The 124,072-nt window shown below is 41.0% G+C and overlaps 1 protein-coding gene across 1 annotated transcript; it reads right to left on the minus strand.

The window, feature by feature from the left end:
- Positions 1–60,231: 60,231 nt before the first annotated feature.
- USP12 (ubiquitin specific peptidase 12) lies at positions 60,232–106,414 on the minus strand. Its single transcript, XM_075198926.1, has 9 exons — positions 106,294–106,414; positions 79,587–79,667; positions 78,448–78,661; positions 75,205–75,434; positions 71,835–71,911; positions 69,907–69,990; positions 67,933–68,130; positions 65,262–65,340; positions 60,232–60,452 (listed from the first exon to the last, which is right to left on the minus strand). The coding sequence occupies exons 1-9, from the start codon at positions 106,339–106,341 to the stop codon at positions 60,351–60,353; spliced, it is 1,113 nt and encodes a 370-aa protein (XP_075055027.1). The 5' UTR covers positions 106,342–106,414; the 3' UTR covers positions 60,232–60,350.
- Between the last annotated feature and the right edge of the window lie 17,658 nt (positions 106,415–124,072).

Raw genomic sequence — 124,072 nt, forward strand, 5'->3', positions numbered from 1 at the left:
ATGGTAACCTAAAAAAACAAAAATGTTTTCTTTGACATCGTTTTTTACAACAGGAGTGAGCATCACGTTTATAAGGAATATAGTGAGGGATCTTAGATTTGAAAAAGTGTCCATGTAATTGATAACACTTAACAAAATCTGTTTGATGTACTAAAATCTATGAATTTAGAATTCTAGCGGTGCACATGGACTCTACACATAAGAGTCCATGGGGTATATTTACTAAACTGCTGGTTTGAAAAAGTTGAGATGTTGCCTATAGCAACCAATCAGATTCTAGCTGTCATTTTGTAGAATGTACTAAATAAATGACAGCTAGAATCTGATTGGTTGCTATAGGCAACATCTCCACTTTTCAAACCCGCAGTTTAGCAAATATACCCACATGCCTGTAATTTAATAAATACATGACTGACTGCAGGTTACAATGGTTATGAATTTGGATAGGGTGCACATGGACTTTAACACCCAGGCCCACCACTTTAACCATTTGTACAAGCAACCATAAACATTTGTGTTAATGTTACTGTGCCCTATAAAACCCAAATAGGGAGCATTGTATAAAATACAATATTGTAAAAATAGGGCTAAAATTGTGGTTGGCGTTGCTGTGCCTTTTGTGATTTATTCTATATTGAAAATACAATACTTTTAATGACATTAAAAAAATATTGGGGTAAATGTATCAAGCTGAGAGTTTTCCGGCGGGTTTGAAAAGTGGAGGTGTTGCCTATAGCAACCAATCAGATTCTAGCTGTCATTTTGTAGAATGTACTCAATAAACAATAGCTAGAATCTGATTGGTTTTTCAAACCTGCCGGAAAACTCCCAGCTTGATACATTTACCCCATTATGTTCATTAGAAAATAGTGAGTACGGTTTTAGAAACATCATAAAATTCAACACTTTTTAATATTATGAGTAGTATATTTGTTGGCTTGGTCTGTATATTTTGGGCTCACTCCCCATTTCATGTCTAGTTTAAATGTTTTTTAGCACTATTATATTTCGTAATTTTTTTTATGTATATAACCTTTTATGGACAGTTTACTATATAAGAACTATATCATCATTTCATTTAATTAATCACCACTGTCTTCATGATTAACTTACGTTCAATATGTCACCAGTATCTTTATTTAATTTCATTCATTAGTATTTTCATCATTTAATGTAACAATCTTACGTACATTGACTATTATCATTCAGTTTACACGGGTTCAGAAATATAATTACTTTATTAATTACCATTGTGTAATTTCATTCAGCCCACATCATAATCTCCATAATTTAAATCGCTCCAACCTATCATCATAACATTTATCTATCTACCAGTATCATGACAATTATATACACATCATTGGGTTTCATTGTTATATTACAGCCTTTACATCATCATTCTAGTTCATTAATTGTGTACTGTGCTCATTATTTGCGTGGTTCATTTATGTAGCACCTGAAAATAATAACCAAAAGAAAGAGGAACAGTGTACAGTACAGTGTTAGACTGGCCCACTATGTGCCCCCCTCACCACTGGTGTGTGCATCATACTCGGGTATAATGAAGGGAAGAAAGGTGGCTGGAGGGCAGGTTGGTTAAATACTAGTTACAGCCTCCGCTGGTTGGCTGTCATGGGCAGGGCCAGCATTGGGAGCTCCGATGGCCCCCTGCCAGGAGTTGGCGCATGTGCTATGAAGTCCGTTTGGCACTCTACGGTGCATACATGGAAGTGACTTTACTGCGGATGTACTACTCCCCCGTACCACCACGCTTGTTCCATTATCATCATCATCACCATTTATTTATATAGCGCCACTAATTCCGCAGTGCTGTACAGAGAACTCATTCACATCAGTCCCTGTCCCATTGGAGCTTACAGTCTAAATTCCCTGACACACACACGCACACAGACAGACAGAGACTAAGGTCAATTTAATAGCAGCCAATTAACCTACTAGCATGTTTGTGGAGTGTGGGAGGAAACCGGAGCACCCGGAGGAAACCCATGCAAACACGGGGAGAACATACAAACTCCACACAGATAAGGCCATGGTCTGGAATTGAACTCATGACCCAAGCGCTGTGAGGCAGAAGTGCTAACCACTAAGCCACCGTGCTGCCCATTATAATATCATGTTATCCACAGAACAGGAATTTGGAAGTTAGGATGGCACAACCCTAATGTGGCAGGCTGGTGGGGCGCCCTGGCAAGCGCAGTGCCCTCCTGCTGCATGTCCTGTGCTTACCATGTTCCGCCAGCCCTGTACCTGGTGCAAGAAGCATAGAACATGTATGACCAAGAACAAGATGTTGTGATATAAGGCAAGAACAGTGTCAGTGACTTAAAAGCTTTCGGGAGATAAAGTAGAAAACAAGACGTTTTATTAGAGAATAACAGTCAAATGTTTAATTATATGGTATAATTCATTTTAATCAAATGTAACTTTATATATTCTGCCACTTACCATATTTACATAGTACCATTGCCTTCACCATCAGCTTTTTAACATTTTAATAGGTGAATAGTTCTGAAAACTGTTCTAGCCCCAATATATGGGCAACACCGTGGCTAAGTGGTTAGCATTTCTGCCTTACAGCACTGGGGTCATAAGTTCAATTCCCGACCATGGCCTTATCTGTGTGGAGTTTGTATGTTCTCCCCGTGTTTTAGTGGGTTTCCTCCGGGTGCTCCGGTTTGCTCCCACACTCCAAAACATACTGGTAGGTTAATTGGCTGCTATCAAAAATTGACCCTAGTCTCTCTCTCTGTCTGTGTGTGTGTGTGTGTGTATGTTAGGGAATTTAGACTGTAAGCTCCAATGGGACAGGGACTGATGTGAATGAGTTCTCTGTACAGCACTGCGGAATTAGTGGCGCTACATAAATAAATGGTAATAATAATAATATATTGCTAGGGAGCCGGGGAGTTTCATTCTAGTCACTCAGACCCCTTACTCTGCTCTCAAAAAACAGAGTGGAGGACTCTTCTGAGCTGGTGTGCACACCGTGGCTGCGTGGTGCCTAGAAGAGACCCCCCCCCCCCATTCACCCCCATCCCCATGGCCAAAGTTAGCTTTGCAAAAAAGGTATTGTAACCCATAGGAAGCACACAATCTGTTATTTGCCTAGTACAGTAGTTTAGAAAATAAAAACAAATATTTGCCGGAGGTTACAGCACCTATTTGCATCTGTACGCCAGTTTTCCGAAATGTTCCCCCACTTATTTATTTATTCCTGATCTTGGTTCTGTGAATTATACAATTCCTGCTCTTCTTAGTTTACTAGGTAGGTGCGCTCATTTTCTGTTTTCACATTCTAAACTGTTTCCACATATTTTAGTCGTATCATTTGCAACTAGTCCTTTCTGTTTTCACTAGTGTCATCACCACCCTTTATCTGCTGGAGTGTGCACACCTGCATAAGTGTCCACCTGTCTGTAGGATATCACAAAGATAAACTAGTCAGCTTAGTGACCTGTGATATTCTAGTGTCACGTGATGATAAAGACTATAAAACAAACAGTACATGTGTGTGGTATATGCTTGCAGTGTACACATGGTTCTATTGTCCATTTTGTTTTCAATACAACATAAAACGGAACACCCAACACTAAATATTTATGTCAGACGTTTTTTAAATTTTAGTAGTACGAGAGATAGATTTTATTACCAACATACAGTTCACCAGTGGTCGAAGTGAAAATTTAGAAGTGTCAGTATGGAAAATGTCAGCGAATGGAATGTGATGGTTTACAATGAAAGCAGTAGGAGAAGTGGCGGTATGGCATACCACTGTATACATTTCTGGCAGGTTAAAAAAAAAAAATTGAAATGCAATATGATTGGCGCTATATAAATAATAATAGAAATAATAATAAACATGTGTGAGGATGCAGAAGGTCTGAAGTAGACAGCCCTCTTGTGTCCTAGCTGTGGTGGCATAGTCTTTAAGACCCACCAAATACTGTATGGGGACATTGAGGGGATGATAACAGGATAGAGCCCCAACAACGGACCATTGGAAGCTTCAAGGGTTACTGAAGGATGACAATCAAATGCAAAGTAGAATGGGTTAGGTTAGGAATATGAGGGAGGGGTAGTAATAAAATACAGAAACCCCTCTCAATAACTCCATTTTAAAAATGAGGGTGGCATTGTAAAGAGGGTTAGTTACAGAATTAACATTTTAACACAAGGCCGCAGACCAAATACTTTCATACAGGTGCTTTTATTGTCCTTGCGTTTTACAGTACGGGTTGTTTAGCTTCATATAATACATAGCTGTATGACGAAAGGCCTTATTTACTAACAGTGCAGTCTGTCAGACATTTGCTGTCATTGTTTACCTTGCACTAGACAGATTCAAGCTGAATGCTCAATGTTTGCTTATTTTGCACTTAAATGCAAGCAAGAAAAGTTAGAAGGTGAGTCCTAAAAAGAGAGTAACACTATTATTTTTATTTCCATTTTATTAAAACATATTTTGGTGTACATACTTTCTCATTTAATTATGTGTTTTCTTTTTTTTTTACAAAAAAACCCAAAAGTTATGGCTGACTGATTAAGCAGAGAAGCTGTAAGTATTGCTCAAAGACACTGGAGTTCATTTTCAAAATGCAGCGGATGAGAATTACAACAATACCCTGGTTTTGCATCAATGCACCTGACACTTCAGAATACACGTCTGCTCTTGCTCTCGGGATATGACTCTGTAACCTTGAACTGTGCTTCAAACTTTTTAACAATTTACTACCATCCCGTTCAATAATAAACTTTTTGTATTTGTTTTCCTAAAATACCGTTTGTTATTGGCTTTAAAAAAAATCCTGGAAATCTAAATCCAATAGCAAATTGTATCCAAAACAAAGAAAATAAAACACAACAGCTGATGACTTTTGTAACAGTAGTTCGCTCTGTCTGCAGAAAAGTACCTGAAGCAAAAAAATCAACACACTCGTCTTTATAACAAAATGGGATATTTGTTGCATAAAATTGTTATTTTATTAAACAACCAAATTTTGTAATTTTTTAGAATAAGATTACTTAAAATAAAGGATTCTAACTAACAAAAGGCAGAGAGCTTATTTTCATTTCACCCTATACATCATAGTGGTGTTATTGCCGGTAATTACGCCTTGGTTGTAAGTTTCGGGAATGCAGTAGAATGTTTAACATTTAACACCAGCTATACATACTAGGTGCTGGTCTAGGGTATTCCACATTACACATAAATTTCTATAGGTTTCTTAAAAAAACTTTTTTATTAAATTTAAAGGAGAAGGGTTACAAAAGAAAAAGAGGGAGAAGCTGATGGAAGATATACAATTGTTCATCTTATTTGATAACTTTAAATCAATATATCAAGGGGTATAATTACTAAACTGCGGGTTTGAAAAAGTGGAGATGTTGCCAATAGCAACCAATCAGATTCTAGCTATAATTTTGTAGAATGTACTAAATGAATGATAGTTAGAATCTGATTGGTTGCCATAGGCAACATCTCCACTTTTTTAAACCTGCAGTTTAGTAGATATAACCCCAAAGGGTAAATGTATTAACCTCCGGTTTCTTCAACTCCCGCGAGTTCGGCGTCTTCAGCGCTTAAATTTAAAGCGGCGCTGCCTTGTAAAGGGAAGTTTTCCTTTACAAGGCAGCGCCGCTTTAAATTTAAGCGCCGAAGACGCCGAACTCGCGGGAGTTGAAGAAACCGGAGGTTAATACATTTACCCCCAAGTTTTAGTTGTACTTTGTTATACATATAGACCAGTGGTTCCCAAACTTTTGCAGTTCGCGTAACCCCTTAGAGTCTCCAAGTTTTTTCAAGGCACCCCTCCAAAATAATTTTTGAGCAGTCCTGTTTTAGAAGTAGTTGGGTCAAAAAATTGTAATAAGTATTTAGGTCAGGACAGAAATACTTATTTAGTTGTATGCAAAAATGCCCCTCTGCATCCAGACACTCAGCCCTCAGGCACTCTGCCCCCTCTGCATCCAGACACACTGCCCCCTCTGCATCCAGACACACTGCCCTCTCTCACACTGCCCCTTCCTCTGCCCTCTCTCACGCTGCCCCCCCTCCTCTGCCCTCTCTCACACTGTCCCCTGCTCTGCCCTCTGTCACGCTGTGTCCCCCTCCACTGCCCCTCTCACGCTGTGTCCCCCTCCACTGCCCCTCTCACGCTGTGTCCCCCTCCACTGCCCCTCTCACGCTGTGCCCCTCCTCTGCCCTCTGTCACGCTGTCCCCTCCTCTGCCCCTCTCACGCTGTCCCCTCCTCTGCCCTCTGTCACGCTGTCCCCCTCCTCTGCTCCGCTGTCCAAATCCTCTGCTCTCTGTCCCCTTCCTCTGCTCTCTGTCCCCCCTTCTCTGCCTGCTGTCACCATACTCTGCTCTCTGTCCCCCTTCTCTGCCCGCTGTCATCAACCTCTGCTCTCAGTCCCCCCTTCTCTGCCTCGCTGTCCCCATCCTCTGCTCTCTGTCCCCCCTTCTCTGCCCCGCTGTCCCCATCCTCTGCTCTCTGTCCCCCCTTCTCTGCCCCGCTGTCCCCATCCTCTGCTCTCAGTCCCCCTTCTCTGCCTCGCTGTCCCCATCCTCTGCTCTCTGTCCCCCCTTCTCTGCCCCGCTGTCCCCATCCTCTGCTCTCTGTCCCCCCTTCTCTGCCCCACGCCAGCCATAAAAAACAGAAAGAACACAGAAACTTACCAATCCGTCGGGCGCCGGGACCCAGCAGCCTCCTCTCTCTGCTGGGTCCCGGCGCCCGACGGATTGGTAAGTTTGTGTTCTTTCTTTTTTTATAGCTGGCCCGCCGCACCCCAGTGACAGCGCCGCTGCATCCCTGGGAGTCGCAGCGCACAGTTTGGGAACCGCCAATATAGGCAAACATGTTATTACATTAATTGTATCACAGGTCTCCTGAAAATAAAAAAGGGGGTGATGGAATCCAATATAGGCTTTCCAAATTCAAAGTATGTTGGGGGGAGGGGGGGTTAGACATGGTCCTTGTAGGTCACTAACATGGCAAGATTATTATTATTTAACATTTGGATTGGTGGATCATTGGGAAGTGGTCTGGTATAATACCTGCCTGTGTAATGGAGACTTGTTTTGATGTATTTCTTCTGTGAATTTAGCCTCAGTCCGAAAGACTTTAGCCATGGCAATCCCAGAGACAATGATATTATGAAGCAACAGGGGGTGGAGCACTTAGAGGTAGATATTAATCCAAATAAATGGCATTAAGAATAAGATAATTGATCTCTACTGTATATCATCTCTGTGTGCATACTGTCTATTAAACACAAAGTAGTATTATTTATTTATATAGCGCCAATCATATTAAGAGAGAAATTATAATATGAATAATTGTTGATCTTTGGAGGTCCAAAATTGTTTCTGCCAATAATTCCTCTACAGTGAGCAGTGCGAATAATTCTATGAAAGAGGAAATGATCTTATACACACCTCTTGTACCCACACTACTACTTTGGTGGGATTCCTGACCTTTGTTCAATCCACCAGTGTCCCAGAACTTTCATCCACCCTGCACCCCTGCTGGCAGGTGCTGAAATCATCTCTGAGCAGAGGAGGAGGGAGCCATCCAACTTCAAACTACAGCCAGCTCCTGATTGGAGCATGCAGCCGATCAATCAGCAGTGGACTATCATTTCTAACCATGCGTCAAATCCAGCAGAGGAGATGATTATAGAAGTCGGACAGTGGTGGTCTCCAATCAATGGTGCCCTGCTGGGTTATGTTGAGCATTCGTGATCTCTACCAAGTAGCAGTATGAAGAAAACAGAATTGTAAGCTGGAAAGTGTGTCTAACTATATAATATTATGATAATTATTGGTTTTAGACTTTAATATTAACTACTATTGTATTATTAACTATTATTTTCCCCATATTCTTGAAAAAAAATACATGTTTTATTTTAATAGATTGCTACATCATTTAAAAGACATGATTATGATCATACATGTTTATTACATGTGCCCAATTTTTCTCTCATTCAAAATGCATTTTCTCACTCAATAAAGCACAGTGTAGTACTACTTGTAGTAGTGTCTTACAATAACACACAATCTACACAACGGCCAAGGCTCTGCTGTGCTCTGTATAACACACTGAGCAGGAAGTTGCAGGGACATTAATAATTAACAGAACTATCACAGATACCTCACTGTCATATTTACAATCTACTAATACTATGTGAGGCACCCTGGGCGATGGCAGAATTCTCAGGATAAGTTCAGGTCAAAGTTTTACTGATGTTACGACTGTAGTATTGGAGAAATACACACCCTGTTTTATATGTTTTCCCATTTGGCTCTTCTTTATCAAACACATTTTAAATAATCTGTCAGTGAGTTTACTTTGTTAAACTAAATCTTGGTGTGGACGTGTGTGTATTTTAACTTTCTTTTTAGGTATGATGGGTAAATGATTTTTGTAACCCTCGATTAAACAAGGGCCATAGAGGTGACAAAGTGGAAAGACCCCTGTGCTGAACGGCTGTAGTTACAGGATTTGCAGTGTTGGTTCTGTCGCCCGTTGTTCTTTATTATAATTTTTTTTATTGACAATGCTGGTCACATCTCATTAGGAAACCAGTGGAACTTCAGTATGAGGTTCTCCACCTTTGTAATGGTAACAGCTCCTAGCCTGTTCAACAGTTAGTTATCTGTGGCTCCCTGTGGCACTATATGCCCCAGCATGCTGGCACTTGTAGTTCTACAACGGCGCCGGAGAACATGTGTTGTACACACCACTTTTCGGGCAAGTTGTGGCTTTCCAGCTGTTATCGGAAGTTGATATTTCCATAGATACTAATGTCTTTATAAAATCATGCAGCATAATTGTGTCAGCTAAGCTGTAAATACAAATATAGTGTTATAAGATGCTTCTAGAGTCTATGTTAATAACCCCAAAGGATCATGAAGATACATAACACAACTTTATCTATGTAAGAGTAGCAGGACTTATTTTTAAAATTGATTTATTTATTTATTTATTTATTTATTTAGAGAGAGAGAGGGAGAGAGAGAGAAATAGAAGACAGAAGGACAACGGTGCCAAATAGTGTCGTAGTTTTAGGAATGGAGGGCCTGATTCATTAAGGATCTTAACTTGACAAAGTTCTTATTTCAGTCTCCTGGACAGAACCATGTTACAATGCAAGGGGTGCAAATTAGTATTCTGTTTTGCACATAAGTTAATACTGATTGTTTTTTCATGTAGCACACAAATACTTGATAGCTTATTTGTACACTGAAATTTAAAGTTGATAATTATACGAGAGCCGGATGTAGGTCTGTAATCAGCGCATGAATCCCGGATATCTCAGGAACGACCCAGCATATATTTTTCAAACACGCGTACTCATAAAAACAAAAGAACAAGGATAGTGTAGTATTTCCAGATCAATATTTACAACCTGTCACACCAAACTATATGTAAATGTGCGAACTAGCAACAATGATATCAACTGCTTATCTATATTTGGTTCCTGTGCCCACGGTCTTGTGTCCAGTGGCCTTCAAAACAGTAGATAACAGAGAACAAAGATACCAATAATAGTGCAGTATTTAAAGACCAATACGTGCAATCTATTCACAATAAACTATTGGTAATGTGCGTACCAGAAATAGTAAAAATAATCGCTAATCTGTGTTTGATTTCTTGAAACCTCTGTATTAGGTAGCGATGCCACCAATTACACCAGATAAGTCCAATATTCTCCAAACACCGGAAAGATGGAAATACCATATATAGTGCGATATATTTAATAAACAGATTTATTGCACAAAATCATAAAAATTACACACACATAAAGTCTACAAGTTCGTGGCTTATCTGTAGGGTTTATTAAAGTGGGAAAGTTGGTCCTCATGCACATCCATCAGTGAAGAGGTATTAAGGACTCCTACTGACACCCTACCCGGAATACAGATAAGTATGGTATTTAGCTTCCCTTGTTATTGACAGTTTTCTATTTCCACCTGAGATGCCTTTCCGTTTATGAATTCTACGACATTTCACATAACAATTTTATGTATTTGCTTTAGTGATTGTAGGCCGTCTTTATTGCTCCCCGTTCAGTGGAACTAACTTGCAATATCTGATCATTCCTGTGCCAGACTGAACATGTCAGACACTCAGGCGTTTAACAATCTGATGCCATTGATCAGTAACTAAATGCATTAAATATTTTGTAAACCAGACAGAAAGAAATGTGTTGTGAAAAAGTTATGATCATTCACAAAAAGATTTCACTACAGTATTAATTTAAATGGGCATTTCATGAATAATAAAAATAATAATAATTATAATAAAAATAATAAATATATATATATATATATATATATATATATATATATATATATGTGTGTGTGTTTATTATATATTATCATGTACTATTATATATTATATAGCATTATATATTATTATTATTAAATTATATATCATTATTTACATATATATATATATATATATATATATATATATATATATATTAGCTTTGGTATTCTGTTCCCTAATTGCCTGCTTTCCTGTTCACCTATATGATGTCAGCATAAGTCAGTGTGCCTTTTATTTTGCAAAGGTACATCGGTCTGTGTGTGGCCATAGTAACGTTATTGTCCTAACCTACTTTTCTTACCTGCTTTTATCTCCTTTATTTATCGTTACCTGGTAAGTCTGAAACAGTTACAATTGTAAATGTAGACGTGAGCGCAGCAAATTTATAGTTTGCACTGATTTCGGGAAGAAAATCCAGTTACAACTTTTTACAAATGACCATTAATAAATTGGAACAGCGTTAGGGAAAAACAGGCTTTGAGTGTTGGGGGAAATGTACAATATATAGTACAATGAGACTATTATTTGGCCTTTTCATCATTTTCATGGGAGCCTTTCCACCTTTACATTTTGCCAAATGCCACAAAACATTTTAATATGTAGATGAATCAGAAATTGTTCTTATAAATGACTTTGATGTAACAACTATATAATTGTACACCATAGTTTATGAAAATGTCTTTGTACAGGATGCAAAATGTTGTATTTGTCTTATTTTTAATAAAGATGAGCGGGCTCGGATTTCGCTAATCCGAGCCCACCCGAACAGTGCGGATCCGACGGGATCCGAGCACTGTTCGGGTACTTCCGGCCACCCAAGGAATTCAAAACGAGGCTATGACATCCAAGTCTCGCGTGACTCGGATGTCATAAATGCCCCGCTCGCGGCCGCCATCTTTAGTCTCCCTGTGGGTAGTGTAGAGGGAGGTTGTTGAGAGATAGTGATACTGTGCTCTGTCCTGCTGATTATTTTAGTAAAGTGGTGCTTTGTCCTGCTGAGTCCAGTAGTACTTTGGCCAGTGCTCTGTCCTGCTGATTCCAGTGGTGCTTTGGCCAGTGTCTGTCCTGCTGATTCCAGTGGTGCTTTGGCCAGTGTCTGTCCTGCTGAGTCCAGTGGTGCTTTTGTCCTGTATTTTTTTCTGCTAAGTCCATAGTAATTTGATAATTATCCCAAAATCATAAAAAAAAAAAAAATATATATAAAAGAATAATTTAAAAATTATAAAAAATATTATAGAGCAATATATTATTGCAGTCCCAAAAAATAGGGACTGTAATCTAGATTACTACGTTCACTGTTTCTGCAGTCCCAAAAAATAGGAACTGCAATCTATATTACTATGTTCACTGTTTCTGCAGTCCCAAAGTGTGTGTGGTTTAGGGGTACGCTCTCTTGTGCTGCATATAATGGAGTACAAAAATTTGGAGGATAAAGTAGAGAAAGATCAAGACCCACTTCCTCCTAATGCTGAAGCTGCTGCCACTAGTCATGACATAGACGATGAAATGCCATCAACGTCGTCTGCCAAGGCCGATGCCCAATCTTCAACACCTGTGGCTGCGAGGAAAAAGATCAGTTTACCTAAAAGAGCCGCTGGCGGGGATGCTGAGAACATCTGGTCCAGACTGAAGGACCTGCCAACCATTGCAGACATGTCTAATGTCGCTGCATTGGATGCTGTCACAATTGAAAAAATGCTTGGTTTGTTAAAGTGTGCATGTCCTATTTCAACAACATAAGGGTGGGTGGGAGGGTCCAAGGACAATTCCATCTTGCAACTCTATTTTTGGCATTATGTGACCGTCCCACAGTCGTTTGTCATGAGCACAAAGTACGACAGTAGTCATCCTATGGCAAAGCGGATAACTGCGGCCTTAACAGCTATGTTGGTGTTAGACGTGCATCCGGTGTCCGCCATCTGTGCAGTGGAATTCAGACAATTTGAAGGAGGTATTGTGCCACTCCACTACGCAGTCCAGAAAGCTTCGTATCAGATAATAAAATACGTTCACTGTTCCTGCCAAATAAAAAAAAAAATGAAAATGCCCTGTCATCAACGAAAACAAGAGGTAGTGACGCGCTAGAACTCCACCCTCTATATGCTGCAGAGGATGTAGGAGCAGCCATCTGTGCAGTGGAATTCAGGCAAGTTGGAGGAGGTATTGTGGCCCCGGTACCAAATTGGGTACCGGGGCCACTCCACTACGCAGTCCAGAAATCTTTGTATCAGATATTAAAGTACGTTCACATACTTTTGTATGCTGAAAAAGGGCACTCGGCTTATACACGGGTGAACTTACCTGGTGTCCGGTCCCTCGGCTTCAACTTCTGCATATGCGTTCCAACACAGGAAGTTCGGCATTTGGAACGCAAACCTGCGTTCCAAATGCCGAACTTCCTGTTGTTGGAACGCATATCCGTTCCACTGCCGGGTAAGTGAAAAATCACTCTCTCTCTCTCTCTCTCTCTCTCTCTCTCTCTTTCCTTTTTTTTAATTTACAGTGCAATTACATAATGAACAAACAATACAGCCACCATGTTCATACATTTATATCCCTACCCCTTATATACCCCTTTATTTAGGTTAGGTTGTACCCAATGCCAATGATTTTATAATCATTTATGAATGTTCCTTGTCATCTACTGTTATTTATGGTTTAGCTAAAAGTGATTTCATAGATTGAACCTATCATTTTTATTTAGGTTTTTAAATTAGCGCTCTTTTCCACCCTAGGCTTATACTCGAGTCAATAAGTTTTCCCAGTTTTATGTAGTAAAATTAGGTGCCTCGGCTTATATTCGGGTCGACTTATACTCGAGTATATACGGTACGTTCACTGTTCCTGCAGTGCATAAATATTAGTATCAGATATTAAAGTACGTTCACTGTTCCTGCAGTGCAGAAATATTAGTATCAGATATTAAATTACGTTCACTGTTCCTGCTACATCAAAAAAGCATGAAACTGCCCTGCCATCAACAAAAACAAGAGGTAGTGACGCGCTTGAACTCCACCCTCTATATGCTGCAGAGAATGGAGGAGCAGAAAAAGGCCATTCAAGCCTACACAGCCACCTACGATGGGCCACGTGTTTGTGCCGACTTGTGTCGCTTTGCTTAGACATTCAGCTACCTCAGTGCAACCTTTTGGACTAAAAACAATATTGAGGTGTGAGGTGTTCAGAATAGACTGGAAATTAGTGGAAATTAATGTTATTGAGGTTAATAATAGTGTAGGAGTGAAAAAATAAAATAAAATATGGATTTTAGCACTTTTTATGCTTTTTTTTAAAAAAAATCAGAACCAAAACCTTTCGTGGGGTGTTTTGGCAAAACAAATCAGAACCCAAAACCTCAAGCTAATCAGAACCCAAAACACCAAAAGTGCCCGGTCCACACCCTTAATTTTTAAGCATTAAAAAAGTATTTTTTATTTTTTTTTTGCAGTGCAGTGAAATTCACAGGAAAAATATGCACAAAAACGACATACGTTGCCTTCATAGCAAAATAACATGGGGGCTTCCATGTACCTCCCAATGGAACAGTGAGAAAAGTCCACACTCAAATGGGGGTCTGACAGGGGCGGAGTAACAGTTATACTATGCTCTATAATGTTATCACTGCACTTAGTAAATTGACACACAATTATAACAGATTGCTTTAAATAAACTGTAGATTCTGTGTCACATAATATGAAACATGTTATATTTATTTAATTTTAATGATGAGCAGGAATTCACTGTTTTGTTTTACTGCATATTTCTCACATGGGGAACTGAATAGAACTAGCGCCTTTTACACATGTAGACATACGTTTAATGAGTCACAAGGTTGTATAGGTCAACCAATACAATCTTCTCTATTAATGTCAGAGGCGCCTGGCAGTCTGAAACCTGTTACAAATTTATCTTTTTCCCTTTAACTAGCAGCTAGAAAATGTTCCCGTCATCTGATAAAGAGAAGTGATCACTGCAGCAGTTTAAATAGTCACCTCTCAGCTGTAATAAAAGACTGTCATTGTGAAAGCAGAGGAATTCTGGCTGTACATGTTGATGAAGGAATGATTGCACTTGTAAACACCATTGTCGCACGTACGACAAGCGTTCAATAAATATTATCCTACCCGGAGGCTGGCTGTTTTCACTTTATTCACTTTATTAGTAGTTATTCATTCTCTTTAACAATTTGTAGTTTCACTTGTGAGATACATCAATCAGCAGCATGATCATGCTGATCCCTGTTGATTTGAGTTGCGGAACTGCAAGTACCAGCAAACCCTGACAGACAGAGGCAACCTGTAACTCTCCAACACATAACATGCTCTGCCAGCAGTGGTGACCTGTGGCATTCCAGGAGCTCTGGAACTACAGACCTATGGCATACTCGCTTACCCTTTACACCTCCCCTCCAGGAGATCCAAGGGGCAAGTTCAGGGGCGTGACAATGAGATTCACATTATCTCAGCCCCACCACCTGCTGCAGAATCCTGCAATTTGAGGGAGAGTAGGCAAGGATGGCCTATGGGAAGCATTTTATTGACAGAGAATGCTGCGGTAGTTCACCAGCAGTTGGAGAGACACAGGTTACCAATCTCTGTTGTAGACATCTGCATTGGCTGTACAGTTTATTTCACTTAGTACAGAGCTAAAGCCGCCTAGCGGTTGAACCAAAGTTTGCATTATGCACTCTGACATCTGTTCACTTCACTAAATTGTCAGGCGCCGTCCTACAATCACCATCGGTGCCAGGGATGGACGCCTTCCTCTGCCGGTAGCTCGTCTTGTTGCTAGTGCTAGGCAACGGGACGCCTTCTCCTTCCTCCGGGCCCCGCAGTGCTGTGCGCATGCGCAATTCGCTCGCTTCTCCTTTGCTAGGCAATGGGACACTTCTCTGCACTTCCTGTCGATGGTCAGTTGTTCTGACCGCCGGTCCCACTGCCACCAATCATGAGTTGGCTCCTCTATTTAAACCTGTCTCTAACACTAGGTAGGCGCCAGAGTATCTTGGTCTTCCTATGCTCCAGCGTTCCTGCTTATTTCCATGCTTTCTGACTGACCTCCTGTGTACTGACCCGGCTTCCGCTGGTTCTGCTTCTGGATTGCGCTTTGGCCTTACTGCTCCCACTGTATCTGACCTTTGGCTTGCTTGCTCAATTTGCCTTCACCTTTGATATCACGTTTGCCCGAACGGATTGATCTATGCCTGCACGACCACGTCTGTTCACCACCCACTCCGCTGATAGCTAACTTGAAGGGACGCGATCTGCACGTCCCTTGCAGCAAACTCCAAACTCCCTTGTGGGGGTCCCTGGCGTAGACCGGAGACGTGTTTAGACTCCGCGACTGCTAGCTTAGAAGCACAAATATCAGCAAGCGGCCTTCAGTCCCTGTATCTTGTGACAGAAATAATGGCACAGGAGGCTTGCTTGGCTGAGAAAGGCCACAAATGTATTGATTTAAATCTATTTCATTGGTGGCGAATAAAGCATACACCAAAATCGTGCGGCTGAAAGCTCCAGGCGCTTCTAAGCCATGAAGACCCATACTCCTTTGGCTCAGTAGCTGGGGCCCATCCACACAGACAGTGCCCCATAACCACCACCAGAGGGGAAGTGTTACTAACATGAGCCACCCTTTTTAAGGTAGTGCTTCATTCATCATCATCAGCTATTTATATAGCGCCACTAATTCCGCAGCGCTGTACAGAGAACTCACTCACATCAGTTCCTGCCCCATTGGAGTTTACAGACTATATTCGCTAACATACATACACATACAGACCAAGAGAGAGAGTAAGGGCAATTTAATAGCAGCCAATTAACCTATTAGTATGTGAACAGAAACATAGAGGGTGATTCATAAACATTCGATGTGCCTTACTGCAAGTATTCCAATACATTTTTAGTGTTACTACCACTCAAAAATTGCACATAAATTCACTAAACTCATTTTGCAAAATATCAAATAATAACGAAAACATGTGATGTTATAGTCACAGTAGTTAGAAGTTAAGGCCCACAATAGGAACCAGACAACAAAAAAGTAAAATAAAATTCAATAAAGAAAATCACCTAAACGGCTAGAAAATAATGCAAGAAAATGCCAATCCCATTTGGCTTTAGGGAAAACCCCTACAAAAGAAACAGTATTTGGACCAATTATCGTTTGCGATATCATTTTTTCCCTCAAAACATTTTGAAACAATTTATAGAAATGGCCAACGTGATTTGATGTCATCAGCTTTTGGTTAGACAAAGAAGCAGGTCACATTTTAAGAAACCCTTGTTTTTTAAATTTTTCTGAATTTTTAGCTTGTCCTTTTGTATAGACCAAACATTTAAATCAACTGTAACAACTTTATATTGTATCCCACTGGAATTAATAGAATATAGAGCAGACTTAAAGAGATTAGACCTAGGATGTTTAGAGGGGGGATCCTATTATACACATATTATAACAAATCCATAGTGAATCGTTATCACATCAGCAGGGAATCGTTTCCCTTTATGAGTAAATAAGGCCTTATCTTGACTCTGTAACATCCAGGAAACCAGCTGTTTCTGGGCTGGTCATATTGTTATGTGCGACGCATTTTTTTGCAAAAGCTTTTTCAAGAAACGTGTTGGCAGAGATTTACAGCATACATTTTAAACCCATTTACGGAATACAGAGTTTCACCTGTGTTTAGTGAGCTTTTAGAAGGAATGTTGGGCACCATATTTGGCTACCATGAAGCAGATCAGTCTTGCAGCAGCATTTAGGATGGATTGAAGTGTGGATATATGGGTGTCAGGAATGCCAGATAGCAGGAGGTTGCAATAATCAAGACGGGAGATGATGAGAGAATGGATAAGATTTTGGTAGCATGTTGAGTAGGAAAAGGGCGTATTCTGGCAATGGTTTTAAGGTGAAATTGACAGGACAGGGAGAGAGTCTGAATGTGAGGAATAAAGCAGAGGACAGAGACAAATGAGACACCTGTTATGGCTGACAGGGAACACTATAAACTTGTAGGAGAGGCTGAAGAGGTCTTCATCTATAGCAGTCGCCTTTCCCGTAGAGCTGGACGCGCTCACAGGTACTCAGATGCCCCCAGGACTTAAACTCAGAGTAGTACAAGTTTATGATGTCACCGCAGCACTGACGAGGGCCAGATAGGAGGTAGAAACGGAGTCCAGTAGTCAGGCCGAGGTCAGAGGGTAACAACAGACAGCAGGGTGAAGTCCAGGCAAGGGTCGGGGGCCGGCAGCAGGCAAACGAATCCAGAGAACAAGCTAAGGTCAAGGTCACAGGCAATCCAAGGAGGTCCAGAAGCAAGCCAGGGGTCATACACGAGAAATCAGAACCAGAAACTCAGCACAGGAGCAGGAGCAGAGAACAGGAAGCCTAGCTACACAGGAAGCTATCACTGCCTTAAATCGTGAGGGGAACCAATAGGAGCAGAGTGCCAGCGAGCCCCCTCCCTAATTCAGGTGTAGCCTAAAACCCCTATGCGCGCATGGGCCCGGTTATTAGACAGCTGGCCGGGCGCTGCGGCAAGGGAGACAGAGCATCCCGGTTGTTGCTTAGGCAACCGGGACGTAGAGGGCGGAAGTGACGTCCTGGTCTTCATGGTGAGGGCCGGGACGCCAGAAGCACCAGCAACACCAAGGCAGAGGACTTGGGAGACTAAGGAAATTGTGGTGTTATTAACAGTGAGGGAAATTTGAGGGCAGGTGGTGATTCTGGCCGGAGAGAAGATAATAAGCCAATCTCAACACTGATTGGCTGAGATGTCTCACAACACATAATGCAAATGAGATGCCCACTAACTGCTGTTTCCATATCTGCTGCTACTAAAATGGCTGCTGCTTCTAAGACACGAAAATGTAAAAAAAAAAAAAGGCAACACTATAAGTATGTTAATATTTATTATCCACGTCCGGGTAAAAGTGCCACATAGATTGAAAGGGAACTTGTTAAAAATGAAAAACCACAAATTGTGAAAAAGTTACAAATCGGCCTTAATGTGACACCATCTGCTTAAAAATTGCGACAAGGAAACAATTGAGTGTAAACACCCCCAACGTTTAGCCACGGTATTACAAAACCTACCGAACTTGCCATGCTCCTTGTGTATTTCTTGCCGTACAAAAACACTAGGAAAGGCATCTATCAGGCTCCGTCAAATACGTTGGTTTCTTTGAGAGCGCTAAGACATACCAAAATGGAAAGAGAAAATCACTCGGGACACTCAGGGAAACATGAAACTCCTTCTACCAGCCAACAGGGGGCATCACAGGCAAAAATCCCAGCCAACCAGGCCCTTCTAGACACATTGGGCCCGATTCAGCAAGGCACGTATCTGTCGATTTTGAGCATACAGTATGCAAATCACAGCACTGGGAGATATGGCGTTTTGCCATAGTGAATATACAGCATGGGCCTACAAACACAAGCACACGCAGATATGTCTGAACATGGCCGAACCCAGCTTTGTTCGTCTGTGGTTTTCTAATTAAGATTTTATCATTTAGCCATCAGGAAGGAATGACACGCGCCCTTAGTTGCCTCTGTTATCAGTTTTTTCTCTCCTATGTGCTATGCTCTGTTTGAAGAGTGTCAGTTTGGTTTTTATGTTGTTTAAACTTTAGAAAGACAAATATATTGAAGCTTTTTCTAACGCGCATAAATATTACTATGTAGTAAATGTAACAGCAGTAAAAGTAAAAGTACATTGTTGGAAGTTTCGTTGATTGTCTCACTTCCATAGATGTTAAGGATGGGGAAGCAGAGTTACCACCATCACCAAGCTGGAGCCTCCAAGCCCTTCACCACCACCACTGCTAGAATCACCGTCATCTGCTGACAGCTCTCTAGATGCCTCCTTACAGCTGAGGTTTGTAGAGCAGCTCTGATCCCAGAAGACTGCAGCAGAGGAATTGTGTGAGCTGCTCATGTCCGTTCAGAACCAACAGGTGGCCTTCAGGAGAGACACGGAGCAGCTCTAGAACGCAAACATGACTTACAGTTTTGTTTATTTGATTGGACTTCAAGTTACGTGGTATAGATTGATTTTCCTTCTGCCTCAGTCTTCCTCGTACTTTATCTCTAATGGCTGCTGCACAGAAGAGGTAAGATTTTATCCTGGAAAGTGAGCTCTATGTATTGCTATCATTTACTAGACAAAAGAATGGCCACACGTGCCACCATTCAGGCAGCATCATAGGAGCCAACTGTTCCTTTCCCACCTGCTCCGTTACAACCTGCAGCTAGGTGCACCCCTAAATGCCTACTCCAATGTTAGAGGGCAAATGCTCCAAGAGGAAAATAATTGGGCTAGCAATAAAAATAGTTAAATCAAATATGTGTGTGTTCACCTTCTTTACAGATCAATGCATAATGCACTTTATAAATAATAGAGGTTTACTCCACAATCATTCTAAAATATTACTCCTCCGTATATAAGTGATCAGTCACTCAACCCACCTTCTTACTTGGGTAGCAAACTGGATATACAAAACATCCATGTTTCATCTGCTTGTGGGATAGTGGATTGAAGCAAGATCATTGGAAAAAAAGTGAAATGACTTTCAAGAGAAAACATGACTGTAGGTGCAGTGAACATCATTAACAAGCCATTGGCTGACAGGGCAAAAAATCATTCTCCCACCACTCTATATCACGCTGGGACTAATGAAACAATTTGTTAGGACCTTGGACAAAGATGGCGATTGCTTCTTCAAATACATTTGTAAATCGTTCCCTGGATTTAGTATGGAAAACTGAAAGCTGGAGTTTTTGATGGGCCTCAAGTTCGTGAATTTATCAAGATTCTAATTTCACAAAATTTATGAAAGGTGTTGAAGCTTCTGCCTGGTGCAGTTATATCTCGGTTGTCAAAAACTTCTTGGGTAACCACAAACCAAACACTTATGAAGAACTGGTGTAAGACACGGTCACAAACTATAAAAATGTGGCTACTAATATGAGCATAAAGGTCCACTTTCTCCAAAGCCAAAGTTTCTTTTAACACAGCATATTTGAAAGGTGCAGTTAAGCCCACTGCTCACTAGGTGGCAGTAGTACATTGTAATGTACACACATTATAAAGTGAAACTAGCTTGATGTATAAAATTGGCGTAGTGCATTTTCTTTTGGTATAAAACATTAATAATTTAGGAATCTTTTTTCTTAAACAAACTGAAGAATATGTCTGTCACAGTACAAAATGGGAAAAAAATGCAAAAGATGAAATTATGTATTTAACTACAACAGTAGTGGAAAGCAGTATACCTTCTGGGTAAACTAACATTGCATATATGAAAAGATATAGTACTAGTTAATATCCACAGATTGGGGACCATGTAACTGATTCCATGAGGTGACTTAATGTGATGCAGGTGTGCGAGGGAGAGTAGGGTCAGACTTTGAATGAGCATTATGTTGTGTAGGCAATATCTGCATCATCAGAAACCACGCAGTTATGAGGAGGCATCTCCTGAGCTCTGTGGGCTTTACTAGATCAAAACAATCTGATTTAACAAATAGAATACAGCAAATTGTACATTTCCATGTCGATTCTGAACGTATTGATCCAACACTTTCTTTTTGACTTGCACAACTGAGCTCATTATTTTCCCTCCTCCCATTGTCCCTATACCCCCTCTATTCTCCCTCACCTTGCCCCAGAAGAAGGGTCTATGAGAGGGATGTAAACGTATCGCTTTTACCCCCACACAGTTTTGTTAAGGGGCCCAGCAATTGCATGTTGTTCCCCTGAATGAGGCCTTTATTTGTTATAATGTAGTGCTTAATTTAAATTCTCCTTTATGCACTTTTGCTCTGTCTCTCCAAAGAACACATAATATCCTTATGGGTCATCTAGATCGTTTTTCAATCAAATGTAATTTTCGGATATCAGTAGATTCCTCTTTTGTAACCCCCCCCATGCACACCACTGTTGTTTTACTCAAGGTGGACTCATGAACACTGATATTACACAGTGCATAATATCCTATTTGATAGTCCAGGAGTGTCCTCCCGGACTACTGGAAGAGCAGAGATTTCTCTTTTGAGGTGGATGGGGGCATACCTACCAACATGTCAGTCCCTGGCAGCGCGGCAGGGGGCGTGGGTGCATGAACACAGCCCAAGATGACTGCCCAGCGCTGTAAAGCACTAGGCTGCCGATTAGAAATCTCCCTTCCTCCACAATGCCCTGCCGTGGGACAGAGCCCTAAAATCAGACTGACCCTCTAAAATGGGGACAGTTGGGAGGTATGTGGGGGGCGTGCTGTGATGATTACATCATGTAGCCATGCCCAGCTCATTAAACACTCTTTGGGCAGAGACATCATGACACAACTAACATCATACACATCGTACTGCCTACTTCATAACGCCAATGGCATTACCCTCCAAAGCTGGTTTCTGGGAACAACAAACAGTACCTTACAACATTTTATTATATTTATAAATTGACATCAGTGGTGCAAGTTTCCCAAAAGAAATTAATTACTTGGTCAGAATTCTACGATTTTTCTGTTTTCTAAAGGGCCAATTCATTTCCTTGTAAGCGCTTTAATGTTTAGCTTCAAATCATTAAATTGTTCACCTTATATTATTGTATGATAAGTAACAAGAAAACTTTATCAATCCAATGTTATTATTAGAAAGATATATATATTTGCGCAAAGAGCTTTGCAAGGGCGAATTGCAATTAATTTCAAAGTCCCTCTTTGCCACGACAATGAACTTTATCCCAAAAACAACATTACCACTGTATTTCAGCCGTGCTACAAAAGGACCAGCTGACATCAGGTCAGCGATGCTCTTGTTAACACAGGTGAGAGCGTTGGCGAGGACAAGGCTGGAGATCACTCTGTCATGCTGATTGAGTTATAATAACAGACTAAGCTTTAAAAGGAGGGTGGTGCTTGAAATCATTGTTCCATGGTTACCTGCAAGGAAACATGGACAGTCATCAATGCTATGTAAAGAAAAGAAAATGGCTTCACAGACAAGGATATTTCTGCGAGTAAGTTTGCACCTAATTCAACCATTTATCGGATCATCAAGATCTTCAAGGTAAGAGGTTTAATAGTTGTGAAGAAGGCTTCAGGACGCCCAAGAACGTCCAGCAAGCGTCAGGACCGTCTCCTAAAGTTGATTCAGTTGTGGGATCGGGGCACCACCAGTGCAGAGCTTGCTCAGGAATGGCAGTAGGCAGGTGTGAGTGCATCTGCACACACAGTGAGGCAAAGACTTTTGGAGGATGGCCTGGTGTCAAAAAGGTTAGCAAAGAAGCCAGTTCTCTCCAGGTAAAACATCAAGGACAGATAGATATTCTGCAAAAGGTACAGGGATTGGACTGCTGAGGACTGGGGTAAAGTCATTTTCTCTGATGAATCCCCTTTCAGATTGGGGCATCTGGAAAAACGCTTGTCCGGAAAAGGAAAGGTGAGCGCTACCATCAGTCCTGTGCCATCCAACAATAAAGCATCTTGAGACCATTCATGTGTGGGGTTGCTTCTCCGCCAAGGGAGTGGGCTCACTCACAATTTTGATTAAAAACATAGCTATGAATAAAGAATGGTACCAAAACATCCTCCAAGAGCAACTTCTCCCAACCATCCAAGAACAGTTTGGTGATGAACAATGCCTTTTCCAGCATGATGGAGCACCTTGCCATAAGGCAAAAGTGATAACTAAATGGCTCGGGGATCAAAACATCAACATTTTGGGTCCATGGCCACGAAATTCCCCAGACCTTAATTCCCATTGAGAACTTGTGGTCAATCCTCAAGAGGTGGATGGACAAACAAAAACTCACAAATTCTGACAAACTCCAAGCATTGATTAGGTAAGAATGGGCGGCCATCAGTCAGTAAGTGGCCCAGATGTTGATTGACAGCATGCCAAGGCGAATTGCAGGTCTTCAAAAACAAAAGGGTCAACATTGCAAATATTGACTCTTTGCATAAACTTAATGTAATTGTCAATAAAAGCCTTTGACACTTCTGAAATGCTTGTAATTTTACTTCAGTATAACATAGCAATATCTGACAAAAACATCTAAAAACACTGAAGCAGCAAACTTTGTGAAAACCAATACTTGTGTCATTCTCAAAACTTTTGGCCATGACTGTACAAAAGGGGCTGATTTATGAAAGGGCAAAAAACCTTATTGCTAGAGGAAACATGCATTATTGGTGGCAATAGGGTTCCTTTGCTTTGCCCTATATACAAGGGGTGCTACTCTGGCGGAGGTAAGCTATTGTATGGGGGAGCCTATTTATTAAGTGCTGCTGCCCCAATGGATAGTGCATTAATCTTATAATCATTGTAAGTTTGTTAAAACATGGCCTCTGTACCCAGACATGTCTAAGTGGAGCTCTTGTTCCAGCAACGCAAGACCTTGCCGGGTGGATCACCCCATGAACAGCACTGCTTTTCTCCCCCCCCACCACAAGGGATTTGTCCAAAAATGTTTGGCGGTACCAGATTGGTCCTCTGCTTGCCCATATGTGTGTGTCCACCCTGCACGGGCCTCTGCCTGTGAGGAGCCCACCTCTACACTTGTATGATTTTGCGAGAAGGAGGATAAAATATGAGACGTGTAAACTGATGTATAGGTCAGAGATGGCAAAAAAGATTTTAGTCCTAAGTGGCAGCACTCCTGACCTGGTTAATTATTAAAGTTAAATATGGCTCCTCAATGAAGTGAAGGCCACCTTGGCCTAGACACCACCTGGGCCTCTGCACCACCTCGACCCCTGCACCTTCTAGGTCCCTGCCCATCATGGCTCCATCGTGGCCCCAGCATTTTGCACATCTTGGCACGGGATTGGGTCCCACTATGCCTATTGTCCCATTTCATTAAGCCTCACCCCCGCATCAACCACCAACAGGAAATAGCTGCGGGGGGACAAGTAATTATAATTATAACTTCTTTAAACCCCCTATGTGCTCAGGTGGAGTCCCACTGAAGACTGTAAGTTCAGCTGTGTGTTGATGTTCTGACTACATAATGAAGTATGCCTGTGAAGACTGACAGTATCTAACACTTCTTCCTCCTAAGGAACGGCACTGACATTTCAGAGATTTTCCAGCTCTACAAAATAGTCTACGCTGATGAAGTGTTGGTGATTTCTAAGTCTTCTCTACATATACAGTTACATTCAGGGATTATGTGCCCCAGCTCAGGTGGTTTTGTGTCTGCACTGTGTCTTGATCTCTCTGAAGTTAGTCAGACATTCTATTATTTGGCTGACGTAAAGCTCTTTACAGTAAGAGTTCATTACCGGAGAGATGCTGAAAACATGCCAGAGAAATATTTACAGATGGAGTCTACACATCTCTGCCACTGTGCAGACAGACATTAATACAAGTGCACAACTTTTGTGTTGTATCAACGTCATGGCAGTCCCTAACGCTCATTTATTTTATTAGATTACATCCTTCCGCTAGGCCTGCTAAGAATGTATGGCATCTGCTGGAGCTGTTATGGGTTTGCAATAAAACTGTATAGAAACAGGAAGAACATTCCATGTTTTGGATCAACAAAACCTCATGCCCTCCTATGATTGACTATAACAACACACCATGAACAAAGAGAGGATTGCATCTTAAAAATTCCCTTTCAAGGAAAATGTAACTATCCCTCCCGGAGGCGTGGGTCCTATTAATAATAACTTTCAGTGTATTTACCATACCGGCATAGGGAGGCACATGTAGGAAAATAATTATTTTTGTACTATTCAAGGTGAAGCTTTAAAGAATCTGCCATGACTTCAGCAAGAGAAACGTGAAGCCATTAAATTGAAAATGAGAGAGTGTAAAAGTGAAAAATAAAGCAAAAAAGGTAAATTAGTAAATCCTATAATTAAATCACAGAATGAACATTTACTTCATATGGACATAGGTAAAATGAAATTAAGAATCTATATAAATAAATATATATAAATATATATATATATATATATATATATATATATATATATATATATATATATATATATGACTTACGCTGCTCCACACCTTTATAAATACACACAAAACACACAAACAAATTTGGTAAAATATTTGCAAAGGACTCTTGTGTACTTGACTATTCCTACTGACTAGATTTTCGTCATTTCTTGGGCTTATTTTGTTTGGTTTATTTAGGTTTTTTGAGTGCCAGTTACCATTTATAACGACCTTTGCTATTCCAAATTGACTGGATTTTCTATCCATTCATCTTATTTGCACTTAGGACTAGATTTACTAAACGGTAGGTTTGAAAAAATTGAGATTCTAGCTGTCATTTTGAAGAATGCACTAAACAAATGACAGAGATAATCTGATTGGTTGCTATAGGTAACATCTCCCCTTTTTCAAACCCACCGTTTGGTAAATCTAGCCCTTAGTTATAAATTAATAGGAATATACTAATTAATTTAAGTGTAACTGCGGAGCCACCGAGAAGGCAAATGTCTGTTGTGGGAGTAACTGCACAGTAAGAAGCAGCAAAAAGATGAACGTCGGAGCGGGATAAAGCCTGGTGACAAACTATGACTGATGACCAATGAGAACACGAAGTTGATCGTCATTCCCATGCAAACCTGACTCCTCAGTAAATTGTCTGTCACAGAGAAAACAATCGAAGATCAGACAGGACAGAGGTAATATCACATGAACACCTACAGAGCCATGAACAAGATGCCACGCCATTCTTGATGTTGGTAACTTTGATGAAACAAATATTAATGCTCATAACTGTGGTCCCATGAACAGTATTTGTGATCTTTGCCATGCTAAGTATTTTGAGGGTGAGCAGTCATCTGACAAACTATTCAAGGGTATATCAGTGCTGCCACAAGGGTAAAGTCAAATTGGGTGCAATAAGTTCTGCCCCTGTTATTGACCACTTAATGAAAGGACAGCATGAACATTCAAATCATTTCTTTGACAACATAAGATCGATTAATAGAGCTTTAGCATTTGCATCTATGGGTGCTAATATTGCCCCGCCACCTGGCTACGTTCCCTATTTCTTCCAAATTAATGGTCAAATTTACCATTTAACCGTTACCAAAAAAAGGGTCCAATATTATCTTACGCTTATTTTTTTTCCGTCATTTTGATAGGCTGTTGACTAGTAGTAAAAATAAAAAAGCAAAATAAAAATGCAGTTCTAAAAAAATGCAATAGTATAAATACAATAAAATCATAGAAACACAATTGGAGTAAGTAGTTATTTAACCTTATTGGGCTGAATATAAGACCAAAAGTGCTTCGCCACATGTGGCTTGCTCAATGAGCTCTGTTAGTACAGAGCCCACTAAGGAAACCACAAGTGGCAAAACGCGTTTGGCCTTAACCAAATTGCCAATTTTATTGTATTTATAATTTTACATTTTTTAATGAAGACTGGCAACAGTGAAATAAGAACTACATGGATCACACCCAGTAACCATGTTAATCTACATTTCGCAATCACTCCATCAAGCACTCCACGGCAACAACACTCTAATTATATAGTAGGTGGAAGAGACCATGGTATTGGTAGTGCATTTGTAGTGCACACCACAGTACTCAAAAGCTAAGTGCAAAGGTGAATCCCGCAACAATAAATTTGCTCAGCCCCAAAGGGGTGATAAACCCTCCATAGATTAAAAACATGGTTTAGTTCCAGAAAGGATGCTAGCAAATTTGAAAAAAAAAACATTCTTGTTAAGGTGGGTACATCTATCCAACTGTGGATGTAAATATTAATTTAGGTCAAATAATCCCCAAGTAAATCTTGCCGATAGACTTTAAAAAAACAAGATATGCTTGTCATTTAGAACATACACATCACAGATATTATAAATTTGGCTATGTAATAAAAACAAACTTGACTCCAATGATTCTCCCTTTTGAATGACTGTTTGAGTTAGGTATTTATATAGTAAGTGTCTTGTTTAAGACAGCAATTCTCCCTTTTTATTGTCCGTTTGTTAGAAGCAGCAGTGTCCCATCCAGAACCTCAATAGTTTCACACTCTCAGGGCCTGAGTCATTAAGGAGAGCAAGGCAAAAAAAGGAGCACATTTAATCCTGGAATAAACCATGTAACAACGCAAGGGGTGCAAATTAGTTTATTATTTTGCACATAAAGAAGATACTGGCTTTCTTTGTAATGTATTACACACATACTTCAGAACTTTATTTTTCGACTAAAATTTAAAGTTGATCTAGGACGTGCCCTACCCCACCTATAATTTTAAATATGTCCCCACGTTTTAAATTTACCTCCCCTCCAATGCAACATGGTTTTGCCCAAGTGGAAATTTACTCCTTTTTTTGTTTTACTTACTTTAATGACTCAGGCCCTCAGCCTATATCACTTGTATTTCTTAAAAGCCAAATAAGCTCCTAGATGGGCCACAATTCTCTATCTTTTGATTGGGTGTTTAATCCAATTCACATTCCGTGATATTACTAGGAATACGCCCTTGGTCCAGGTAGGCACATTGCCCCATACTCCCAATACCACACACTCCAAACATAGCACAAAACACTACAATAACAGTATTAGCATAAAATACAAAGAACCATCAACACTGTAAAAGACCTCACAGGTACCACATAGTCAGCATGGGTCAATTAACAAATTAATACTTTCTCTTGTGGTTTATGAAATATTGTAAGTTTTTCATGGTTGTTTTTACTGTGCTTAAACACCTAAAACTGCTCTGCTTCATTCCTCACTCCTCCATCTTACTTACTGCAACCAAAGAAGTGAACAGTCCCTGCCTGCTACCACACGGGCGCACACACTAGGGTTAATTTTGTCAGAAGCCTTTTAAGTAGAGATTGGCGGGTCCGGTTCCCCGAGAACCGAACCCACCCGAACTTTCGGTATCCGAGTACCGAGCTGAGTAGCTCGGTACTCTCCCGCCCGCTCCGAATCCAAATCGAGGCCGAACATCATCGTGACGTCGTCGGATCTCGTGGCTCGGTCCTCGCGATACTTCAACTTTATAAATACACGCCTCCACAGCAATCCATCGCCATTTGACAGAGGGAGAGAGCAGGGTGTAGTCACAGGCTGATTAGAGCAGGGACAGAGAATACAATATTCTTATTCCAATTGCTGTAACAAAAATCGCTAGAGAAGAGAGGAGGATAGAGGTTTATTTAATTTTTTTAATACTTGGCACTCCCCAGTGCTTTTGGGGTGTCCCCCATAATTGTGCATAAATATTTCTGGCTGTCAAAAGTCATATCTGTCAGCAGTACCTTACCAAATAATTTTTACCACTACAAGTGCTTTGCGCTCAGAATGGATTCAAAGCAATCCACATATGATCAGAATGAGCAACCAGGTTCTGTCACCAGTCCTGATGATAGTGTTCCCAGTACGTCATCTGGGCAAGGCGATGTCAAACTACAGAGTGTTTCGAAATCAGTCCAAAAAACAAAATAAAAATATTTTTTTTACTGTGTTGAAGCGAAAAAGAAGTGTTACTGAGCAAAAGTTAAGTGCCGATAAAAAAAAATTTCTAACATGCCATTCTACACACGCAGTAGCAGAGAATGAGGCCTTCACCTTTGGCTATTAGTGGCAGATCCCAAAAAGTTACCGAGCCTACAATTGGTGCACAACTACTGTTACGCGTCAAAGCCGAGCTGCAAGATAACAGTAAGGCATTAGAGGATAATGTTTGCTCTGATTCACAAATGACACCAATCCCTGTGGAGAGTCCATCCAACAGTGGTATGTCAAATTGTGAGCATTCTGTTAGTGTACCCATAAAGAAGGGCCCTTTCAGCAGTTCTGCTGATGTGTACCTGAACAGCCCGAGTGTAGCCGGTGATACACAAATTGAGGATGCCACTTTGGAAATAGAAGAGGATGAGGGGGAGATTTGTGGAGGTGACGAGGGCGCTAATGAGGATGTTGATGATTATGATGCAGACAGATACCAAATTGCCTTTCTCAATTTATATTTATATTCTAGATTATATAACGGCTGAATAGTTTTCTATTTTACTCCTAGTGGAGAGGGGATCTGATGCAGACAGATACCAAACTGCCTTTGTCCATTTCTTTGTATGTTCGAATTTCTAGTTCTACAGTCTATGCAGGCTGCTTTTTTTTCTATTTTACTACAAGTGGATGGGGGGGGAGTCTGATGCAGACAGATACCAAACTGCCTTTGTCTATTTCTTTGTATATTCAAATTTCTAGTTCTACAGTCTATGCAAGCTGCTTTTTTTTCTATTTTACTACAAGTGGATGGGGGGGGGGGGGTCTGATGCAGACAGATACCAAACTGCCTTTGTCCATTTCTTTGTATATTCGAATTTCTAGTTCCACGGTCTGTGCAGGCTGCTTTTTTTATATTCAACTACAAGTGGAGGGCGGGGGGGCATAGATAGCCACCAAACTGCCGTGGTCCATTTAATTTTACTTTCTAGTTCCACAGTCTGTGCAGGCTGCTCTTTTTATATTCAACTACAAGTGGAGGGCGGGGGGGGGGGGCATAGATAGCCACCAAACTACCGTGGTCCATTTAATTTTACTTTCTAGTTCCACAGTCTGTGCAGGCTGCTTTTTTTTATATTCAACTACAAGTGGAGGGTGGGGGGGGGGGGCATAGATAGCCACCAAACTACCGTGGTCCATTTAATTTTACTTTCTAGTTCCACAGTTTGTGCAGGCTGCTTTTTTTATATTCAACTACAAGTGGAGGGCGGGGGGGGGGGGGGAAGGGGGGGGCATAGAGAGCCACCAAACTACCGTGGTCCATTTAATTTTACTTTCTAGTTCCACAGTCTGTGCAGGCTGCTTTTTTTAAAATTCAACTACAAGTGTAGGGTGTAATATACGCCCAAAGACGATGGCTATATTGCCAATAATCAAAGATGGAGGAGGTAGACAACCAGGTTTGTCTGTATAATTTGCAGACAAGTGTTCGAATTAAGGACGACCTACCATGGATTAAACTGTTTTTTTCATAATTTATTAGCTTTAAAATTACCTCACTTATCTAAGAAACTGGTGGAGCACTAAATTAGGTTATTTTAGACCAAAATTTTTTTTTTTTTTTCGAAAATAGCAAAACAAAACCAAACAAAACCAAAACCAAAACACGCAAGGGCGGTTTTGCAAAACCAAAACCAAAACACGAAGGTAATCCAGATCCAAAACCGAATACAAAACCAAAACACGGGGGTCAGTGACCATCTCTACTTTTAACCTACTAGTATGTCTTTATCATTATAATTTTAGAGTGTGGGAGGAAACCGGAGCACCCGGAGGAAGCCCATGCAAACACGGGGGGAGAAAACTCCACATTTTAAGAATTAGACCTAATATTGCTCCTTTTTGAGTGGCCTTCCTTACCAGTTGCTTTAGAGATGCACCTTCACTTGAATTTAGGATGTCCCAACTTGTGGACCTTGCAGAAGTCCGACTCCAGAGCACATCAGGTAAAGTCTACTATGATTATTACTTCTCCTTTTAAAGCCATTCTAGTTATGTCCTCCATTAGGTCCCTATCTAATTCCTCCCCCTGTCCTGGAGGTAGATCATCCCAGTATGAATATAGCTATGTCCCAGACATGATTGCACCATGACTCTGCCATAGTCATAATATCCATATCAACGCTTATTATCAAATAATAAATGCAGGTTGTGCTCAACTCCGATAAAACAAGAGCAGCTATTAATGAAGGGAAATATCCTATCCCTTTAAAATCTAGTACAATAGTAAAATAATTGCGCTCAATTGTCTTTCAATGGGTTTGGATTAGTGTATCAATCGGTGGAAATATCACAGAATAAAATTACATTTATTATGCAACAGTAAAAACAACAGATAAAATTGAGAGTCCTTAATGAACAATAGAATGGAAATATCACAGAATAAAATTATACATTTAATGTGCAACAGTTAAAACAACAGGTAAATTTTAGAGTCCTTAATGAACAATAGCATAGCAGGTAAATCCCACAAGCAGGTATCGGAAGTCCAATTGTGTATAAACAGTAGAGGCTACTCCAATTGTCCTATATGAAGATAATGGATCCTTGTCACCAAACAGATCACAAAGAGAACAGAGTCCAATCCACAGTTGAGCCAAACTCAACAATCCAGCATTAATTTGAATCCAACAGTGTCTCCCATACGTCCCCATACCTCTGACGTCATCCGGAAGTAGCGTGCGTTCCACTGTGGAACGCACGCCATCTCCTTCCTGCTGTCGGCAATACACTAACATCAAGGAGCCATAGATAGCGCTGTACTACACATGGGGATCCCTGCACCATAAGTTAACCAGGAGACACTGTTGGATTCAAATTAATGCTGGATTGTTGAGGTTTGGCTCAACTGTGGATTGGACTTTGTTCTCTTTGTGATCTGTTTGGTGACAAGGATTCATTATCTTCATATCTGCACCTTATCTCATCTCTGATAACCACCTCTCACTCCCGCCTACAAGACTTTTCCAGTGCACCTTCCCACTTACAGAATTCTCTACCACACACCCGATCAGACTCTCTGGAAGCCCAATCTTTTGACCTTCTCTGAAAACCCATCTTTATTAGCCCTTACCCCACTCCCACCTGTACTACTTACACTGGTACACCCTCCCAATGTCCAAAACCACTCTAAGCCACACTTGCTCTTCTTGTCTCAGCTGTGGCCTTTCTCCCTTTAGTTGATATGGTCTCTCATGATCAGAACCATCCTTACCCTTTGTTTTCATGTCCAGTGCTGCGGAGCACTGTGGAACAATAAATAACAATCATTTTAGACACAAACATTGGAATAAAAAGACTTTGTTTTCAACTTGCTGCTGGAGAGTGCTACCCATTATATTTGTATGTTGCTGTTCCCATCCTAAGAAATTCATTGGACACCCCACATGCATATTTTATATACCTACTTGACTTCTCTAATATCCACCCATTCTTCTAAACCCAGATGCCTCCATGCCACATTTCACTTACTTCTCTACCGATCTGCATCTACTACCCCTTACACTCTCACAACCCACCTACTTCTAAGACAAAATCGTCACCATTCAACAAGTTATCTCCTCATGCCAAATCCTGAAATCCTGCACACGCCATTCGCCTGCTCCTACACTCCCTAATCCACCCTCATATCATTCTTCCCAGTAACCAAAGGTGAAGTTGCACTCATCTCATCATCTCACCCAACAAAGTGCCCTCTCAACCCTATTCAACTTCTCAGCATGCCTGCCTTTAGCTAACCTCATCAAACTCTCTCTTTCCATTGGCACATTCATCGTGCCAATACTAAAGAACCCATCTCTTGACCCAAGAGAGGTGTGACCACATTGTGTAAACAAAAAGACATTGGATCCTCGGCACTCACCAAAAATCAGCAAAATGACTAAGCACAGAAAAGTGCATATATAAAATTCACCTAGTTACACTAACAAAAATATTAAAAGTTTATTCCTGAATAAACTGACACTGCACAAATATGGAGAAAAGTGAGTGACCTCACAAAGTATAAATGTGGCACCAACCCCTACCAACAAAAAGTTTAACGTGAAATTTGACATTTTTACCCTGGTGCAAAGTTGTTAGAACTTTGGCAGCTGAATAATTAAACTGCACACTTAACTTGGTACATAACCCTGTTTGTGTTATCTGTCCTTTTAATAACCCGTGCTACAGAATATTCATTCATTGTTACTGTGTAGTAGTAGTGATAGAACAAAATTTTCGAAGTTACATAAAAACAAGCAGCTATGAGATTATCCTAAAATCTATGTGAGTTGTACTTTCCACAGTAGAACACTTTTAAGATTTATAGTCAAGCCACGTTTCTTGTATACATATGTACAGGCAGATTGTTCAGGCAATTGCAAATGATACACAATTTAACAAGACTAGAATACCTATTGAGTCTCCATCTCTTATTTTGTCTCTCCTGTAATCTCTAGCATTACCTAATTGTGCAAACTTCTATTCTTTTATGGTAATAATTTCATCACTCTTGAGAAATTGGAATGTTTTGCTCACCCCCTTCTAGTTGCCACCGAGATTCCGGCAAAGCAAACAGACACTGAAACATTTTTATACCATGATCAGATTTGAAGAGAACAATGCAATAATGTCAAGCTCTGTATTCATTTAAATAATAAAGATTTATCCAGGGCTGTTTGAGTAATCGGGGAACAAGTGGCATTTGCATATGCTTCTAAAAGTGCTAAACATTTCCTACTGATTAAATGATGAAGAGGTGATCAAGTGGAACTAAGCTGTAAAATAACATTTCATTAGGTTGAATAAAAGGGTGAACTGTGCTCCTTGCCTTTCCTTGTCAGAGCTGTTGTTTCCTCACAAATCATTCATAAGTTCCTTAAAGCGGCCATATTTCAATATGACTTCTCCTGAGTGTCACAATTATAGCTTTAACTGATTGCAGATGACATTTTTTGATAAATAAATAAATACAATTATTTTCATTATAATGGCATTGTAACTGAGTTTGTGATAACTTATCATGGCAAGCTACCATCAAATTGAGATTCTGGCAATGTTGTAAATCACCATTAATGTAGCATTGGTGCCAATCACAGTTATCGAAAACTCATAGCCGGTGGTTAAGTGTGATAAGTAAAAAGGTTCCTGTCATATTGTCTTGAAAAGGAGAGTCACTTATGTGTAGGATTGAAAAGTTTTGATGCCTTCTAACACCGTCATGAAACCATTGCGGCATGGAAACAAATGTGCAGCAGTTTAATGGTTTAATGAGCGTAGAGGATGAACACTACAGCAATTCCAAAGTTATGGATGGTTACCACTCCAGCTCTCACCAAAGGGTCCTGGGACATTTCAGAAATACTAGAAAGAGCTACATCCAGTGGCGTAACTAGAGATCCACAGGTCCTGTTGCAAAATCTGAGCCCCCCTTCATACATCTGGAACCCTACTAACACCCACTAGCAGATTACATGCCCCAATGACCAGCGTATAAAGCAGCCACCAGTGTCCAGCATGTAATAAGATTACCATTTGGTTATGGTAAGTTTTAGCCCCCTTTGCAATAATTACATTTCCACAATATCAGCGAGTATGAACAGTATACAAACGAAGCATAATTCTTTTTGACAAATGACAAGATCCTGAATGTGGTTACTAGTGAAGGTGTGACCATTGTATTGAGTGATAAGATCCCGCTGTTTGCCTAAAAGAACTGTGCCCCATCTCTGCCACTGTACACATTACACAGTAGGTGATACCAGGTCATTGCACTGTGGCGGCTATTTTGGATCAGTGTTCCAGATGTAAAAGGCGCTCCCTTAGACATAACTTTAAACAATGTAGTTGAGTGCACTTATGTGCTAAGTAACAATATTTCCCATACGTAAGAAGACCTAACTAAGAAAGCACTTTTTACATTTCATATGACACACTTCCTGGATGGAAGACTGTAGTGTTCAAAAACGCCATGTGCCACGAGCCTATAGTAAATTATCTATTGTCAATTCGTTTTCCCTTTTCTCTGTCATCGTTTCCTCAGTTTTAGCGTAATGTGTGGAATGATTTCTCTTTATCACTGTCATCTTGTTATTTATATACATTTTTTATTTTAAAGAAAGATTTCTTCCAAAACACATAGGTATTTTGTTCTTTGGGAGGGCTTGCCACCTAGCAACAGCTAGCGGGTGGTGAGAGCCTCTGAAAGAAAATGCTGACATGTGAAACGCAATATTTTTATATGTGGCATACAGCTCTAGGTATGGAGTCACATGATCAGCTGAACCAACAGCTGTGATCCTTGGTGCTGAGCCTGTCAGATTTTCTGGAAGACTAAAGATGGCAAAAGGCTTAGAACAGATATAAACTTCAGCCGAGAGGATGTGGAATTATTTAACTTCTGTTAACATTAAATGAAACAATTGGGAAAGGTGGTAAACTTACTGGTAACATTAAAAGAACTGTCGGCAATGACTGACAACTGGTAGAACTCTGTTGCAGTACCTCATTTCCATCGGAGGTGCTGATTTTGTGGAAATTCGGTTCAGAGTCCCAGTCTAATGACCAGCACCTGCTGCGATTCTTTAAATCCCAGACTCTGCTTTCAATCTCTACCAGATCATTATTCGTAAGGAACAAGTATGCAGTTTTGAGTCATGGCATGTGTCACAATTTGCCTACTCTGAGAGTTTGCTAAGTCCAATGCTCTGGTGACCCTGCTTTGGATCCCTGTCTACTTCTGGATTTATGTGCAGTTACCTGCAGTTTACGACCATTTGTACTCTGGCTATTCAGTTACTTGGACTTTTGCACAGCCTACTGTTACTGCCATTTGCATATTGGCGTTTATACTGCATCAATATCATTGTATCCATTGTGGGTGTCTCCCACTCTGTTGAATTATAATAAAATCATCACAACTAATCAGATATCTGACTTGTGAATTTATTGTAGACACATGTGAGTAGTGTTCGCTCCTCAGATAGTGATACTAACATTGTTTGGGATTTTTCACGATCAGCACTCATCTGAGCCTGCGTGACGTGTGTGTGTGACAAAGGGCTAATCAAAAAAACAACCACCTGTTCTGTCTAAAATTATTAAATCCTTCCCTATATATGCCACACACAAGCTTTACCTTACCAATTATGCCACCACCAAGCTTTTTTGTGAAGAGTTGACATTCTTATTTAGGAACCCTTAGGTTCTCCCTTAAAGCTAATCTATTACAATTTACTTTAATCAGAGTTAACATAAACCACAATGTTCTCCCCTGTTTCAACTATGTAGTGTTTTGACCAAACTGTCGCGTGAACTCGTAAGAACACAGAGAACTTATTAAGTGTAATTTAATATAGAAAGTACATCCACAATGCTTAAGATAAATCAATTAACAAATTATATAATGCAATGGTTTCTTGCAAAATAAAAAGGATAAGCACAGAATTTATAAAACTCACAAATGTTCAAGAGTCTGTTGCTGGGAGAAGCAGAAAATGGGACACTCTTCAATATCAGATTGACTCCCCAAAAGTGAACAAAAGCTTAGAGTCACCGGGCAGTTTTAAAACCACCCTGCAGGGCCCACAGTCCCCCTTCTTGTAATGTCAGAATTAAAAGGTATGTGCAAATGCAAATTGGGGTTTTATGAGTCCTGTGGAACACCTTTCCAGTAAGGATTTAGTTACCCTGTCCTAAATGTAACTGTGTTAACTTATGAAACTGGAAAGCAAACTGGTAAGCGTATATCACATAATCATAATTATACATTCCCCCAGTCAATTGGTGGACTGGGAGTCAGAAATGGTCACCAGATCTGCGGCATTCACTGACAGGTGTAAAATCAGCAACCTACAAATAGCCAGGGTAGGTCTAGTAGGTAGGATTCACCCTACCAAATATTCAACGCTAATTGGGCTAGAAGACATTATTCTGAGGAAACGGATTTTACTAAATTGGCTTTCCATATCACACTGGTCTCCCAAATAGTCTGACCTGTAGCCCAGTCCACTTCAAAGTAGGCTTGTTTAGCAGCTTGGCAAACAATAGCTTTAAACAATTTGGGTAATAAGGACTGTTGTGTTTCGCTGTGCCCATATCTCAAAACTTACAGTCCCTTGCTAAATAAGACTTTGAATTCTTCATTCCTCCAAGGGAAGTTAGAATTGGCAGATGCTTCAGTCAAGAGTCACCTTTTTCACATAAAAAAGCGAGATGTCTCTATACGGACAATTCTAACATAAAATGTCTAAACCAATATTTATTCCAAAGACGTTTCCGTACAGAAAGTCTGTCAGACGTACCCTAGCTCTTAGAAAACAATTATTCTGACATAATGCTTTCTACATTTCTTTTTGCCAAACCCACATACCATTCCTATAATTCAGATGGCAGGTCCAGACATACCAATGGATAGTAACTATTTCTGGTTTGTCAATTGCCCTTTACACGTTCACAACAGTAATGATAGTTATCATCTCTCACATCTGCCAGAGAGGTGTACTCTGTCTAATATTCTTAGACAATATACTAATAGTCTATCCAGATCATCAGTGCCTCAGTACTGAGAGGGACCTCAATATCTCCCTACTACAATACCTAGGGTTCACAATAAATGGAGAAAAGTCTATCCACATGTCATGCCTGACTCTTACATTCCTAGGGTCTGTCCTGGACACTACTTCTCTTTCTCTATCGGTTACCTTGGAGATCAGGAAATGGATGTTGCCAAGACAGATCCAATTGACAGTAGTATACTTAACAGGAGAGCAGAACAATTTAGAGACTATTTCTGAATTCTGCCTCTGACAGCCAAGACCTTCCAGGAAGTTGTGCAGGTGGCCTACTGCCATCTACAGGTAGACCATTTTGCAATCCCTTCCAATGTTTAGACCTCAATGGTCGTATCCAGAGTGTGCTTCCACAGGAGCATGGAGACAATGGACACATTGTCATTTCCATGGTACCCCCCTCCCCCCCCCCCCCCCCCCGGCCTCTGAGTCTCCTTTTGAAAGTTCTCCACAAAATCAAGAATAATATTGGTATATCCACTTTGACCCTCCAGAAGTTAGTTTCTATTACTCCATCAGTCAATCAAAAGTCCAAAGATACCCTTGGGTATCCCATTGGATCTCTTACACAAGCTGCCCCAGACCATGTGACTGGCGGCATTGCTGCAATTTTAATACATTTATTAGAAGCTTCCCTCAGGATATGTACATCCATGTACCTCATCATTATTCATGAATTTAAGGCTTGGCAAAAAGACCATAAGTTACTTAAGTCACATAAGTCAAATAAGACACTTTCCACTTACTGGTGAGGTCAGTTCAGTCCTGAATTTTTTGTCTAAAAAGTTTTATGAGGGATTGGCAATATCCACACTCAGATGTTACGTATTAAGATTTAGCATACTAATTCCTAACTTGACAGAAGGGAAACTATACATGAGGCTCATAAGGGGGGGAGGTGTCGCTTTGCAGATCAATAGTTCACATGTACTAATACATGGGATATTGACGCTTTACTGTCATACCTAGAGTCAAACGACAACCTCTCTTTGTCTATAAACCTATTATCTATGAAGCTTTTCTCCAGATCTGCTGAATTGTCCCTTATAAATATTATGGACCCATTGATGGTTCAGACTTATGGTGACTACCATATTATTCCCAAAAGTAGAACATACAAACTGAGTCATCCAGTCATTGAATGTGACCTTGTTGCAGATCCCATTAAACCAGGCTTATGCACATTGGCATGTGTTACTGCCTATTTACACTTCACAGCCAGAAACAGGCAGGAGCTATCCCAATTACTCATTACATGTCAAAGCCCTAAAGAGCTGCTTGAACCAATGCTATAAGGAGATGGATTTTATCTGTCATGTTGAATTCCGGGATTGATACTTCTTAATTTACAGTTCCCTTACTAGTTATAATGTATGCAGCCATTGGTCTTTCTTCCATATGTTTGTTAGACACTACTGGAGACCAACTGGGAAACACAGACTGCAGTTCATCAGAACAACCACCAGGTGCCAGCTATTCTACACACTAGCTGTTAGGTGGAAAGCCCTCTCAGAGAACAAAACAGGAGTTTGCAGGAATTTATCATTTGTGAACTCTATTTGTTATAGGGAACAAGGAATTGCTACCAAGCAACAGCAGCCCTTCCACCCACTCTATAGCATTAACCTGTTGTCTGCTATTGAGATCACTTGATTAAAACTGTATACTCCTTTCTGCAGGCTTTCCAAGGAATCAGAAGAGGGTTATGGAGACCTCTCTGAAAGATAACAAACAAGTGTTATTCCTCCCTCTATACTCGGCTGGAAGCTGGTTGAAGCTCCTGACACAATATGGCAGACATCTTGCCAGGTGCTCCTTGCAAATATGTGCACATGCTAGTATAGCACCTGGCACTGCCAGATAATTAAAGCAGTTGCCCTTACATTAGATGGCGCTAGTGGGGCAGAGATTGTGAGACATGACATGGCCTTATCTGTGTGGAGTTTGTATATTCTCGCCGTGTTTGCGTAGGTTTCCTCTGGGTGCTCCAGTTTCCTCCCACACTCCAAAAACATACTGGTAGGTTAATCAAAAATTGACCCTAATCTCTCTTTGTCAGTGTGTGTTAGGGAATTTAGAATGTAAGCTCCAATGGGGCAGGGACTGATGTGAATGAGTTCTCTGTACAGCGCTGGGGAATTAGTGGCGCTATATAAATAAATGATGATGATGATGACAGTTGGTTCTTGACAGTGGGGAAGTCAGTGAGTGAAGGAAGAGAGACAGGAGTGAGTTATCTAGGTGGCTGCCTGGACATTTAGGTATTAGGAAAATAGTGATAGTTTTCGAAGGGGCTGAGGATTCTGTATGACACAGCATACTGGAGATCACTCTGCCAATATAACAGCTGGTTGACTATAGAAAAGATCCATCTGTGGCAAGGGAAATAAGATCTATGTGTCAAAATCACTACTGACAGTTGGTGAGGAAGTACAGATAAGTGAAATATTTGTACTGAGGAGAATATCTGTGGAATAGCATTGACAGGGCAACTGAATGGTAGAACTGTGTGTTAACTTACAGACATCACACACAGATCAGCGTAAAGGCTGAAACTAGGCTGAAAAAGGGGAGTGTTTCAATCCCATAAGTGGACCTATATATCTACGATACTGCATTGCAATCCTATTCAAGTGGAGATATAAAGCTATTAGTATGCTAAGATATACTACATTCAGTAATATATTTAGTAGCTGTTCAAAGAATGTTACTTTACATACCAATATAAATATCATTATTCCGACATAACGTTATTAATCGTATCAAATTACAGTTCTACCAGAACAACACTTCTGCTGATTACTTCTCTTCAGTAGTCAGGTTATAGAGACTTTTTCTAATTTTAGAGACTTTCTAATTTGACTAAGGAACTCCATTAATTTAATATAAAGTCATACGTGAAGGGAATATCATCTACATCCAGCTTTAGTTTGTTATTGTTGACAATTTTCCTGTTTTTCAACTGTACTACTGAATCTCTTGATCTGTTTGGGTCAGTGAAGAAATAATGGCATTACTATAGACAGCTGTATCCGCAAAGGAGAGTATCTCTGCATTTCTGACAGACAATTCATTTGTTTGGTTATGCATGATAACAGTCTACTTAATACAGTGAAAGAGGACATGATACCAAGTTGGTGCATACAGAGTATAAAATAAAGTGATAGCAAACAAATGAGTCAGTGACTATTCTGGTGATAAAGACTCTGTTAAGGTTCTTTTGTGTCCACATTGTATTATACTTCCCAACATTTTTCCTGTATCCTGGAGTGACTTCACCGATGATTGAGACAGCTCTATTTGTAAGCCATGCTGACATATTTCAGGGAGAATGAGGCTAATGTGGCGGTTCCCAAAGTGTGCGCCGCGGCTCCCAGGGGTGCCTCGGTGCTGTCACAGGGGTGCCGTCGCCGGGAAGAGAAGAAAAAAACAACAAAAAACTTACCAATCTGGTGGCACCCGCGACACAGCATCCTCCCTCCACCTTTCACTTAATATTGGCCGTGACGTCATCACGCCCGACATTCAGTGACAAGCGGCAGGAGGGAGGAGGATGCTGGGTCCTGGGCGCCGCCGGATTGGTATTTTTTTTTTTTTCTTCCTGGCCCCCGGGATGCAGAGGGGGCAGAGTGAGGGAAGATGCAGAGGGGGCACAGAGTGAGGGGAGATGCAGAGGGGGCACAGAGTGAGGGGAGATGCAGAGGGGGCACAGAGTGAGGGGAGATGCAGAGGGGGCACAGAGTGAGGGGAGATGCAGAGAGAGCACATATAGAGGGGAGATGCAGAGGGGGCACAGAGTGAGGGGAGATGCAGAGAGGGCACAGAGTGATGGGAGATGCAGAGGGGGCACAGAGTGAGGGGAGATGCAGAGGGGGCACAGAGTATGTGGAGATGCAGAGGGGGCACAGAGTGTGTGGAGATGCAGAGGGGGCACAGAGTGAGAGGAGATGCAGAGGTAGCACAGAGTGAGGGGAGATGCAGAGGGGGCACAGAGTGAGGGGAGATGCAGAGGGAGCACAGAGTGTGTGGAGATGCAGAGGGGGCACAGAGTGAGAGGAGATGCAGAGGGGGCACAGAGTGAGGGGAGATGCAGAGGGAGCACAGAGTGTGTGGAGATGCAGAGGGAGCACAGAGTGAGGGGAGATGCAGAGGGAGCACAGAGTGTGTGGAGATGCAGAGGGGGCACAGAGTGAGGGGAGATGCAGAGGGGGCACAGAGTGAAGGGAGATGCAGAGGGAGCACAGAGTGTGTGGAGATGCAGAGGTGGCACAGAGTGTGTGGAGATGCAGAGTGGGCACAGAGTGAGAGGAGATGCAGAGGGAGCACAGAGTGAGGGAAGATGCAGAGGGAGCACAGAGTGTGTGGAGATGCAGAGGGGGCACAGAGTGTCTGGAGATGCAGAGGGAGCACAGAATGAGGGGAGATGCAGAGGGAGCACAGAGTGTGTGATGATGCAGAGGGGGCACAGATTGAGGGGAGATGCAGAGGGAGCACAGAGTGAGGGGAGATGCAGAGAGAGCACATATAGAGGGGAGATGCAGAGGGGGCACAGAGTGAGGGGAGATGCAGAGAGGGCACAGAGTGATGGGAGATGCAGAGGGGGCACAGAGTGAGGGGAGATGCAGAGGGGGCACAAAGTGAGGGGAGATGCAGAGAGAGCACATATAGAGGGGAGATGCAGAGGGGGCACAGAGTGAGGGGAGATGCAGAGAGGGCACAGAGTGATGGGAGATGCAGAGGGGGCACAGAGTGAGGGGAGATGCAGAGGGGGCACAGAGTGAGGGGAGATGCAGAGGGGGCACAGAGTGTGTGGAGATGCAGAGGGGGCACAGAGTGAGAGGAGATGCAGAGGGGGCACAGAGTGAGGGGAGATGCAGAGGGAGCACAGAGTGTGTGGAGATGCAGAGGGGGCACAGAGTGAGAGGAGATGCAGAGGGGGCACAGAGTGAGGGGAGATGCAGAGGGAGCACAGAGTGTGTGGAGATGCAGAGGGAGCACAGAGTGAGGGGAGATGCAGAGGGAGCACAGAGTGTGTGGAGATGCAGAGGGGGCACAGAGTGAGGGGAGATGCAGAGGGGGCACAGAGTGAAGGGAGATGCAGAGGGAGCACAGAGTGTGTGGAGATGCAGAGGTGGCACAGAGTGTGTGGAGATGCAGAGTGGGCACAGAGTATGTGGAGATGCAGAGGGAGCACAGAGTGAGGGGAGATGTAGAGGGGGCACAGAGTGAGAGGAGATGCAGAGGGAGCACAGAGTGAGGGAAGATGCAGAGGGAGCACAGAGTGTGTGGAGATGCAGAGGGAGCACAGAATGAGGGGAGATGCAGAGGAAGCACAGAGTGTGTGATGATGCAGAGGGGGCACAGATTGAGGGGAGATGCAGAGGGGGCACAGAGTGTGTGGAGATGCAGAGGGAGCACATAATGAGGGGAGATGCAGAGGGAGCACAGAGTGTGTGATGATGCAGAGGGGGCACAGATTGAGGGGAGATGCAGAGGGAGCACAGAGTGTGTGGAGATGCAGAGGGAGCACAGAGTGAGGGGAGATGCAGAGGGAGCACAAAGTGTGTGGAGATGTAGAGGGAGCACAGAGTGTGGGGAGATGCAGAGGGAGCACAGAGTGAGAGGAGATATAGAGGGGGCACAGAGTGAGGGGAGATGCAGAGGGGGCACAGAGTGTGTGGAGATGCAGAGGAAGCACAGAGTGTGTGGAGATGCAGAGGGGGCACAGAGTGAGGAGAGATGCAGAGGGGGCACAGAGTGAGGGGAGATACAGAGGGGGAACAGAGTTAGGGGAGATGTAGAGGGGGCACAGAGTGAGGGGAGATGTAGAGGGGGCACAGAGTGAGGGGAGATGTAGAGGGGGCACAGAGTGAGGGGAGATGCAGAGGGGGCACAGAGTGTGTGGAGATGCAGAGGGAGCACAGAGTGTGTGGAGATGCAAAGGGGGCACAGAGTGTGTGAAGATGCAGAGGGGACACAGAGTGAGGGGAGATGCAGAGGGGGCACAGAGTGAAGGGAGATGCAGAGGGAGCACAAAGTGAGGGGAGATGTAGAGGGGGCACAGAGTGAGGGAAGATGTAGAGGGGGCACAGAGTGAGGGGAGATGTAGAGGGGGCACCGAGTGATGGGAGATGTAGAGGGGGCACAGAGTGAGGGGAGATGCAGAGGGGGCACAGAGTGTGTGATGATGCAGAGGGAGCACAGAGTGAGGGGAGATGCAGAGGAAGCACAGAGTGTGTGGAGATGCAGAGGGAGCACAGAGTGAGGGGAGATGCAGAGGGAGCACAGAGTGAGGGGAGATGCAGAGGGAGCACAAAGTGTGTGGAGATGCAGAGGGAGCACAGAGTGTGGGGAGATGCAGAGGGAGCACAGAGTGAGGGGAGATGTAGAGGGGGCACAGAGTGAGGGGAGATGCAGAGAAAGCACAGAGTGTGTGGAGATGCAGAGGGAGCACAGAGTTAGGGGAGATGTAGAGGGGGCACAGAGTGAGGGGAGATGTAGAGGGGGCACAGAGTGAGGGGAGATGCAGAGGGGGCACAGAGTGTGTGGAGATGCAGAGGGAGCACAGAGTGTGTGGAGATGCAGAGGGGGCACAGAGTGAGGAGAGATGCAGAGGGGGCACAGAGTGAGAGGAGATGTAGAGGGGGCACAGAGTGAGGGGAGATGCAGAGGGGGCACAGAGTGTGTGGAGATGCAGAGGAAGCACAGAGTGTGTGGAGATGCAGAGGGGGCACAGAGTGAGGAGAGATGCAGAGGGGGCACAGAGTGAGGGGAGATACAGAGGGGGCACAGAGTGAGGGGAGATGTAGAGGGGGCACCGAGTGAGGGGAGATGTAGAGGGGGCACAGAGTGAGGGGAGATGTAGAGGGGGCACAGAGTGAGGGGAGATGCAGAGGGGGCACAGAGTGTGTGGAGATGCAGAGGGGGCACAGAGTGAGGGGAGATGTAGAGGGGGCACAGAGTGAGGGGAGATGCAGAGGGACACAGAGTGAGGGGAGATGCAGAGGGGGCACAGAGTGAAGGGAGATGCAGAGGGAGCACAGAGTGAGGGGAGATGTAGAGGGGGCACAGAGTGAGGGAAGATGTAGAGGGGGCACAGAGTGAGGGGAGATGTAGAGGGGGCACCGAGTGAGGGGAGATGTAGAGGGGGCACAGAGTGAGGGGAGATGCAGAGGGGGCACAGAGTGTGTGATGATGCAGAGGGAGCACAGAGTGAGGGGAGATGCAGAGGAAGCACAGAGTGTGTAGAGATGCAGAGGGAGCACAGAGTGAGGGGAGATGCAGAGGGAGCACAGAGTGAGGGGAGATGCAGAGGGAGCACAAAGTGTGTGGAGATGTAGAGGGAGCACAGAGTGTGGGGAGATGCAGAGGGAGCACAGAGTGAGGGGAGATGTAGAGGGGGCACAGAGTGAGGGGAGATGCAGAGAAAGCACAGAGTGTGTGAAGATGCAGAGGGAGCACAGAGTTAGGGGAGATGTAGAGGGGGCACAGAGTGAGGGGAGATGTAGAGGGGGCACAGAGTGAGGGGAGATGCAGAGGGGGCACAGAGTGTGTGGAGATGCAGAGGGAGCACAGAGTGTGTGGAGATGCAGAGGGGGCACAGAGTAAGGGGAGATGTAGAGGGGGCACAGAGTGAGGGGAGATGTAGAGGGGGCACAGAGTGAGGGGAGATGCAGAGGGGGCACAGAGTGAGGGGAGATGTAGAGGGGGCACAGAGTGAGGGGAGATGCAGAGGGGCACAGAGTGAGGGGAGATGCAGAGGGGGCACAGAGTTAGGGGAGATGCAGAGGGGGCACAGAGTGAGGGGAGATGCAGAGGGGGCACAGAGTGAGGGGAGATGCAGAGGGGGCACAGAGTGAGGGGAGATGCAGAGGGGGCACAGAGTGAGGGGAGATGTAGAGGGGGCACAGAGTGAGGGGAGATGTAGAGGGGGCACAGTGTGAGTTAGCTGTAAATTATTCTTTGACAGAAATATAATTGAAAAAAATATATTAAAATATTCCTTTCCCCTTGGATTTATGTGCAGTATTTTTGCATAGAACTAAATAAGTATTTCTGTCCTGACTTAATACTTATTACGTTTTTTTTTACCAACTGCTTATAAAACGGGACTGCTCTGTAATTATTTTGGATGGAGACTCTAAGGGTGCCGCGAACTGCAAAAGTTTGGGAACCACTGGGCTAATGCATTTAAATTCACACCAAAAGGGCCTTCCTTAAGTGACATCTATTCTAAGCATAAAAATGCTCATTGGCATGGGTGGGTTCCACAAAAGAACAATCAGTGAAGGCTACACACCTTTCATCTTTCCCACAGCAGGACAAAACTGTCCGCAGGCGTTACAGAGATTTTAAATCGGGACTGTCCCACCAACATCAGGAGAGTTGGGAGGTATGTAAATGGTTTGTATGCATGTCTTGCAGTAAATGCTAATTGCTGTTTCTCACAATGATTGCCTGGGGGAAAAGATGAGACATTCAGTCCCGGCTTGGGCAGCCTCTGATTGGTGGCAGTGACTTACAATTAATCATGCGCCATCCCTTTCTGGGACCGTAGCCCCAATTTTAACAGTATACAAACCTCTTTCACCTCATATCCCAAGAAAAAGCATAAATCGGAAACATTTAAAATGAAAAAATATCATTACACCATTATATGTAATACAGTGATGACAAAAGTCAGTAACCAGTCCTGTGTTACATCTGCGTATGTTTTAAGTCTGTATGTTAACATTGAGCACGGTCATCCATTAGGTTACAAAGGGGGAACACAGTTTAATACAACTGCATACACTTGTTGTAATCCAATCTGCATCATTTATACGTAGCATAGAATAAAGATCTGGATATTATCTGAGAAGGAGCAATGCAAGCAATGTGTTAAGACATCTGAATATTGCCTAGGAAATCTGCAAACTACTCGGCAAGTGTGGATAATAAATCCTCACTCCACACTACACTCCAGAATCTACGTCATCTCTTCGTATCACCAAGGTTCCTCAGTAAAAGACCTTGACTATTCAGCAAAACAAATCCATGTAATCTATTGTACATGTACTGTATTTAACCGATAAATGTATGCCAAGCTACAACAATTGCAATTATCGGGTTTGCATTTGGAAAGCTAACGGCCTTAACCCAATTTACAAATGTCCATGTTAAATTTATCCTATGGTTTCAATCCAGACAAAGGAGATTTACTAAACCTTTGAAAAAGGGAATAGGGAGGTGTTTCCATAGCAACCAATCAGATTTTAGCTATCATTACCTGTTGGAGAGGGGTAGTTTGTCAGACAGTCAAGGAGAAGTGTTGTTGGCTGTCTCTGAGGACTACCAGGGGAAACATGTTGGCGTGTGACATGTTCCCCACACTAAGTGGTTTCTCTCACAAAGTGTAAGTTAATCCACAGTTAAACGACACATCTTCCCACTGGCGGATCCAGGGGGAGCGATCGCCCCCCCTAGCAGGTGCATGATGGTGAGTGCCCCGTCCCCTATTTTTGATAACCGCACAATACATGCATGTGCCTGTCGGCAGAGAACCCGCCCGGCAGTTCTGATTGTGTTTTAAACACAGCTGCCGGGCAGCATACTCTGCCGACGGGCACATTAAAGTATTGTGCGGTTGTCAGAAAAAGGGGACAGGGCACTAAATTCCTTTTCCCCAAGCACAACGATCTAGGTCCGCCCCTGTATCTTTCATCCCCGGGTATGTACATCAGCTGCTCCTACTCTCATCATCTCATAAGCTGCAAACTGTACTTTTAAAGCTCAGACACCATCATGGCTCCTGCACCTTCTAGGCCTCTGCACCATCCTGGACTTTTCCCAAATAGCTCTCTGCACCATCTAGACCCTTCAGGACTCTGTCTTGCCTAGCCCCCAGTACCATCACGTCCTCTCTATATAAAGGCCTAAGTATTTTGCAGAGCTCTGTACCATAGTGGATGCTATTAATGCCGATTGTCCCATTTGCTCCTTTTGTCTCTTATTACCCCCTCCCTTTAGACTGTAAGCTCTCACAGGCAGGTTCCTCCACCCTATGTCTCAGGCCAGTACTCTCTGTCATCCTCGCTGTCCCTGTTTTGTCCTATGCTGAATTGTTTCTGTCTGCCATGCAATTTGTTCTGTTAATTGCATCCATGTATTTATAATTCTGCTTATCATCAAGATCACCATTTATTTATATAGCGCCAGCAAATTCCGCAGCACCTATCTGTACCCATTGTTCTTATTTGTATGTACTTAACATCGTATGTACGGTGCTGTGGAAGCCTTGTGGCACCTTATAAAAGATAATAATAATATCATATACTAGACACTCTACTTTTCCTATGTAGAAGTTTTAGTAAATCTACCTCAAGGTGTAATAAAATTTTGAAATTGTGTAACGTGTCACTCGGGAAAGAGATTTGTTTAAAAGATTGGAGAAATTTTATATACACCTAATGGTACTTAAGGCTCCTCTAGGGATCCATTGTAGCGGAATAAATGGATTCCTTATTTTAACTCATCCTCCTCCAGCAGATATATACAGTCATGGCCAAAAGTTTTGAGAATGACACAAGTATTGGTTGTCACAAAGTTTTCTGCTTCAGTTTTTAGACCTTTTTGTTAGATGTTGCTATTGGTATACTGAAGTAAAATTATAAGCATTTCATAAGCGTCAAAGGCTTTTATTGACAATTACATTAAGTTGACGCAAAGAGTCAGTATTTGCAGTGTTATCACAAAAGAAAAAGGGGTGGGGGGGAGAATCGCGCTCAACTCCTATTCTTGCAAGAGCTCCGTTTATTTTTAATTTTGCAGTGTATGAACTATACCAAGATTAATAAATTTGTATTTTTAGCCTATTGAGAACTATTGACAATCATTTGAGCCTTATAGTTATAGACCATACTAATCTAGAGATCAATTCTAATAATACTTGATTAGTCATATACTAGAGAATATATTTACCATACTATCTTAATTGCATTGATATCAATGAGCGCTTAACCTGTGATCTAATATTTGCAGTGTTGACACTTCTTTTTGAAGACCTCTGCAATTTGCCCTGGCATGTTGTCAATCAACTTCTGGGCCACATACTGACTGATGGCCGCCCATTCTTACCTAGTCAATGCTTGAAGTTTTTCAGAATTTGTGGGTTTTTGTTTGTCCACCCACTTCTTGAGGATTGACCACACGGTCTCAAAGGGATTAAGGTATGGGAAGTTTCCTGTCCATGGACCCAAAATGTTGATGTTTTGGTCCCTGAGCCACTTGGTTATCACTTTTGCCTTATGGCAAGGTGCTCCATCATGCTGGAAAAGGCATTGTTCATCACCAAACTGTTCTTGGGTGGTTGGGAGAAGTTGTTCTTGGAGGATGTTTTGGTACCATTCTTTATTCATGGCTGTGTTCCTAGGCAAAATTGTGAGTGAGCCCACTCCCTTGGCTGAGAAGCAATCCCACACATGAATGGTCTCAGTAGTGCTGTGCAGCACGCAAAAAATTCTGGAAGAAGTATAATGAACAGGACTGTGTATATTTTCAGGTAAAAAGACATTAGCGGGTTCCTATACCACCTTGCAAAACCATGATTGAGAACTTGTAGGTGTATCACAAAAATAGGTATCATGTTTTCTATAGAGAGCAGTACAAGCTTTAGTTTGAGTTTTGGGCTAAATTTGGATAAATTGGTTAAACTTCTAATACTGTAGGTTCATATTTAGGACTTAGCTAATGTTAGGGCCATTTAATGGTTAGGATGACATCTTAAAGTTTAATAGTTAATGTCCCTTGAAAGAGGAGATTCTCTTTTTAAGGCTATGTACACACTACTGTGTTTTCAGCTGATTATCGAGCCAATCAGACAAATAAATAACTGATTGGTCTGATATCACAGTAATGTGTACCCTGAATGAACGATTATGGTTCCAAAACACATCATATCGTTGAGCGATAATGTTCTACTGAACTGAAAATCTTGTTCAACAATGGAACACTGTCGTTCCAATTCTGCAGTGTGTATGCACTCTAAGACAAGAGGTCTCTAATCATCTTATAACACCAGGAGCACAGTTAAAATCTTTTATGGCCTCTTCTTTTCATTCTCCAAATGCCCCTTCAATATGTATCCACCTAAATGTTGTGTGTATGTCATCTGTTCATTTCCATGATACATACAGCATTGCAGAGTCTCTAAGCTATAATTATCTCTATGACTTAGGTTATTGTAACGGTGCCTGAAGGGCTTATTTCAGTCTAGAATATAAAAAAGTCCAATTAAATTTAATCTTAGTGTCAAAAAACATGAATGTGATGGCCAAAGTGTCTGGGAAACTTTACTAGAAGTAAGGATATATTTGGCTACTTTATAAAACAAAATTATCAGGCTTACATAATAAATTATATAAATAGCAACTTGTTCTGTAATCCATTTAAAACTTTATATTTGTTTTCATTTTTCTAACATGCAATATACTGATTTAGACTATACACACACAATCGTCTTTTTAATCCATCTCACCGGTCTTCACAAGTAGCATTAAGAGTGACTTCACTGGGGGCATGGCAAAAATTCGCATTATGAAGGCCGCAATCCAGCACATTTCACTAGAAAGTGGACAGGATGAGGGAGAATGGTTTGGTCTCCCGGGAGTCTGGGAGACCGACCTGGAATTCGAGAGTCTCCTTCCTATTGTGGGAGAGTGGGCAAGTAAGATTCCATCTCTGCTACTACCGCTTGCCTGTTTCAAACAGGCAGCAGCGTTATTGATGCCCCTCCCATGAGCTACCCCCATTCATATAAATTTAAGGGAATACTAAAGCAATATTTTAATATGCATATTTGTACCTTTTCCTGTGTGTCAAAACAGACCTCTGCCTGGAGCAACTTAATCACCCTTTCTGAAACGTGGATCTTCCCCTCTGATACTGCTTCTCCTGCTGCACTCTACCATGGGGGTCTCTCCTTCTCCCACACTCCACATCCTGAGGACCACCAAGGAGGTGGTGTTGGTGTCCTATTGTCTCCTGGTTACTCCTTCAGCATTATTCCCCCAGAACACTTCCTCTCCTTCTCCTCCTTTGAAGTTCACTCCATCCACCTCTTCTCCTCTCTCCCCTTCGTGTTGCTGTCATCTATAGTCACCCTCGCCCCTCTTCCCAATTTCTTGATAACTTTGCCGCCTGGCTTTCCCATCTCCTCTCTTCTGATCTTCCCACTATTATCATTGGGGATTTTAACATCCCTACCGACTCTCCTTTTACTGCCACTGCCTCTAAACGCCTAACCCTCACATCCTCCTATGGCCTCTCCCCTACCACCAAAGTCCCATCAACAGCAATGACCCCATAATCTTTGCATTCTCCCTAAAACCCTTAGTCGCTCCAATTTCTTCCCTATCATGTCCCAATGCTGCTGTCTCTCTTTACAACACCACATTCTCTGTTGTCCTTGATGCTGCAGCTTCTGCCGCCCCCCTTCGTCCCCGTCAAGCTAAACCCCAACCCTGGCTCTCCCCTTTTAGTCGTCTCCTCCAAAAGTGTTCCCGCTCCTCTGAATGCCAATGGAGGAAATTCTGCTCCATTGCTGATTTCATCCTTTCCTCTTACTATTCTGCCCTCTCTTACCAATAAAAACTATTTCACATGCCTCATCTCCTCCCTGTCCAATAAACCCCGATGCCCCTTTGCTACCAATAATTCTCTACTGTGTCCTCCCCACCTCCATTCCCATCATCCATCACTGCTCTTAACTTTGCCACCTACTTCAAAGACAAAATTGACACCATCCACAATGATATCCATTCTTGTCAGACTTGCCTCCCCACAAATGTCCTATCACTCACTCTGCCACCCTTAGCTCCTATCCTCCTGTATCTGCTCCTGAGATCCTCTCTTCTCTCCTCTTCTTCTACAACCTGTTCTCTCGATCCTGTCCCCTCCAAGTTCCTCCGCTCACCCTCTGCCTGTTGTCACCTTGCTCACCACTATAATCTCTCTCTCTCCACTGGTATCTCCCCTATTCTCAAAAAATCCTGCCTTGGCCCATACGCTCTCTTCAACTATCGCCCCATATCTCTATCTCTTTGCTTCTAAAATTCTGAAATGACTTGCCTTCAATGGTCTGACCCACTTTCTCTCTTCTCACTCTCTTTTTTATCCTCTCCAGTCTGGCTTTTGCCCCCTTCACTCAACTGAAACTACCCCTCAAAGTAACAAACAACTTACTCTCAGCTGAATCCAAAGGTCACTTCTCCCTTCTCGTACTCCTCGACCTCTCTGCTGCTTTTGACTCAATCATTCTCTTCTCCTTACCACCCTTCACTCCCTAGGTCTTCACAAAATAGCTCTTTCCTGGTTTGCTTCCTACTTCTCTGGTCACTCTTTTAGCGTGTCTGCTTCCGACTCTACCTTTCACCCTCTTCCCTTTTCTATTGGAGTCCCAATAAGGCTCTGTAATTGGCCCTCTGCTCTTCTCTCTCGGTGACCTCATTCAATCATTTGGCCTCCATTATCACTTCTATGCTGATGACACGCAAATCTATCTTTCCTCCCCTGACTTCTCTCCGGCCTTCCTAACTCAGTATCTAACTGGCTCTCTGCTGTCACTACCTGGATGTCACAGCGCTTCCTGAAACTCATCATCTTTCCTCCTGCCAATGTAGCTATCCCTCCCAATATCTCCCTCTTCGTTGACGTCATTCTTGACACAGCTTTACCCCTCATATCCAGTCTCTCACCAAATAATGCCACTTCCTCCTACGTAACATCACGAAAATACGTCCCTTACTCTCTCAGGAAGCAACCAAAATCCTGGTCCATTCACTCCTCATTTCTCGTTTCGACTAATGCAACCTCCTTCTCACTGGCCTTCCTGATTCTCACATTTCTGACCTTCAAACCATACAGAATGTTGCAGCTAGGCTCACCTTCCTCTCCCTCCACACCTCTTCTGCTTCTCCTTCAGTCCTTCAAATGCTCACTCAAAACTTTTCAAGTTTGCCTATACTACCACCCTCTATCCATCAACTCCGCCTCCATGCCTGCCATCTCTTTTCTCCCAGTTGGTTGTACTGTCTCTCACCACCACTTCCTCTAGAATGTAAGCTCCCACAGACAGGTCCCTCTTTACCTATTGTTCCACATCTGTCAGTAGACAGATTTTCAGTTCTTGGGTCTGTCATTGACTGATGTATTGTGCATACCTTCTAGCCTTCCCCAGGCAGCAGAATACACGCAAGTATGCCTTTACCGTTTTGGTTTTATTCCTATTGTATCTTAAGAAAATTGTTTTGCATCTATATTTTCTGTATGGCAATTTGTTACCGCCGTTTTTTCATTAATAAGCATTATTTTGCTGTATTAAATTCCAATTAAGTGTTCTGTCTTTGTGTTCTTAAATAGTTCACGTGTCAGATAGGCTTGTTTTTTATAATACTACAGCCTGCAAGGAATTTTTTGGCTTACAGTATCCCTGATTAAAATAGGTTTTCGACTGCAGTTTGAAAAGTCAGGGTGTAAATGAAGCCTTCCTAAGAGAGTCAGCTCTTAAAACTAAATCTTTGTGGTTTTCTACTCTTCCCTCTATTCACAGGGTCTCTATATGGATGACACTCAGCACCCATTGCAGACAGTCACAGCATTCACTGGATATGCTAAACAGCAGTGGCTTTCTGCGGAAGAATTAGCCGACAAAGTTTCTGCCATTACTAGCAGAATAATGCCTGGAAAATCAGCCAACTTTGAGGGTTGCCTACAATAACAGCCTATAATAATAGTTAAATATGTGTTGCATTCTGTCTCTGGTACTAGGAAATGAGTTCTGCTGTCTTAAAGATCATGAGCAGATTTCTATCTAGTGACTTGCATGCATTAAATTCCAACAAAAGCACAATATAAATATTAGCTTGGTATTACATGTGTAACAGTCTGTGAGGACAGGGGAAGCCTAGAGTACTAATCCCCGGATGTTTAGTCTCTTTTACAATAACATTCCATATAAGCTCATAATAATTAGTCTGACCAATTTTAATTGCCTTTTCAACTCTCTGCACATTGAGCTGTTTTACCATTATCTAATTGAATGTGTCTGTGGTCGTCATTGTTTTACATTGTTTATTATGGTGACTGGAGCTTGTTATGAGCTGTTGGCACTGAACTATGTTCTCTCTCTACTTTCTGAGCAATAAGTTCTTGTGCTGCTCTGCATTCAGAGTTGTCACCATTCTATGATTATAGATTCCTTGTGACTTCATCCCAGTTTTTCCTACACACATGACCCCGGACTATTTTTATTTTTTTTAATCAGGAAAAACAAAAAGCTTAAAAAGGCAAGGATAGTGCTAGATGGGCTGCTGGTAGATTTATCAACTCCTGATTTTTTTTTTTTATTACAACACCACACTTGGAAAACTGCTCTCTCATTCCATCTATAGTAACTAACTAGGAGTCTTATATACCAGCCTTGGAAAATAAACAATACGTTAACAGTTGTGTATGGATTATCATTTATTAATATAGCACCACCAATTTCGCAGCACTATACAGAGAACGCACTCACATCAGTCCCTGCCCAAATAGAGCTTACGGTCTAAATTCCCTAACACACACACACAGACTAGGGTCAATTTGATAGCAGTCAATTAACCTACTAGTATGTTTTTGGATTGTGGGAGGAAACCCACGAAAACACGGGGAGAACATACAAACTCCACACAGATAAGGCCATGGTCAGGAAGCGAACTTATGACCCCAGCACAGTGCTGTGAGACGGTAGTGCTAACCACTAAGCCACCGCGCTGCCCAAGAGAGCAAATGGCGCTTGGTCAGCCAACAGAATAGTCACAATACACAAGATATTTTAATATAAAGCAGGGAAAGAAATTTCAGTGCAGCTCAGAATATTTTCACAAGACCCCAGGTATTTTGTGTAAGGGGCACTGCAACTTCCCCCAAAACACTGGTATACAATGTCCACACTGCATTATATTTAATGATGTGCCGATCTCTTCCTCCATTTTCTTCGTATGCTGTGTGGTTGTTTACAAATACTGATATTACAAGCTACCAGCGGTTTCCAAAGTGTGCACCGCGGCTCCCAGGGGTGCGCCGTGGCCAGGGGACAAAAAAAAAAAAAAAAAAAAGACAACTTATCAATCCAGGGGCGCCCGGGACTCAGCATCCTCGCTTCCCACTGGATGTCGGGCGTGACGTAATCACGCCCGACATATTCAGTAATAAGCGCCAGGAGGGAGGAGAATGCTGGGACCCGGGTGCCGCCGCATTGGTAAGAAGACAGAAGAAATAGAAGAAAGAAGGCCAAGTATAGTAAGTAAAGAAACGGAGGGGAAGGTGAAAGGAAACAGCAATAGAGGGGCAAAATAATGAAGGAAGGGGCCGACCGTGTGGGTGGATGAAGAGGGGCAGAGAGTGTGTGGATGAAGAGGGGCACAGAGTGTGTGAATGAAGGGGCACAGTGTGATGATTTTTGTACGTTTTATTTTGCTTGATCTTATTCCTCTTAATTTTAGTTGTAAATTATTCTTTTGACAGAAATATAATTGAAAATATATACAAATATTCTTTCCCTTGGATTTATGTGTATTATTTTTGCAAACAACTTCTGTATTTCTGTCCTGACCTAAATACTTATTACGTTATTTTGACTCAAATACTTAAAAAACGGGACTGCTCGGTAATTATTTTGGAGGGGTGCCTTGAAAAAATTATGGAGGGTGTCGCGAACTGCAAAAGTTTGGGAACCACTGCCCTAGACTAAAAAAAGCATTAGTTGTAAATAGTACATGACATTTCCTTACTGCATGAGCATTAGTGCTGCTCGGCCTATTACTGGACATTTTACCATCATCTGGGGCATAACTACTATGGCATATTGCTGGGCAAAATTACTAATGCTGAATATATTACACACTGTATTATATAAAAATTCTCATGCCGAGATGAATTGTATACTGGTCAAAAGATGGGGTTGATTGGTTGGGTTGGTTTCTAAATTTGAATTTTATTTTTATAATTTCACTGGTTCTGTAAAATCCTCTCCCCACAGGCAAACCCATCATGCCATGATGGACCCATTGTCATTTTAGTAAATATACCCATCGGTCTTTTCACTGCATCAGACCCATATTAAACCAGCACAACATCTGAATTATTATACAACTAAAACAGTAGTGTTGGTACTTGTTTTAAGTGAGAATTTAATTATTTAGAAGGTTTTCTGGTAGGATTTATTTACATTTGAAGCAAAAAATGTAGTAATGTAAAATTATAGATATTGTCATTAAACCTATACATTTTTTCCTATTAAAATTATATAAATTCAAGACAAATGAACTAATGCACCAATCATTTAGTTTTACACTGGCCCTGTGTTATTTGACATTCTAGGGCTGAGGAAAGCATTGCTAATGAGCCACAGCTTCATATAGCTAAAGCGCCAATTTCAGTGAATTTAAGAAGATTGCCAACACAATCCCAAAAATTGGATACATGATCTATGTACAACTTGCCTAAAAAAAGAACATACCGTATTTCCCCATGTATAGGACGCTCCACTGTATAAGACGCACCTATATAAATCATGTGAAAAAATTGAGGATAAACATTATCCTCAATTTTTTCACAGAGTATTTGTGCAGCTTATACAGAGGAGAGACAACGCTATAGTGAATTCTGACTTACCCTGTCAGATGATTCCTCTGTCTGATAAAGTCTTCTGTCTTCTCTCTGTCTGATCCTGATACTGGAAACCCGATTAAGGTCCTCTCTGCGATGTCCGGATGGCCTTTCAGGACCTTGTCAAGGTCCTGAAAGGACATCCGGACATCGCAGAGAGGACCTTAATCGGGTTTCCAGTATCAGGATCAGACAGAGAGAAGATTATACCGGACAGAGGAGTCATCTGACACGGTAAGTGCTACTACCCCTGTATAAGACGCACCCAGTTATTAGACCCAAAATTTTTGGGAAAAAGGTGCGTCTTATACATGGGGAAATACGGTATATATAGGGTGCGGACATACACTAGTAAGTGTGTTTGCAAGAGGTAAAAAAGTGAAAGGAGCTCCAACGCCATCTACAGAACGGCCCTCTTCTGTCTGCCACTCACTGATTTTATTTAATAGTGGCATCACTCTGCAAGCAATACTTAATGACTGAAGCATACCAAAAACAAAGACACAAGTACACAGGAGTTTGTGTTGTTTACACTTTTATTTCTTTAGAACAGGAAATCATAACACCACAACAGGTTATTTCAAGCAAGCCCTTTAATACACCCGCCAAACATCTATAAATCTGTATCAAAAGTGCAACGTTTTATAATTTATAGGTTGTTTAATACATCTAGTATGTTAACAAATAACATACATTATTTAATAAAATTCTTGTTTCCAATATACAAAATAATGAACTGCTGTTCAAATCAATTATATAGTTACACAGCAATCAGATCCACTATTTACAACTGAAAATTCCCCCCATGTTGACTACCCCTAAAAAATATTTCTATAACGCTTCATAGGTTGGTCATTTTGCTTGGTTAATATAATGATTTTATTTTTTTTTTATTTTTTATAAATTGCTAAATTCTGACAAATAACATTTCAAGAATTTTATTTTCAGCTGCACTAGAAGAATTTTTTTTTTATTCAGAACCATCACCTCATAATTCATACAAAACACACATTTATGAAATGGGCTGCAAATGTGACGTAAAAAAAAAAAAAATCCTATAAACACTTAACAAAAATAAATGTGTACTTTCACTGTTAAACTATAAAACATGTCCAATAACAAACCTTGGCTTTTTCATTTTATAAATAACAACTACACTTCAGCAAAACAAAAACTGTCAGTTAATGAAAACAAAAATGTTACTCCATTAGTGGCATGTTTAATATGTTACAGAGAAGGCTCCAGCTTGCTGGAACATACAGGGTCAGGCGGCCATTTTGAATCACACAACAACATTAGTATGAGAAACTACAACACAAGTTTCTCTTCTATGAACAAACCTATGGAAACCTTCCCATGTGTGTAACAAAATAATGACAGAAGTATATGTTCCTAAATCAATTTATATTAGGTAGAGACTGAAATGAACAGGTCTAGCATAATGCACTACTAGTTTATCTCGGCTGTGTCTCAATACAAGCTGGTTTATATAAGAGAGCTACTAATTATATACAGTGATGGAAGTGGGGTGGTATGTCATACAGACTTCTCCCACTGTCTTCATTGTAGAACTATCAATTTCCATTCCAATTATATTCTCCATACTGTCATTTTTAAATGTCCCCTTTGACCACTGTGTGTGTGTAAATAATATATAAAATACATACACATATAGGGGCAGATATTTTCCTATACACAGAACAGACTTCCTGTCAGTTCCGGAGCACTGTGTGTAGGTAACCAGAATGAACCAACAGATTTTGATCAGATTGCTATGGTGCAACAATATTGATTTTTTTAGCCACACGCTGCAATATTTACAGTATTTGCTAATATCACTGTGTGTTTGGCCAGATTTAATTAAACAGGCTGACAGCAGCACACTATTAATTAAAGCTGATCAGTGATGTGCTCAAAAAGAATCCCCAAATTCCAGCACCTTAAACACCAAGAGCGCCACCTGGTTCTTCTATGAAATGTCAAACTTAAAAAGGGAAAAGGCTGTTCCATTAAAAACCAGGTTGTGTAAAGGTCTTGTATTCTGACCAACTACACAACAAATACAGTGTGGAAACATTTAAATATACATAATTAGTAACTCTTCTACACAAAGCAACATTTAGTTGCTACTGAACAGCACAGCAGGGAACAAAATCACATATGGTAATATTTTCTGTATTATATCTTGAGTTTCAGTTATAACAACCATTTACTCTATTATAAAGTAAATTAATTTCAGCAGACAAAAAGTCTGGCAACAAAAAAGTGGAAGTAGTAAGAGGGCAGGAAAGCCAAGGTTTTGTATGTTTGAGAGTGTGTGGAATATCCTCACTACTTCTAGATATCAGATTGTCACAGCCTTTTCAGAACTGGGCAACATCCCCTCTCGGTATTAACTGGGCTAGAGGCGTTATGTAATCTAAGTGAATTATTGAACCAGAAACATACAATGATCGTTCCTGAGCCAATACAAGTGTCTAACGCTAGTTTATAAAGCATGTGATATTAGCAGCAGTGATCTATATTTACTATCTAACAGACAACTGACTTCACTGTATCTTAGGGTAGAAAATGTTTTCTTTAGTAAATATGGATTTAGTAAATAGGATTTATTTACAAAACAATCTTTAAAAACTATGGTTTAAAGTCTTACCACAATATGGAAAAAAAATAAAAAAATAAGGAATGGTAAAGCACGCGATTGCTGACATTTTAGCTACACATTCACCCACTTTCCAAGTTACATTCAGACACTGTCAGACAATACACAGAGGCATGAATTAACAGGTAACAAACACAAAAAAAAAATTACATGACACTTTATACCTTATGTGGTGTGGTCGTGGTCATTACTACATTATATCTTATCTAAAGGAAAATAAAAATTTGATAATTTTATTTACTAGCTATTCTTGGTATTTGTTATAAAGAAATGCGGTATGAAAACGACACACTGCATAAACGTGCCTAGTGGGTGCAGTATCAGATACTTTCCCAACGTGTGCTAGCATCGAACCATACAAGGAGCCTTAATCACTACAGTTAAAGTAAACGGTGATCCCGTCATATCCGTCCAATGGCTAAGAAGAGTGACGGTAGTTTAGTTGCAGCTGGAGTAATGAAGGTTGACATCCCTTGGATTCGGTAATTCATTAAGCATCACATTAGCATCTTGCAATTAATAAGGTATGTCATTTATCCAGAACAATCTTCAACATAGCGCACGTTAATGAACTTAACAGTGGATCATTTTCCACCATCTTTGTTCCGCTCTGTATAATATCCTACTGGATTCTCTATCTCTATAATTTTTGTGTTGCATATCATGACTGTTAATGACCGCCTTTTGCTTTTAGAAGACTGGCATTCTCTGACCAATAAATTAAACACATTTACCAATTTACACTTTAGCGAATAATAGATTTTGTGCTAGAAGCCAATTGCAGGCGCTACGCAAGCCAACATCTGTGACAGTGAAAATAAATTAAAGATAATTCGTGACAAACCAGCAGCCCCCCTAAATAACAGGGGGAATAACAGATGCCAGTTATTGTTCCCAATTTTATCAACTGTGTCCACAGGCATTTAATTGGCTAAAAGATTCAAATACAGCTTTCTATCCTCTCTAAGAAAGGCAATTGCGGTTGCTGGGCGCAATAGATATATATAAATATATATTTTTCTCTCTCTCTTTTTTTACATTTTTTTTTTTTTCTCTCTTTTAGGTTTTTAGAATTTAGCGCGTTTTTCTTTCACGTTTGCTTGCTGTGAAGAATGGTCAGTGTGAAAATGCACAGGCTTCTGTCCATGTTTGCAAGTATTCTCCACAAATTCTGCTGTTACAGCTAGCTAAAATAATATTACAAAAAGGACTATTATCAATGACTGGAAGTCCGACCCAAAGATGGTAAAGACCATCTCTGTTCTCATTTAGCAGTGTAAGTAGTAGTGATGGAACTGTATGGTGAGCATGATTCCTGAGAGCAAATAATTATGATATGAGCATCATCGTCTTCTTTATCCGTGTTCTTTGCTTCAGCGTGTGCAAACTGCGCTAATGCCCCCCCTGAGCTCCAGGTTCTTCTTTTTGTTTTTAATTTGTTTGATAGAAAATATATATATATATATATATATATATATATATATATATATATATATATATATATATATATTTATTTTATTTTCTCAGTGCTTTCTCCTTGTTCCAATTGTCCGGAGAAGAAATGAGGCAGAATGTATGTCTGTCTTTGTCACAGTTCTCACTCAGTCTCGAGACTGGTAGAAGAGAATATACCCAGATTCAGAGTTCTTGGAGATGTCTGATGTCAACCCGTAGAATTCTTCAATAGCTTGTGCATCAATCTTCTGCATAAACAGATAACACAGTGATTATATACAGACCTTTACAAACACGCATACATTTAGCTGAACAAAGCGAAGGGCAGGGTGCTGGATAGATACATTACGTTGGTGTCCGTTCGTGACAAAGGGCAAATAAACGAGAGCGCTCTCCTACCCATGTACACAGTATAAATACAGATGTAGATGAAGTTAGGAATACATTGAATGTTTCATTTCACTTTGTGCATCCATGCAAGTTAGTTAGAAGCAATGCTGTCTCTGCGGACCTTGGAGCACTACAAGCTCCATCATGCCAGGTTTATTGAATCCCATAATAGTTTTTGCATTTTCAATAAAATGTCAACTTATAAAGATAAGGTAACAAGAATAGATGGTTACAGAACGGCATTTAAAAGGAACAAAAGGAATTTCATTGCACAGCTGATCAATACTGAAACGTAGGCCTCTACCAGGAGGAATTATTTAAAGCCTAGGAGTGTCTCAGCACATTAAGCAATATGTATGTGCAGACATTCAGAAAGGGTAATGTAGTTATTGGATGTGTGAAAGGTGAGTGGGTACGTAGTCATTGCAATATAAAGGAACCGAGGAAGAGGATGGGGTTTTTTTCATCCCTTTTTCACTGTAGGAAAAAACCACTGCAACTTTAAACAAGACGTTTCCTCAGGATAAGAGTAAAGGTTGCCACAAGTGTCCAGAAAGCATTGTACAAATACAGCACAATACTATCTGAAATATATAAGGCAACTTGTATTTTAGGCTCTGTGGTCCTTTAATAACATGCAGGCAGCTGTTGGTGGTAAGGAATCTGTGCACACATCTGCAGCGCTGGTGTTCACAACACCCAAGTGCCAGGTCGCCATGGTAACTGACAAAATGGCCCCTGGAGCTTAGAGTTTGCATCAGCACCATTTGATCCATATAATCAGTAAGAGCAGCAATGACACACACTCACAGCCCTGTGCGTCTCAATAGGTTGTATTGCTCACCAGTGTGTATGGGGCTTGGTATACTTTCAGCTCCCATGTGCCCTTGTTTTTCCAAAACAATCTTTTTTTTCTGCTCTGGAAATCCTTACGATACACAGGCCATCTTGCATAATGTAAGATTCCCCATGTACTTAAATTTACACCATAAACCGCAATGGGATCATAACTGGTTTGCATTATTTGGCACCCAAAAGGAAGTACGAGGTGGCTTTTAGGACTCTGCAAGTTTGAGGTCACGAGTGTCCTCATTTTTCATTGAAAACCCTAACATTGACCTTTCCCCTCAGGGTTCCTAGAAAACTGCACCGCAAAAAAACATGCAATGCATTAATCTCCAGCTGCTCCCTGACAGGTATCTGCCTACTGAACAGATACCGAATGCTATTCAGTAAATTAGACGATCAGTCACGTTAGTTTGTATGCCTTGGACTCCAAGCAAATCCCTTTTCTCAATAAACTTTTTCACTTATTTAAAAACACAGACAATTTGGGGATTTTAACCTTACCCCAGGCCCCTTGGTGGACTAATCCTCCACCTCTGCCACCCATGCAAATTGGGCTTTGGTTTTAGAAAATTTGTAGCCGTATTTGAACGGTATGATGATTGGCGTAATCTACACCCAACAGAACGTGATTACACATCTTCACTCATTCATTGCTTTAATATTGACAGATAAATTCTCACTTTAACTAAAACCATCAGTGGACAATTTACCTATACTTTGGTGCAGACCATGCTCAATCATTGTAGTTTGGGGCACCCAATCTGCTACAAAGACAACCAGATCCCGGCCACTAAGTGATTCCTTACTTGATGAAGTATAGTTTAGAAAGTCTCTTAAGGATGTAATAGACTTCAACATTGCTACTAACACCCCCATCAACACAAATAAATACAGGAATGCACTAAAAGCTGTCCTACATAGCTCATCAATCCAAACAGCAGCCTGCCAAAAGACAGCCAAGCTCGCTGAACAGAGAGCTTGAAGTCCAAATAGCTTACTTAGAAGCTCTTAAGTTCTGCTACACTAAAAGTAGAGAAAACAAGCTTAACAGTCATAGAGGGCCTCTCAGACCATCACTCTACATCAGATAGACTCCGACGTTCTCACGTTCTCACTAAAAGTACAAGATCTGCTCGTGTACAAACTCCTGCCTAGAACAAGAATAGAATCACTTTAAAAAAAACAACAACAAACCCCAGCAAGGGCGAGAATTTTTCCAACCCCAAAAACAAGATTGCCCATTACTACTCAGCTATATAATCTCAAAAAGATGTCACTAATCCCTAACATGACACCGTATAATCATCCTTCCCCCTCTCCCTGGACACTCTGACCGAACTTAGCACCTCTTGGGAGAAAGCATATATTTCTGATGTTACCAAAACCCTTCTGAAAGCTAAAGCGCTGAGGCCCGCTGACTTCCCAAACTCCTTCTACATGTGCTTTGAACAAGAAAGATCCCAAATATTATCCTCATATTTTAACAATTGTGCTTCGACGGGCACATTCTACCAAGATCTCCATGAGTCAGGATCAGAACCTGAGCTCAGAAAAGATCCCTCTGAGGGGTATATTTGCAACTCTCTGCGCTTTGCCGTCATTTTTTTTTAAACTATATTTTTTAATAAAACACAAAACCCGATGGGCTTTGGGATAAAATTGCCATTTAAAAAAATGGCCGCAAAGCACCGAGAATCGGCAGTCCCACTTTGTAACTGTACCCCTAAGTGCCAAAACCATCGCCTGATCGCCTTCCTAAACACAAACCTAAAATGACATGCCAAAACCTAGGGAACTGCTTAAACCTACTCTTCTCCCTTCCTTAATAGGCAAATAACCAAGTATGGTTTGTACATAGTCACCAGGCACCTGATAACACTAGACACGTGACATCACTTAGAAGTTTACCCTTATACAGTGTCCCCAAAATGAACGTCCGAGTCATAATATCTATGTGCCAATTATGTGCTGATGTTTGTAATTGGCCCAAAGACCTTGTTGCTCACCATTAATGAAGTATTGGGAGTCTCACAGCATAACAAAACCAAACCAAACAAATGCAGCAGGCCAGACTTAGAACACTAAAATCCAATTGATGCCATGCTTGCCAATCCAAACTGATATCATCTGTAAATTCAAATCCAACCTAACCTTGATGACACGTTATAACTAAACTTTGCGCCCCTCCTAGAGCAACCTAAAGCAATGCACTGGTGCGCTCACAAGGTTTATCGCCAGGCTGTGTCCAACTACCTTTGTAAAAAGAATTAACAAAATCTTGACTATTCTTCCCTAAGATATGGGAGTGTCTAATGCAACCCAACCAACCTAAATACTACATATCTGCCTTGCTAGATCAAATATTCATGTGGGCTCTCCCACCAGGCACTACGGTTTGGAATGATATGGACAAAAGGACTGCTAAGCACTTCTCTTCCACTGATCTATAATGTTTCCCCCCAGAAATAAGATGTTAGAGAGAAATTCCCAACAGCCCTTCTCCCAACTACAAAAGAAGTGTAACCTTCCTAAATAGGACTATAAATATCTACAAATCAAACATCAGACGGAGTGCAGTAGCCATATCCCAGCCAGCCATTTCCTTTCTCCCTGCTTTAAGTTTGTAAATATAAATGACGTATTTCAGGTACTCAGGCTTTTTAACCCCATCAAACCAATTGGAGCCAGGAACCGAAAGCTAGAAAGAGATTCATCTGGTTCCATGGGAAAAATGGTCAGACATATTCTCCTACTCAATTTCAAGATGCTTTATAAACTAACAAGTCGTCTTTAGTCTCTACTAGACTGTATCAAAGATTCCCCAAAACCTCAAAGTTTTGCTGTTGCTTTGAGCAGGTACCTTCCTCCACATCTTCTGGTCATGGCCTAAATTTGAGTCTTCCAACTTAGCAATCCAAGGACCCCATTCAAATCCAGTTTTAGGAAAACTGAAGGATAACTTTGAAATGGAAATGCTTCAAACCTTCAAACCTCCCTCAACCAGGAATACTATATAAAAAACAAAAGAAATACAAAAAAACCAAAAACAAGGTACCAGAATAACACCCCCCTTCCTTTCTCCTGAGAACACAGGCCCCAAACTCAAGTGTGCTCTCTATATATTGCCTTGTAAGTCTCATCTTCCATGTACTGTTATGGATGACTGTAACCCTCCAACAACCCCCTTTCACCTCAATTATTAGACCTTAAATTCCAATGTGTTAATTATCTCTCCACCGCCATTCATAATAAAAGTGCAACCTGCCCTCCCTTGTATCCTGCCCCTCCAAGTAACCTTGGATCTGTACTCTTAGTTTTGTAAAATCTCAATAATCAAATAAGAAAAAAACATTTTGAGACCCCTAAATAAACTGTATTATTGAATAAATTATGACGCTGGGATAATATTGTTCCGATTTATACGGAATTTCGATTACCGACTAAAAAAAATTAATAATACAAAACAAAAAAAAACAAAAAAAAACACCTTTACAAAGCAGAATCATCTTATATATACTAGGAGTACAGCTGTTACAATAGAAGTAGGAACCTATGCCTTGTATATACATAGCAGGGTGAGAGGTATAGTGAATTTATGAATGGAACAAGGCAAGTTCAGGACATATCAATTTACATTAGATATGTATTTTTGTACCAGAGTTAGGAACTAAGGTGATAAAACACATTTTTAATCTCCAAAGAAACATGTTTACCCCTGACAGTACAATCTAGTTTGAAAATTTACTGCAGGTCAAGAAGTCTTGATCATATTGCTTTTTACAGGGTACTGTTTAATCAAACCATGATAAATAACTTACCTCTACAATGTCATCATCAAACAGCAGCCAAAAATCATGACTCTTCACTATTGCAATATAATGTCCTCTGTTTGGACCACTGTTAAGAAAAAATACATACATACATAACTAATACAGAATGTTTTGGAATACAAACTTATTGTTTAGAAAATGAAACATTGCAGAAACATGATACTTATACAAAGTTGTATTGGGCAACATTTTGGTGCATCTTCGACAAGGATTCTTTAAATACGGTACATAAAATTTTTAATCAGATATTAGTGTAAAAACCGCTTTGTACACTCTCACGGGGACATCCGAACTGCGCCAAAGGGTTTCAAAAGTGGGCGTGAAGCTATAAAGGGGAGATGCAGACATACCCTAACCGGTCTTAGTGCATATACAATACACATACAAACACACATTTATACATGGTGAGTTCATCACTTCGGAGTTCCTCAGGGAAAACTTTGCAGTATAAGGAATAAAGCACCCCATAAAGTAAGCTATTGTGGATTAGATATTAGAAATGACCTTGTATATCTATGACCAGTATAAAAGTACTTGTCCTACAATTCCTCTAATCTCCATATAATTTACATTACACAGTGTTCTGGGAAAAAGGGAAGAACACCTTCCTTCTGTGTTCTTACATCTCAGGTCATTATTAACATCTAGCCCACACCAAGTCCTAAAAAGTTATAAACCTAACCTATTGTGACAAATAAACGTAACACAATTTACTTTGTCATTGGTTACGCCACAAAAGATAAACCAACATGAAGCAGCCAAGTACACCCTTACTTCCACATCTATAATAAAGGTAATGTGAGCAAGGTGCTGCTAATCAAGGAGAAACATATATAGCGGTGATATTACTTCCCGAGGATTGAATGATGAAATGCACTTGGTAAACAGCGACTGGCTCAATTATCCTCTCACCAACATGGAAGCTGGAAGGGTGCACTTACTTTTTCTAATTGGCTTATTTTTGGGAGCTGGAGCATTCAAGTTTGTATTAACACCATACAATGGAAAAAAAAAAGACATCTACAATAGTCTCCAAACAAAAGTCCAGTGAGGAAACGACAGCGAGAAAGATTATTTACAAATGGAGCACATGGAAGGCAGTTGGCAATCTTGCCAGGAGTGTGTCCTCCAGCAAATACACCCAATGTTGAAGTTTATGCCTCTAGCATTGGAAGTGTAGCCAGGAGAAAGATCCATCTCTGAAAAGAGAATCAAACCCAAAAAACAACAGTGCAGATTCCTGTTTTCAGAGTCGCGTCTGAGCGAAACACAAGACTTCTGAAACAATGTTCTGTTGGATGGATGAGACCAAATTGGAGTTATTTTGTGAAACACAATCACCGCATATATCACCTCAAGAACCTCATACCAACCCATCAAGCATGGTGATAAAGGGTGGTGATGTGTGGTTGTTTTGCAGCCACAAGACCTTGACACAATGCAATCATTGACTCCACCAAGAACTCCTCATTAAACAAGAGTATTATAGGGGAAAAAGTAAAGCCATCTGTCCCACACCTTACGCTTGGTTGAAACTGGATCATGTAACAGGAAAATGATTCTTAGCAATCGAACAACTCTACAAATTATTGGCTAAAAGAAAAAATAATCACAGTTTTGGAATGGGCACGTTACAATGCAGTCCTGTAAGTTGAATGGGCCACAATTCCTCAAATATGATGCAAGAGACAAATAAGCTCATACAGAAATTATTTACTGCAAGTTATTGCTGGTTCTAGAAGCCATCAAGTCAGTGTATATTTTAAATTGAGGTGTTTAAGGTAGCTCAATAGTTTTGCCGACATGCATTCATCTGCCTAGGTAAAGGGTTGTACTAATATAATGTGGTGGTTGACTTGGAAAAAAGCCCTTGCTTGGGGCCAATCACCATGCCCCAGGCTACATGCATCAAAAGAAGCATCTTCGAAAGCAAATACCCTTGGTCCATCAACAATATGTACAACTTGTGTGTGACACAACAATACGCTAGTATCCGAACACTAACAAATGTCTATCAGACTAGGAAGCCACGGCACAGCACTCTAATGGCTGTAAGTACAGTCAAACTATGGATATGTAATACACTTAACCAAGACCACCCACACATTATCAGAACATTTTAATCTACCATCATTATCCATGGCCAATGAAAATAAACTCTGGATGATCTAAAGACAGGGCTGTGAAGGAAAGCAGGTGGCCAGCAAGACAAAATAATCTTTTTAGTAAAAGTAGAAGGACAAGTACACACCCGTAAAGTCATCGGATGATGGAAAATGCAGATTACATTGCGGTTCAATAAATGATAGCCATGGCACAGACTAGCTCCCAACATCAGGTTTTCATTCATGGAAACCTAGCGAAGTAACTGAATATACTTCCACAAAAACAAAACCTCTAAGAATGCGAAGTCTCCCCATTAAGATTGTACTATTCAACTAGTCTTACAATACTCATTTATGGACCAGTTTGAGCTGCTCTATACAATTAAAATAGATTGGGTCTGTAAACCTAATGCTGACATCTACCTTTTGGGAGTCACTCCTATTGTAATCAATGGAAGCACATCTCCCCTGGCTCCCTATAAGCCTGTGTATCATTGACTGTCTATCTCTCCAGTGGGCCACACAGCGATACAGTGGACTTGTTCTGAACTTGCCTTCCACAGTGGACAACCACAGCTACAAGATCATACATTCTGTCCGGGTTGGTGGCATCTCCCGATGTGTTAAAAAGCCGAAGCTCTAAAGGAAACACAACTCTGTAGGAGAGCTTCGTGTATCGATGCAGCTGATCCATGTATTTGAACCTCTTTAGATGGAGAGCTAAAATCATAGGCAGCTTTTTTACTTTCATCCTGAAAAACAAAATACAGTGGAATTAAATAAAATAATGATGATTTCAGTATTAATACTCTACAGTGACACATACAAGACAAATGAGCCAGATTTTAAGCGACGTCTTTAAAAAGAAAAGGGGAAAAAAAAACAAAATCCAAAAGTGCAGCACAAGATTATAAATATAAATTTACATTGTGTTCCTTTGAATACATTTGCACACATTGCTTAACAAGCTAAAATTACACATATACACATCATAATTCTGAGTAATATAGTTTATTTTAATTAAACGTCAAATCTTTCTTTTCTTGAGCAGATAGAAGATCCTTTGAGATATTAATTTGCGCACTAACAATTATATCTCTTGAACAATTACACCCCAATTACATGAAATACGTGATGAAAATGTCATTATTACAAGGTATCGGCTACGAAAGAAAAGTTTATTACGTATTCTACAATTCCACATTTTTCTGGCTCTAAGCTGATAAAAAGTGATACATCTTTGTGTTCTGGATATTGCTTTCAGAAGACACAGACAAACCCGTAAAAGCAATTTAAACAGGATAATGGACATGAATCAGATGGTTGTTACCTCTTCTCTGACCAGAAGAATTTCTATATATTGGTGCTGCCAGTCTGTCTCATTGGAATTAAACTTATCCCTTAGTATACATATGTAAATAGTACATTTGAGGACAATGAAGACTTTAATTTCGTAGCGTAGTGGAATAAAAAATTTAATTTAGATGCGCTGCTACTATAAGTTTTAAATCAACAGATTTATTCACAAACAATCTTTTCATTATATGATTTGCACACATACAGAATGATCTAAAACTGTTGATATAGTTTATAGTGCTCAGAAAAGAGATTACTCTATTTGGATTTTTCTGTCTGCTCACACATGGACATTCAATTGTTTTCAAGCACAGGCTGATCAAAATTTTTAAAAACTCGGATTTTCATTTCTGAAAGATCTTTTCCATGAGGATGTTCTGTGTACCACACGTAGGGATAATTGCAATACCTCAAATATTAGGGCATTCAGATAACCTTTGTCAGTGGGCTCTGACCTTCTATATAATAATAGAGCAAGAGAAAATTGGGAGATCTTCCTATAAATAGTTTCAGCGCACAAGTAGTGATCCCCAAAATGTGTATTTTATTAAATGTCTAAGGCAGTTCTGAAAAGCAGATTACATTGGATACTGAAGGATCCTCTAGTTGCGTTCTACAGCCAACATCACTTGGCTTTAAACTGCCAGCAAGCATAGCTATGGTTGGGTGCATAACATACGTGGAGGGTCAGTCCATAGGTCGTGTTCTAAAGCATTTAAATGGCTAAACCCCTCGTCACCACTGTAGAGCAGGCAGCTGTTACACTTAAAAAGTAAAGGAGACAGGTAGGTTTTTAAAATAGAGTCCAAATATTCTACCAAGTAAGATAACTTTTAAACTTTTTTTTTTCTTCTTTAAATAAAAATAAAACTACATCAAACGTGACATATTTTATTATTTTATGTAAAGCAGTCATGTAATGTGCATTTGTCTACTGAAATGCTGTTCTGAGAGGATGCAGATTATACGGTGATTGCAAATGTGCCCCCAATTGCTCCGGCCCAAGTATAAAAATATAAGCAGAACTTTATGATGCGACAAGCCTGTGAAATTAATGTAATTTTTTTTTTTTTTTTTTTTTTAAGAAAATCATTTCACACTGAATAATTAAGGCTAATTTTTGATGTCTGATGATTACATGAAGAAAACCACCATGTGATTCAGCCAGTTACCTTTTGTGTGCTTCCTGTTTACTGCGACATTCTTCACAGTAGTATTTGTATTCACTACAAAGGGTTTCTGTGTTGCTAAAACCCCTAAAATTAAAGAAAAATAAAATAAAAAGTTAATAGATGGAGGATCATATAAACAAAGCACCAAATTAAAAACAAATGTTAAAGTGAGTATAAACAGTTTTTTTGAATACATGTTTTTTTATGGTGTCAATTACACAACAGTTAAATTTAAAAAATAAAAATTTTAATTATCCAGATCTCAGATTCACCTATAACACAAGTCTCCTATACTAGAACTCACAGATTCCACCATAGTTTCAAACTGTCCCAAGAGCCCCAGGTTTCTACACCCCTGGATATATTCTTACGCTGCAGAATAGAACTTTGTGAACCCTTTAGAATGATATATTTTTCTGCATTCAGTTTTTATCTGATTATTAACTGGCAACTAATTCCAGGTTGGCCGATCACCACACACGGGCTTATGAATGCCAACAGCTGACTTGATTTTCCCAACAATCGAACTGACTGACAAAAACTGCACGTGGCTAGTTTTAGTAGAGAAAGAGTATAAGATTAAGCAATAACAAAAAAACAATTATTTTATGCGTATGGCCTATTCTATTTTTAGTTTCAAGCATGAGATTTAAAGGACCCTTTCTAAACACCATTTAAGTAATTTAAACTCTCTGTGACCAGGTCACAACCTATATACAAAGGAAAGACTTGATTAGGATTGCCTCCATATTTCCAGGGTGAACCATGTGGCAGAACTCTTACAACTCGGGCACGCAGCACATAACCAATTACAGTCTCCTTTGTTTAACATATCCCTTAGATTGTAAGCTCCTCTGAACAGGGTCTTCTCCTCCTGTTTCCACCACTTTTAACTCTGCTCCACAGCTTCTCTGTCCTCCTCCTTCTTGAGCCCACTGACTCCACCCCTGCTTTCTATGCCCCTTGTCAGTAGCTCTTACCCTGTTAGCTGCGCCCACACTCTGGGGCACAGGTTCCCTGCTGCTGTGCTGACTTTCCCCCACACTTTCTTACTAACTGTGTGCTCTAACCTACCTGAGTAATAGTGCTACTTGTTTATTGTACCGTAATGTTTACCCTGTACTATCCTACTGCTTGTTCCTGTACGGCGCTGTGGACACTTTATGGCGTGTTACAAATAAAAAATTAATAAATATTAGCTTCACTGAGAGTTTGCAGTTGTCTCTGATCCACTGGTGAACACAGACAAGCCACAGTTTACATGGTAACAGTTCACACCCAACCTTATAGACTTGAATATACACAGAGAACAGCTAATATCCCTAGTTTAACCAGACAAAGGCATGGGTAGACCTCCTGATTACAGACAGAAATAAAAAAACAAAACACTTAGCATGGTCTATACTACCGCGGACATATCATTCCTAACCACCATGTTCTCCACATTGCCAAATGACTGAAGGAACCACAAACATTGGCCTCTTTCTAGGGAAGCGTTCCCACAATGGTGAAGATGTGTACTGTAATCCACAAAACTCTCATTGTATCTTCTGAAGGACCACCCCATGGTTTCCAAAACCCAGCACAAACACTTATTCAATCCATAGCTTCAGATGCCCCAATTAATCATTCTGAAAGGTGGAAGTCACCCAATTGGATACAGTAATGATGCACAACGGAAATATCTAAAACAAAAAAAAATTCTGTTATTCTGTATTGAACGCAACCGTGCAAAACAAACAAATGTGACACGAACACTAATTTTTTGTATTCGTTTTTTAAATACCATATAATGTCCCAAGGTGGAAGCCTTATTAGGTACAGTAATGTACAGAGAAACAAATCATGGTCTTTGAAAACTAAATCTGGGTATGCAAATAAAGATGTAAAATGATACTTAATATGTGAAGACATTTTCCAATAATCACCTCAAACAATGAGTAATTGATGTATTTTGTTCAACATCAACGGAAAGATCTAAAAAGTCCTCATCTTTACTGCTTATCTGTGGAAACAGACATGATAGTTACACATACAAAGTATTTTCACATGTCACTAGTCTGGTTTTCTTCACTGAACACAACTGTATCACAGTTCTTTTTGCATATAGACAATTTCTTTTAATTCTTATTTATTTTAATCTCAGACAGCATCAGCTGCCTCCTCTGCTTTTTTTTTTTTTTTTTTTTTAGGGAACTCTGTTAAAAAAAAAAAAAAAATTTAAAAAAAAACACACACATAATAAACCCCTCAAAACAGTAAAAGAAAGAAAATAAAGTTGTTGGTTTTTTTTATAAAGTAATTTCATATACAAGCTCAGTGAATCAGAAGGATTCAGACTGTCACATACCCCCCACTCTCAAGACACGATCAGTCTCATCTCTTGAGAGAAAGCTTTGCACTGCGGCACCAGACACATTTAGCGCTAGCTGGCTTGCTCTGTTACAGACGGGCCCCTCACTACTGACGCATGGCATCCCTGACGAGCAGCATAGAAGGAGCCATTCTTCTGTGAAAAGGTTTCTTACAAAATTCCTGGCTCCTAACTTTGGTACAATGTTCAGTAACACAACTTGCCCACTTCAACCTTTTTATGAAGCACCATTTAACTAGCCTAGAAAGTGCGCACGTCTGCAGCTGCCATTAAACGCTGTAATGAGTAAGAGAGAAAAACCATTTGCTCACTAGAGAAAGATTTGGACAAAATATAAATTGGGCAGAGGGAACGGCAAATGAGGCTTAACACAGATTAGCAATGTAACGTATCTACAGTACAGTAATATCTATGCTACTTACACACTGACTGGGATACTAATGGTAAAATAAGAGATGAAAGCTATTTCAGAATAATAGTATACCATGAGCAAAATGGTAGGTCAGGTCACCGCCAGAATGGATGAGAATTTTGTTTAAGGCACCTGTCGATAATAAAGAAATAAGAGAACAAGAGGGCTCTCAAATACTAAGGGAATGAGGTTTTACGTTACTAAATTAGGATAAAAATATGGTTTGTTTAAATAAAAAGGCATTATAGAAGCGAGACTGTAAGTGGGTTTAAATACAGTCATGTGAAAAAAAACTACACCTTTCAAATCTGTGTCAGGATATAATTAACAATCATCCAGTCCTCACCAAGCCCTCAACGTTGAGAAATGTAATCTCATGAAAAATTAAGGATGCCCCATGATTCAGCAGCTTGTAGGACCACCGCGTACAGAAGACAACTACTTCAATATATTGCTGATGGAGTTTATCAGTCTCGTACGTCGTATTTCAGGATTTTTGGCCCACTTCTCCTTAGAACACCAATTCAGTTTATTGATTTATGTACAGCTCTCTCAAGGTCTCAACTCTTGGATGTTGAGTTCTGGACTTTGACTTGGCCATCACAAAACCTCGATTATTTTCTTCTTTTATTCTTTTTTTTCTTTTTTTTATAGCTATTCTGTTGTAGGTTTGCTGGTGTTCTTAGGATGATTGTCCTGTTGCATGATCAGTTTTGGCCATGCTTTATTTGTCAGACAAGTGAACTCATATTTTCATATAGAATAATCTGCTATAAACGGGAGATCGTGGTGGACCCAACGATTTTCATGTGTCCTGGTACTGCGGCTGGAAATACACCATCAACCCTACCTCCACCATTGCGCTTGATGATTGAGATGAGGTTGATATGTTGATACGTTGTGTTCGGTTTTGCCGTTGTGCACTTTTGTTCAGATTAAATGTTGGGCAACTTTGCAAGGACTTCAGGAGAGATTGGCAACTGCTTTCAATGTGACCCATTGACAATATTCCGCTTTCACACAGAGGTGGTAGCACTTTCTGATGATCAAACAATGATGTTCTCTTGATTAGCAGCACGTTCATTATTGATATTGAAGCAGTACGGGTATAACATAGCTTCTACATGTTATTTTGTTAAATAAATCACAATAAAGTAAATTTTGCTATGGGTTCTGACATGAGTTATCAAATTTGTGACTTGGTGAGTATTGTTAATTATGTCCAGATACTTAACGAACTTTCCAAACTACTGTGACCAGAAGGACTTCTTCGTTCATCAGCATGTAGAAGGGGGCCTTGACTATTAATGCCTTTTTTGCAATAAAATATACTGGAAGCTGTAATTTGTAAATTACATGATTTTAGTGTGCTTTAAACATAGAATAAAGTTAATTGACATCATGGGGCATTTTTTCCCCACCAAGCTGAGTTAATTGGCTCAATTTGCCCCATCATCCCCCCATCCCATATTTCCCTTTCATGACGTTCTCGTCATGTAGAACAAATACGGATTAGGTCTTGGTCTAACATAAAGGCCAATGTTATGACTAAAGGTTAGGACACGCAATAAGTTTTGGCTAAAGGTTAGAATTCAACGAAAGCCAACAGATACCCATGTAGGTGACCATATTTCAATAGAAATTTTAATGTGATACCCAAGAGACGATAGTCCTCTATTAAACAAGTGGTCTGAAGATACGGACAATACCAACACTGGCTCCATCGATGAGCCCCCTTGTTCTGGTGGCCAGACTGACCATATATAATGAAAACATATCTGAACATCTAATTGGTTAGCAATAACAATATAGGTTCATACTCAAGCCACTTAAAAATATAAATAAATTCCATATATTTTGAGGACATGTATCATTTAAACATTTCTATTAAAACATCCAAAATACAGTTTGCATTCAAAGTAAATATGTTGTGTTTTTTTAAACTGTGAAGATAGATATCCACTAACATTAGAAGATTTTAATTAGTAAATTACTTCTTTGTTGACAACTTGTAAAGAAAGGGGCAGATTGATCATGATAATGTAGAAGTGAATTAGAGAGGACAGGTCTGTGACAATCAGGGCACAAAACGTTATATTCCCAGAGACCATTTGGTTATCTATATATTCACTTTACAACACTACAAAACTGGCATAAACCTGGAGGTAAACCTATTTTGAGCGGCATATACATTGTAGAATTTCATGTGTTCTATGTACTGCTCTTCTCTATCTGAATTAAAGAGCAATTCAAAATTAAGCACAACCCTCCTCTCTTTCAACATAAAAATTAGTTGTATGGTTTAGAATATCTACACACTTTAGATAGATTTCAAACCTCAGTATCACATTTCCTATGAAATATATTACAACATCCAATGTTATTCAAAGGTTAATCTGTACGTGACTGTTAAAGCCAAGCAAAAAGCTAAAAATAACTAAAATCTAACACAAAAAAAAACAAATTAAAAAGGAATGGAAAAGCCACAAAGGTATAAACAGACAAATCTTACCGTCTCGCACGTAAGACATCTGGTTTCATTAGTTAAAGTTCCCTGAAAGATCTCGTGAACCCAGGTGGGGTCTGGTGTGCCGTTATTGTTCTCATTGTCAATGTTACCGTTGGGTATTCGCCCATTTTGTTTCTCTTGTTTTCGCTCTTCTTGCAAAATATCAGCTATGGTGTTGAGCAGGTAGTTTAAAAATTCATGAGCATCCTGTTGCATGTAGTTGTCGAAAAGTTCTGAAATATATATAAAAAAAAATAAACACCTCACATTACTGCTTCAATATTTATACTCTAAGTATTCACATCATCAAAAGTGCGGCTAAGAAATTATACTAGAAAATGTCAGGAAATGGTCGTTCATTGCACACGACGCTGCAATACAAATATCTTTAGGAAGAGGATGTGCGAATACATGTTATGTGGTAAGATCCATGCATACTTCCCCAATATTTTGAAAATTATCTATGCTCTCCTGTCAGATATAAGTACTATAAAAACACTTTTGAACATACCACTATTAAAAAACAAAACAAAAAAAACAAAACATAAATTAAGAACCTCCATTTCTATTGACCATAATATATTAACACAGTGGTAAAGTGCAGTGTTTCTTAAACCTGGCCCTCAGGACCCTAACAGTGCATGTTTTCCATATCTCCTTGCTGGAGCACAGGTGTTGTCATTACTGACTGACACATTGTAACAGATCCACAGATGGTCCTAATTATTCCACTCCTCACCTGGAAAACCTGCACCGTTAGGGGTTCTGAGGACTGGGTCTGGGAAACACTGGTAGAGTGTACAAGGTTTTGCAAGTTAGTTTTAACTATATACTGCATGGACACGTACACAGTGGAGCAGACATTTTTGGACTGAATATTACAATGCTTTGGATAGGTCACAGGTCCTAAGAAAAATAATAAGTTGTTGTTATCATTAGTGCAGACCACAAACACTAATACTGTATCAGATGTAATCATTTAAATTATCCAGGTCTAACTTGGGAGGTATTTACAAATACTGGTGCACAGAAAAATCATGCAGTTAGCCATACAAAACGGATTCAGATGCTGTCATTTTCTGGTGCAGCTTAGACCACAACATCAAGTTTCTGATTTGTTCCCATAGGCAACAGCCTGTTTTACCTGTGGAATAGTTTTCACAAACGTCCATCGGTGTCAGACTCAATTACATGGAAAGCATTATTACATCGTTTTCTGGACACTGACATTGCGATTGGTGCCGATTACATTTTGGTCACCTTTGGTTGGACTCTTGGCTAGCAATCTCTCTTTCAATTGTTATAACCCTCATTCTTTCAGTGGTTCCATTAGATTTTAACTGATGTGCATAGATTCATGATAATATGTATGTACTGCTATGGAAATGGATTTCATGGTAAATTGTATGTGATATTTTATGTGATGGCCATATCACACTGTACTATAATTATCATTGTTTTAACTGTTCTATTTTTGTATTATAGATAAGCAGGATTGCGGTAGCTTATCTGTATGGTTCCTTAATAAATTAATTGCATTACCGAGGTGCTACTCATTGATACATTACATTGGTAGCAGACACTATAAATAGCCAATGAGCACATAACCTTGACCATTTAACTGTTGAATTGAGGGAGGAATAGCCTCAGTTAGTGCAGCTCTTGCAACCCCTTCCCCCCCCCATTATCTCCATTAGATAAGTGTGCCTAGTACAGCAATATATGTAGGTTATAAAACACACTACATTTACTCTTCAGTAAACTCATTCCACAGTGTACTGTATACATTACATAGTAGACAAACTGCACTTTCCATTATTTGTGCTGGAGACCGCAGCGTTCAGCGGCCTTTCTAGATGTGAACAGATGTGTGTAGCACAGAACCATAGCAGGGTTTGATTACAGTGATAATCACCATTCTGCCGTGACTGCAGCCAAAACACAAATTCCATGTTTCATGCTTATAATTGTATTATAAATATGCACTAGGCGGAGACTTTTACCATCCAATCTGAAAACCCGTTCATTACCCAGGAAAGGTAAAACAAGGTCACAAAGTTATGTAGGAGACAGAATGAAAATCAAGTATTAGACTAACACTAAGGGGTAAATGTATTAATGGCCGGATTCTACAACTCCGGCGTGTTCAGCGATTAAATTTAAAGCGGCGCTGCATTGTAAAGGGAAACTTCCCTTTACAAGGCAGCGCCGCTTTAAATTTAATCACCAAAGACGCTGAACACGCCGGAGTTGAAGAATCCGGACATTAATACATTTACCCCTAAGCAGGACACACTATTTACAAGGCTGTGTGTTTCCACACTGCAGAATAATCAATGTGATTGGATAGCTGCAGGCATTATATAATCCTGAACAAAGAACGTAACACCTGCTGCTACAAGTGACAGGAAACCTGATGTAAATATATTGAGGGGGAGACTATATAATAATGTATTATAGCAATGCAAAGACCTGACACCTCCTGTATCTACAAATCATTTATAGAAAAGAAGTTGTATCTATTTCAGTGAACGAGCCTTTAGGGAACTGTATAAACACATAAAAATCACCCTAAATCATAAAACCAACTTCAGTAATATATGGTTCATCTAATTCTACATGACTCCTGTTCATCGCAGAGGGAATCATTTGCCTGCACAAATGTCGCGTAGTCTTTGTGACACACAGGATAAGAGCAGTGGGCGGAATTCAGACATGGCGTTTCCCCGATAATCCGGCGATACATCCATGAATATTTAAGGCGGTCTTTTGAGAATATGCCGTTAGTAAATCAAATATGAAGTTCTGTACAGATGTGAAATGAACAATGTTTTTGTTTAGACATACGAAACAAGTGACGGACATTTTATGTTGTTTAAATATTTCCAGTAGTGATGAATATTTTGCTTAACTATCATTTTTGTGAATGACATCTGGTGTGTAGAAGTACTTCCAAGCTACACCAGAGGACTTTTATAGAAAAACTACTCAAAACACTGGGCCTGGTCCACATAGATAGGAAATTGTATTTATTTAACAAAAAAACAAAAAAAAAAAAACCACAAAACACTTGGTTCAAAATATTTTGCAAGAAGGGGAAAAAGAACAAAAGCCTTTGCACATGTTACATGAAGTTGTGCCTGGCATGGACTTAAATAAAAGAACAATATACAAACAGGGTTTACACTAGAAAGAGGAGTTATACTAAAATAAAGGTAAATACAAGGCAGGGATAAAAGTATTTACCATTTTCTTTGCGTAACCGGGTAATAAACTTCTTGGGAGGGATCACACCGACCTTCTTCTTCTGTGTGGCAATGCTGTGGAAGAGGTCAGCTAAGCATGTAAGAAGATTTTCCTTCTTTCTAGGTTGGCTTTTGTAGGAGAGAACTTTTTCCCGGAAAGGACGGCAAAAATAAAGTGCTTGTAGGACAGAGTTGCAATAGCAGGTGTTCCCGAACTGAAGAGGGAGAAAACATGGAAAGAAAATTACTAGATATGTGAGCACCGTATCAGTTGTGAACCAAAAATGTGCTACACCAGCATTCTAGCCATACTCTAAGCATCTCCCAGTGTGAGTGTACTTCAGTTAGGAAACCTATAGGACTATTTTACCTCCACACAGAAACACATATATATATATATATTCTGGGCTAAAACAACAATGAGGCTACTCGTCACAGTACATTTTCTGTGGACATTTTATATTTTCTTTATTGGAGGTGGGAGCGACCTTTGATGTAGTCTGCTTCTGCCTTCATAATGGTAAACAAGGGATGTCTATTTTTCATGGTATTTCAAGAAAGATGTAGACATAAGACCAGAAATGAAAACACTGGGGAACGGAAGCTCTCCTGAGCAGGGCCCTCTCGCCTTTAAGTGCCATCAAGGTGTCGTGTGATTTGTCTATTATACAGTCTTGTGGAGCTATGTAACAAATGAAACCCATAGTGGTAAATAAAGTTATTTTTGTTCAGTCAAAAGAGAACATTAAAAAAAAAAAAAAAACCAATGGGCTCAATATGCACAGGTGGGGACTCCTGGATTGTAAGTGAATGAAGTCTCCCTTCTCTCAGGCACAATCACAGCCTCTGCATACAGTATGTGCTGCCTTTCCTATCTTCTCCAAACCGGTTAGCATGCCATGCAGCCTGACCCCACTGCTGCCCCCTGCTGGCATGAGTAGTATGCCTTTTATCTTCCCTTCCCCCGAAAACTAGGTGAAATAAGGGGACATATAGATTTGTTTTTTCACAGGCTTTGAATGGCCTTCACTTGTTCTCTAAGCATTCTGTACAGATTAGACTGCTTTCTGGAATACAGAGCAAATCCTCCTCCACAATCAATGTATGTTTTATCTACAATACAAAACAAGAGTCACTTACATTTACTAAGCCAAAATAGTGCTCATTCACTGGAAACTGTTCCGGACCAATCTCTTTCTCTAAAGCCGAGGCATTGGCGCCCTAGAGAGGAGGAAAAGGAGTAAACTGTTATAGACGCAGATCATATAACAACTATACACAGATGACACAAGCACTGGAACAAGTAGCAGATCAAGTAGGTTTTAATAAGATGACAGTTTCAAGCTGTTACTAAACTACAAGTCCAAAAAACTGGCAAGGAATGCTGCAACTTGTTGTTCAATAACCGCTTAGGAGCCACACACATTGCTTGAAAGTACCCTATCAAGTCACACTGCTCCTGTGTTTCTATGGAGAGAGATTTGGGATAAAACACTTAAACAGCATGTATATCCGCTTAATCATCATGCACACAGCAAGAGGGCAATTGCAACACAAGCGCTAAAACATCATTTGCTGGCGTCCCCGCTGTGAGAGGAAAATGCTCAAGAGCTGGGAGAGCACTTCTAAAATGTTAAGAGCTCTTTTCTTTTTTTATTCTGAAGTCATTTATCTAATGCCAAAGAAAAGCGATGCAGAAACAAACCAAAACTGCTGTGGACGATTCTTTTGAACTCTTGCTGATGCATGCTGTTGGGCTGTCTAGACATATCTTACAAACATGGCCGTCCAAGCCGCTCCCTAGAACCAGTTAGTTCACACTGTGACCAGACGATAAGAACTACAACATGTTATGGAAATGTAATTGTAGATTAAGGTGCAATGTAAAAGAAAAGGGATAGGCATCCTTATTCACTATAGCAGTTCCTGAATCATCACTCTAGAGTGCTCAGTAAGAGGCACATTTAGGATTCTCAGAGCTGCTGATAGATAATAAGGTTGACGATCTGTGTTCTAGAATGCAGCAAAGTGATACCTGGCCAGGATTCCAGGGAGTCTGTGGATGTTATATAGTGACCTTGTCACTACTAAAGCTGAAGACTACAGATCAGCAAGTGTGTCAAATCTAGTAACTAGCAAAAGATAAGAAAGTACACAGGGGGATGTGTAAAAGTGAGCACATTTACAAATGAAAGTAAGTGTTTGCCATAAAAACTAGTTTCAAGTTCTTAAGTTTTTAAATTGAAACATATTTTTGGACATGCCAGGTCTGCCAAGGGGATTGGGACAGTCCTAAATATCTGTAGATCCAAATTCACAACGCAGATTACTAGGTGCAGGAAAAACACAGACGTCGTAAGCACCTTAATGTCCAGTGAGGTGGTAGTACGGTGTAACGCTGTTAGTTTAAGTCACATATAAATAAAACTATTCATCTATGTAATGTATTGAGGCATTCTAGAGTGACTGAACACATCTGCAGAGTAAACTAAGGTGGGTACCTTCAATGCTGAACCCCATTGTTTTCCCCTATGAGGGGCCAAGACAAATGGGGGATTTGTCCAAATATGGACAAGCCTTTTAAGAACACTTCTATGTTAGAATTACAGGATTCCCTGTTTTAACAATGGAGCAACTGAGCTAGCTTAGTGTGACTAAAGTTTGTATCTCTCGATTGCGCTAACTTATTACACAGCGCCTTACTGAGAGAATGTTGAACCATTCCCATCAGTCACTGAGGAAGGTCACCTGCCAGACTGACGCAGTTACTGTGATGGATGGAAACAAAGAACATGGTATGAAAGCACAAATAGGTGAAACATTTAAAAGCAATTGTGCAATGTGTAATAATTGTCATGGTTTGTATGTTGGGGTAACTCAGTGTCTGTACACAAACCAAATACACGACTACTTCTCGACTATAATTATCTGTTGTATCTACGTGGAGTTTGTATGTTCTCCCCGTGTTTGCGTGGGTTTCCTCTGGGCACTCCAGTTTCCTCCCACAATCCAAAAACATGCTAGTAGGTTAATTGGGTGCTATCAAACTGACCATAGTCTGTGTGTTAGGGAATTTAGACAGTAAGCTCTATTGGGGGCAGGGAATGATGTGAGAGTTCTCTGTACAGTGCTGTGGCATTAGTGTCAATATATAAATAAATGATAATACAGACAAGTGCACAGTGCCAGTTTTGTTACCCGTTAATCAGTCTGGTAGAAGATGAATTACAGCCCTTTGAAATCAATGCTGTGCTCAGTGGGGTTTCAGAGCATTTCAGTGCACACTCTTGTTTCCTTATTAGGGCTTATGTGTGTACACACAGACAACTTGTAGATAACCCACAGCTCTGATAGATGGGGATGAGCAGTCATCTCCTATAGCTCTATAGCTAAATCTAGGATGCACTCATGGCCCTCAGGATTTACTAGTTTTACTCCTGCAGACACAAAAGTAAATCATTCCATGTCTTCCCTTACATATACTTCAAGAAGAAATAACATTATTTCACAGTATTGAGAGCAAGCAGGGAGATAATGCAATAGACAAGAAAGGACTCATTAAACTGATGAGGTCTTTTTCAGGACACTAACCTCAAATGACAAAGTAATGAGATCCCAATGGATATACCATAATTACTAACCATCTGTTTACCACAAGACTACTACTTTATAAAATCAGCAACACAAAACTGCATGTACGCAAAGTATAAGTAATATAATAAAGACAAACCATGGAACATAGAGAATCTAACAGATTATCAAAATAAAACATTAAAGGGCAAGCACACTGAAAGTGTGCACCTTGTTTTGTCAAAATACTATTATCAAATTGATGGTCACATGTTATTACAAGAGAGTATGAGGTTCTTAAAAGAACTTGATAGAACATAGACTAGTGGGTATATTTACTAAGCTGCGAGTGTGAACAGATGGAGACGTTGCCTATAGCAACCAGTCAGATTCTAGTTGTTTTTTTGTAGAGCACTAAATAACTAGAATCTGATTGGTTGCTATAGGCAACATCTCCACTTTTTCAAACCCACAGTTTAGTAAATATACCCGCTAGTCTTAGGTTAGAAGTCCCATATAGCCTGTTTTTGCCACTAGTTTAGAGGCTAGTATCTTTTGGGAGGGACAGCTGGTATTCTGCTAGTTGGGGAAAATTGCTTTCTGTAAAAAGTTATTTCTACTTTAAATTTCATGATAATATTCAGACTGTTAAAGAAATGTGCAATTGTTTTGACTTGTAGTTTCACTTTCTAAACCACATGTAACATCAGAAACAACTCTCTAAGTAAGCTTCATTAGGATTATAGGAGGGGTTTCTGAAGGCTTGGTTAGAGGGACATTTATGTTTTGGTCGATAGAGAAAACCCCAGGAATTTGACAGTAAGAAAAACGGGGAGGCAAGAAGATAAAGAAGAGCCAAATTATAAATAGGTATACGGCCCATTCCACAACTGGCTTGCCTGAAGGTCAATGAAACCTTTGGCTTAATTATGGTATAAAACAGGCAGCCTGGCCGTAGGCCAGAAATAGGTAAGGTAGATGAGAGATTAAATGCATGTATTGTAGGGTCCTTGACAGAAGCAAAGATTTCCATTAGTTTAGGAACTGTCCAATTCCTCACGGAAGTAGCTGATGAGACAGAGTTCTGGCTTTAAGGAGAGCCCTCAATGTTAGACGATTTGTGTTAGAGCCAAAAAAAGCTATGCAGGTTTACTAGGTAATACTGGAGCATGGATTAAAGTGGAAATGCTGAGAATTACTTGATGTGGTGGAAGGAAGTGGTTAAGGAGACTGGGGTGGCAGAACGGGGTGGGGCGAGGGTGAATGTAGTGAGGAAGCACAGAAGGGTTGGGAGATTGCTGGAGGCATGCAATAAAAATTTACAAACTAATAGAGAAATAATTACTTACAAATAAAATACTTATCGGTATCAGCAGATACATTTAACTACTCATTACAGAAAAAAAAAAAAAAAAAAAAAAAAAAAACAGTACATTTAAGCAATCCAAAAACAGCACAAAACTTTTTAAACACCATATAAGATAATGTGTGCAAACTGCTGTAAGGTGAAACAAACAAAACAAAGTGTCATTGAAGTGTACATGGAGTTGAAGCATTCATTTGGTGGGTTAAACCAATATTCATGAGAATTATCAAACATTGGTTCAGTCCATAAAATGGCTGTCTCCACTGTGGGAAAGCAACAGGTGCACTTTAAACAGCAGATTCCAAGTGTAATATACACACGCTGCAATATCTGCAATGGCTATCTCAGCACACAGTTCCAAATCACCCACATGCCCAATCACATATTTAAATGACAGCAGAAATTAAACTCTACTGTGCAGCCATCTTCCTACAGACTTAATAAGCCCCAGAGATGTGTTTGGAGCCATAATGGACTCCAATACCATTTACAACTTTAAAAACAGTTTACAAGGAGAGGTCTACTTACTAAAAAGTGAAATTTGAAGGCTATTTGCTCTTATTACATCTCAATTTCCAAGACTATAGTCAGTCACAGTATTCGAGCTTGCACCAATGAGAACACAGCATCGTGTCCTTCAATTTGAAATCGTACACATAACTCTGTGCCTTTGAAATCTAGTCAGTTCTGGATTTGTCTCGCTGTGCTTAGTGTGAAACTTATGAAAATTACAGTAATTTTCTAATAGCTGAACGTGAATGACAACATTACACAACAATCATTGATAGGCAGGAGTCTGTCACAGAATGTACAGCACAGGGATTCCTAATATTCTACAGTGTCCATCATAGTACAGCTTTCGTGTCTATTAATTACAATATGAACCTTATAAAGAAGATCCAGAAACCCAACACTGGTGGGCAGTATCGTAGGCAAGGAAATACGAAATCATGCTTCAGTGGTCGGGCTGAAACACTGGATCTCAGGCAACCCCAGACAGTGTGGTCCATTGATGACCACACACAAACACCAAAGTAATCAATGCGATAGTGGTCTCGATCAGACTTTGAATGAGCAAGGCAAATGTGTGAGTTCACACATGCAGGGAACAAACATTTTTAAGCATTACGTAAAATCTATTTGGCAGTAGACTACAGTCTCTTATGCCATACGCACTGGCAGGCTTCCACGTAACCTGGCTACTCTGCCCGAAATCTGTCCGCTGATCCTGTCACTTCAGGGCTTGGCCATGGATGGATCAGCAGCTTTCAGCCAAAACAAAGAAAGAATTATATATATATTATACATACCGGTATATTCAGATGAGTTACAATAAAAAAAATATAATTATAGTATAATAAATGTATACAAGCACAAATAAGCAAAAAACACAAATATCACTATTAAAAGGTTTCTTTGCTTAGTGGTGCCTGGACCAGGGTATATGGCAGACACGGGTGTTATGTTCTCCCCCTGTTGCATGAACCAACGTCGGAGGTTGTATCTGCTAGCACTTTGCCGGCATTCTACAATATCTGCAGACCTGACCACACTGATCATCCTACGTCACCACCAATGACGGCATGGGATATGTGTGTGACAATAGTCCGCACCCCCAAGCTAAATTTTGAGAGAATGACCACATCTGAAAGAGACTGACAGGAGAGGTCTGGAAAGAGAGAGAGCGCGCTTATGGGAAGAGAGGGCAAACAACAACTGCGTAGAGCCTAGATAATGTGTTGCCAGTTATCTGTGAATCCATTATGTCTGATACAAACGGGGGAATAAATAGGGTTATAGTTCCTTTAATAAATGTAAATCAACAAAAAAAAAAAAAAGTTTGGTCTTGTCTTCTGTCAGGCAAGTTGGTATTGTTAGCTTAATGTGCAATTTGTGCCCGCGCGCAAGAACGAAGAGATGGGGAAATTATGATGTTACAGTGGGTGAATCTTGAATTACCTCTGTAACAGCCACATTACCATAACATCCCTACAGAGAGGAGCTTTACAAAGCTCTTCTATGGAAAAAACACCCACTACATGCTACAATTTCAACAAAAACTGTAGTTATATAGAGAGAGAAATACGTCTAGAGATTAGGCAGTAGAAACACTTATTGTCAATGTTATGTATTTTGTAAGGCATTCCTGAGCAAACGATGCTTGTTCAAAAAGTTGTTGCAAAGCAGCTGCAAAACAATGTAAAAATTCCTCTTCCTTGCTTTAAAACAGAGCATAAGAAGGGCGTTCAGTAACGTCTCTCAAATCTTCCATGCAGCATAGTGTATCATAAACACTTCTGAACATTCGCTTACATTATTTTTTGCACTGTCAGTGTCAAAGCACATTTCATATGCTTTGAGAACACACGTGAAGAACTTTAAAATAACACCAGCGTCTCTGAGGCCTAAGAATCAGTAGGGGAAAGTACGATGACAGCTTTCAAATGATAATTTTTTTCTGCATGTTTGAGACTTAATACATTTGTTTTAGTAAATAGTTAAGAAAATAAACCTTAGATACATCAGATATTTTCCCTGAAGAAGAAACTGCCATTATGATTATTACAAATTCTCGATTTTTCGGCAGTTTTACTGCAACTGCTAGATCCCAAATTGCGGGTTTCTCTGTAGAAATAACCAAGCAACTCCAGGGAGTAAAAGTATCAAGCTGAGAGTTTTCTGGCGGGTTTGAAAAGTGGAGATGTTGTCTATAGCAACCAATCAGATTCTAGCTATCATTTTGTAGAATGTACTAAATAAATGATAGCTAGAATTTGATTGGTTTTTCAAACCCACAGGAAAACTCTCAGCTTGATACATTTAGCCCTAGGACTGCATTTCCAATGCACTTACCATTGTAAAGTTGTGAGTGATATTGAGTCACCACTACATACTGCTGGTTGTTTACCTTGTCCACCCAATCTTTCCCTCCATCTACCTCCCTGTATTTATGTCTCACGTATCACTGTTTCCAACCTTCCATCTCTTATGGTTTCTCTACATCTTGAAGTTCTTATAAATTCAGGTATGGAATCTGTTACCCAGATAGAAAGGGATATTATTACTGTCCATCAATGAGCTCTCACCTACCACACAACTGCAGTGTATCTGAAGCTGCAACCCACACGCCATGAGCCAAATTGTATAGACCCAGTTGTCTACACACGATATGAAAATGGATGCTTACTACACGCATGCCGCTGAGGCCACCAGGCATTCAATATAAACATGCATGCCTGTAATCAATCCAGTCTATTCCAATTACAACGGTACAGGTCATGTGATCATGTGGAGTCCCAGGCACTCATGGCCTTTGTACGAGTTTAGTCTAAAACTGTCCACACACGCACACAATCATTGTTAAAATTGCTGTGTCTCTAATGACAATCAAATATAGTAAAAAAACGATTTAACCCAGATGCACTGTGCCCATACAGTGCAGCTACTCCCTGCTGCATGTACTGAGAACACCCGACTCCTGAGTACCGCCAGGAACAATTACGAGTGGTCTTAAGAACCCCTGTCCATTATACTGGTACCATAGGGTGGCAAAGCTGCCACTCCATGGCCTCAATCTTATTAATTAGCCCATAGCCAGGGGAGGAGGGAGAAAGAAAAAGGCCCAAATACTTTTCTGATGCGGAGATCTGACCTGATCGCCCTGAGGTTGACTGTCACTACAGCAATAGAAACCAGTACATGGTGTCTGGCACTGGGCTGAGTCAGGATTTGGGGAGGGAGGAGGTGCTGCCTGGTTTTCAAATGTATATATTTTTTAAAGTAGCGCTTTGTTCATGTTTACTCTTAGTTTTTACATGATTACTTTAGTAGGAGCGGACCTCTAATGGCTCTTCTCCGCTGAACAGATCCCATTGAAGGTATAGAAGGAGACCTGGCGAATACGTGCATTTGAAGGCGCACTCTGTAAAAAGCTTTTTAAATGACATTGCTCAAACAAAATTAGCATATTTGTAAAAAGAGTAGTCTCAATGCTTCCTCAATCACAATAAATACTAAACAGTTATATTTTAGGGGAAAATAGGAACGAATTAAAGGAGTTTTACCAAAGGGGGCCTCCTAATGAACTTCCAATCTGTCCACACATGTGATTGCAGAGGCAGCTCCTGACTGTGGAGAGGAGATCAGACTGAGCTCTAGAACCTGGACAAATGTGGCCAACTAAAAACAAATCAAACTGGCAGAGAAAAATGAATGCATGTATGACCAGCATTACGGACTTAAGTCTGGTGTGTCATCCTCAAACCTTTTGGCCATGACTGTACACAAGTATTGGTTTTCACAAAGTTTGCTGCTTCAGTGTTTTTAGACCTTTTTTGGCAGATGTTGTTATGGTATACTGACGTAAAATTACAAATATTTCATAAGTATCAAAGGCTTGACAATTACATTAAGCTTATGCAACGAGTCAACATTTGCAGTGTTGATCCTTCTTTTTAAAGACCTCTGCATGCTGTCAATCAACTTCTGGGCCACATACTGACTGATGGCCGCCCATTCTTGCCTAATCAATGCTTGGAGTTTGTCAGAATTAGTGGGTTTTAGTTTGTCCACCCGCCTCTTGAGGATTGACCACAAGTTCTAAATGGGATTAAGGTCTGGGGAATTAACAGGCCATAGACCCAAAATTTTGATGTTTTGATCCCCGAGCCACTTAGTTATCACTTTTGCCATATGTCAAGGTACTACATCAAGCTGGAAAAGGCATTGTTCATAACCAAACTGTTCTTGGATGGTTTGGAGAAGTTGCTCTTGGAGGATGTTTTTGTTCCATTCTTTATTCATAGCTGTGTTCTTAGGCAAAATTGTGAGTGAGCGCACTCCCTTGGCTGAGAAGCAAACCCACACATGAATGGTCTCAGGATGCTTTACTGTTGGCAAGCTCATCATTCCTTCTCTGAACAAGCGTTTTTTCAGATGCTTCAAACAATTTGAAAGGAGATTCATCAGAGAAAATGACTTTACCCCTGTCCTCAACAGTCCAATCCCTGTAATTTTTGCAGAATATCAGTCTGTCCCTGATGTTTTTCCTGGGCAGAAGTGGCTTCTCTGTGGCATTCTTGACACCAGGCCATCCTCCAAAAGTCTTCGCCTCACTGTGCGTGCAGATGCACTCACACCTGCCTACTGCCATTCCTGACCAAGCTCCGCACTGACCCAATCCCACAGCTGAATCAACTTCAGGAGACAGTCCTGGCGCTTGCTGGACATTCTTGGGCTCCCTGAAGCCTTATTCACAACTATTGAACCTCTCTCTTTGAAGTTCTTGATGATCCGATATATGGTTGACTTAGGTGGAATCTTACTAGCAGCAATATCCTTGCCTGTGAAACCCTTTATGTGCAAAGCAATGATGACTGCACATGTTTCCTTGCAGGTAAGCATGGTTAACAGAGGAAAAACAATGATTTCAAGCACCACCCTCCGTTTAAAGCTTCCAGTCTGTTATTCTAACTCAATCAGAATGACAGAGTAATCTCCAGCCTTGTCCTCGTCAACACGCTCGCTCACCTGTGTTAACGAGCGAATCACTGACCTGATGTCAACTGGTCCTTTTGTGGCAGGGCTGAAATGCAGTGGAAATGTTGTTTTTGGGATAAAGTTCATTGTCATGGCAAAGAGGGACTTTGAAATTAACTGCAGTTCATCTGATCACTTCATGACATTCTGGAGTATATGCAAATTCCCATCATAAAACTGAGGCAGCAGACTTTGTGAAAAATAATATTTGTGTCATTCTAAAATCTTTTGCCCATGACTATTATATAGAAGAAGGCCTCCCCAGTGACCAAGCCGCAAAGCATAATCTGAAATATCTTTGGTTCTGCAAAGCTCAGCAAATTAATATTCCTGCAAGTGTGGCTAATTACTGTTACATAAAGCGATTTTCATGTTTGCCTTAGTGGTTATATAACCCATTCGCTTCAATAACAAATTTAGGTTATCAATAAAAGTAGTTTAGGCATCTTACCTGGTGCATATATCTGAGCTGTGGAGACCCTAGGTGTTTCCTACAGCTCCGATATGATTATGCTAAATGCGCAGTTCAAGGGTATATAAGTGGTGCCCAATGAGATGGCACCTGCACCAGAATGGCACCTTAGGCGGCTGCCATCCCAACTGGCAATTCAATTAATTGGTGGCAGTGTCACTTCTCTGGTGTGGTGGACCCCCAGGAGAGGTCATCAGAGCTGGGCTGCAGGAAACAGCGGCTTAGATATGAACATGGAAATGTGGGCATGGATGTTTGTGCAAGAGGATAATACACAGTCGGGTCCACATATAGACTGATGCGGATAAAGCAGAGAAGAATCCAAAAGAGTGGACAGGAAAGAATGGGTGTAGATTCTATGCTATAAGAAACTAACAATGCAACGCAATTCATACCATTTGTTGTACTGCAGGGTGACATCTAAAGAGAGGAGGCAGTGATCCCCTATAGGAAGATGACATGTGCTACAGAAAGCTAAAGCAAAAATACAGATCATTACTCGGTCTCACTGGAGATGACGAGCGAGACAGGCACTATGCAGTTTTATGTAAAATAAGTATCACTCAACTAAAACAATGAATGTCTCAAAATAAAAACAATTCCATAACCTCTAGTAAATGAATCAGCAATGATTTTACATGTGTTCCAATAATGGGGGAACAAATCACAGACGTATCACTGCTATTTTCAGGTACGTCTATATTTACCCAAAGCCATGTGTCTCACTTTGCGACCCCTATTATCAGGGTCTCTTATCTAGACATGACTCTAGTATACAACCTTTACTTTACTGATCTGTTCAGACTCAGCAGATGCATTTTCTCTAGAATGAACTAGTTAAAACTTACTCAGCAGAAGAAAGACAATTACTTCAATGGAAAAGACAAAAGCACAGGGAGTGCTTCACAAAGACATATGTGCTTTGAACTAATTAGGTGAAAGTCCCAGGCCACTAATTGGGGGAATGCCAAGGCAACCATTAATGTTATGTATTCTCAGGAGAGTACACAACTGATGCAGATAGCCAGGTTCACCATATACATTACTGAGCTGGCCGATCAAGGCATTCCCTGGACAAATACTGCCATAAATTAATGATATTCAGCACAAACATTTCTTGTGTACTTCATTCACAACATAACAACTGCCCACAGAACAGTGTACATAATCTGCTAGGTGAAACAATGTTACGGACACTTCAGAATATAATAAAGCAGTTACATTTAGGGGGGATTCAACTGGCTGTGTTACTGTAAAAAGTAACGCGTCCTGTGCACGATTACCATTATTACGGTAATAGTGCGCTTAAATACCGCTATTACGGTAGATTCAATGCCGGCTTGTTGCTCGCAGCTCCCTGAAAAAGCAGGGTTAAATTTCCCCCCGTATTTATCGCTGCGCTAATTCGGGGGGGAATTGAATTCTCCCCTTAATACTCAACAAATGCACACGTAACATTTCTACATAAAACGTCAAAACCACTAAGTTAAAAGCTACTAAAAATGATAAAGTCAATGCATAGGAGGTATAGGAGATTTAGGTTACCATTATTCTTCTGTTATACTATATTAAAAGAAAATAGGTCACATAGGTGCAAGGTATGTTTATGGTAAAAAAGCAATTTGTGCAATGCTTCTGCTAACCACTGTGATAAGTATTTGAAAGTCCAAATGGTTACAACAGGGAAGTCTAACAGGGAAGTTGTATAGTTTATTGATCTTGCTTTATACTTCAAAGTGCTCGTTCAGTAGGTAAAAACGAACTTGTCCTTAAAATCCAGCTTCAACTGCACCCACCAATGTTTATATTCCCATGTTTGTTCCACTTGGGTTTTTAAAAGGATCACGGACTTCTTTGTCACTTATTTCACTTTCATTAGAATCCGAACCATACAGCAGAACCGGGGCATGAACTAGCGCTACTGAGGGTGAAGGTGGAGGGGGCTGTTGCACCTGTCACTGTCCTTGTCTCTCCTACTTACTTATCCTCAAAGGATGACCTTATAACTGGTTTCTTTTTACTTTGGAGAATAACTATTTTCTTATATTTTAAATTGAATTGCAGTTTATACATCTCACAATTTGCACCCCCAAAAGAATCACGCCCTAGGCTGTGGCCTAGTCAGCCTATTGGATGATCAGTCCCTGTAATCAGACGAGACAATCTTATGGAACTGTCCACTGTTGATCCCTTTACGGAGAACAGGGCTACCTGTAACAATGCGGGGGAGGGAGAATGCAAGCAAGCAGGAACTACAGACTATTGACGCAAGCAGAACATACTAAGTATGTGAGGCAAAACTGTAACATACTTCATATATACAACTTGTTAACCATTATAATAGATAGAAAAATCTCTAATAATAATTCTAACACTCAATTAACCACATCGCCAAAATTAGTTCATCTGCTATGTGCACGCTAAAGGAAAGCTCTTCGATGAATTACACAGAAGAACTTCCAGAAAAAGAGAGGTTAAAAAAAGTGTGTGTGTGTGTGTGTGTGTGTGTGTGTGTATTACAACAAATGTGTCTACCATGGGATTATTACTGAGATTAGACAGAACTTTGCAGGTCATGGTACAGATGTATGTGGCTTGTATCCAGACATACTCCATTGACGTTAATAAAAGATTGCGGAGGAAATTAATTGTATTCTTAAAAATCCACTGCAGGATATGTAAATCCATATGGATCTACATACGTAGTGCAGAGGTTAGACATACAAATGTTCTGCGTGATTCTTAAATACAAACATGCATAAAGGCAGCATAAAACACAGTCGCACATCAGGAGTTCCCTGCTGAATATCTATCTAGACAAGTTTTCGGTAACAAGCAGACGCGGCAATCCAGAGTCTACAGTCGGTTACGGTTTATAGTCATAATTAACATATATTGTTCTCTACCTATTTTAGCCAAACACTATACACAGAGGAGGATTCAAATTCCTGCGCTGTTCTGTAGAACGCAGCCCGCGCACTATTACCGTTACTACGGTAATAGCTGTGTAATATTACCGTTACTACGGTAATTTCTCTGCTGATGTATGCTCGCAGCTCTGTGAAGGTTGTATTAAGTGGCTTTCCTGAACAGGGTGCCCGGGACTCCCATTCCGCATGGCCTGACTAATCTGCCGGCATTCACCTCCACAATTGAGTTGCAACAACACGTTTGAATTCTCGTTGCTGTAGAATCAGCAGTTCAAACAAACAGTAATTAGTCCAGAAAGACCTGCGTCTTCCACAGAGGAAAAACCATAACCGAAGACAGAAGTTGTATTGAGGCATTGAGAAAGCGGGGAATTGAATCTACCCCTAAATGTCTATTGCCTCAGATAAGCGGGTTAAGCGGGTGTTAACACTCAACAAAGCCTAACAGAGTTTTAGTGCGGATAGTCAAAAAAATAACGTGAGCGAATGGACCCCTGCACACACTTTACAATGAGCATTCACTTTGCATCAATTTTGACATTGCCTGCTGTGTTCATGAGAATTAATGCTCTGTAAAATCTAATGGAATTATATGGGAGCTCATTAAGTACATAGTTACTATGCTGCAAGGAATCTTCGAGAACACTCTGCTGGAAGCAAGGACCATGCTTTTCACAGGCTTTGTTTTTCAACGCCGGAGTGTACAGACCCTACTAAATAGCATGCTAAAAGATTAAACATGGTTGAAAGAGTGATGCTATGATGGTTTATACCTATGGTATACTGGTATGTATAACGCAAGTGCAAATAAACGACTGAAATTTTAAGCTTCTATTTAATCTCCAAATTATCAAACATAATGTGCCAACACCACGTTAATCTACGATACAGTAGACACTTTTGTATTTTTGTTCCAGGGTTTTAGTTGCTTTTGCAAAATTCATCCCAATATAGGTACAGGGATGAGCTTGTGCTTCCAGCACCTCTGACTAGCCGGAGAATCTAAGTCCTTTTGCTGGTAAGAAATGACTGTAAGCCATCTGTACAATGAGTATTACCTCCCTCAATTTGCCTTCTCTACCAGCTAATTTAAATAATTCCATTCTACAAAAAAAAGGTATCACTTCTACACTTCAGTGCACAACACCTTCCATCAAAGAATGCAAACTTTGCACCCCTAGCAGTGGTGGACAGGCCCCCAAATCCATACGCTTTCAGGTAAAAATGCACTTGTATAAAACTAGGCAAGTCACAAAATACAACTTGCACTGTGGAATTGCACCTTTGCATAGTCAGAAATAACATTTAGCATGTGCTCAATGCCATAATTATAGTCCTTTTTAGATCTTGATCTTCCTCATCCTCTCTTCAGAAAGGTTTGCGGCTAGAGCTCTGGTAACTCAGTAGCGAACCAGCTGACGAGCTTTGTGTTGCTTTGTCGGCTGTTTGTGTAACTACATTTTGTAAGTTGAAGGGTTTTTTGGTTAATAAATTCCATTTACACATTACTGTGTCATTTAAAGTCATTTTACACATTTTAAGTCTCTTTTTAATTACAACTTTTCTTTTACCATTTTATTTAATTTTTCTCTATACATTAAGTTTATATGTGTTTAATATTAGCAGCAGTTTGTAGATTCTGTATGTATCAGGCTACTGCATGCTTAGGGACAGAATCAATTCAGAAAACATCTGCACAAGGTGCCTCCGGAACGGCTGCAAGACTCAAGATAATTTTTGACAGAAATAATGCTGATTTTTACTCACGCCCCATAGAGATATGAGCAAAACCCAGTGTTACTTTTTACCGTAGTAATGGACAATTGAATCTGCCCCTTAATGTGTGGAAGAGGTGCTGCATAGGAGCACAATACAACACAGCTCTGCACTTATAGCTTGCGGTTACAGTCCAGCAGCTGGCATTGTAATGGGAAAATTTACACCGCACTCCTGCGTTGAGCTGCGACTGCTGAACAGTAAAAGCACACCCAATAGGAAGAGCACTGTGTTGTCATGTGCTTCCGTGCAAAGGCTGCAACACGGCACATACCTGCTTTGCAACGGCTTTATACCTCTGACCATGGTGCACTGTTCTGCATTCACCAGAAGTCAATGCAAAGGAACCTCAAAATAGTCACCTATTACGAGGAAAGCGTATACAAAACACACAAACTGTAGATCATATTCACCACAAATCATTTCATTTACTATCTTTATCTGATGTTTCATTTAAATCATTGAATTTAAATTAAAATGTTAAAAAACTTAACGCAACAAACAAATTAAAAATAAGCACTTAAAATGCACAAAATGCCTTCATAAGTAATTAAAACCCAAAAACAAGATGCATTTTCAATTTACAAAGGCAACAAATAGATAAAACAGCACAAAGCTTGTCAGCTGGTTCTCAGTCCGGTTACCTGGGCTCCAGCTGAAAGTTCTTCTGTAAAGGGGGAGAAGGGGGGGTGCCGAGAACCAAAAACTTAAGGCTCTGAGCAGTCTCCATGCAAAAAGGTATTAATGCAACTCTTGGAAGAAAAAACCCAGAGAGTATTCTTACAGCTATTACCCTGCACCACAATAAAACCCAAAACAGATGTTGAGGTTCGTGCGCTCTTAATGTCTAAAAGGAAAAATGAGAATAAAGAGGTGAGAAGGAGAAGAGAACACAGATAAAATAAAGCAAAAACATCCATATTATGGATTTATCCACACAGACACGTGAGGAATACGCTCTGGGATAGGGATTACATTATAAGTGCAGAGTAATGACATTGTGCACATCTGATCAAATAAAGGCTGACTGGAGAGAAAGAAGTGTTGATGGGCCTGGGTTATATACATGTCGACAGCTTTGATGGTTATGATTCAACACAAGCTCATGGGATTAACAAGCGAAACAAAAAAAAGAAAAAAAAAATGGTTTTGTTTCCTTTTTTAATCTTGGCAGATTTAATCTTGCCGAGACCTAGAAATGTCTATTAAAAGATTTTAGAAGAAAAATAAATGCAGATGTGTGTGTGTGACTTTACAAAGAAGAAATATCTTGCCGTGAAAGATATGACGGACAGTTTTTGTTGCTTTTCTTGTTACAGCCTTATCTGGCCTAATCATTAAGCATGTTCTCCGCTATGTCTAAACAAGAATGTTATGATCGGGGTCCCTTATCTGGCCTATTAAGCAGGTTCTCTGCTATGTCTAAACAAGAATGTCATGATCAGGGTCCCTTTTCTGGCCTATTAAGCATGTTCTCCGCTATGTCTAAACAAGAATGTCATGATCGGGGGGGGGGGGGTCCCTTATCTGACCTAATCATTAAGCAGGTTCTCCTTGTCTAAAAAATGTCATGACCTGTAGATATAGCCTGGACATACTTCCCAGTAGTCCTATTTTTGTTGGGAATGTCACTTCCCATGGTTTAAAACAAACAAACAAAAAAAGGAGTGGATGGGCTTCACAGTTTGGGGAAGAGGCCAAGGTTTGCAGGATTGGTGGTCTGGCATAAAAACGTCTCAGTTTCCAAATTGGGAATGGGAGGGTGGCTGGAATCATACAATACTGGAGTCCGAGCCACAACAGGGGATTAAGATGGGAAATTCAAGTAAAATCATAGCATTGAGGCTGCTGTAAAACTGTGCTCTGTTACACAGCCAATGAGAAGGTAGCTGCTACTTACCAGACAGCAGGATTAAACATCACTAATTCAATTCAGCATGTACGGTCACTGGTAGAAACAATGGACAGAAATAGGACTTTTATCCGAAATACTTTTTTCCTTCATATAAGCCTACTTGGAATACATGAGTCACAAGTCATAACCTCAATATTAAACATCTGGATTGCTCATCTACGTCCCATATCCAGATTGGAGACACCTTTAGTGTGATCACATCACAAAGTTACACCATTACCTAAGAAAAAACAAAACTGGCCACAGTATCATTTGCAAAACCATGTCAATATGCATTCTGCCCTTTGTGATACAAATAAAGGACATACTATTGCTGTTTTAGCACTTACTAGTGTGAAACAGATACCAGGAGAACACTATGAAGCGAGTATGTATAAACAGTAGACTCTGCTTTCATATCCCTCACCTGGTGCAGCTCTGACTCATTCTCTATTCACTTCAGAACTGTGACTCAGTTACAGAGTGGAAACATAATAGCATGAAAGGCTGTCTGAACAGAATAAATAAATAAAAAGCAGAAAAAAAATATTTGATAACATAATTTTGCAACAAATTATCAATTTGAGAACAAAACAAGGTTATGGGTCTTAAATTCTGCCGATTGGCACAAAGAGGGGGGTGAACTGAGGATTTCAGAAGTACGACTGCTAAAGTCATAAATGTCAATGTATTCTGTAGTTCATATTATCAGTAAATACCACTGTAGTCAGTAACACTGAGCACGTTCTGCATTCTGGCAAGGGTAAAAGAGTGCATACACACGGACGTTCAGCCCACATTACCCCTCCGATTGGGCAGAGTGCAGCTCAAACTGATCCCCTATGAGCAACACTAGGATGGTTCACATGACCTCTCGGAGCGACACAAGGAGAATGCTCAAAAGAGATTAGACAGAGAAAAATACTGCATGCTGTGTCAATGCCCCATCAGGCATACACCACATCTTGCATTGACCCAAGTGGTCATGTGAACAGTCTGTGATCCGTATTAGGATCAATGATCCTGTTTTAAAGCTCTGTTCAACATGCAACATGAGCTGAAAAAAGTCAAACTTGGTGAAATAGTTTGGCTAAATATCATAACAGACGGCAGTTTATTTTGCACTGTGTACAAACCCTCGTTTTAAGAAATTTACCATTCAAAAACTAAGTTCAAATAAATTTAATTGCATAAGACCGTTTATATGCATCATTACTAGTCCAGGGTCACCGTACTAGTAATGGTGACTACAGAAGATTTAAATTGGTTTCTAACACAACTTTAACGTATTTGTGTGTATATGCCTTACCGCAACTTTTATTCAAAACAAAGTACTATTTTACTGACTTGTGTGTTTTTATTCAAGCCTATATATCAGATAGACAGAAGTGTTTGTTTTCCAAGTTTGGCATGGTCTACGCATTGACTACCTGGCTCCTGGTTATGACACAGCTTAGTTCAACTCTGCATCCAATACACAATTATCACTGCAGAGCAGTAATAATTATGACATATGAGAATTTCTACCGTGTTTCAAAGTAATCTATAGGTTGTGTTTATTGTAAGACCAATAAAACAACACATATCAAATAGATGTTTTCCCCTCTAAATTCTTATAATTCATCAAATTAAATGGCTACAACTGCATGCTTAAAATCATTGTATCTGAAAAAAAGCCATATAAAAACAAATGTTAAGTATTATAATAAGGGTTGTGAGTCCTGGCCAGGCAACAGGCATTGTACCTGGTGTAGAAACTCTGAGATTCAGAGTGCCAATTGGCTTCAGCAGCCCAACAATCACTGTTTGCCCAAATGATTCCACAGAAGCCATCAGAATGTCAGTACAAAACAAGTCAAGACCATCAACAGTGTCCTACTTCAGTCATATCTGTAACTGCTGATCCTATTCATAGTCATCTATTGTGTGTGACAGCAGGAACATACAATATATTACATGGTTACAAACACTGCAGCTCTTCCAAAGTGTTCCACAAAGACCACACATTTTATTAACTTCAGGATCATCAAAAATAATTTAAAAAGCAATCTTCCAACTTCTTTCCTTCCCATGATAGTCTTTTGTGCACACGTCTCACTGTGCTGGCACTAAGTGTTATAGTATTGTCCTGAAAAATCATACATATTCATCGCCACACTCCAATGTATTTTGCATTGTAAAATGCCTTATTACAAAAGCAAGAAGAAACAGCTGACCTAAGCAGGTGAATGAAGTGTCAAACCAGGTGAAAAGTGGCTTTACTGCTAGGAAAGATACATCATTCCAGTGTACCTGTCACCTACACAAAGGTGCCTCAATAATGTCACAACAATGTCATAAAAAAAGCCTTTATTTTATGATCACTTTATAGCTTACACAGTACATGCAACATTTTAATGGTCACTACAAAATATTCCAAGTACAAACATAAGAGAACTTGAATTGTTGAACAATTTAGTGCTACAAAATTTTCCCCACATATTAAAGATTTGGTTGATTTCCTAATAATGTACATGAAAGCTAAAAAAAACAAAGGTCACTTGTCTTGGTAATGGAAGAACATAAGAAACATTTATACAACTGGACACATTTTCAGTATGAGCTGGGAAAGTCAGAATTATGAATACATGGAAGTCTTTGAATTGAATGAAGAAACGTATAAATGCAATAACAAACACTGTATGTGCTGCCCGTTTCCACAGTAGTAGTTTATATATATTAGGCATTATATCATTATATTGCAGGTCTGATTTCAGCACTAGCCACCAGACTAGTAGTGCAAGTGATAGTCTACTGGGATACATTGTGGTTTTCTCCATCTATTGAAAAGGAAGAGAGCCTCAAATAGTGCAATTCATCAATTCTAGTTAAGCCAGGCATATGAAATACAAATGCTGCAAGGTTGTACTGTTGTATGGTACAATAATTATCCATTGCAGCATAGCAACAACTACAAGTGATGCCCTAAACCAATTGCAATGCCAGCATGTGCATTCTTTAAATATCCCATTTTAAACACTTCACCTAACAAAGGTGCAAAAGACTAATATATGTGAAAGTAAAGTGAGTGGCAATTTTTCATCTATCAATCCCATTTGATGAGTAAAATAATGTACCTTTGAAAGACTTTCTATTTTAAAAGGATGTTTAAAATGTGCAAAATAGACCCAAAGGATCAGTTTTGCAAATATTACTCCTATTCTATGTGCAATAGGCAAACTGGGACTCGGCAGAAAAGCCTTTTGTCCAGGGCTGTCCTCCACTTGGACATCATTGGGTTTGAACAGAGTACCCTATTTTGGGGCTGACTGCAGACAGAGGATTGCATATGGCCAGTCCACTGGAGATGGAGAAATTGCAGGTAAGTGCTAGATATTAGGAGTATACCTAGCAAAGTATTGCACATAGGCTAGGGTGTTATATTTGCAAAATAGACACTTATTTAGATTTAAACATAAAATTGTGACATTTGCTTGCATGCAAAAATGTGACTGTACTTTGCATTTCACATATCTTTGTACTGTATCTGTAATCGCCAACTGCCCAGAGCTAGGAGCTCACGCAATTCCCGTAATCGCCAATTGCCCAGAGCTCACGCAGTTCCCGTAATCGCCAATTGCCTAGAGCCAGGACCTCACGCAGCTCCCGTAATCGCCAATTGGCTAGAACCAGGAGCTCACGCAATTCCCGTAATCGCCAACTGCCCAGAACCAGGAGCTCACGCAGTTCCCGTAATCACCAATTGCCTAGAGCCAGGAGCTCACGCAGTTCCCGTAATCACCAATTGCCTAGAGCCAGGAGCTCACGCAGTTCCCGTAATCACCAATTGCCTAGAGCCAGGAGCTCACACAGTTCCCGTAATCACCAATTGCCTAGAGCCAGGAGCTCACGCAGTTCCCGTAATCACCAATTGCCTAGAGCCAGGAGCTCACGCAGTTCCCGTAATCACCAATTGCCTAGAGCCAGGAGCTCACGCAGTTCCCGTAATCACCAATTGCCTAGAGCCAGGAGCTCACGCAGTTCCCGTAATCACCAATTGCCTAGAGCCAGGAGCTCACGCAGTTCCCGTAATCACCAATTGCCTAGAGCCAGGAGCTCACGCAGTTCCCGTAATCACCAATTGCCTAGAACCAGGAGCTCACGCAGTTCCCGTAATCACCAATTGCCTAGAGCCAGGAGCTCACGCAGTTCCCGTAATCACCAATTGCCTAGAGCTCACACAGTGCCCGTAATCACTTTCATTAAGGAAAGTAAATGTCGAATTTTGCATAAAAATCGCTCTGTGCATACCCAGAACCGGACCATACGTCAGTGAATGCAAGAACATACAATTCATCTTCAAGCACAAAGAACCCTTAAGACAGGCTACAATTTCATGGGCGGAATGGGGAGGGGAAGGGGCGCATGCACAAAGTCAATGTACACTTAGGGCGTGCCAAGCTTATGCACATGCAGCAGCACTCAATTCAAGCTTTAGACATCTCTCAGGTACGTATTATTCTGTGATATCACTTGCACCAGCAACAGATGTAAGCGTCGAGTTATAGTGATGAAGGTCATGTATGCAAGCTAGTAAATGTGTTTTCAATCAGCAACTGTAAAAATACATTTTATGTATAGCAGACATTCATAACCTAATAAATGCATTTTATGTTTTGTCACTAATGACTATATTAACGGGAGACAATTTTATATTTTTTTCCCGTGTGTTCTGCTGGGACTTTGCAGGATACATTCAACACATATGTAGAGTACAGTGTCTTGCCTGTCAGAGCAGAACGTACATAGATCCGTATTCAACAACAGATGTTTCCTCAGATCTGCTCTGTTGAATACAGACGTGCATGTGCCCGAAATACGGGCGTTTTAGGAAAAAAAGGCAATTTACGTTCATTTTACGTGCCTTAATGAATCAGGAACAAAGTGTCTAATCACCAACTGTTCAGAGACAGGAACTAGCACAGCGCCTGTAATCACCAACTGCCCAGAGTCAGGAACTAGCACAGCGCCTGTAATCACCAACTGCCCAGAGTCAGGAACTAGCACAGCGCCTGCAATCACCAACTGCCCAGAGTCAGGAACTAGCACAGCGCCTGTAATCACCAACTGCCCAGAGTCAGGAACTAGCACAGCGCCTGTAATCACCAACTGCCCAGAGTCAGGAAATAGCTCAGCGCCTGTAATCACCAACTGCCCAGAGTCAGGAACTAGCACAGCGCCTGCAATCACCAACTGCCCAGAGTCAGGAACTAGCACAGCGCCTGTAATCACCAACTGCCCAGAGTCAGGAACTAGCACAGCACCTGTAATCACCAACTGCCCAGAGTCAGGAACTAGCACAGCGCCTGTAATCACCAACTGCCCAGAGTCAGGAACTAGCACAGCGCCTGCAATCACCAACTGCCCAGAGTCAGGAACTAGCACAGCGCCTGTAATCACCAACTGCCCAGAGTCAGGAACTAGCACAGCGCCTGTAATCACCAACTGCCCAGAGTCAGGAAATAGCTCAGCGCCTGTAATCACCAACTGCCCAGAGTCAGGAACTAGCACAGCGCCTGCAATCACCAACTGCCCAGAGTCAGGAACTAGCACAGCGCCTGTAATCACCAACTGCCCAGAGTCAGGAACTAGCACAGCGCCTGTAATCACCAACTGCCCAGAGTCAGGAACTAGCACAGCGCCTGTAATCACCAACTGCCCAGAGTCAGGAACTAGCTCAGCGCCTGTAATCACCAACTGCCCAGAGTCAGGAACTAGCTCAGCACCTGTAATCACCAACTGCCCAGAGTCAGGAACTAGCACAGCGCCTGCAATCACCAACTGCCCAGAGTCAGGAACTAGCACAGCGCCTGCAATCACCAACTGCCCAGAGTCAGGAACTAGCACAGCGCCTGCAATCACCAACTGCCCAGAGTCAGGAACTAGCACAGCGCCTGCAATCACCAACTGCCCAGAGTCAGGAACTAGCACAGCGCCTGCAATCACCAAATTCCCAGAGTCAGGAACTAGCACAGCGCCTGCAATCACCAACTGCCCAGAGTCAGGAACTAGCACAGCGCCTACAATCACCAACTGCCCAGAGTCAGGAACTAGCACAGCGCCTGTAATCACCAAGCTTTTGGCGCACCTTTCTTATTGTTTCAGGTTTTGTTTCCATTTAGGGATTGGCACCCCTAAGATAGGTAGTGACAATAGGTCCTTATATTATATAGTGTGAGCACCTGAGAGAATTTTTATTTACATTACCTATAATCAACAACTGCCTGGCGTCAGACCCCCGAAATAAAACACCTAAAAACATTGCTCAATACTTGCACTTGTCTTAAGTCAGCAAATCATTAAGCCACCAAGTACTATTAAGCTAATGCTTATTGGAGAAGCCAACTTGGGACTTCTGTGTCACAGACAGACACTGAAAAATGTGGAATTATTGTTTTATGATCATCAAAGCCTGCATTCACCGACTTGCCCAGAGTCAGGAACTAGCACAGCGCCTGCAATCAACAACTGCCCAGAGTCAGGAACTGGCACAGCACCTGCAATCAACAAATGCCCAGAGTCAGGAACTAGCACAGCGCCTGCAATCACCAACTGCCCAGAGTCAGGAACTAGCACAGCGCCTGCAATCACCAAATTCCCAGAGTCAGGAACTAGCACAGCGCCTGCAATCACCAAATTCCCAGAGTCAGGAACTAGCACAGCACCTGCAATCACCAACTGCCCAGAGTCAGGAACTAGCACAGCACCTGCAATCACCAACTGCCCAGAGTCAGGAACTAGCACAGCACCTGCAATCACCAACTGCCTAGAGTCAGGAACTAGCTCAGCGCCTGCAATCACCAACTGTCCAGAGTCAGGATATAGCACAGCACATGCAATCACCAACTGCCCAGAGTCAGGAACTAGCACAGCGCCTGCAATCACCGACTGCCCAGAGTCAGGAACTAGCACAGTTGGGCAGGGCTATGTTTAACTTCTATTTAATGTCACTCTGTAATGGATTTGTATCATGATTCCCTCAATGTACAGTGCTACATAATGTGTTGGTGCTTTATAAATATAACATAATAATATAGTTATATCAGGAGCAAATTCTGTCCATTATCATCAACTCAGAAGCTTGCACTTTTATGAAAAGAGCAAAGATACGCCTTCTAAAAGGTATATCTTAAAGATACGTGCAAGTAAAAAAAGCATCTCCAAGGGCGATTGAAATGCGTATCAACGTCCATGCTGTGCTGAACCTTACCAGCCTCTCCAAGTGAACATAGGTGCAAGTAGAATATTTGCTTAACTCAAAAATGGGGCAAGTTTTGTGCATGCAAATTGCGATAAATTTTAACAAGACACAAAATGACAAACTCTAAATAATTTTCAAAATAAAAATAAGTTAAAAAATTACAATGTATTTTCCTTTAAATGGCTACTACAAGAATGTTATTGCACTTGGTAACAAGAAGACCAAGTCCATTACTTCTGAACTGACCTTTGTCCCACACCATACCAAAGGGATACAAAACAGAGTAACACTGTTCTGTCCCCCCCTAAACAATGTTTGTTTTTAAATTACCTGCTTTCCCAAAAGGAGTGGAACAGATAACATGCTGGTGCAATATAAAAGATCTCAAACTGCAGTCACAAACGTCAGAACGCCACTGGAATTTTGTTTTTCAGGAAGGTATGATGTTGATGTTTAATCTATTTAAATCCCAAAATACTGTTCCTTCTAATTCCCTTCCCACTGAGTACATTTATCTTATTAAACAATCATAAAAATATATTAACGCCATGATGGGACTAGAGGCAGCGAAAGGGTAAGCAGGACATAGTGGACACAATTAGGTGTTCATTCAACTGTTTAATCTTAGAGTTATATGGTGCATTAATAATTCATCTATTGGCTTGTAATAATACTTTACATGTTGATTGATTACAGCATAGTAATCAGCTTCTCTCCACCACGACAGGTGGGCTGTGGATGAAAGTAGTAAAGAACAGGCACAGACAGTATTCTGGGGATTTTAAACACATAAATGCCCCCATGCAGTAAATATTACGACATCTGTAAGTTCAACCATGAACATTTAGCAACATGGCAGGCAAAAGAAGAGTTCGGATAAATGCAGTTTTAATCTGCAAGTGTTTTCCGTTCCATCTTTTCGTTTGGATCCAGACGAGATGGTGTAGTGACAGCTTACAGTGACTAGGTAAGGCATGTACACAAAATTATTTTTTAACAATATGGATCAGGACCATAAACAGTGAAAAGTAGAGCAAATTCTGTTTTCTTCCTTCTATGTTTGTGATCGGTTTCTTGTTAAAAAAAAAATATAATGTGAATGTGTTTATTTGCAGGGATCAATGATCCTCACTGAGCTTCCATATAACCTCCACCTCTCCCGAGTCCAATCACAGAAAAGACAGAACGGAACAGGGTGGGAATTAACATGGCTGGTGCAATAAAAAGGAGATTTGTTCAGATGACAAACAATATCCATGCTCCTCTTCCACTATTTAAGGAAAAGCTATGACCAGGAATGACCAGGCGTGGAAGTTACACTTCATGTTATCACACTAGGACACCTGCTATATACTAGCTTTAATATCACAGAAACTGGTGCAACAATGTGATAGACTTTCCTACATTACTTTATACTCCTTGGGGGTACCCCTCCTGGGTATACCCCAGGCTGCCACCTTTCACACTGGACCCAGGTCCGCCCTGCATTATCATGTTGGGCCCCTCCAATGAACTGCTTTTAACTGAACCTGTGTCGAATAACCCATGAACACCTTGCAGACCGCAGCGTATCCGGCTCCAACCCAAGAATAATACTGGTCGCAACCAAGGTCACCCCATTCACATAGGCACACGCCCTGGGTTATTTCTGGGCCCATGCCTCTGTGTGAAAGGGGTATAAGTGAACTTTAAAGAAAATAAAACGCAACTTGAACTTTTGACTTGCTCCCATACGGCCACAATCCCTAGTCTACATAGTTTGCATTTGTGCAAAGTATATTAATGTTTCAGCGTGTCACCACTCCATAAGAACAAGCTATAAAAGCTTTAAAAGTTTAATTACGCTAACCTGCAAGTGTGTAGTGTCAATAAAATAATCACTACTTCATATTTCTGGGAATTCAAAGAGGATGTGCACAAGGTCAAAGACTGGAGAACATTGCACAAATTAGTATGTAAATGTGGGGGGGAAAAATACCACAACCAAAAAATACAATGTGCACATCATAGACTGAATGGTTCTATGCTTCATGCAAATACACCTTGTGACACCTGTAGCTGGAGCCAGAAAATAAAAATGCACAGATAGGAAGAGAATCATCGCTACAAAACAACCTTTGCACCAAAGTTGTGTTTTAAAATAAACTTCAGGACGCGTACTTCAACCGGTATGCCATATATCATGTCCAAACACACAAACATATGGGAAAACTGACCACGGGATCAAGGACACCTATGCATATGTAAATTTACTGCTGCTGCTGCTGCAGGTCATATTTTTCTATGCCAAGTTTGGAAGAGGGTACACCGACACATTACATTGCAAGATTCACACTGTTTCCCAGTCACGCCAAAGCACTTCATGCGGTAAAAATGCAGCATATTTGGTGTGTAAAGCTTGCTATTGTGTGACAAGGACACTGTTTCCCACTGAGTGTAAATTGCCACTTAATGGAATTCAGAACATTTATTTTTTTTCTGGAAAAACAGCATTCAAAATCACCTTGTCTGATATTATCCTTAAGGCTAGAATAGACCAGATCTGTTAACCACACGTTGTGTGTAGGATTAGTCATACTATATAGCCTGCACAACCTATAAGCAAAGGTTCCTGATGGCACAAGACACACACACACACATTGGGTATTTTGCCCACCATGACATTAACCATGTCTGTTAAGGTGAGTGAGAATAAAATGTGTCAAAAACATATTTGAAGCCAAGTGAAAACCAAATCCATGTGACTGATCGCCCACCTGCAGCCTCTACCTGCGTGCCAGGTGCATGGGGGTAGGTGGTGCTCGGGGTCACAACTAGCTGGCACAGACCACACTGCAAACCAATGCACTTTACTGGGCTCCAGCCTGGGCTTATAATGCACTGTACTGGCCAGCTCGGACTCAGCCTTAGGCCGCAGTGCATCCCCAGCCTCTCCTACAACTACGTACCGCAGAGCAGGCACTCTGCCCCCCCCGTCCGCAGCCGGCTGTGTTACCAGCACTGTACGTCCCCCTCCTCCCAGCCCTCCAGCAGACCCGGCCCGTAGGGTCTATACACCTACCATGGTACAGATAGAAGCGATCCTGGAGACTGTCATTAGGATTTCCATCCGCCCGGCGCCATCTTCACCCGATCACCGCCAGCAGACAGGCCGGAGCCGAGCGCGCTCCCGTTCAGCGGACACGTTTATTCCGCGCGCGTCCCCGACGCCCGCAGACACTCGTGTTCTGTGCGCGCTCCCGCCCCCCGGGGCCCCAGCGGGAGAGGGTCATGTAAAGCGGAGAGGGAGGGTGGTGACAGCTCCTCAGTGAGAAGACATCATTATTAATCTGTTGGGGGTTCAAGCATTGTATGACAACATTATAATATATGTATGTGTGTATATATGTATATATATGTATGTATGTGTATATATATATATATGTATGTATGTGTATATGTGTATGTATGTGTATGTATGTATGTGTATATATATGTGTATGTGTGTGTATATATGTATGTGTGTGTGTGTATATATAGGTAGCACAGTGACTTAGGGGTTAGCACTTCTGCCTCACAGCGCTGGGGTCATGAGTTCAATTCCCAGCCATGGCCTTATCTGTGTGGAGTTTGTATGTTCTCTCTGTGTTTGCATGGGTTTCCTCCGGGTGCTCCGATTCCCTCCCACACTCCAAAAAAAACATACTTGTAAGTTAATTGGCTGCTATCAAAATTGACCGTAGTCTGTCTGTCCATGTGTGTGTTAGGAAATTTGGGGTAGGGACTGAATGAGTTCTCTGTATAGCGCTGTGGAATTGGTGGTGCTATATAAATAAATGGTGATAATGATGTGTGTGTATATATATATATATATATATATATACTCCAAAATAATGAATTCTTATGATGCCAGAGTCCATGGCAAATTTGTACAATCTGCATCTTGATAATGTGTTTTTTTATGAGTTACAGTGGTTTTTCCTTAGTTGAATAAATATCTCTTTCTTTTGTTAATTTAGGGGTATTATACAGTGAAACACCAAACAGTTTAAAAGTGCTCTTTTCATACAGAACATACCATTCCTTTTAGTTTGCAATTTTTACTGTTTACAGGGATACCAAATATGTTTACTTTGAAGGTTTGGTCTGTTTTGGACATAATAAGAAATATATAATGTCTGTTTAATTTTTAGGTAATTGTTAATTATAGAGGCACCACTTGTACTCTGCCCACCTGTCATTGCCATTATCAAGTACCTGTTGTATAATTGCCAGTCACTTCCAGCATGCCCCTCCAGCTTATATGCTGGCACTTGCAGTTCTGCACAACAGCTGGGAAAGGTCACACTTCGTCTTGCCTAAGCAACATGCTGCACTGGACAGGGATTAAGGTTACAGGATGGTGGGGAATTAATCATTAATGGAGGCTCTCCTATGTAGTTCAGTCTGTTACTCCACCCTTCTGTCATTTTGGGTCACTTGAGCTCCCCACACTCGCTCAAGAGACCCAAATCCTCCTGGGTGAAGTCAAGTGGTGCCTGTATATTTGACATGTTGGCACACTGGTTAGCATTACTCACAGTGCTGGGGTTATGAGTTTGATTCCCACTATGGCCCTAACTGTATGTCGTTTGTATGTTCTCCCTGTGTTTGCATGGGTTTTCCCTCTGACAAAAAATGGTCCCTACATCAGGGACTGATGTGACTGTATCCACAGAATAGCAGCTGAGCGCACCCAAGATGGCTGCCTCACCCTGTGTAACAATGTAAAGTGCGTTGAGTCCTACTGGGGAAGGGGCTATATAAATAAAATAAAAAATCACTAACATTTTATTTAAAAGATAAAATGGTATTGCATATGCACATACATCCAAGTCTGTTAAATACTGTATAAACATGTTCTAATTAAGAAAACTATGGGCGAGATGATCGGAATTTTACTAGACCACAAAGAGTTTCGGCTTGTCCCTAGAGACACTTTGTAATAGGGATCTCTATGAGATCGCTTTACCTATGTGTCTAGGAAGTGTTCAGGTCACTCAATCACAGTGGTGGATCCAGAGGGGTCGATGTTTGGGGAGATGGTATATGGATGGTATCCTATCTTGTAGTACCCGTCGGTCAGCCGTCTGGCTGTAGCTCGTTCTCTCCTACCCCTGGGTGATAATAGGAGAACATATGTAATTCCGGAGTAGCTGGTGAAATGATGCACAGTTATCACTGATGAAAAGAATGGGGTCCATTGGCTTAACTGGAAAAGAAATGATAAGGACTTATTTATTCACAATCACTTATCTTTCTATTCTTTGGCACAAATGACTTAGGTTCATTAAGTTATTTTGCAATTAAAATAACTTCACACTGTCTCATGATATCACATGGAAGTAACAATCACATTATCACCTCAGTACTCTGTAGAACCTAACACTTGGCAGAAAAAACAAAAACTGTGTGACTGTCTCTACACTGCAGCCTTCACTTTCATGCTCAGAGATTCTGTCTTTCTTGGCTTGTTCTCAACTGCACATTGGGTATAGGTAAATGCAGAATCAAAGTCACCTTTGGATATCTCTGAGTGAGAACCCACACTCTCATCACTCGACTCTCATGGATGTCAAACTAGCAGCATCCTGTTCTGGCATCACACTCTGGGGTATATTTACTAAACTGCTGGTTTGAAAAAGTGGAGATGTTGCCTATAGCAACCAATCAGATTATAGCTGTCATTTTGTTGAATGTACTAAACCAATCAGCTTCTAGTTATTATGTATTTACTACATTCTACAAAATGATAACTAGAATCTGATTGGTTGGTATAGGCAACATCTCCATTTTTTTCAAACCCGCAGTTTAGTAAATATACCCCTGTCTTTTCAGTCTTGGGATCTCTATCTCAACCTCTTGCAGAGGTCTCTATCTAAGGGTGTTTTTCCAGGGTGCAGGTACTGTACTCAACTCAGTGCCCCCGACCATCACCAAGCATGCACTCAAACCAGAATGGGGAATATGTAAGACATACTGGGGACAATTCAATTCCATGTGATGTGCTGCGCAGTACCTCCAAAACCGTTGCAGGGGGCACACAGCAGTGATGCAACACTGCGGATATTGCCTGATACCCCATATATGTGCACAAAAATATCTGCAATGGTGGGTACCATAGTACCCGGAAATTTGGGCGGTCGAACACCGCATTCCCAAATTTTGAAAACTGGCATCCCACCTGTCAGGGATTTATATTCACTCTTATGCCTCTGGAGGTGCTATACTCTGTTGGGAATTATGCATGAGATTTTAGCCGCTGGGAGATCTGGGGGTAAATGTATTAAGCAGCGGATTCTGCAAGTCGCCGAATATCAACCACTTGCAGAATCCGTCTCATCCTATATTTTTAATAGGACAATTTTGCACCTTACATTTACATTTTAGTGAAGCATCATATTCCTAAGTAAACTTTACCCAATGTAAAAAAGAAAAGCCTCAAACACAGAAAAGTGCCACATCCACTATCACCCCTCACTCATGATTAATTTAAGCCAGAAATGAGGCCAAAGTTTTATTTACTGATGGTACTGAACTTACTACACCCACTGGAATGTAAGTTCTTATAAGCAGATCCATCCTACACTTTGTTTTCACACCTGCACCTATTTTGTCTACCTTGTATGTCGGTTTCATGTATGCTCTCTGTTCCCCACTGTCCATGCTGCGGAGCACTGTCGCATCTTGCAAAGGAATGACAATAATAATATATAATAAAAATGGCCATTTTTCCGCATAAAATACACTTTTTGCAACTGTGCATGAAAAATATGTATCCTACATCCATATTGCACTGTTTGCTTATTCCTGACTTGCGCATCCTTACGTCTGTAGAGGCGGAAGTGGTGAGGTAAGGAGCTGGTTAATGTTGGCCAATTACAGTAATGGCGTGTATATGTACTAGCGCTCTACTTAGAGAGGGATACAGCTGCAGATATGACTGTCAGAAGGTGTAACTGTTCCGGGTGCTCTACCCCAGGAGAAACATTCTGTTCCTCTACTGATCATCAGTACAGACTTTTGCAGTTTAAAAAATAGAAAATAAAATAAAAGACAACATCGACCCCCACCCAAACAAAAGTGCTTCAGTGCCATTACACATGACCTGGACTGGTGGTGCCAATTGCAGGGGGATGAACAATGTGTGGTCCACACTTTAAAAGTCGATACCACCACTAGGCTATGATACGCTGGGCTGGTGACGCTATAACACAGACACCTACAGTGTGGGATCCCCCTGTCCTGATGTCATAAAACTACAAGCAACAGTATCAGAGGCAAAACTAGCGAGCTGTGGGCCCCAGTGCAGAGAGGTGGGAACCGGGGCCCCGGACTTTCCACATTTGCCATGCAGTGGGCACCATTATCTCCATGGGCCCCGGTGCACTGCACCTGCCGCACCAATGGTAGTTTCGCCACTGGCCAGTATGCCCCAGTATGCAAATGTACCTAAATTCTTGTGTATTTAGTGACATTTCCCTGTTTCCTGGTGGCGCAGCAATGATGATGCACCAATCCAAGCTTTGGAAGATGTCATCAGTATTTACATACATGCACCTTGTGCTAGACCTATCTTAGATTGGCGGTTTACCCTTTAAACGTAAATAGGATAGGCCTGTACTTCTGGCCTTGCCTTGCTTCCCTGGTACTTACCCTTGGCTTTGTCTCACTTTCTGCAAGTGTAGACTTTGATTGCTGAATCTGGCTGTGATCTTCTGGTCCATCTCCTGTACACTTAGCAGTGTAACAATATTCACACTGAGGCACAACGCCATATTTTAGGCTACCTTAATGATATTCCTTTAACTTCTGTATAGCCTGCCAACCTTCACATTCAGTACAGCTTCTTGTGTTAAGTCAGACATCGCTGTGTTTGTATACTGAACACTAAAAGTAAATACACAAAGGTGCTCTACATGTAGCAATTTGTCAGACAGAACAGAGGGCTACTAGTGTGAGCTTAGGGTAGATTAAAAAAAACAAGACTGTTATACAAAAACAAACACATTAAAATGTAAGACTTTCAAATGGTCGTGGAACAGGCTATTGTGGCCAATTAGTGTTCTGGATACATGTGCACAGATGGCTGGATTTTTTCAAAGCTCTGTGTGTTGTTGAGCCTGGGAAAACTGACAGCTACAAGCTAAGGCTGAAATTATCATCATGGTTTATCCAGGGCACACTTGAAAACGAGAAGTGACTCTGCACGTATTTCTTCCTAGTAATATAGTTTACAAATTATTATTATTATTAATTTTTATTTATAGGGCGCCACTAGGTGTCCGCCGCGCCGTACAGGGACAGACAAGATTACAATACGAGGTGAGACAGCACAGAACAGTAAACAATAATCACAGTAACTCAGTGAGCTCAAGGCACAGCTAGAGGGGAGGGGAGAGGGGAAGGTCAGCCAGCAATGGCACCTAGGAAGGAGGGCACAGATGAGAGGGAGACCCCCTGGGGGAAGAGAAGGGAGCGAGAGGGGACGAGGGAAGAGGGTCCCTTGAGGAGGAAGGCAGGGTAGCTGGCGAGCAGAGTTAAAAGTGGTGAAGACAGGAGGAGAGAAAGCCCTGCTCAAAGGAGCGTACAATCTAAGGGGAGGGGTGGACTGACAGAGAACACAGGGGAGAGAGGGAGAGACGGAGGAACGGAGGATAGGGATAGGGGAAGGGGAATGGAGGGGAAGAGTCAGAAGAAAAGGTAGGAAGTTAAGTGGGAGACTGGAAGGCTTTAAGAAAAAGGTGTGTTTTTAAACACCGTTTGAAACTGGACAGATTGGGGGAAGTTCTGATGGAGGGAGGGAGTTTGTTCCAGTGGAGGGGGGCAGCGCGGGCGAAGTCTTGGATACGCACGTGGGAGGAGGTGATCAGGGGGGAAGAGAGGCGACGGTCATTGGCCGATCGGAGAGGGCGGGATGGAGCATGAATAGAGAGGAGGGAGGAGATGTAGGGTGCAGTGGAGTTGGCGAGGGCCTTGTATGTAAGAGTGAGGAGCTTGAACAGGATTCTGTAGGGTAGGGGGAGCCAGTGAAGGGATTGGTAGAGGGGGGAGACAGAGGAGGAGCGGCGAGAGGGGAAGATAAGCCTAGCGGCAGCGTTAAGTGCAGATCGAAGGGGAGCAAGGTGAGAGTGGGGGAGACCAGTAAGGAGGAGATTGCAGTAGTCCAAGCGGGAGATGATCAGAGAGTGAATAAGACATTTAGTGGCATCTTGGGAGAGGAAGGGCCAGATGCGTGCGATGTTACGCAGCTGGAAGCGGCAGGATTTAGCAAGAGAGAGAATGTGGGACCCAAAGGAGAGAGAGGAGTCGAGGATGACCCCGAGGCAGCGAAGTTGGTGGACAGGGGAGATAGAGGTGTTGTCGACAGTGGTGGAGAGGTCAGAAGGGGGCAAGGTGCGAGGAGGAGGGAAGACTATGAGTTCAGTTTTGGCGAGGTTAAGCTTAAGGAATCGAGAGGACATCAAGGAAGAGATGGCAGAGACGCAGGCGGACACCCTAGAGAGGAGGGAGGGAGAGAGATCAGGAGAGGAGAGGTAAAGTTGGGTGTCGTCAGCGTAGAGATGATAGTTGAGGCCGTAGGAGCTGATGAGTTCACCTAGGGAAGAGGTGTATAGAGAGAAGAGTAAGGGTCCCAAAACAGAGCCCTGAGGGACCCCAACTGGAAGGGTGGACGGGGGGGGGAGAAAGACCCAGAGGTGGTGACGGAGAAGGAACGGTCAGCAAGGTAAGAGGTGAACCAGGACAGGACTGGGCCGGAGAGACCAAAGGACTGGAGGGTGTGGAGGAGGAGGGGGTGGTCGCCGGTGTCGAAGGCTGCAGAGAGATCAAGGAGGATGAGAAGGGAGAAGTGGCCCCTGGCTTTAGCCGAGAGCAGATCATTGGTGACTTTAGCCAGGGCAGTTTCAGTGGAGTGAAGGGGGCGGAAACCAGACTGGAGAGGATCAAGGAGGGAGTGATCAGAAAGTTAGGAGGAGAGACGGCTACAGACGAGCCTCTCGAGAATTTTGGAGGCAAAGGGGAGAAGAGATATGGGCCGATAGTTAGAGGGAGAAGTGGGGTCAAGATTAGGTTTTTTGAGGATGGGGGAAACGAGAGCATGTTTGAAGGAGGAGGGGAAGATGCCGGAGGAGAGGGAGAGATTAAAGAGGTGAGCGAGGTGGGAGCAGGTAGTGGGGGAAAGGGAGCAAAGAAGGTGGGAGGGGATGGGATCCAGGGGACAGGTAGAGGGGGGGGGTGGGGAGGATGAAATGAGAGAGTGGACTTCCTCACCCGTGGTAGGGCGGAAGGAGTGGAGGGGAGGGTGGCTATGGGGGGAGGACGGAAGAGTGGGGAGTTTTATTTCTTTTACAAATAAAAGAAATAAAAAAGAGCAGGGCTCCGGAACATGGGAACTATATGGTTCTGGAACATCCGCATCCATAGGTGCAGCTGATTAAGGGGTTGGGAGTTGATGTGTACAATACTTTAATCAGCATACTTTGTTTATTTTTTATTTGCAATGAATGTAGAACATGTGTCGTCGTTTTTTTATTTGACATTACTATTTTGTATTGATCAGTGGTAAATATCCATGATATAAGGAAATTACATTTACAAAATACCGTAAGTGGTGAATACTTTTTAAAACCACTGTCGATCATGGAAATACAGATCCAGGGACATGAACACATTACAGTTTTCAAATAGGTTTTTCTTGAGGTTGTATACGATCAGTGTCCATGGGTGTAAAGCCCTTTTGTGTAGGTAAACAAGGTGCTATTGGGCTGTGAAAGGGTGGATATAAAGAAGGTGCGTGGCACAGTTATGGGGTCACCTTCCTACATATTAGTATTATGGACTATCTAGGAGTAGGGGAAGGCAGACGTTATTATAAATATTTTCGTTTTCTTAGATGAATCAGATAAGAGTGTAGTAGTGTTGGCAATATGGAAGAGCTATAAGAGTAAAGGGTATATATACTAAACTGCGGGTTTGAAAAAGTGGAGATGTTGCCTATAGCAACCAATCAGATTCTAGCTATCATTTATTTAGTACATTCTACAAAGTGACAGCTAGAATCTAATTGGTTGCTATAGGCAACAAATCCACTTTTTCAAACCCGCCGTTTAGTATATCTGGGCATCATCTACGAATTCATCTAGATTACACTGGCTTTACTACAGTCAAACTCTTGGGTCTCCTGGAATTTCCTGGTGGTATCAGGATCTTCCCACTCTCCCACACTGCAAAATATTTTGACATTGTATCAAGCAGATTAGTACCACTTTACATGAATGCCAGGCTTTTATTGACATCCTATAACCAGTGATGGCTGCAAGGGCAAGAGTCACATAGTGGTAGAGTTAATAAGACATTTCACAGAGAATGTGTCACATATCGTTATAAATAAATGCAGATACTTGTGATGTGACAAACAAATGCCCAGATCTAAATTTCTAATGCAGAGTGTACCGGAGAGTCTCAGAAATGTTTTCCTACTATTCAGATACAGAATAGTATAATGAACTTTGGTTTTCTATCCTCCATGACCACTTTAAGAGTACAACCAGGTAGTGTACACACTTTCAACTACACTCCCAAAACAATCCTCCATTCACCCTCCTGCATGTGGCATTAGGAAAAATAAAAGGTGGATGGCGTTTCAAAACCTAAATAGAAAAAAGGAAATTAGACATGCCCTAAAAATCACTGTTGTGGAAAAAAATCAGAGGTAAGCATTTGAGTGTTAGATGTTTGCCGTTATATCACAGTGTGATGTAAGTAACAATCCTCTGAAGCTTGTGTGATCATTATTCACTTTGGGGTATATTTACTAAACTGCGGGTTTGAAAAAGTGGAGATGTTGCCGATAGCAACCAATCAGATTCTAGCTGTCATTTTGTAGAATGTAGTAAATACATAATAACTAGAAGCTGATTGGTTGCTATAGGCAACATCTCCACTTTTTCAAACCCGCAGCTTAGTAAATATACCCCCTGGAGTCAAACTACAGTGAGCTATACAGGTGCGGAAAAAATAATGTAGAATTTAGGAGTCATTCAGTCAAATATAATAACCAGAATCTTTTAACGAACCAATATACCCATCGACAAATTTGATATAAATGACTCCCAAAAGTTTGTGTCCAGCCGTCATATTGTAGGAGCATTGGCTGCCTGGCCCCAGGGATCTGTCCAGTCCTGAGGAATAGGGTGGTGTAATGTGTACAAGTCAGTGCTGCATTTCTTGCTGGACAACTGAACAGTTCCTGTGTCATCTTCGTGGCAGCCGTCGAAGTTGAAGAGCTTGCTCTGTTTCTACTTTTCACTTTGTTTACATTTCATTATTGTGTACTATGTGCATGATAAAGGTAAAAGACATTACTGGGTGCCTCTAAGTGGCTACCGATCCAATGTTTTATCATTATTTCCAAAATCATAATTCTACTTTGGAAAATTTGCTGACTTTTATTATCCTCCGACCTTCAAAGCAACACACATATAAGACTGTTCATTGCACCTGGAAAGAGACTGTGCGTCACTGAGATAAACTCTTATTTCTATCTTCTCATCAAAACTTATTTTAAAAGGTTCATTACTGCTGTCATGCCATATTTAGCTGCATAAACTGTTGGGGGAAATGTATTATCCCCTCCTGCTCGCAGTTCTTCAGTTCATATTACCAGATTTATGGAACCAACAAAACACTTTACAATTTAGTGGTGGGGAGGATACATAGAAAGGGGCTGTTATGGAGTATATGTTGTACATGTCTTATAGGGACACTATCATGAAAGAAACAGTTTAATATTTTAAGTAGAGATGGGCGGGTCCGGTTCTCCGAGAACCGAACCCACCCGAACTTTGGGTATCCGAGTACCGAGCTGAGCAGCTCGGTACTCTCCCGCCCATTCCGAATCCAAATCGAGGCCGAACGTCATTGTGACGTCGTCGGATCTCGGGGCTCGGTTCTCGCGATACTTCAACTTTATAAATACACGCCTCCACAGCAATCCATCGCCATTTGACAGAGGGAGAGAGCAGGGTGTAGTCATAGGCTAATTAGAGCAGGGACAGAGAATACAATATTGTTCTTGCAATTGCTCTAACCAAAATCGCTAGTGCAGTGAGGAGGATAGAGGTTTATTATTTTTTCTTCATATTTGGCACTCCCCAGCGCTTTTGGGGTGTCCCCCATAATTGTGCATTAATATTTCTGGCTGTCAAAAGTCATATCTGTCAGCAGTATCTACTAAATAATTTTTAGCACTCCTCAGTGCTTTTGGGGTGTCCTCCCTAATTGTGCATTAATATTTCTGGCTGTCAAAAGTCATATCTGTCAGCAGTATCTACTAAATAATTTTTAGCACTCCTCAGTGCTTTTGGGGTGTCCTCCCTAATTGTGCATTAATATTTCTGGCTGTCAAAAATCATATCTGTCAGCAGTATCTACTAAATAATTTTTAACACTCCTCAGTGCTTTTGGGGTGTCCTCCCTAATTGTGCATTAATATTTCTGGCTGTCAAAAGTCATATCTGTCAGCAGTATCTACTAAATAATTTTTAGCACTCCTCAGTGCTTTTGGGGTGTCCTCCCTAATTGTGCATTAATATTTCTGGCTGTCAAAAGTCATAACTGTCAGCAGTATCTACTAAATAATTTTTAGCACTCCCCAGTGGTTTGCGCTCAGAATGGATTAAAAGCAGTCCACATATGATCTGAATGAGCAACCAGGTTCTGTCACCAGTCCTGATGTTAGTGTTCCCAGTACGTCATCTGGCCAAGGCGATGTCAAACAACAGAGTGTTTTCAAATTAGTGCAAAAAACAAAAAACAAAAAAAAATTTACTGTATTGAAGCGAAAAAGAAGTGTAACTGAGCAAAAGTTAAGTGACGATAAAAAAAAAATTGCAAGCATGCCATTCTACACACGCAGTGGCAAAGAGAGAATGAGGCCTTCACCTTTGGCTATTAGTAGCAGATCCCAAAAAGTTACCCAGCCTACAATTGGTGCACAACTACTGTTACGCGTCAAAGCCGAGCTGCAAGATAACAGTGAGGCATTACAGGAGAATATTTGCTCTGATTCACAAATGACAACAATCCCTGTGGAGAGTCCATCCAACAGTGGGATGTCTAATCGTGAGCATTCTGCTGATGTGTGCCTTAATAGCCCGAGTGTAGCCGGTGATACCCAAATTGAGGATGCCACTTTGGAATTAGAAGAGGATGAGGGGGAGATTTGTGTAGGCGACGAGGGCGCTAATGAGGATGTTGATGAGGATGAGGTTGTTTGTGTAAGTCTTGCACCAGTGGCAGCAGTTCTGGCACGTGACAAGAAAAAGGCCATTGTCATGCCTGGGCATAAAACAAAAAAATCCACTTCTTATGTGTGGAATTATTTCTACCCAAATCCAGACAACAAGTGTATAGCCATTTGTAGTGTATGTGAAGCCACAGTCAGTCGAGGGAGGGACCTTAACCATCTTGGAACCTCGTCTATGTTACGCCATTTAACGAGAGTTCATGGCAAAGTGTTGGGAAAAGCTGAAAGTTCTTCCCAAAAGAATACAAGCACTCCCTCATCAGCTAAGACCCTCCGCTCACCGACATACCGACGGCTACAAAATACACCCACCACACCATCCTCATCAATATCCTCAGTAGCGCTCGGAGTTAGCCCGGCATCCCACTTAAGGCTGGATGACTCCGGCACTATTATTGATTCCTCTGAAGAAAGCGTTAGTCCTGCTGCTGCTGTTGCTGCTGCTGGGGGTGAATCGTCATCCCAGAGGCAGGTTAATAAAATGAGCAGTCCTACATTTCAGCAATTAACTGTGAAACAATCATTTGCGAGGGGAAGCAAATATGACAGCAGTCACCCAGTCGCCAAGCGAATCACAGACGCCATGGCTGCAATGTTAGTGTTAGATCTGCGTCCAATCTCCACAATAAACGTAGCTGGTTTTTCACAGTTAATTGAGGTTTTGTGTCCGCGTTACAGAATTCCATCGCGACACCATTTCTCCCGTAAAGCTATTCCACAACTATACCAAAAAGTGTGTAAAAATGTAGATTGCGCTGAAAAATGCCATTCTGCCCACTGTTCACTTAACCACAGATATGTGGACAAGTGGAAGTGGCCAAACCAAAGACTATATGACTGTGACAGCCCACTGGGTTGGTCATTCACCTTCACCAGCAGGAACAGCAGCAGCATGTACACCACTACGTAACATTTGTCACAGGCAGGCCACTCTTTGTATCACCGGCTTCACTAACAGGCATACGGCTGACAATTTGTTACGCAAACTGAGAGATGTGATTGATGCATGGCTTATACCACTCGGACTCTCCCCAGGGTATGTCATTTCAGATAACGCCAACAATATAGTGCGAGCATTACAGCTGGGTGATTTCCAACATATTCCCTGTTTTGCTCACACCATCAACTTGGTGGTGCAGAGCTTCCTACGAAATAACCGTGAGGTGCAGGAGATGCTTTCGGTGGCCCGTAAAATTTCAGGCCATTTCAGGCATTCAGCCACAGCATGTAGGAGATTACAGCAGCTCCAAGAGCAGTTTAACTTGCCCTGCCACTAACTTAAGCAAGAGGTGGTAACTCGGTGGAATTCCACCCTGTACATGCTTCAGAGGATGGAGGAACAGCGCAAAGCCATCCAAGCATATTGCACAAGTCATGACATTGGGAAAGGAGGGGGGATGTATTTCACTCTTGCACAGTGGGGAATCCTTTCAGTGCTGTGCAAGGTGCTGAAACCATTTGAAGTTGTGACATGTGAGGTCAGTGCAGACTCTGCTAGTTTGAGCCAAGTCATTCCTTTAATTAGACTATTGGAAAAGCAGCTTGAGAAAATGAAGGAGGAGCTGAAAGCAAGCAATTCAGCAAAGTATGTTGGCCTTGTCGATCAAGTACTTAATTCGCTTCACAATGATCCTCGAGTTATTAAGATCTTGAACTCGGATCAGTACGTTTTGGCCACTGTGCTTGATCCAAGGTTTAAAACCTACATTGAGTCTTTACTTGTAAATGAGCGAGATGTGAACTTTTGCAAGGAGCTATTGCTCAGCAAGTTGGCCGCTGAACTGGGCCTCGGCTTGACGACGTGTCCTCCTTCACTTTCTCAAGCTGTTGCTCGTAAAAAATTAAATTTCCAAAAAAGAAGCAGGGAAGACACAGGGGGCAGACCAGAACAATTTAACATCTGGGCTGGTTTGAAGGATTTTTCAAAAAAATGTGTCACTTTGCCCATAACTCCATCCAATATGAGTATAAACATGCAAAGGATGGTGGAGGATTACTTTCAAGAGGTAGTTGATATGGAAATGTCAGACAGTCCCTTTCCTTACTGGGAAGAAAAGCAGGCCATTTGGAAACCCATGTACAAACTTGCTTTGCAATACCTAAGCTGCCCACCCTCCAGTGTGTACTCTGAACGAGTGTTCAGCACAGCAGGGAACTTAGTCAGTGATCGCCGTAGAAGGTTACTTCCCAAAAATGTGGAGAAAATGATGTTTATAAAAATGAACTACATCTTCCACGAGGAAGGCCTTCACCATCCAAGACATCCAAGCACTGACTGTTCTCTAATGGCGGATTCAAGCGGCGATGAATTGATAGTCTGTGATGATGACGTACACACTGATGAGGGTGAGGATTAAGCTGAAGATGATGCCGATAACATCTTTTTAAAACTTTCTATGTAAGTGTAGGGTGCAATCTACCCCCAAAGAGGAAAGGGACTTGTGGCATTTCCATATCACATACCATCTTGAAAGGCTGCTGTTAGGGCAATTTATCCTTAAGGGTAGGGTGTCATAGACAGAGTGACCCTAAACTGGCTTTGTCCATTTTTCATAATATTGTACAGTCTATAATGGCTGAATTTTTGGGTATTTTATACAAGTGGAGGGGGGCCTAGAGAGACAGAAACCAAACTGGCTTTTTCCATGTCAATTAATATTGTACAGTCTATAATGGCTGAATTTTTTGGTATTTTATACAAGTGGAGGGGGGCCTAAAGAGACAGAGTGACCCCAAACTGTCTTTCTCCATGTCAATTAATATTGTACAGTCTATAATGGCTGAATTTTTTAGTATTTTATACAAGTGGAGGGGGGCCTAGAGAGACAGAAACCAAACTGGCTTTCTCCATGTCAATTAATATTGTACAGTCTATAATGGCTGAATTTTTTGGTATTTTATACAAGTGGAGGGGGGCCTTGAGAGACAGAAACCAAACTGGCTTTTTCCATTTCTTTACATATTTAACTATAAGTGTAGGGTGTAATATACATTCAAAGACGATGGCTGCATTGCCAATATGCATAGATGGAGAGGAAGACAATCTGTTTTGTGTGTAGAATAGGCCTACCAACGAAGAATTAAACTGTTTTTTTGGATGATTTATTACCTCAACAATTAGATTACTTGTCTCTAAAACAGTTGGAGCACTAAATTGGGTTAATTTAGGCCCAAAAACATGGATTTTCCAAAAAAAATAGCAACACAAAACCAAACAAAACCAAAACCAAAACCAAAACACGCAATGGCAGTTTTGCAAAACCAAAACCAAAACACGACGGTAATCCAGATCCAAAACCGAATCCAAAACCAAAACACGGGGGTCAGTGACCATCTCTAATTTTAAGCATCCAAAACGTTGTGTAGGACACGGTTATAAATCCAACTCATAATATCAAGTTAAGATTTTTCTTTTTTTTGCAGATTTAGAATCACTTTGTGAAGGTTCACTGTCTCTCTACTGAGCAGCGAGCATGCCTCCCGCCATGATCATCTCTCTTGCTCCACCTATTCTTGTAGCCAGGAATAAATAAATGGCAGCTCAGACGTAAATTAAGCTCCAGTTGCTATTTATAAAAGACATCCATCCTCATACAGTTTTGGAAACAAGCTTTCTGTTGCGTTGTTTGTTTATACAACAGTTGACATAACATTGCACTCTAGCTTGGACGGGCTGCTCTAACACCCAATTAACATTTTCATTAAACACAACAATTATTAGAAGGATGTGTGACCATAATTTCCTATACAGGTGTCGTATTTGTCATTAGTACCATGTGGAGCCGTGCTATTCAATGAAAAAAATATAACATAATATCCGATTATCATCTATTTATATAGCGCCACTAATTCCGCAGCACTGAAATTAGTGGCGCATCAGTCCCTGCCCCATTGGAGCTTACAGTCAAATTTCCCTAACATACATACACACACACACACACACACACACAGACCGAGAGAGGCTATAGTCAATTTGATTGAGTCAGTTAACCAACAAGTATTTTTTTGGGATTGTGGGAGGAAACAGGAGCACCCGGAGGAAATCCACACAAACACGGGTAGAACATACAAACTCCACACAGATGGTCGGTAATCGAACCCATGGCCCCAGTGCTGTGAGGTAGAAGTGCTAACCACTAAGCCACCGTGAATTTGTTTATAGATTTCTTGCTACTGGACAAATGTACTCACTGATGCACTATGCCTTTCTCACTGGAAGATCCACCTTCAGTCAAATAGTGTGTGAAACTTACTGCAACATTTGGAATAAGTGGAGATCTACAAATATGCCTAAACCAATAGAATTGTTGGAGAGGGTGACCCTGGAATACACCTTTTACTAGTTTGGGACTTTTGGATGTAAACGAATTAGACTTTTAATGCCACAACATTGTTATTCATGTTTTTAATGATAAAACATTATTTCAATTAATTTGGTTGATGTCAATTATTGTTTTATTACAGTTGACAGTGGTAGCTATGGAAACAGTGCAGATTCAAACATCTTTCAAAAAATGATGTTCCATAAGTAAAATTTTGTTAGGAAAGTTACATTTTCCTCCTACAAAACCACTATCTTGTACATCTGTACCCCAACCATATGTTTTTGTTGCTGATGAAGCTTTTCCCATGATGGACAATTATGAGGTCTTATACCAGACCGAACAGGGACATTACCAAATATGGCTTTAACTATAGACTTTCTCGAGTTTGCAGAATTGTAGCGTGTGCATTTGGACTTCTAGCCAATAAATGGTGTTTTACATACCACAATAAATTTGGAACCAGATTTTGGGCTTAATTTACAGTTGGACTGAAGTCAAAATATCACGCGAAAATGCGACTAGCACAAAACTAAGTCACACTGTGCATGCACAATTCCCGTATTCTGAGTTGAGCATATCTAACTGCCTCCATTTGCAAAGCTGGTCATGGGCGTTCACGTGCAGGTTCAGCACAGTAAGGATGTGAAGTCACTAGTAAACCACGCCCCTTGGGAGATTTGTCCGATTTTGACTTAAAAGTATCTTTAAGCTACACCTTTTAGGAGACATATATTTGAGCGTCCCATAGGCCTGGTGCAAGTTTCCAAGCAGATGATGATGATTCATGATGGTCACATTTTACGCTGGAAGTTTTTAGAAGCTAAGTTTAATGTTGCATGTAACTTAAGAGACGTAAACGTCACAATTTGACAATTAACTCTAAATCAGGCCCTATGTGGCTGATGTGGTAAACGTCTGTTGCATGTTTCACAATCTAATACATTTAAGGAGCACGTGTATGAAATCAATGGTCCTGTTATTTGGGGTACTTATTCATTGTCTCTTATAAGGGAGATATTTGCCAATTACTTTGTCTCCTGATAGTGCAGCTCTTCAAAATCTAAATAAAAAGAGTATTATATTCTAGATCCATTATTTTATGTAAATGAATACACTTTTCAGTTTTGTTAATTATTTATCTAAGTTTGTTAGAACAATATTAAACATTTTACAATTTATGAAATGTATTCAATAGACTCACAAAAGACGACCAGGGGTATATTTACTAAACTGCGGGTTTGCTGATGCCTATAGCAACCAACCAACCAGATTCTAGCTGTCATCTTGTAGAATGTACTAAATAAATGACAACTGGAATCTGATTGGTTGCTATAGGCAACATCTCCACTTTTTCAAACCGCAGATTAATAATTATACCCCCAGGTCTGCAATTCCTCTTGTTTGCTATACATATTATGGAGTGCATTGCTATATGTACAGAGAATGGGTATTGGGGTCTGAACTTGGATATACATATTGACTGAGCGTTAACAGGCGAACAAAACCCCCTCTCAGTTTAAAAAAATCTTGTAAAATATTCTGATTAAGATTAAGGGTCCTGCCCTGCCAGTGAAGGATTCCATTAATGTTTCTAGCTTCAAAAAGTAGATCAAGGCATGATAACCATTTGGGAAGGTAGATCATTTTGAATATGCTAATTCTGTCTAATAGGTTAAGGAGTAACACAGAGCAAACTTTGAGAATGACTTCCAAAGCAGGGGGCAAATGTAAGATACAGTTTGAAATATCAGCTGGAATTAACACTCCTTGATATGTAAGTGATACCAACCAAAATAATAGCTGGATTTAATGTAGATCTGTCACATGGAAAATCACATGATGTGGACCGTCTCAAGTAAGCCCAGGGTCATTCCCAAATTTCTCAAACTACATTCAGCTGTGCTGCAAGGGAAGAGTCTGCAAAATGAAATCCAATATAGAACACCCTTTATATTGCCTATTTTCTGAACAAGACTAACAATTGGCTGAATAACCAACACAAAAAGTGATGGTTACATGAGACATTCCCGACACATAATTCATTTAAAGTAGAAAGGTGCAGAAATACCCAGGTTAGTTATTATTTACTATTGTAGGCACAATTTGAAACCACCAAATTATCCTTTAGAACCAGGGACGGATCTAGAAAATTATTTTACTAGGGGAGATTTAGTCCTTTATGACAGCTA

The sequence above is a fragment of the Mixophyes fleayi genome, chromosome 2 (assembly GCF_038048845.1).
Source record: "Mixophyes fleayi isolate aMixFle1 chromosome 2, aMixFle1.hap1, whole genome shotgun sequence".
Taxonomy (NCBI): domain Eukaryota; kingdom Metazoa; phylum Chordata; class Amphibia; order Anura; family Limnodynastidae; genus Mixophyes; species Mixophyes fleayi.

Bases quoted from the DNA above. Each gene is read 5' to 3' on its own strand.
- USP12 (XM_075198926.1), bottom strand. From the start codon at position 106,341: ATGGAAATCCTAATGACAGTCTCCAGGATCGCTTCTATCTGTACCATG. The intron at 71,912-75,204 runs GTAAGATTTGTC...CTGTTTCCACAG, and splicing joins GATGTCTTACGTGCGAGACG to ATAAGCAGTAAAGATGAGGA. The intron at 68,131-69,906 runs GTAACTGGCTGA...TTTGTTTTTCAG, and splicing joins AAACAGGAAGCACACAAAAG to GATGAAAGTAAAAAAGCTGC.